The following is a 138,280-nucleotide window of genomic DNA, read 5'->3' as shown; positions in this document are numbered from 1 at the left end:
TGGTTGCGCATGAATATTGATATATGACCAAATATGGGCATTGTTGACATGTTTATGCATACGCATTAACAACATGCGCCTGCTGTTCTGTTTGCAAACAAACCAGCACCGACGCTCAAGATCCTTTTGGAAGAAAGTCTTCAACTTATGGCAATTCAAGCGCCATGTTGTTAGTACGCAGGACACCGATAAGAAAATTTGAAATGTCACATTAGCGCCGCGCTTTGAATATCGGACCAACAGTCGGTCACACTGCCGGGGTCCTGTCTGTGCAATCAAAATGGTTCGGTTTCCTTGATCTATCAGCTGAATTTATATCATGTCCGTACCATTTTGGAAGAGGGAAATCAGACTGTTCGCCAAAGACATTCATGTTAACTGTACCACCCTTCACTGAAGACGTGAAAATCAACAAACTCAAGTCTGCTTGCATGTCAGTGACAGCTTCGAACGATCGAAGGGCAAGGTCGCCACCGTAATAAGAAAAGACAACCGCGATCCACTCACAGCATTTTACGCTAGAGATAGGGAATGTTACTGTTCACATTTGGGATGTTTGGGGCCACAAAATCAGAAGTCAGGCACACTTCCACGGAGTTTTCGAATGATTTTTATCGGAACTGTGAACTTTAAGTGATCTGGTCGTGCTGTCGTGTTCGTTCATTCATGAACAACACCTACCGAAACAGCGCCACAAAATACGCTTCAAAGGGGACACCGATGGCACAACCGGATCATCCCAAGTATGTTATGATATCTGTCCCGATAGTTTAAACAGACTTCATTTCACCACGCTTATCCTTTTACGTTAAATCAAATTGAAAGTTGCGAAAATGGTCGGGTGCGTCACGCTCAAGGGACGCGCTCGATCGGCAGTCGTACATTGTAAATCGATTTATAGATCTAGCTCGATTATACGTCTGTAGGAGCTCTATGCATAACTTATATTGAATGCAAACCGAATTTGATGCGTGTGACTATCTTGTTTGGTTTAATAAAGTGTTTGTAAATATCTCTCGTTCTCATGAATTTCTTCAGTTCTGCCTTGTAATCGCAAAATGAATGACGTCTCGCGATTTTTTATGAATGAAAAAAGTAGTCCCGGTGTGACAGAGGTCACGGTTATCCAATCAAAACGAATAAAACAAGGTCAACCTTGTACGACACACGTGTGACGTACGGATTTAGTATCTTACCACCTGTATCTTCACCACGTGGGTAATAAATAGAGGTTATCACGCGAGTGTGTTTGGGGATGGTATATATCCTGCATTAGGAATAAACATTGTATTGCCAGCAGGATATTTACCATCAGGATATTTACCATCCCCTAACACAAGCGTGATAACCTCTTTATCATATAATGTCATTCTTTAATTCTGAGCTTCAAAATCTCTTTTCCTCTCTCACAAACATTACCGAAACATTGTGAGTTTTCCTGGAATGCGCGCATTAATATTTATTACGTCACAGGGTAAGTGATGTGTCAGTCGGACAGTGACAGTAGCCAATAGAGTTCCAACTGAAATCTCTTCCTTATAGTATATTACAGTGGCGAAGCAACATACATAAAACAACAACTGTTTTTAATTTCCTATCGCGGCAATGCATCGGTCTGTCCGCTAGAGTAACTGCCCTTTGTCAAAGGGAAGCGACTCTGACCCTAGTCTATGAGACGTCACGACCATGGTCAGACGTTGTTGACAGTCGGTCTGTCCTGTCATAACGTTAAGAAGTGTAGTCTGATGTACACACAGCGACAAAACGAAACAAGGTAACAATTCAAACATATTTCAGCCTAATCCAACTATTTTAATTTGTGAAGAAAGGTTCAAGCCGCAGAGGTCTACAAGCACAGATATGGCTACTGATCCCGCTTGGCTAGGCCTCGTGCCCTCGCAAAATTGTGTTGATATTTAGCCTATATCTCCAAAGTTGCCCAAATTTATAAAATGCCTTAGCTACGTGACAGTTAGACACTGATTTTCAGTATATTAGACTGTTCTTTTGATAATGAAAGCAATTATCTCTGTAGTTTATCCAGATTCCCGATGGTTAATTCTGACTCGAATGACGAGGGCGACGCCATGTTTGTTTATAAACAGTGAAAGTAGTCCCTACTTGACCTTTGATATTTGCATCTCTATCCGCATATGACCCCAACGGATATCGTTTTTATCCGTTGGCTTTATCCTGCCGAAAAACCTACCCTTTATATGATAAATATAGAATAGTAAACTCGCTCCCGTGTAATACCAATTTTACTAAACGAGTGAATAGTTGTGGTATCTGACTCGCTTTCGCTCGTCAGATACCACAACTATTCACGAATTTCATAAAATTGGTTTTACACGGTGTAATGATAAGTGTTAATGTCAACAGAAGTCCATTAATCTATATTAAGTAGTCATACCCAAGCAGTATCTATCAGCTAAGCCAACGAGAGTGCTCCCCCTTGAGTAGTAACAAGATGGCCACCATGCTGACCACATGGTCTGAATAAAAGGGCTTTTTAACATGAAGTACCTTTCTTCAGTTATTGTTACAAACCACTACATGGTGTCAGAAGTAAGTCTACCCATCAAAGAAGTTACTGACAACAATAATGAATAACTTGGAGCCTCCCAAACCTTTGGAACTTGCTGGAAATGTGAGTGAAAACTGGCGCCGTTTCAAGCAAGCATGGGAATGCTACTACACCATTACTGTTGATGGTAAAAACAAACCTGATGTATACAAGTCATCTTTATTGCTGCATTGCATTGGACAAAATGCCAGAGAAGTATTTAATTCTTTTGAATGGGCTGAAGAGGAAGATAAACAGAAAGTTGAAAAAATCTTAAAAAAATTTGAGCAGTACTGTGTTCCCAGAAAAAATGTGACATTTGAGAGATACAAATTTTTTACATGTTCACAAAAGGCAGACCAGACAATAGATCAGTATGTTAGTGAATTGCAACAAAAAGCTAAATCTTGTGAATTTGGACAACTCAAAGACAGTTTGGTTAGAGACAGAATAGTGTGTGGCGTGTACAACAGTGCTTATCGAGAGAAATTACTGCGTGATGATAGATTAACTCTTTCAAAAGCAATAGACACATGTCGTGCTGCAGAAATGGCAAGTTGTCAAGCTAAAGAAGTAAGTGAAGATTGTGCAGTTCATTACATAAAATCCAAACCAAAGTCAAAACCAAAACAGAAAATGAACTACAAGCAAACAAGTAAACAAGAAACAGTAAAAAATGAGCTCTGTGGACGGTGTGGAAGAAATCATACCCCAAAACAGAAATGTCCAGCATCTGGTCAAAAGTGTTTGAAATGTGGTCTTCTCGGACATTTTGCTACACAATGTAGATCTCATTCAGGTCGATCCCGACGTGTCTATGATATTGATGCAGAAGCATGTGATTATCCACCAGAAGATGCAGAATTCTTCGTTGATGTTGTGGATACAGACAGTCAGAGGGTCTCTAACTCAAAGGCTTGGATGATGTCACTTGACATAAATGGAACACAGGTACCCCTCAAACTTGACAGCGGCTCAGACATGAACCTCATCAGCTTGTCACAGTGGAATAAACTAAAATACCAGCCACCATTAGAACCTCCTAAGATGAGCCTAAAAGCTTATGGTGGAATTGACATACCTGTTGAAGGACAGGCAGAACTCACAGTCACCTACAAAGGTAAACCATACAAGACTGTATTCATGGTAACGCCAGACAACAATAGATGTATCCTTGGTGTGGAGGATTGTGAGAGACTGAACTTGGTTCGTAGAGTTTACGAAATCAATGTTGATGAGAAAAATTTGAACAGCCAGAATTCTACAAAGCCAGAAGATATTCTAAGTGAATATCAAGATGTATTCACAGGGCTTGGATGCTTGCCTGGTGAACATACCATAAAAGTGGACAAAGAAGTCACACCAGTCATAGAAGCTTGTAGAAAAGTGCCATTTGCTCTCCATGATCAACTTAAAGAAGAGTTGAACAGAATGAAATCACTTGGAGTGATCACAGAGGTTACAGAACCTACTGAATGGGTTAGTTCGATGGTGATTGTGCACAAGAAACAAGGGAAATTGAGAATATGCCTAGATCCTCGCAATTTGAATCTAGCAGTTCAGAGAGAACACTATAAACTCCCAACTCGTGAAGAAGTGATGTCGCAGTTTGCTGGTGCTAAAGTGTTTAGCAAGCTGGACGCCTCCTCAGGCTTTTGGCAAATGAAGCTAGATCATGCCAGCTCAATGCTGACAGCATTCAACACACCATTTGGGAGATACCGTTATCTCAGACTCCCATTTGGTATTTCAAGTGCGCCAGAAGTGTATCATCGAACCATACATCAACTCTTTGAGCACATTAGAGGTGTAGACACCAGTATGGATGACATGATCATCTTTGGTAAAGACACCAGAGAGCACAACGAGCGACTGAAAGCAGTACTTCAGAAGTGTAGAGACAGTGGTCTGAAATTGAATAGAGAGAAATGTGAAGTGGGTGTCACAGAGCTTACCTTCCTGGGAGATAGAATTTCTGTTGATGGACTCAAACCAGACCCTAACAAGGTGAAAGCCATCATGGATCTTCAGAAACCCACAGAAAAGAAGGAACTGCAACGGTTCCTTGGGATGGTTAATTACCTAGGAAGGTACATTCAAGACCTCTCAACAAAATCAGCACCACTTAGGCAGCTGTTGGAAAAAGACAGTCATTGGTCTTGGTCTCATGAACAGGACAAATCATGGGAAGAACTTCAAAACCTCATCTCACAAAGACCGGTTCTTCAATTCTATGATACCAAGAAACCCATCAAAGTGTCTACAGATGCATCAAAACATGGACTTGGTGCCATACTGCTGCAACAACATGAAGATGCATGGATGCCAGTAGCATATGCGTCAAGGGCGATGACCACTGCAGAGACTCACTATGCACAGATCGAGAAGGAAGCACTAGCAATGTGTTTTGGAGCTGAACGGTGTATATGTGTATGGGAGAAAGTTTCTTGCAGAAACTGACCATAAACCACTGATTCCCATCTTCAAGAAAGCTCTGAATGACTGTCCTCCACGTATTCAACGTTTCCGTCTTCGCATGCAGAAATATGACATGGAGGTAATGTACACTCCTGGTCGAGAGATGTATGCAGCAGATACCCTGTCAAGGAACTTTCCTAGTGATCAATCACCCACCAGTACAACTGAAGCAGATGTACAAATGTATGTTGACAGTATCTTGTCAACAGTGCAGGTGTCAACCGACAGATTCGCACAGATCAGAGCAGAAAGCACCATAGATCCAGAAATGACAGCTCTAAAAGCAATCATCTTGACAGGTTGGCCTAATGAACATTCACAGTGCCCAAGAAACCTGGATCATTTCTGGAATTATCGAGATGAACTTTCATGTATTGACGGAGTAGTCTTCAAAGGCAACCGCATCGTCATTCCCAAAGGTATGCGGAAACTGATGTTGCAGAAAATACATGCAGGACATCTGGGTCAAGAAAAATGCAAGCAGAGAGCTAGAGAAGTTCTATTCTGGCCTCGAATGAATCATGACGTAGATGTCATGGTAAGTGGATGTGAGACGTGCTTGAACTATCGTCATCGTCATCAACCTGAACCACTATCACCTCACCCAGTAGCTACTCAGCCATGGCAGTATGTCTCCACTGATCTTTTTGAACTCTACTCAAAAGACTATCTTTTAGTTGTGGACGCATACTCTAACTTCCCAGAAGTCATTGCTTTGCCAAATCAGTCCAGCCAAGCCGTCATCAAAGCACTACGATCCATATTTGCCAGACATGGTTCACCAGTTGAACTGTTCAGTGATAACGGACCATGTTATGCGAGTGCAGAATTTGCAGATTTTGCTGTTGAATGGGACTTCAAACACACTACATCTAGTCCTAAATACCCCCAGTCAAACGGTCTTGCAGAACGCACAGTCCAGACTGTCAAAAACATCATGAAAAAGTGCATTGACAGTGGGGAAGATCCTCATCTAGGACTGCTCGCCTATCGTACCACACCTCTAGCTGGTAGTTTCTCTCCGTCACAGCTGTTAATGAATCGGACAATCAGGTCCAATCTCCCACTGAAGAAAGATCTCCTTCAGTCAAGTACACCTGATCCAGATCAAGTCATCAAACACAAGCTGGTTTCGAAAGAGGAACAAAAGTACTACTTCGACCAGAAAGCATCTCCTCTACCTCTACCCCAGTTAGAACCAGGTAGCAGTGTGAGAGTGTATCGAGACACAAATAATGACTGGAAAACAAAAGGTAAAATAGTGCAAAAGGTAGCACCAAGATCCTACCTTGTGCAAACAGAGGGAGGTGGAAGACGGAGACGAAATCGTCGTGATCTCCTCCTTACTCATTATGACAACACACCTTGCATTACAACTAACCAGCCTGCAACAACAACAACAACAACTACAACTTGCTTGACAACTCCCGAAGCACAGCAGAGTGGTACTACAACACGATCTGGCCGAGTCATCAACAAGCCATCTCGTCTGATCGAAACCGAGTGATGTGTGAATTCTGAACTGTTAAAGTTTCATGTTTCGGAAGTTGATTTTCAGTAGACAAGGTTTTTGTCAGAGACTTTAATTGAGTTTAGTTTAAGTTCTAAAGTTAAGAGAATGGCAAGCCATCATAAATGTGCAAACTGAATGACAAGAAGAGACACTCATCAGGAAGGAACTGAACATGATCAATTTGACATGATGTGTCATTTTAAGCACTCATTGAAAAAGAAAACAAAAGAAATTAAACTTATCTATTGTTGATGTGCTTAGCCAGGCTTTAAAGTGTTTACATTGTTACCAGTTTAATTCAGAGTTTATATAATGTTAATTTCAACTTAGAAAGGGAGATGTAATGATAAGTGTTAATGTCAACAGAAGTCCATTAATCTATATTAAGTAGTCATACCCAAGCAGTATCTATCAGCTAAGCCAACGAGAGTGCTCCCCCTTGAGTAGTAACAAGATGGCCACCATGCTGACCACATGGTCTGAATAAAAGGGCTTTTTAACACGAAGTACCTTTCTTCAGTTATTGTTACAAACCACTACACACGGGAGCGAGTTTAGTATTTTATTTATTACTTGCCATTGATAACGTTTTTAGAATTATACTGTTGAGTATGAATAGGCTGACACCTACACGATCCACGGCATAGTCCAATTGAGTTTAACAGAATAATACTTCAAACACGTCAAAAGTTGAAACGTATGAATTTAATACCATACAACGGTCCACCTTTAGAATTCAGGCGTCTGTTCCACAAAATTATCGTGGGGCTAATCGCAACTCACATATTTTAACTTAGACTAACGACTGTCGTTGCGCTACAATACGATCGCCTTGTGGAACGGGCCTTGCACCTCAAAGTTTACAATCACGTCACAATACCCGATGAAGTAAATTTTGTTGCAAGGTCCATCAGCGAAACAATGCCATGTGACGTCAGCCTAGCAACAAGGTTGCTGGGGTCATCGAGTGTGCATAAGCTCCTCTCAGTGATCTATCAACTCGAAACGCAATGTCGTTTCAATAAGCCAAGGGATGTTGAGTCCTTTCAATATTTGTTCGTGCAACGTGTTCCGAGAGTACATAAGAACGCATTTTGGTATTACACAATGTGTAATACAGCTATATGTTTATTAAACGGGTGATCTCTTCACGGGCAAGCAATAAAGGAGATTTAACGTGCGCTTTCCGACTGTAGCGTATTTCGCACACGGGCCTGGCCGGGCCATTTAGTGTATTGCGAAAAGGGTGAAAGTGGTGTGTGCAACCCAAGAGGGGGCTTTTAGGGGTTGCCTATATTGAATTTTTGGAATTTTAAAATTTGGAATAAATGCCGAAGTGGGTGGAGGAGGGAACTAAGGGAGCTTAAGGTGGTGTTTGTATGTTTATTGGATTTTGGATTGGTAGATTAATTAGTTTTTAGATGCGCTTATTTAGGTCTGTTTTGATTAGGAATACGTCTAGGGCCTTGAAGTTTTCTAGTTTATTTTGAGGGTTTAGTATTTCATCTAGAGTAGGAACCTTATTTAGATTAAGGGTGGTTTGTAGTGTGGTTCTGTGTGTTTGGTAGTGGGTGCAGTGGATGAGTACGCGTTCTGTGGTTTCGGGTTGTTTGCAGTGGGGGCAGTTTCCTGTGGTGTGTCTTTTAAGTGTTTTTAGGTGGTTATTTAGGTTCGTGTGTCCCCTTGGAGTTTTGTAAGAAATCTGTCAATTTTTTAGAGGGGTGTAGGATTTTAGGTTTGGCTAGTGGTTTTCTGAGCACTTTTTTGATTTGGCTATTTGAGTTTTGATATTGATTATGCCATTTTTTGGTTATTTTTTGTTTGTTTACACTTTTAATTTCTGATTTTGAGATGGGTAGGTTTAGGCTTATTTCTGGTATTTTGAGATATAATTTAGCTGCTTTATCGGCGCTTTCGTTGCCGTAAATTCCTACGTGGGCGGGGATCCACAAGAAGGTTATTTGTTTGCCTGCTTTTGTTAGGTCGTTGGAGCTTTTAAGTATTTGGTTTATTAATTTAGGTAGGTTTTTGATATTTTTGTTTTGGAGGGCTTGTAGTCCACTAAGGGAGTCGGTGAGAATTACGATTTTATTGTTGTTTTTAGATTGTTGGTTATGCAGGGCTGAGGCCATGCCCATAAGTTCGGCCGTGAATATAGATTGGTTGTTAGGGAGTCGGTACGATTGTGTGGATTTAACTGGTTGTGTGGTATGGACTCCGAAGCCTGTGCCGTTGGAGATCGGGTCTGAATGAAGATCCGTCCGTGTATATGTGACACCAATTTGGCAAATTTTCGTGTATGTATGCAAGTGTGGTGGTTTTAGCTATGTTTGGGTCGGTTTGTTTATTTATTTGGTTAGCTAGCGTTGTGTCTATTTTTGGTATTTTGAGTTAAGGGGTGAAGATATTTGATTTTTTGCAGTTTTGTTTAAGATTTTGAGTTTGGCGTTCATTGAGGTAGTTAGTTATTCTTTAGGGTATTGGGGTGAGTAAGGGGTGTTTGCGAGCTAGAGCATGGTTTCGTGGGCTAATGTTTTGGTTAATTAAGTTTTGGATGAGAGGGTTTGTTTGGGACGCGGCCCAGAAATTAAGGCTTAGATGTTCCCTGCGTAGATTTAGTGGCATTTCCCCTGTAAGTGCCTGAAGTGAGATATAGGAGGTGCCATGTTGGGTGCGTGTAATTAGTTTAAGGGCTTGGTATTGTATTGAGTCAAGTTTTTTAGATAGCGAGTTGTTTAGGGTATTGTATATGGCGCAGCCGTAGTCTAGTTTTAATCTAATTAGTGCTGTATAGAGTGAGAGGAGGGTATCTTTGGAGGCTCCCCAGTTAGAGCCGGTGAGACATCTTAGTGTGTTAAGGTCTTTGCTGCATCTAGTTTTTAGGTTTTGGACGTGAGCCTCCCAGGTGAGGTGTTGATCGAAAATGAGTCCTAAGAATTTGGTTTAATTTTGGAATTTGATTGTTTGGTTGTTTAGCTGGAGGATTGGGTAGGCAGGTTTCATGTTTTTATGTTTGAATACTACTTCTGTTGTTTTATCTGAGTTAAGGGAGAAGCCCCATTTGTCTGCCCATTGTTGTATTTTATTTAGAGATTTTTGGATTAAGTTTTCTGCCATTTTAATGTTTTTTGTGCGGATCCATAGGGCTCCGTCATCCGCAAATTTTAAGTGTTTAGTTTGGGGGATAAGCCCTCGAATAGATCGTTTATCATTATATTGAAGAGGGTTGGGCTGAGGATGCTGCCCTGGGGAGTGCCATTTTCTAGGGGACACTGGTCCGATAGCGTATATATGGTCTATACCCACGGTTATTTTGCGATTGTTTAGGAAATCTTGGATGAAGTATATTATTTGGCCTTTCAGTCCTATTTTTTTAGTTTTTGTATTAGCCCGTGGTGCCATACCATATCGAAAGCTTTAGAGAAGTCGAGGAATATGCCTATGGTGTATTGCTTGTTTAGTTGTCCTGTTTTTATATCCTGTTCTAGTCGGGCGAGGTTATCGAGAGTTGATCGGCCAGGAGTGAAGCCGCTTTGGTCGGGATTTATGATGTTGTTTTGGTCTAGGTAGTGCTGTAGCCTATTTTTAGTCATAAGTTCCATTATTTTGCAGAGATTTGAGGTCAGGGAGATGGGCCTATAGGAGTTAGCCTGATCTGCTGGTTTATTTGGTTTAGGTATTGGGATTACTAGAGCTTCCTTCCATGAGGATGGGACCTGTCCGTTTAGGTAGACTAGGTTGTATAGGTTAAGTAAAGTTTGGAGTAGTTTGGTAGGTAAGTGTTTGATTATTTGGTAAGAGGTGAGGTCTAGGCCAGGGGCTGTTCCTTTTTTCTGTTGTTTAGTACGTGATTTAGTTCTTCTATGGTGTAAGGTTGGTTTATTTCTAGGTTGTCTTGTCTGTTTTCTTTGGAGAATTTGGTTTCTTTTTTTAGTTTATCTTGGAATGTCTTACTGAAGTTACTGTTGCTACTAACTTTAGAGAAGTGTTTGGCTAGGTTTTTGGCCCTTTGGGTGGGGTTAGTTGGGTTGTTTATATTGGGGCTTTTTTTGTGCCGTTTGATGCCTCTGATGGCGTGAATTTTGCGCCACACCTTCCTAGCGTCGGTGTGGTGGTTTAGCTCCTCACAGAATTGTTTCCAGTTTTTGGTTTTAGCAGTTTTAACTAGGTTTTGGACTTGGTGGTTAAGTTCATGGGCTGTTTTGAAATGAGAGGGGTCTCGTTTAGCTCTGTTGAAAGCTGATTTGCGTTTTAGTCTAGTTAGCTCTATAGCTGTAAGCCGTCGCAACAGGAATTTGAAGCTTTTAAAGGGGCACGGATATAACAGCAATTCCCCGGGACTGGCTGTTGCCTTTGTTATTGTTATTGTTTATACCCGTGATACCCGGATGACATAGCAGAAATCTAGACTAGTTCGCGACCTGTGCTGCGCCATTTGTAAGCGCATTTTTTGTCACTTTTATTGATAGTATACTGAACAACAAAAGTTCCTATGAAATTGAAGAAGATTAAATGCAGGCCAAAATGTCAATTTACAAATCAATAGCGTGTGTGTCCACCTCTGGTTCCCTCTACCAATATCAAACGGGTCCTCTGTCTTGCTGTAATCCCACCCCATACCATAACGCTGCCGCCCCCGAACCGATCTTCTTCCATGACACAATGATTGACGTAACGTTCACCTCGACGTCGGTACACTCGAATCCGTCCATCGCTGTGGCTGAGGTGAAAACGAGACTCGTCAGTGAATAGAACTTGTCCCCACTGCATTGCCTCCCAGCGTAGACGCTGTCTGCACCACTGCAGACGTGCTTGACGGTGGTTTCCTGTCAAAATGGGACGTCTGGCGGGTCTTCTGGCGACAATCCCTGCACATTTGAGGCGACGACGTACGGTTTGTGAAGATATTCGTCGAAGGCCAGTGATGCTTCTTGCAGTCACTGTTGCTGGCTGGAATCGATTTCGTAGTTGTGTTGTTCGAATCCAGTTGACTTGTCCATTATTGGTTACGCGTGGCCTGTCACTCCGAGGATGGTCTCTGACTGCATTCGTCTGTTGCCAACGTTGCCATAAACACCAAATGGTGTTTCTGTGGACGTTAAATTGTCATGTTCTTTTACTCATTCTTGGGCAGTGAAATGCATGGGGCTTGCATAAAAGTCAACTTTTGCATGGAATGCATGCTTTTCTGTAGCAGTTGTGTTTTTGTGACTTGATTCCATACATGTACTACAATATTGAAAAACCAAACTTTACTTGTTTGAAAAGTACACTAAAATATTGGTGTCACAGGAACTTTTGTTGTTGGGTATATAAGGGCGTATGGTCACATTGATCAACAAAATGAAATATTATTAGAAAAAAGAAGGACTTTTAGGTATCTTTGTGGGTAGCATCGGTAATGGTGACGAAGTCACTTGCTTGGTAATTGTGCGATTTTCGTTTACACTATTTTGACTTGCAACACAAAGTAAATATTTCACTTAAGCATTGCTTATTTTATCTTGTGAATATCTTTACAGTCAAAATGTGTAAAATTTCCACTAATGAAATTTATTAAACGCCCAAATATTCAGTTATTATACAAATTGACTGAAAAATATGTCCATCTGTATTATTATGATAACGAATTCCAAACAGTTTTATGTTTAATATCATCGCCAAGTGATTGAAAATGTTAGGATAAAAAGTACATTTCTATATTGTTTGGCTTCTAATCCTAGTACATGTGTATAATTAATCTATTGTGATGTTTTTAAGCCCTTTTGGGTTTTTTGGGGGTCTTAATTTTTCGTCAATCTGTTAAATAGATGGACAGATTTTTCAGTCATTTTGTAAAAACTGGGAGTCATGAATATACACATTAAGCACGAGTATATGAGACGATATATTCATTTTAATCTGTCATCGCAATTCCCATGGTAAACATGCGTTAATAATCAGATATACACTCAGGTTGAAACGAAAGTATCCCATGTAATTTTTCAACTGTACTATGACACCAAGGTAATTTTCAGAGGGCGTGTCATAATTCATACTGTTTGCATGGTGTGTGTTCCTATAAAATGTATATGCTTTGTAAGTGATGTCACGTTATATTACAAAATGAATTCATATCAAGTCCTGATGTGTTTTTTTCCGAACACCTCTGTTTATCATGGGATAATTAATTCTTTTTAGTTTTGGGTGTATTTATACTCTTTAAAAAAAGAAAAGAGACGCAATACGGTTATTTTTGGCCATAAAAGCAAAATTAGCGGACCAAGAGGTGCAAAATAAAGTGGTTTAATGTGTTATAGTGTCAGTGACAAACTTCCTGCATCAAAATGATCACAACAAGGGCATGCAAACCATTAGTCGGGAAACACGTACGATTCGGAAAAACGCACCTAGTTCATTAACAAAAGGGCCATGAAGCTGCACGCACTGCACGTGCAGCAGCACCGTGACCGATATTAAAGTGAAGGGGTTTTGATTACCAGGCATTTGCTTCAATCGAACAGTGACAGTTCAATAACATGCCAAGATTAACAGAATTGCAAAGAAACGTCATAGGCCCCTTGCAGGCAGGGGAACCCCGATCAGCTGTAGCCAGAGTTTTCAATGTAGCGCCAGTACCATCACAAAGCTATAGGATCAGTTTCAACAGCATGGGTCAACACGTGATCCGCCAAGGTCGGAACGACCAAGATTAACCACCCCCGCCAGATCGCTACATCCGACTGCGCCACCTACGTGAAAGGACGACCACATCCACCTCAACCGCATCCCAAATCCCCGGACTGCACAGAATCTCCGACCAGATCGTACGAAACCATTTAAGTGCAGCAGGTCTACGAGCAAGACATACTTTTCGACGCGTCATACTGAGTCGACAACATCGTCAACAACGACTGCATTGGTTATGGTCTAAAATGCGATGGAGAGATGTCTGGTTCAGCGACGAATCAAGATTTCTCCTCCGTCGAGGGGATGAAAGAGCACGGGTCTAGAGACGTCGGGGAGAACGTTACGCCGGAAGCTGCGTACAGGAAGTGGACAGGTTTGGTTGGGGCAGCGTTATGATGAAGGCGGCTATCTCTGATCATGACAGGACAGGTTTGGTCCATATCCAGGGCAATCTTACGGCTCAACGATACGAAATCAACGAAATTCTCCTACCACACTTGATCACATTTGCAGCCAACGGCAACGGTGTATTCGAGCAGGTCAATGCTCGACCGCATACAGCACGGATCACAAGAGCCTGTCTACACAACAACAACGTTGATGTTCTCCGCTGGCCCTCCAGATCCCCGGACTTGAACCCGATAGAACACCTGTGGGATGTATTGGATAAACGGCTACGCCGACGTCAACCACAACCCCTGACGTTGCAGCAATTGGCATTTGCGTTGCAGGCCGAGTGGGCCACTATTCCCCAGGATGTGATTCGCATACTCGTCTCTTCCATGGGCAGGAGATATCAGACCGCTATCGATTCCAACGGGGGACATACCTTCACCTTAGACTTTTCCTATATATGTACCGATAACTGAGATGACTACATTTTGGCTCAATACCATTACGGTTCCTGGAATAAATGTATTTTCCTACCTCACACAAATCTGGCTTTGCGTTTCTTTTTTTGCAGAGTATATAATGAATCCAAATTCATATCATAACGTGAACAAATATATAAAAGTACTTATCGTACATTCAATCAACATTAATATTACATAGATTCATGATAAACATTAATTCGAAGTTTACGTAAAAATATTATTTCTTTGGAAAGATTGTAGGTATCTAGTCATTTCAGTGGAAAAAATATGAAGTAATTTAAATTTACTATGAAAATATATATTGTCATGAAATTTAAGACACCATATGTCACGTTTTGTATTCTTTTCCCAATAAATGAATAATATAATCTTATTATGTTGATAGTTTCATTGAAAAATAAAAAATAATACATATAACTACATTCCCTTTATTTATTCATGAAAGAAACACCATATAATTTTTCATATTAAATTAATATATCAATTGATATGATTACATTATTTCCATATTAAATCAACAATTATCAAGCAACGATAATAACGACTATTGGAATAACCCTAAAATCTATACTGAGATATTTTTCTTGTTAAATAACGTTGTCTTTGGTGGTTAAAGCGTTCGCTCGTCACGCCGAAGACCCGGGTTCGAACCCGACATGGGCGAAATGTGTGAAGCCCATTTCTGGTGTCCGCCGCCGCGATATTGCTGGAATATTGCTAAAAGCGGCGTTAAACCATACTCACTCACACTCACTCTTCACGGAACAAGCAGCCGAAACATTTATTTTTCAATGAAATTATCAACATAATAAGACAAAGTTATTCATTTTATTGAAAAAGTCCACCATTGGGAAAAGAATACAAAACGTGACATATCGTGTCTTAAATTTCATAACAATATATACTCAACACCAAAAGTTCCTGTGACACCAATATTTTAGTGTATTTTTTAAACAAGTAAAGTTTGGTTTTCAATATTGTAGTACATGTATGGAATCAAGTCACAAAAACGCAACTGTCACAGAAAAGCATGCATTCCATGCCAAAGTTGACTTTTATGCAAGCCCCATGCATTTCACTACCCATGAATGGGTATAAAAACATGTTAACGGGATTCCATATGCATTGTTAGCATCGTGCTGACAACAAGCACTCAGAAAAACGACAAAATTACGCAATTATTCGATTAACATTACGAAATGCCACGCCACGCCTGTCCGAAAATGAGCGTCTTCGAGCCATCGGTATGCTTGATGTAGGATCGAGTCAACGTGATGTTGCAAGGCAATTTAACGTCCACAGAAACCCCAGCAAACAATTCTACGTTGTGACAACGTTGTTACAACGTTGACTTTTCGTTGCTGCAACGTTGTGACGTAACGTTGTCACAACGTAATTCTGTAGACTCCCAGATTGGTTGCTACAACGTTGTGCGTAAACCAAAATACAACCAAATCAAGACGTTGTCACAACATCCATTTTTTACGTTGCTACAACGTTTATCCAAAACGTCGCGACAACGTAGGTATCGCACACATAGGGGGACACTACAGTTGTTGCAATGTCCATGTAGATTAACGCCTGTCTTATTCCTCAATACCTCCCAGGCAGCCAGAAAAGTTTGTACCAATCTAGCTTATAGTTAAGACATCAGGTACCAATCTAGTTGAGACATCAGGTACCAATCTAGTTAAGACATCAGGTACCCAGCAATACATTCTGAAAACTGAATTTACTTTAACCCTATCCATGAAACAGCAAGTCAATGTAATGCACTCTCTTTTGGCAGAGTTTGAAATACGGCCAAGATAAAAATCTATATGTTTTAAATTACATGTACAATTTGGTTATATAATATTTATTTTCCCAATCAGTTTTCAAGGCTATGTGCAAATTGTTCACAAATGTTTCAACACAATTGAAAGATATTTGATTTTCCCACGAATTTGCAAATTAATAACCATCAAACAATAAGCCCTGCACAAATTGAAACATTTAAATTTTCTTGGCCTTACCCCATACATTCAGCATTGAGAGCAACACTGTGACAAACAGAATAGTCTATGCATCTGATGTCCTAAGATCCATTTCCAAGCAACGAAATGACAATAGAATTCTGGTTGAGGTGACTTTTATTTATTTATTAAATGACAAGTCAGAACTTGGGCTGAGTGGCTGAGGAGCCTTTTCAGTCCTCAAATGAAAAGTCACAGGGAAGATCTTCAACTGTATCCATAGTCTCTCCTTAAGACTTGGTAACTGAATAAAAAATGACACAAATGTAATAAAATGGCAAGGCAAGGGACATATTTCTGACATAACAAAATAATGGTTGCATTCCCCAAAATAATATTTTGATGTCTGATGTCAGTCTTTAAACAGGATCATACATAGGCAGAAAAGCTTTTAACACTGAATCATTGATGTAACTTTATACCCCCGCCCTTTTAGATTGTGGGTATAATTAAATAAGAATCATCTAAATTTTAATTCTTGAAGATGTTTGTATATATTATTGCATCATACATACCTTTCTGTCAGTGATGTACTTTAAACAAATATGCTCCCACAATACTGTTTCTCCACCTGAAAGAAAAACAGAAACCACAAAGTATCACATTTTTAAATAAACCAGTACTGTATAGATAAATAACATTTACTTAGAGTATGATGTAACTGGTGGTAGTATTGGCAAATAGTTTTATCAGTCAATAGATCAACTGTAGTTATTCAAAAGCAGTAACTTTACCTTTCTGCTGTACATCACAGTGAATATGTTGGCCAAGTTTCTAAAACCTTATTTAAAAAATATATACATAAATGAAAAATATATATTGCCAAATAAAATAAATAGTTCCCATATTTGAAACATGAATGTTGAATATGAATTATGAATAGAAGTGTTAACACTTTGGGGTATTTATCCTAATTAAAATTGTGATTATTTTTTTAAAATACTTACCTTAATATTTTCCATATTAATATGCCAGGGTATTTGTATAGAATCTATGATCTAATATTTACAAAGATAGAAACATGGGAAAATTAACAAAGTGCAATAGCTTATACAATACCAGACGAAGTTGAAACAGCAATTTATTTGTTACTACGATTATTAACATAAAACAGTTCAATATCGTTAAATATAATTCTGTAGACCTAGTATGGTAGCCTACGTGGCAACATATGGAGATCGAAAACCGAACGAATAGGGTTTCTATCAATTCCAATTTATTTTTCATTGGTGCACATTGGCTACACCTATCTCACCTTAATAATCAACAAACGATGACCAACTCACTGACAATATATGGTGATATTTAACAATATGACAATACCGCAAACACCCCGTTATAACGCGCGACGAGAGACTCGTTTTACTTTTGCTCGTTTTCATTAGAAGGGAGTCGGACATAGATCTAGTTATCGGAAAATGATGAATTCATTCTTTTTTGGAAATAATAAAAATACACCATGATAAGAGCCTTGCTAAAATAAAATATATAGACAGCACCAACAACCTGATGGTCCACATTTAGGCTACTTCAGTCAGTGCTAATTAGGCCTTTTCGGAAACAACAAGTGTGTTTCTATCTCTTCCCGAAAATACAATTTTTCATAACATCATTGAGCGCATTAAGACTAAGGCTATAACTAGTAGCCTACAGAGAGTCGATCTGAAAATACTTCCATTGTTTTGATTCCCTCTCTTCGCTGTATAAGAGAAATCTACTAAACCTTTCCAATGGCCTGAATGAGCCACACTGTTTCACAAAAATCAAAGTCCGAAGATTAGTACAAGTAAACTTTGAATAGTAATGATTTCAGAAATAACACGGAAGAAATGGCGATAATTGTCAGTGGTCAGTAGGCGTTGCATAAGTTAGGCCTATTTACAGACCTACACGTTTACGATCGAAACCCGAACATAATATGACGCCATTGACGGCCACAAAACGCCGCCAGACTGAATTTTGGTCAAACATATACTGCTTGCCCTTGGTAATTACCCCTGGTATCCATAAAATAATAATATGGAAAAAAGTCTTGGGCCTCCTTCACCTCTATATACATCATGTTCTGTGTATTAAATATTACTATCAACACTGACGTTCAGTGATAGTGACCGGCAAACTGCATTCTAACCCCGCCACTTCTGAATAATACGATACATTTAAATCATTTGACGATCTGCATGTACAGAAACATATCAACAAGCGGAGGCTGCTTCTGAAAAATTTACTTACCTCATCCGAATTCACAGATCATCTGTCCAGTTCTAGTTGCTGCACAATCTCTTGGTTGTAGACTTCTAATATATGTCTAGAGTGAGCTTGAACTAAGATGGCTGGTGACAACAAATCTTGCGCGACAATGTGACGTCATTCTGACGTCACTTCACGAGGCAACAGGCTAAACTTTTCAGCAGTCGCTCTCACGCCGCTAAAAATGGGCGCAATTGTTTTTACTGTAATATTGCTTGTGACAACAATTAGTAGACAGATAACTTCGTTATAGATATATATATATATTTAAAAAAAATAAAACTAAGAGATGGTAGATCTACAAGTGGTTTCCTAAACATCATTTACAAAAAGTGTTGTAATGTCCAAAGCACAACGTTATCACAACGTTATCACAACGTTAATTTGCAACGTTGTTGTTACGTTGTGTTGTCATAGAGATACGCAATTACGTTCAGGAAATTTTAGGATTAAGAGATGAGAATTTAAATGCCGAATATATAGAAAGGTAATGCATTAATGCCTTGGTATTCTGACAAATTCGTGTTGATTTTGATAAAGCAGTTCTATTCCTTTATGACTATCGAGAAGCAAACTCTATAACGTTTCACCGACGTTTCAGAAACGTAGCTACAAAACGTTGTGTGATGTCCAATGCACAACGTTTTCACAACGTGAATGTGCAACGTTGTTATAACGTTGTGAAATAACGTTGCACGTTGACGTTACAACAACGTTGTGACAACGTAATATCACGACGTTACCAATCCACAACCTTTCCACAACGTTGTGACAACGTCGTGTGTTAGCTGGGACACCATTTGGTGTTTATGGCAACGTTGGCAACAGACAAATGCAGCCAGAGACCATCCTCGGAGTGGCAGGCCACTCGTAACCAATAATCGACAAGACAACTGGATTCGAACAACACACCTACGAAATCGATTCCAGCCAGCAACAGTGACTGCAAGAAGCATCACTGGCCTTCGACGAATATCTTCACAAACCGTACGTCGTCGCCTCAGATGTGCAGGGATTGTCGCCAGAAGACCCGCCAGACGTCCCATTTTGACAGAAAACCACCGTCAAGCACGTCTGCAGTGGTGCAGACAGCGTCTACACTGGACGGCCATGCAGTGGGGACAAGTTCTATTCACTGACGAGTCTCGTTTTCACCTCAGCCACAGCGATGGACGGATTCGAGTGTACCAACGTCGAGGTGAACGTTACGTCAATCATTGTGTCATGGAAGAAGATCGGTTCAGGGGCGGCAGCGTTATGGTATGGGGTGGGATTACAGCAAGACAGAGGACCCGTTTCATAGTGGTAGAGGGAAATCTCAATGGACAGCGCTACCGCGACGAGATCATCGGCCCTGTTGTTCTACCGTTTTTGCGTCATCATGGCCCAGGCATTACCTTTCAACATGACAACGCCCGGCCTCATATTGCTCGACTTGTTCATTATTCTCTTCAACAAAACAACGCGAATGTCATCCCCTGGCCGACTCGCTCCCCTGATCTCTCACCAATCGAGCACATGTAGGATGAGATGGATCGGCGCCTTCGACGTTAACCACGTGTTCCACCAACACTCCAGGAACTTCGAAACATGCTCCAGCAGTTATGGACAGATATCCCACAGGACTTTGTCCGACGCCTGGTCCATTCCATGAGACGAAGATGTGTTGCTTGCATCGCAACCTGAGTTGGACACACACGCTATTGATTTGTAAATTGACATTTTGGCATGTTCATGTGTTTTTTTTAATGAAATCACGCAAGTCAGTATGGCAAATTAAACCATTTGAACACTTTTCAGGAGTCTTTTATCTGTTGCAAACCAAAATTGTTTCAGATTTGGTAAAAAACATAACTTTGCATTATTCTTATTCAATGTCACAGGAACTTTTGTTGTTCAGTATGGACAGACTGGAGCTGATAAACTCCCGTGATATATAGGATATATTTTAGGAAAATAAATAGAACTGACAGAAATAGCCTTTGAACAAACAACTGGAAATATTCGTGGTGTACCTACATGCCAGTGTGACATTCCTCGTTTGTAAAAAGTGGAGACGCCTGATTAATTTATTCATTAATTTATTCATGCTTGCTTGCTTGCTTGTTCATGCTCCACTGTGGTGGAGAATGATCGCCATCTGTGTTTCACGTATTTTTCTTTTTTACAAACACTTTCATTAAAAGCACGCAAACAGTGAAAGCGCAGGCGTGCTACACACGTGTGCCTAACAGTGTTGTTCTTTATTCAATGGCATTACATAGCATTAACATAGGTATAATTGTACCAACAATATGTATTAGTATGAGGGACAAAAGAATGTATACCACCTTTTTTATGTTATTGAAAAATGAAAGAAATGTCGATTATGTCTATTTAACCGTTAATAATTCCTGCAACAGTTTTAGAAAAGTGATCTGGGTAATTTTGTTTAACAATTTATTGGTTCAATGAAGACTGGGTTTGAAGTGAATTTACAACCACATGACCATTGTCATGCTTGAAATGTTGTAAATTTGTGCCGAAATTTGCAAATTGTCTTTTAATGTTTGTATGTTATATCGCTAACGTAAGATATTTTCAATTGAAAATATACATATGATTAAATGAACTGAATGGTATAGTTTACATATATACAAATATAAAAATATGTAGTCTCTATTTGACCTGACCGCCTCCGTGGTCTACTGGTGGAGCGTCCGCCTCGAGAGCAGAAGGTCCTGGGTTCGATACCAAAATACGTAACAAGATGGTACTTGTTGTAACCCTGTCTGGCGCTCGGCATTAAGGGGCTAAAACAAAGACTGGTCGGCTCGGAGTCAGTATACTGTGTCTGAGTGGGGTATTCATGTTAAACTGCGGCATGGCATCTCAGTGAGCTAGTGCTACAATAAGTAAGAACCTCACACAAGCCGCCACACACACACGTGCATGCATGTCGTTATATAAGTGCAATAATCCTGGACGCGACGTTAAACCCGATTTCACATCACCTCACATATTTGACCTTTCAAATAAAATATAAAAATGTTTCCTTCCACAATTTTTAATACACAAAAACACCATGAGAATAAGAGACATTATGTATTGGAGAAAACACGCTCACGAGGTTTTGTTAGACAGAGCATGCCCTGCGGAGAGGGAAAAACCAAGGGGCGAAGCCCCCGCTGTTTTTCCCGACCCCCAGGGCATGCTCTGTCTACCAAAACCGAGGGAAAGAGTTTTTCCATGCTTATAAACCGAACAAAGAAACTTAAAACAACATTTATCAACGTTTTTATGTTTCGAACATACTTTCCATGAACCTTAGGAAACGCGCGTAAAATATCTGTTGCTGGCGTACGGATCTTGAAAAGGACATTCTAAAAACCAGTGAGGCTAATGAATATCTCGATATGAAGGTTGCGAGTTCGATCCTCGGGAATATAAAGAAAACATTTGTCATTTGATTTTACATTTCATTACATGTTACAATCTGAACGGAAGTTATATTATTAAAATACCCAGGACATTACATAAAATCCCTGGGACATTACAACGTCCCTGTTTATGAGATTTAACCCGACTGGAAGCAAAACCTCACAATACGTTTTAATGCCTATAGAAAGAAGTCTCTTACTTAATAGCGGCCCCCAATGAATAGGTTTATAATACCGTATAACGACTGGTATTATTGATACAATAAGGGGCGGTGGGGGTTTTGTGGTTAAAGCGGTCACTCGTCACACCAAAGACCCGGGTTCGATTCCCCACATACAATGTGTGAACCCATTTGTGGTGTCCACCGACGTGATATTACTGGAATATTGATAAAAGCGGCATCGATCCACGTAATTGGGATCGATGACATGCATCAACCAAGTCAGCGAGCCTGACCACCCGATGCTTTTGTCGCCTCTTACGACAAGCACAGTCGCTTTTTTTACGGCAAGCATGGGTTGCTGAAGACCTATTCTACCCAGGATCATCGCGGGTCCTCAGCGTGTGAGGGATTCTGTAGACAAACATGGCTGCAAATCATTTGGCACTGTATGATAAATGGGGCGGTTCACTCAAAACACTGTTTTCATACGCGACTTCTAAAGTTACATCCCTGAGCGACATGAATAACGGTTACTTTAAGAGATTATTACTCTTGTAAATAATAAATATGAAATACTTGGAATAATAAAATATGTGTTATGCTCGCAACATCACATGTTGTGAATAAGAAAAACATGTGTTATGCTCGCATAATACAATCTATATGCCTACGGTCTGTAATTAATCGAGTCTGGACCAGACAATCCAGGGCCCCGTTCCACAAAGCGATCTTAGTGCTACGTTGATCGTAAGCCTATGATAAAGTATGGGAGTATGGGACCGACTTAGCACTAAGATCGCTTTGTGGAACGGGGCTCAGGTAAATTTCGATAAAGTTATCAGTCGTCAAATTCAAACCTTTTCGCGGCGGTAGTTCATACTTACCATGACCTCCATGTTTTAGATTTTTGACTTTGGTTTTGTTTGTTGTCTAACGCCGCACTCAACAATATTCCAGCCATATGACAGCGGTCTGTAAGTAATCGAGTCTGGACCAGGCAATCCAGTGATTGACATCATTAGCATCGATCCACGCAATTGGGATACGATGACATGCATCAATCTTGTCAGCGAGTCTGACCACCCGATCCCGTTAGTGCCTCTTACGACAAGCATAGTCGTCTTTTCCGGCAAGCATGGGTTGCTGAACACCTATTCTAACACGGATCTTCACGGGTATCCAATATGTTCAACGTGCTGAGGGTCAAACTGATTAGCGATACGGTCATAGTTCAAGGTCAGAGTCTCTTGTGCTGGTCTGACAGGGTTACAGTAAACTACGGTTATAACGAACACGCTTATAACGAGCTGACGGATATAACGAACTTACTTTTTTGGTCCCGACTATTTGCTGTAGTTATGCTGTATACATGCTTACAACGAACTATGGTTAATACGGACTAAAATTAGTAGTCCCTTTGAGTTCGTTATAACCGTAGTTTACTGTATGTAATTGAAGACGTTGACACCTATATCTGTATTTACACCTATGTCCATTATCTAAACTTATGACATCACACGCTTCAGGTATAAACCCGTAACATATATGTAATTGGTAAGTACAGTAAACTACGGTTATAACGAACTCAAAGGGACCACTAATTTAGTTCGTTAAAACCGTAGTTCATTATAAACATATATACAGCATATAGATAACAAATGGCCCGGACTAAAAAAATAAGTTTGTTATATCGGTCAGTTCGTTATAAGCGTGTTCGTTATAACCGTAGTTTACTCTATTCTTCTTCGAACTGATGGAACTTCACTCGTAAACGCCTTCAACACTAATGCCTCGAGACCCGTGAAGACCCGGGGTAGAATAGGTCTTCAGCAACCCATGCTTGCCCTAAATGGCAACTATGCTTGTCGGGTGTGCAGAGTTGCGTCCCTTGGGTACGCCAGAAACCCATGATTGTGGGTTCGAATCCCGGTTCGCCCCGATTATGTTTCTAGAATTGTCAGCACTATACCCGTGCTCGTGGGTTTCACCGAAGAGGTAAACGTCCGAGACCTGCATCTCTTCGGGCTTTCCTCCCACATTAAGCTGACACGCCGTGATATAACTGGAATACTGTAAAAAGCCCCACTTTTCCACTTGACACCCATGTATGTTTCCGCCATCCAAGAGATCATTAACGAACAAACTTTGTATCAAGTGTTTGGAAAATGCTCATACACCAACTCCTGTTCAATATGTACTAGGCGGACTTGGCTGGACGGAAGGACAGTAAACTACGGTTATAACGAACACGCTTATAACGAACTGACCGATATAACGAACTTATATTTTAGTCCCGGCCATTTGTTGTATATATGCGGTATATATGCTTATAACGAACTACGGTTATAACGAACTAAAATAAGTGGCCCCTTTGAGCTCGTTATAACCGTAGTTTACTGTAGATGAAGCATACCAGATTGTTTGGTTTGATGGTTTGGTTTGATGTTTGTCATGTCTTGGAGAAGTGACCTGGACACACATGTCACTAAGCTGCCAGAGAAACTAAAGTACATAGCTTAAAAAACAACGTGTGTCATACGAAATACGGTTATAACGAACTAAAATAAGTGGCCCCTTTGAGCTCGTTATAACCGTAGTTTACTGTAGATGAAGCATACCAGATTGTTTGGTTTGATGGTTTGGTTTGATGTTTGTCATGTCTTGGAGAAGTGACCTGGACACACATGTCACTAAGCTGCCAGAGAAACTAAAGTACATAGCTTAAAAAACAACGTGTGTCATACGAACTAGATCATGACTCTTACAGCAGGCAACGATCAAATGGGTCAGTACATGTTTGATTTGAGGCTCCTAGATATCCAAATTTGGATACGTATTCGTCGTAATAAGCGCCCCGCTCTAATAGGCGCCCACGGCGATATTTGCTGATATTGGCTAATGAACAATTCCAATTCCTCCGATTGATCAATGTACACAAGACTTATTTATTCGTGTATTATACGCACTCGTGTGTTATATGCACCCTTAATTATGGTCAATTAATTTCTGGAAAATACACACAGACTTTTCTTTTGTATCATTTCAGGCTGTCAGCATGAACCACCAAATTTACGATCTTTCAACTCTGTTTTTTCAACAAAATTTTATTCTAATCAGAGCCCCCTATTTCTAATTTTGAGAGCGCCCTGGGGGCTTATTATGTCGAATACGGTAGTTGAAACATATCTGAAATACTTACGGTCATGCGGTCATTTCGATGCACGAGAAGAATCTCAAAATATTATGAAAATGAATTAATTGTCATAGTTACATATACAATAAAAATGTTTTGGGTAGGCCAAATAAGACATGGAATTTCTCATGCAGACATCCCCATTGCCAGTGCGACAAGATACACTAAAGGATAATTATTGTAAATTGTACCTGCTGTAAAATACCCCTTTGAATTGAAATTTAGTGAGAAATGTTTTTGTTTTGTTTTTGCTCTCCTTTATAGAATCTAACAGAACTTGTTTTAACTTGTAATCCAGAAACTATTTTTTTTATCTTAGGTGCTTTTATTTTCTTAAAATGTAACCAAATGACAACTTTTATGAAAACCCTTGCAAAGAGTTATCTCCCTGGTGTCAACATTTAAAATATAACCCTGGTCGCTAATTACTAAATATTTTCAATGGAATGGTAAAAAATGATTATCTTACTTTCCAAGACATTTTTGTTACATAAAATACAATTTATGCAATGTAACTTTTTAATGTGAAGGAAGGGAAATGAAAGACAAGTGTCAATATTGATTATTGTTGCAATTTGTTATGCCAAACAAGTATTATTGCGCCGAAAATCAGAAGTCTTAACTTTTGTGTATGACTTCTTAGGTTGTTGTATTCTCTTTATTTTGACACCACATATTAAAAGAAAAAAAAATAGTTTTGATGAAAATATTCATAAGTATAATATGGAAAAGTGCTGAGTTATGTCTCCAGCGCCCCCACGTGTAAATATGGACCATCAGAGTTTGGTAAGACAAACAGTTTTGGAAAAGTCAGCCTTTTTAGTCTTTGAAACAAGCGTTAACTTGTATGGACGTCTTTGGTGAAATATATCGATCCAATCTCTTGAACTAGAGTCAACTATGACATTTATACTATAAGTATCTATTCTCTGTCAACTAATGTTCGTTTCAAGGCGTCAATAGCTGTTATCTGATCGTAGTTGGTGTTAATAACGGTGAGTTGGTGTCTAAATTAACGTAAACAATACTGAATGAATATTTAATAAAATTGATAAAGTATATTGCAAACAAACTGTTTATAATGAGTATGCATACTCACATCAACACACTCTGTAGATCCACCCCTTGCTGCTACTACTGCTACTGCTTTATGAAGTGGTGTGTCATCTGTATTATTCTGTAAATTCACATCAGCTCCAGCCTTCATTAACACTTCAACACACTCTGTAGATCTCCGCCCTGTTGCTTTATGAAGTGGTGTGTCATCTGTATTATTCTGTAAATTCACATCAGCTCCAGCCTTCAGTAACACTTAAACATACTCTGTAGATCTCCGCCCTGTTGCTTTATGAAGTGGTGTGTCATCTGTATTATTCTGTAAATTCACATCAGCTCCAGCCTTCAGTAACGCATCAACACACTCTGTAGATCCCCGCCCTGTTGCTTTATGAAGTGGTGTGTCATCTGTATTATTCTGTAAATTCACATCAGCTCCAGCCTTCAGTAACACTTCAACACACTCTGTAGATCTCCGCCCTGTTGCTTTATGAAGTGGTGTGTCACCTGTATTATTCTGTAAAGTCACATCAGCTCCAGCCTTCAGTAACACCTCAACACACTCTGTAGATCTCCGCCCTGTTGCTTTATGAAGTGGTGTGTCACCTGTATTATTCTGTACATTCACATCAGCTCCAGCCTTCAGTAACACTTCAACACACTCTGTAGATCCCCGCCCTGTTGCTTTATGAAGTGGTGTGTCACCTGTATTATTCTGTACATTCACATCAGCTCCAGCCTTCAGTAACACTTCAACACACTCTGTAGATCCCCGCCCTGTTGCTTTATGAAGTGGTGTGTGACCTGTATTCTGTACATTCACATCAGCTACAGCCTTCAGTAACGCATCAACACACTGTGTAGATCCCCGCCCTGTTGCTTTATGAAGTGGTGTATCATCTGTATTATTCTGTACATTCACATCAGCTCCAGCCTTCAGTAACACTTCAACACACTCTGTAGATCTCCGCCCTGTTGCTTTATGAAGTGGTGTGTCACCTGTATTATTCTGTACATTTACATCAGCTCCAGCCTTCAGTAACGCATCAACACACTGTGTAGATCCCCGCCCTGTTGCTTTATGAAGTGGTGTGTCACCTGTATTATTCTGTAAATTCACATCAGCTCCAGCCTTCAGTAACACTTCAACACACTCTGTAGATCTCCGCCCTGTTGCTTTATGAAGTGGTGTGTCACCTGTATTATTCTGTAAATTCACATCAGCTCCAGCCTTCAGTAACACTTCAACACACTCTGTAGATCTCCGCCCTGTTGCTTTATGAAGTGGTGTGTCACCTGTATTATTCTGTAAATTCACATCAGCTCCAGCCTTCAGTAACGCATCAACACACTCTGTAGATCCCCGCCCTGCTGCTTTATGAAGTAGTGTGTCACCTGTATTATTCTGTACATTCACATCAGCTCCAGCCTTCAGTAACACTTCAACACACTCTGTAGATCTCCGCCCTGTTGCTTTATGAAGTGGTGTGTCACCTGTATTATTCTGTACATTCACATCAGCTCCAGCCTTCAGTAACACTTCAACACACTCTGTAGATCCCCGCCCTGTTGCTTTATGAAGTGGTGTGTCACCTGTATTATTCTGTACATTCACATCAGCTCCAGCCTTCAGTAACACTTCAACACACTCTGTAGATCCCCGCCCTGTTGCTTTATGAAGTGGTGTGTGACCTGTATTCTGTACATTCACATCAGCTACAGCCTTCAGTAACGCATCAACACACTGTGTAGATCCCCGCCCTGTTGCTTTATGAAGTGGTGTATCATCTGTATTATTCTGTACATTCACATCAGCTCCAGCCTTCAGTAACACTTCAACACACTCTGTAGATCTCCGCCCTGTTGCTTTATGAAGTGGTGTGTCACCTGTATTATTCTGTACATTTACATCAGCTCCAGCCTTCAGTAACGCATCAACACACTGTGTAGATCCCCGCCCTGTTGCTTTATGAAGTGGTGTGTCACCTGTATTATTCTGTAAATTCACATCAGCTCCAGCCTTCAGTAACACTTCAACACACTCTGTAGATCTCCGCCCTGTTGCTTTATGAAGTGGTGTGTCACCTGTATTATTCTGTAAATTCACATCAGCTCCAGCCTTCAGTAACACTTCAACACACTCTGTAGATCTCCGCCCTGTTGCTTTATGAAGTGGTGTGTCACCTGTATTATTCTGTAAATTCACATCAGCTCCAGCCTTCAGTAACGCATCAACACACTCTGTAGATCCCCGCCCTGCTGCTTTATGAAGTAGTGTGTCACCTGTATTATTCTGTACATTCACATCAGCTCCAGCCTTCAGTAACACTTCAACACACTTTGTAGATCTCCGCCCTGTTGCTTTATGAAGTGGTGTGTCACCTGTATTATTCTGTACATTCACATCAGTTCCAGCCTTCAGTAACACTTCAACACACTCTGTAGATCTCCGCCCTGTTGCTTTATGAAGTGGTGTGTCACCTGTATTATTCTGTACATTCACATCAGTTCCAGCCTTCAGTAACACTTCAACACACTCTGTAGATCCCCGACCTGTTGCTTTATGAAGTGGTGTGTCACCTGTATTATTCTGTAAATTCACATCAGCTCCAGCCTTCAGTAACACTTCAACACACTCTGTAGATCTCCGCCCTGTTGCTTTATGAAGTGGTGTGTCACCTGTATTATTCTGTACATTCACATCAGCTCCAGCCTTCAGTAACGCATCAACACACTCTGTAGATCCCCGCCCTGTTGCTTTATGAAGTGGTGTGTCACCTGTATTATTCTGTACATTCACATCAGCTCCAGCCTTCAGTAACGCATCAACACACTGTGTAGATCCCCGCCCTGTTGCTTTATGAAGTGGTGTGTCACCTGTATTATTCTGTACATTCACATCAGCTCCAGCCTTCAGTAACACTTCAACACACTTTGTATATCTCCGCCCTGTTGCTTTATGAAGTGGCGTGTCACCTGTATTATTCTGTACATTCACATCAGCTCCAGCCTTCAGTAACGCATCAACACACTGTGTAGATCCCCGCCCTGTTGCTTTATGAAGTGGTGTGTCACCTGTATTATTCTGTAAATTCACATCAGCTCCAGCCTTCAGTAACACTTCAACACACTCTGTAGATCTCCGCCCTGTTGCTTTATGAAGTGGTGTGTCACCTGTATTATTCTGTACACTCACATCAGCTCCAGCCTTCAGTAACGCATCAACACACTCTGTAGATCCCCGCCCTGTTGCTTTATGAAGTGGTGTGTCACCTGTATTATTCTGTACATTCACATCAGCTCCAGCCTTCAGTAACACTTCAACACACTCTGTAGATCTCCGCCCTATTGCTTTATGAAGTGGTGTGTCACCTGTATTATTCTGTACATTCACATCAGCTCCAGCTTTCAGTAACGCAACAACACACTCTGTAGATCCCCGCCCTGTTGCTTTATGAAGTGGTGTGTCACCTGTATTATTCTGTACATTCACATCAGTTCCAGCCTTCAGTAACACTTCAACACACTCTGTAGATCTCCGCCCTGTTGCTTTATGAAGTGGTGTGTCACCTGTATTATTCTGGACATTCACATCAGTTCCAGCCTTCAGTAACACTTCAACACACTCTGTAGATCTCCGCCCTGTTGCTTTATGAAGTGGTGTGTCACCTGTATTATTCTGTACATTCACATCAGCTCCAGCCTTCAGTAACGCATCAACACACTCTGTAGATCCCCGACCTGTTGCTTTATGAAGTGGTGTGTCACCTGTATTATTCTGTACATTCACATCAGCTCCAGCCTTCAGTAACGCATCAACACACTCTGTAGATCCCCGCCCTGTTGCTTTATGAAGTAGTGTGTCACCTGTATTATTCTGTACATTCACATCAGCTCCAGCCTTCAGTAACACTTCAACACACTCTGTAGATCTCCGCCCTGTTGCTTTATGAAGTGGTGTGTCACCTGTATTATTCTGTACATTCACATCAGCTCCAGCCTTCAGTAACGCATCAACACACTGTGTAGATCCCCGCCCTGTTGCTTTATGAAGTGGTGTGTCACCTGTATTATTCTGTACATTCACATCAGCTCCAGCCTTCAGTAACACTTCAACACACTCTGTAGATCCCTGCCCTGTTGCTTTATGAAGTGGTGTGTCACCTGTATTATTCTGTAAATTCACATCAGCTCCAGCCTTCAGTAACGCATCAACACACTGTGTAGATCCCCGCCCTGTTGCTTTATGAAGTGGTGTGTCACCTGTATTATTCTGTACATTCACATCAGCTCCACCCTTCAGTGACGCATCCACACACTGTGTAGATCCCCGTCCTGCTGCTTTATGAAGTGGTGTGTCACCTTTATTCTTCAGAACATTGACTTGAGCTCCAGCCTTCAGAAACACATCAACATACTTTGATGATCCATTCAATGCTTCTGCTGCTGTTGCTGCTGCTGCTGTTGCTGCTGCTGCTTTAGAAAGTGGTGTGTGACCTGTATAATTCTGTGTACATCAGCTCAAGCCTTCAGTAACACATCAGCAGAGTCTGTAGATCTCCGCCCTTTTGCTTTATGAAGTGGTGTGACACCTGTAACATTTGAAAGTTGGTTCACTCTCGTTCCTTTTTAAAGCAAATACGAGATAATATCAGTGTTTCCTGCACATGAGCTAAGAAGAGGAGTGAATCCAAGACATGACATCATGTTAACAGAATCACGCTTTTCAAACAACACCATAACGATATTCAAGTACCTTTCTCCACACACACTGCACCAAGATCACCGTCACTTTATCCTCCTCACTCTATAAGATACCCGTGAATATCCGGGGTAGAATAGGTCTTCAGCAACCCATGCTTGCCATAAAAGGCGATTATGCTTGTCGTTTTTGAGCAAGAGTGATTTCAAACTCTGGTAAAGTTTCTTTTGGACGTCAGTATATTTTCCACACCCACGACAGCAGATGAAATCATGTTCATTTCCCATGTGTTGTCCATTGTGATCTTCTTCTGGGCGACCACAAAATGTGCCCAAACACATCCCTATTGGAAGAGACCCGTGAAGATCCGGGGTAGAATAGGTCTTCAGCAACCCATGCTTGCCGTGAAAAGGTGACTATGCTTGTCGTAAGTGGCGACTAACAGGATTGGATGTTCAGGCTTGCTGACTTGGTTGATGCAAGTCGTCGTATCCCAATTGTGTGGATCGATGCTCATGATGTCAATCACTGGATTGTCTGGTCGAGACTCGATTATTTACCGACCCGCCGTCATATAGCTGGAATATTGCTGAGTGCGGCGTTAAACAATAAAGCAAGCAACCAACCAACCAACCAGCCGAGTGGGAAAGCCGTGCGGACAGTCAGATTGACATATCCGAGACACGGTTGACTCATCAAAGTTTATGTTTTTTGTTTTGGCATGAACATGCCATATCTTCCTTCGTTCATTAGAGTCTGTCTGTGAGGAAACTTCCACCACATACTGGGGACTAGATATATAATCTGCCATCCTTCCCAAGTCTGCCAGTGAGGATTTCAGCACATAGTCACGGCCTACGAGGATAATGATCGTTTTGCCTTTGTTTGGTGCTGTTCTCTTTAGAATTGTTTGCTCATCCTTTGTTCTCTCTTTTTTACTTTTAGTGGATTTATCTTTAGAGTCTTTTTCAGTAGTCTTGTCTGGATCCTTCATATCCACAAAAGGTCGTAGACTTGGTCTCCACTTAGCCCATTCTGCTACATCAAATTCTAGATCGCCGAATATGTCATCTAACATAATGACAGGGTTTGTGCTGGCTGTTATGACCTCATTGAACTCTTCTGGTGACACCACCTGATACACTTGTCTCCCCTGAGTGTGCTGATCTTTGAGGGCCATGTAGGCCATTGTAGACTTCCCCTCTCCTGGCCTTCCTTTAATTGTCACCCATGTTGCTCCTCTGTCCAGCTTCTCCGTCACTTTCTGGAGGGCTTCTGTCTCCACCATGCCTTTAGTCATTGACTGAATCCTAGATTCCGTTCTTTCTGTGAAAACAAGGCACATTTGATATATAGATATATAAAACTAGTAGCTGTTTTCATTAGCCTTGCTTGATTATCTTTTGTACTCTCTTGATCTTTTAGAATTTTAGTGGACTTGTCCATAAAGTGTTTTTCAGTATTTTTGTCAGGTTCTTTCACTTCCACAATAAGTCGTAGACGGAGTCTCCACTTTGACCCCCTTCTACATCGAATTCTAGATCACCGAATCTGTCATCTAACATAATGACAGGATTATCACCATTCATGACCAACTCGTGTTATTCCGGGACAAGCCGAATAGCGACTCGTGCCCCTATCGTGGCCATTTTTTGCGACCGGGTTCTGTCTTAGCGCAAACAGGCATACCTAAAATAATTGTCAACTCGTTGCGTAATGGTTCACATATATTTCCCTATATATTATATATATTTCAGATGCAATTCAAAGCACATCGGGACATCCGGAATTATACAGTATGATTGAACACATTTTACTGTGTCTTGGGTATATTTTTAGATGCAAGACATATGTAAAATCAAAATTATTTCTGAGGGATTCTTTGGCGAAGAACTTGAAATCATACGTGCATTCTGATTGGTTTGTCGTTTTTTGCAGGTTACGGAAAGGGGCGAGTGGTGACGAATGGATAATGATAGTGTATTACTTTTAAGTCGTATACGACCTTCGACCTTCGCGAGTTGAATGATACAGGTCCATTGGAACGAAATGTAAAACGGGTGTACATCTAGTTTTTGAATTTGATAAAATACATGTAAGTATGTTAAATATGATTATAAAACGAATTTCTTTAAATGTGACGTTAGCCAGCTGAGACTGTACATGTGGACATGTGGACATTCTGGCGCTCGGCATTAAGGGGCTAAAACTGGTCGGCTTGGAGTCAGTATACTGTGTCTGAGTGGGGTATTCATGTTAAACTGCGGCATGGTATCTCAGTGAGCTAGCACTATAAATCGGTTAAACCAAATTTCACCTCACCACCTCATTGTTCAAGCTGGAATGTACAGAAAATGATATGAAACAATTTTCTGTGTTTGGATGTTATCCGTTCAGCGTTCTCAGATACAGTGATATAAGTTGGTTGGTTTGTTGTTTAACGCCGCACTCCAGCAATATTCCAGCTATATGACGGTGGTCTGTAAATAATCGAGTCTAGACCAGACCATCCAGTGATTAATATCATGAGCATCGATCCGCGCAATTGGGATCGATGACATGCATCAACCAAGTCAGCGAGCCTGGCCACCCGATCCCGTTAGTCGCCTTTTACGACAAGCATAGACTCACCTTTTGGGGCAAATATGGGTTGCTGAAGACCTATTCTACCCCGTGTCAAGGGATTATAAGGCATCTGTATACTTCAAAGCCAAAGACCTGTTAAAGGGAACTACCACGTATCGTGTGTCAGGGGACGTTTAAAACCAGGGAAAGAAGAAATAAACTAGAGAAAAAGGTCAAACTTCATTTTTGAAGAATGGCTATTTATTTAAAAATAGTGAAAAGTTATATTTTGATGATCAGACAGAACAACTTATGAAGGTAAGGAAGGAAAGAGATTATGTGAAGTCGCTGCCAAGTAATCTTTCATCTGACACACGTTACGGAGCCTTATAACGAGGAGGCCCTGACCCAGAAATAACTTCACCAGATGACGTCAACACGAAATGCACGGGCACTTCTCAAGCAGAGCAACCCACTTCTGTGTTGTGTTGGAATGTGAACTGTTCATACTCTAAGATAAACAATGATGACTTCCTTGACTTTGTGTGTAAGCAGAATATTATCTGTTTAACCGAAACGTGGGCAAAATGTTAATATGACCTCAAGTTGTTTTTTCCTGATTTCGTTTCATTTCAGTCAGTTCGACCTGGAGAGAAGAAGGAAGGTCGATACAGTGGAGATGTCGCGGTGTATGTTAGTGATAAACTTTCATCGTATTTTTCAAGGATACATGACGAATGGGTTGACTGTGTTTTTGTTGTATCCAATGATGTATCCTTTACTGGTAGAAGGTTAATAGTGGGATGAGGGGCGGTCGGGTAGCCTAGTGGTTAAAGCGTTCGCTCGTCACGCCGCACATCCGGGTTCGATTCCCGACATGGGCACAATGTGTGAAGCCCATTTTTGGTGTCCCCCGCCGTGATATTGCTGGAATATTGCTAAAAGCGGCGTAAAACCACACTCACTCACTCACTAATAGTGGGATGTGTGTACTTGAAACATGAAACATTGGGCTATAATGAGGGTATTGAAGTTTTAGAAAATGTTCTTGCAGTGCACATGAACGAAATCCCGGAAAGTGACTACATCTTGTGTGGGGATTTTAATAGTAGAACTATGCAGTTGACCATCTACCAATGGATGATATTGTGTACGATCAGTATGACAGCCCTGTAGAGCGAAAGAACAAGGACCAAGTCGTTAACAATTACGGGAAAGATTTCTTAGACGTTTGTAAGACGTTTGGTTTATATTTACTAAATGGCAGGTTTTCTGATGAAGGGGATTATATCTATGTTGGAGCAACAGGTGTTAGCTCACTAGATTATATTTGTGGGTCAGCATCCATTTACAAGTATGTAGAGGACTCGCACTGAGTCAGACCATCTTCCCATATTTGCTTCATTCTCATCATTGTTTAATGTAGTAGACACTCTAGAATAGGATTACAGCCTAGGTGATGACAGGTGTAGATATGTATGGAACGCGAACAAGAGTGAAGACTATATGAATAATTTTGAAAGTGAATTAGTGTAAGAAATGTTAAATTAATTTATTACCTCTGTGGAAATTGATGTTGATAAGGCCGCAGAGAAGTTACAGCATATAATACAATACTGTTGAAGGAATATGAAAGTGAAGAGGTCCAAATATATAGGCTTTAAGAAACAACCAGAATGGTTTGATGAAGAGTGTGAACACTTGAAGAGAGAAAAGTATAAACTCTTAAATAGGTTCAGAAAGTTGTCTTCTTCGGAAAACTATGACTTATACAAGAACATTAGAAACAAATTTAAATCTTTATTTAAACAAAAAACAGACTCATTTTAAGCATTGTATTACAAAGGCAATATTTAATGCTGCGAATGATAGCAACTGTACAACATTTTGGAGACTTGTTAAACGTTATATCACCTCACGCTCGCAGGACTCTAGCATCGCACCCGCAACATGGGTAGATTATTTTAAAGAATTACTTAATCCAGTGTCAATAGGGGATGAGTATTTCTCAACTGAAGTTACGAGTAGTGAGTTTCTTCAACATTATAATGATAGCTTATGCCCAGACTGTCAAAATCAAGATGATATTTTATCGTGTGATTTTATCGAACAAGATGTTGTAAACGCTCTTCACCATTTAAAGTGTGGAAAATCACCTGCTGCTGATGGACTCCCACCAGAATTTTACAAATCTGTTGAAAATGTATCAACTCCATATCTTGTCATTTTGTTTAATGCAGTGTTGACCAGTGGACATTACCCAAAATTATGGCCACTGCATAAAAAAAAGGTAGTAAAGGTGATCCTAATAACTTTCGTTGTATTCACTTCTCAATATAATGGTTAAAATGTTTTCTTATGTTCTGAATAAAAGACTACAATGTTTCTTAGACTACCAATTGGTGAATGCCAAGGGGGTTTAAGAAAGATCATTCAACTATTGATGACATTTTCATTTAGCAAGCTATTATACAAAAGTATATCATTCGCAAAAAAAGGAAAAGTATATTGCGCTTTTATTGATTTTCGAAAAGCATTTGATATCATGGTTGATAGGAGTAAGTTAATGTATATTTTATTGCAAAATGGTATTCATGGCAAGTTTTTATGTATTGTCCAGAGTATGTATAATCATGTTAAAGCAACTGTAACATACGATTATGGCAAGAAATTTACTGAGTATTTTGATAGTTCATGTGGGGTAAGACAAGGTTGTACTCTTAGTCCAGTACTGTTTTCTTTGTTTATCAACGAATTAGTTATATGTTTGGAAAGTAAATTCCAGGATGGTGTTTTTTCCTCAGAGGAAATGTTAAATATAATTGCCCTGTTGTTTGCCGACGATTACTACTTGTTGCAGACAGTGTATTAAAATTACAAAAACGTCTTGATGAATTATATTCATACTCTCATAAATGGGATATGGATATTGATACTGAAAAGAGTAAAGTTATTGTGTTTAAAATGGGAGGACCCTTGTCAATAAATGAGAAATGGTATTATAACGGTGAACGTATGAATACGGTTAACGCCTATAAATATTTGGGACTTGTTTTCACTCCCAAATTAATTTGGACTAAGGCCTGTAAAATTGTATGTGAGCAAGCAAGCAAAGCACGTTGGTCAGTAAAATCGTTAATAAGACGTTATGACATTTCGGTAATGGAAGCATTATTTATATTTGGTAAAAAAATTGTTCAGATATTAATGTAAGGTGCTGAGATTTGGTGATACCAAAAATTGAATACGATTGAAATTGTTCCCAGCAAATTTTGTAAATTTTTACTTCACACGGGCTACAGAACTGCAAATGCAGTAGCCTATGGTGAATGTGGCAGGTATCCACTTCATACTATTTATCATGTAAAATGCATTAAATATTGGTTTAAGATTTTGCAAATGTGTCCAAACAGATACCCATACCAGTGTTATAAAATGTTATTATCCATTGCTGACAGAAAACGTCCTAACTGGGCATCGCATATCAGACTTTTGCTAAGTCATTATGGTTTTGGGGATGTATGGGCTACACAAGGCGTTGGCAATGCAGAATTATTTGTACATATGTTCAGCAAAAGAGTTAAAGATTGTTTGTTTCAAGACTGGCATGCGTCTCTAGGCAGCAAGACCCTCTCATTCTATAAACTGCATAAATCTTATGAAATCTTGTGAAAGATATTTATCAAATATTAAGCATTGTGAATATAGAAGGCTTATAACCACATTTATATGTAGACAGAATACATTTTGTATACAACCTACACGTAGGGGTGTTGCTAATATTGAGGATGATGCCGTCTTATGTAAACACTGTCATGCAATTGAGGATGAACTTCATGTTATATACAACTGAATAAAATAGTCCTATTTTTTCCATAGGTATATCTGTATAAGATTTTGTAAGATAAACATGCTGTCAATTATCGAATATTCGGGTCTGAATCCTGCTTGTTCTTCACTTATCCTATTTTGAGAAAATGCCAAAGTGTTCCATCTATTATTTAAATAGTAGTATAAACATGTATTGATAATATTCCTCCATAATTTCTTGTGTCAAAATTTAGATTATTTATCATGGATGGGAGATATTATACTTAAAAACCGATTCTTTTGAGAAGCTCATCAGAATAAATGCATTATTTAATAAGCTGGTAAGAAATTCTTTCAAAATTTCAAAAGTACATTTCAACATTTATGCAACAATCATGTCCAGGTGGTTTACCATTTGAAAGTTTTTTAATACGGTTTACATCTTCCTGCACAGATCTTTCTTTATCTTACATATAAATAAATTCTACTACTATTGTTATCATAGAAAACATATATTCTATTTTCGTCTAATGCATCTTAAAATAATCAAACCATTGCTGCTCAAACAATGGATCATAAATATATTGAAGCTTATTATGATTACTAGATTTCATATATTTCCAGATTTGAGTGGATTTATTCTGACAGGATATCAACTTGTCTTGCTGTTGCGTTTGATACCCAAAGCATTTCTTTATTCTTAAACAATCACTTATGTGTTATATAAACAATTTTCTCCCATTATGTTTAGAGACATTTCTCTAATAACTTTGATTTCTTCCAAACTCACTGTCCTTCCAAAGAACATAACTGTAGGTGATACGCTTTGGCCATTGACACATAATCCAGTACACTGTCTTGAGTGGTTTATTTTATAACTTCAGCATAGATTGATGAATACATTTTTGATTCAGTCTTGAATCATTGACAGATATTTTGTATTATGTCTTTCCTTAACTGGCCCTTTAATTGTAAGGCCTATTGTTGACAGGTACAAGCTATAATAAAAACAAGTGGGAAATATTACAACTTGTAACTAAGGTAGTAAGTACATGTACATGTTATTTCAACATTATTTTCCGGATTTTAAACGAAACATCTGTGATACACACTTCAACCTTCTCAACATGCAATTTACCATTTTACACCATTTACATTTGTTATAGCATTGGTAGTTATGATTTACATGTTGTTCCTTATATATATTGTTAATACTTACAAATTTTATGGGCCATTTACACCCTACACAAGTACATGTTATTCTGCTTACGTCCACGTGCTTGTCCATGCACTCACTATAACCCGGATGATTAACCAGGACAAACCAAAAAATTAGAGAAATTAAATGAAGCTCTCATAAAAGAACTAAAAGGACTTATCCTCACAAGTGGTAGCCTACAATAACAAATATGTCTTCTGGAATACAACCATATTCTTTTCTTTTTACCAGCAACTTACAGGATAATATCATTTAACAATTACTTTGCTAAATAAAATTATTTTCAAATGTTTAGTGAATCATATAATCTACATTGCAAGTTGATCATCAACATAACGACAATTGAAGATGTGTATGCCAACTTTTCAACATAAATCTACAAAAAGTCCGAATTTGTTGAATATTTCATTATTCTTATTTTTTCTGTAACGATAGAAGATATCACTGTCATATGTATAACTACACATAAAAACTGAACATTGTCATAGCATATAAAAACTAAAAGATTTCTCGTTCTGGCATCAAAATATCTTGCCAAAAGTATTATATGATTTGAAAACTGTACTTTTCATTTCTTGCAAATATTTCATGATAATACTTAAACCAATTTTTCAAACAGATTATCATCAGTTGGGGATCCATCCAGTGAAATATAAACAAAGCACATGGCAATATCTGGCATCATAGTTGGTGTGACAAGCAGCAACTACAACGTTCTTAATGTGTTTATATATTTGTCAGATTAAATAATTCTGGACAAGTGTTTCTCTCACAAACACAGATATTCCACGCCCAAAATTATTATTCTTTGATCACTTGGTAAAGAATACTTCATGTCAAAATAACCAACATTCATATACAACACTGCTTAACAATAAATTACACTGTAACATAACAATATTGATGATAAACCTCTAATCATATGTGTCTAACATATGCATACAGTAGCTCAGGACAGGTAATCCAGCAATATTTGCTTAATACGTCACTTGGTGTGTGAACAACGATTTGAACAATGAGACAATTCATCCCTTTGTTATGAATTTGTTGATATCACAATATGACTCGCGAAGAAATGTCAGCTACAGTCATTTTACCATTCATGTAAACTTTAAAGATAAAAAGACCGCCAATGTACCCCCATTTTGTGCGTCATAGACTTCAATGGATGTGCTTGTCCAATAAAGTGCATACCATCCAATCCATTTATGTTTCACTTCCATGTCCACCTGTTCCTTATCATTGCAACACCTGATGATGATATAAAACGTTTTTTCACACAAAGCAAAGGCAACTGTACCATCACTATTCCATTTTATGATCTTAGGCATCTGCACCAGTCCTTTAACATCCATCCTCCCATCCAGTACAAGTGCACCTTCACCAACATCAATACTGTACTTCTGTACAGCTCCACTGTCGCCTTGACGGAGATATACACCCATTCCGAACTTCCCGTTGCATGCAAATATACATGAGAGCACTGTGGCAGGAATATTTCTGTGAAAACGAGCATATATAAACCATATATCAATTGTGGCATGATAGTTCCTGAAAATACATCGTGAGTTGCACGTTAATACAGTAAAATGAGTATAGACGTAACTATACTAATGATCACCACGTTCAATGACCAATGCTACATCGAACACAGAAGGATGTTTCCCCCTTCTGTTTTTGAATGTGGGATGACATGTTTTGACAGATATGAATTTGGTCTCTGCTTGATTGCATTTTGGAGTATGATGAATCTTTGAGACATGGATTTGCTGGACCCTGCAATGTACCCCTTTGTATGGATTAACAGTTGTTGCTTCCTTGGGCGCTACAATTGTAATGGCCATTTCGGCTGTTTTCATTAACATTTAATGTGATGTACTGCTTTTCGGGGCATGTAAATGTAGGTTCCATTGGCAGCAACTACGTACTCGAACAATTTACTGGTATTTATTGGTAATCTACGTAATAATTGGCTTATTGCTTCGGGATGCCTTTTTCTCAGACCTCCTGTTGATTTGGCCCTAGAATATGATATAATTGTGAACCTCAGGTTGTCACTGCTAGGTACACACTTTGACTTCACCAGTGGACTAAACGTATATTACATATGTCCACTTGGGAGAGGTTGGGGTCTATGCCGGGGCTCATTGACAAGTTATTTGGATTGTTAAAGCCCACTTTGTTAATCTCAATCTGGTGGAGACCTATGTATTTTAAGGAGACATTGCCAATGATGAACTTGTTATTCATAAAAACAGGTGATTAATTACATCTCACAATAAAACTTGGTCAGAATGTGTTATTTCCAGTAGCATTGTCAGTGTATCAATGAGCTAAAATAAACATGAACGTTGTTAGACATACTTTGTTATTTCCTTTTCCCTTTCCAGCACAAGACGACGTGGATTCTTGACGTCCCGGTAAGAACGCAGGTACATCACATATGTAGAGCCACGCTTTACCTTTCCGAATATGTATATGCAGGATAAATCATCATTTGTCATGCACATTCCTGTGTCAATTGTACTCCATTCAATGTTAAGGAAAGGAAGAGTGATTATATGCCACGGGGCAGTATTCTTCAGTGATCTTCCTTTGAGCGTGAGCATTTTCACCATATAATGTGACCATTTGGTAGTGAGAGCGTAGAAATAATTAACAGATGAGGGACCCCAAGCCAACGATAGTATCTTGTAAGTCTGTCGAATTGCAGTTGTCTTCCAACCGCCTTTCAAGGCTGTAATATAGCATATCAAATGTTGTAATGTGCAAGGACACATGTTTCACCGTAAATTCTACTTTATATGGTTTAAACATTTTTATTTCAAAAGAAATCTGGATCGGTAAACAAGCAAAACTTGCTTATGTAAATACCTCTCCAGGTAATAACTTTACAACAGCTGGTTTTATATCAGATTATATGTAAAATAGTGCTAAACAAACATACTAAATGCACAAATGAAATATATGAAGCCAATACAAGTGGTGTCTGTGAAATAAGATATAGCAGTTTTCCATTACTACATGCATAAAATTAAGCTACTCGAATCTTTTGCTTTTGACAATGAAATCGTGAACTGATTTAAGAATAGTTATGTTTGTAGAATTGCTAACTGAACTATTGCCATGTAATACCGTTTTTAAATCATACCCATGTGTGTAGAAGTACATAGTGTTTCTGATATTATGGTATTTTTGACAGGTATAGAAAAAGTGAATTGCGTCTTCAAAGTGATACCCACAAGTGCAGTCTGATATGTCTGATACATGTCGTCTAAACTTATCAGCGTTTAGGTCACTGCAGCCGAGCGACAGTGGATAATATGGCATGATCTATTCTACTTTATATTGCGTGTGGGATGTGGTAGGGGTGTGGATGTGGGTATAAGTGGCAGCATTTGGAGATGTTGTTTGTTACCTTTCATTTCCCAAATTGAAATAATATAATAGCCCAGAAATCTGTACCTAAAAGAACTGCATGTAACTGTGCGTGAACAACAGACAATCAACAAGTGGTACACAATCAACAAATTCTAGTTTATAAATCAGAGCAAATTCCTGCACTGAACGTATATGGCAGTAAACAGTAGGTGTAGTACAATATCCAATGGCAATAAAAAAATATGATGGCAGTATCAAATACAAAAATACAGTGGTGATTGCAAAAGTCAGTGATAATAATGTGTATTCACCCATAGGCGACTGTGGTCAAATTTCCGAGAAGGACCAGGCAGGGAATCCGTTATGATGAGCGATCTTCAGCGATCATCAGCGATGAACATACGTGTGAGTGAGACCAAATGTGCCAGCGATACGTAAATATGCTCCCGTCTTCTTATAAACAACCCACCTAGCTGCTGGAAATATCCAGAACCTTCAAGACAATGCCGCTAGGCTCCAGACAAAGCTGACGACAACTAGGGTATCAGTATACCACAATCAGCAGACCGACGTGCAGAAACACGCAAACCAATGCTGTACACGAAGACCTCGCATGACATATAGACATGAGGACATGGCCCTACTACGGCTTTGGTTTCGGTTATGGGGCATCTCCTGTTCTGAAGCGCCAGTGGTTCCCCAATAGACAGTCTTTTAATGGGAACAGTGAGAAATCGACTGAAATCGGCGGGAATGAAGTCCAGAAGGTTAATCGCCCGCCCTTTGCCGAACATCATCAGAGAATTGTTTTTGGCCTGGAGAGCTACGGACTTTGCGGCAACTTTCAATGAGGAATGGCTGCAGTTGCCGATTCAGCAGATAAGACGACTTACTAAAGGGATGAGACGTAGGCTGGAAGCTATCATCCGGACACGTGGTGGGTTTATACGCTATTGGTGACTTGTGTCATGAATGTTATCTTTGGACTGTGTGAGATGTAAACATGAGATGACCCTTTAAATATAGCGATACCCATGCATCACGTGACACAGTAAGCCAATAAGCGCCGTGTATGTTGTAACGGGTCGTCCGTGCACATCAGACTGGTCTTGTCTTGTGTAGCCGAGCAGATTCACCGACGGTCCGCAAGATGACGTGGGGTCAATACATGACGTCGAACAGGTCTTCGTCTTCATTCCCTCAGTCTGTTGCTTACCGTTAGATCTGATATTCTGCATACCCCAGGGATCTATGTGGTTGTAGACGGCTGTGGTAGTGCGGTCTCGGAGGTGTCGGAGCCGGATGTATCGATCTTGTGCTTGGGTTGTAACTTTTGGTCTTCCTGACCTTTGTCTGTCGTCAACTCTGTTTGTGTTGTTGTATCGGGTCCACAGTGCGGAGATTGTCTGTCTGGATACGCCAAAGTGCCTGGCCACTTCTTGCTGAGTTGCTCCAGCTTGTAATCTCCCAATGGCGTTGTTCCGTTGAGCTGAATTCAGTCTTGGCATTCTGTCACCGCCTCTACTGCCGTTATAAGGACTGTATGTTTTTATACCCATTCATAAGGGGGGGGGGGGGGGGGGGGGGGGGCTGCATGGCTAAATGCAGGATCCTGTGCTGCACGTTTTTTACAGGCGGTTGCGTTTGGATGAAGCTGTAAAATTGATCCCCAAACGCTACGTTTATGTGCTTTGCATGTGTCTGTGAAATAAGATATAGCAGTTTTCCATTACTACATGCATAAAATTAAGCTACTCGAATCTTTTGCTTTTGACAATGAAATCGTGAACTGATTTAAGAATTGTCATGTTTGTAGAACTTCTAACTGAACTATTGCCATGTAATACCGTTTTTAAATCATACCCATGTGTGTAGAAGTACATAGTGCTTCTGATATTATGGTATTTTTGACAGGTATAGAAAAAGTGAGGGGGGGGGGGGGGGGGGGGGGGCTGCATGGCTAAATGCAGGATCCTGTGCTGCACGTTTTTTACCGGCGGTTGCGTTTGGATGAAGCTGTAAAATTGATCCCCAAACGCTACGTTTATGTGCTTTGCATGTGTTTTCGCGAATTATAGACACATCATCTTTCTGTTTGACTTAGTAGGTTCTCATTTAATGTAATTATTTTAGATATTTGGCAAAAAGTGGTTTTACATCTATGTCAAGTGTCTTTGTTTGAAGAGTATATATGAATCGAAATGGTCGAAGGGCAAACAACAGGTTGTTAGTTATTTGCTACTACAATTAGAATCTAACCTATAATTAATTAGTTCACTGTTTTAAGCAAAAGGTGCCTGGAGGATCTCGACACGCACACATAACCTATACAGTGTTACACATAGCCTATCCAATGTTGCAAAGGCAAGTCAAGAATATATAAACACGAACGTGAAATAGGACTGATATGTTTAGCCAGCTGCTTGACTTACATATCTTCTCTGAATTAAAATTGATTCCTAAACAAGTTTACTACTGTTTGTATATCACAGTGTATGCATTAACACAGAAACGTTTCACGCATAAAAATCAACAAACTGCCACAATTATTTTGCCACATTTTTAAATGCAATGTGTTTTTTGTCTGTTAACATCAGAAAAATATAAGAAACACGTCAAATTGATAGATGAAAATGAATCGAAATTTGGAATTTCTCTATTGTTAAAAATAGTGGTTGGCTTGCAAGTGCAAATCATGTCACGCCTCATTAGTCTGCAGGGTGGTCTATTGTAGTCATCATGTCAAAGAAGCATCAACATTGCTCTGTTTTGAGACTGTCCACTTGTCGTAGACTATATTACTGAGAACAAAAATTTATTTTCCTCCTGCCAACAATTCTTGATCTTTGAATGTTGCCATTATACTTACACAATCTCCAGTTTGTGGTATGGAAACTGGCAACATTAAGGTTGAATGGGACGAGTTGCTCGCCCCTGGTGTGTACACAATATATGTCTACAGCACCCACGTCGAGTACAAGGGCAACCAGCGACATTAGATTGGGTATGCATAAATTAAATCATGGTCCTTTTGGAATGAAATACTTAGATAGTTGATGATTTTCGAGCTTAGACTCTAAAGACATTGATCATATGAAAGAACAACTAAATGAGGTTCATAGGAAATGCTTTAGAGATGACTGAAGACTCCATTAAGAAAAATATATGGAACAAAGCAAAAAAATATGAACTCTGATGTTGATGCACTTTGGAATTGTTTAGTCAGAGGGACAAAGCAGTGTTTCATGGTGTTCCAGAACCAGAGAGTGAAACTCATGAAGAATGTGAAGATACCCTACTTACTCTCCTCAACACACGTGTCGAACGAATTATGGAAAACCGGGATAAAGTTATGGCAGACCAAATAGGATCGAAAGGAAGTGGGAATGAAAGCAAACTGCGCCCCCATATCGTTTGCATGTTTTGAAAACAAGATTTGGACACTCAGTCAACGCCAGTTTCGTAAAGGGAACATTGGCATCTCAGGCGATCTGACAATTACTCAGACTATTGCAGAAATGCGAAGTCATGGGTTTTTTTTCAAATTTCAAGAACGTCCCACCACGTCGGAAACCTCTGGTAAAAGGAAAACACTGACGGCAACCTGATGATCTAGGTCAAAGGTAAATAATGACGAACCCAAGGAACTGTGTGAGGGAGATGGAACGGCCTCCACTGAGAAGTATCAATGACGGAGGTTATGGCCCAAAGAAACCTCGTACACCAATCTTTAACAATTCCTTATTAGATGAGCATGCACTTACACATTATATTAAAGTTTTAACCTAGAAAAGTAATTGTATATTATCTAAATTCGATGACATGGGTTTTCTAAAATATCTCTCTGACTTTGACACATGGTGTTTACTGTAAACATTCTGTCGCTTCTGTCAGCTTTTTTCATATTCACTGTAAACGAGCAAAGCACCAAACACATATATACATTATACAATATGTATATTATGCATACAAAAGGGATATGATGTTGTAAACTCCATGTAATTTATTTCGCATTGTACTATTGGCATTGTATTCCTTGTGTATTGGACAAAGGCCTCTATGCAATAAACTATTTTTTATATATTTTGACTTTGACAGGTTAAGGTTAAAGTACCCTTTACAATCTAAGTTGTAATTCCAGTTTTGCTAGGCATTATTTTAAATGAGGAGATTAAGACTACCGTGTTCACTTTTTTGTTAACTAAGACGGAAATAATAGTGAGGTGTACACACAGTCTCAGCCAGATCTACCAGTGATTCAAGTAAAACATACCCGAAAATATAAGTAAAAATGATACATATTCCAATTGTAAGTTATGTCAGTTGAAGCTTTTACTATAACTTAAAATGATACGTGATAACCATACGTGTGAAACAGTTTGACCCAGTCACCGTTGAGACTTCTCGCGGTCAAGCTATTATGTTGATGTATTACATGAAACTACTTGCAACAAATGACAAGTGAGACATTTATGATATGATATGTACCCATTCTCTATATGTTTCAAAACGCCTATAGCAATAACCTGACAATGATTACTGTAAATAACGACGATGTAGGCCCACTATAGATACCCCTTATTTATGTGTTTGAAATTAAAATAATAGGTATCTCCTCAAAACACAGTAGGCTTATCTCTTTAATGAGTTGTCGTGGCCATCTCCTCTAATTTAAGTTGATGTAATTCAAACAAGAAATTAATAATTCACTCATGATATCATGGAACAAATCAGTTAGTATCACTATTCAATGATAAATCTGAGCTGATAAAGATAATGACCTCGACATTTAGAAAGATATCCTCTGTTATGTTTAATTCATATATATTATTTGAATTCGAATAATTTTCCAAGATGGATTAACGATTAAATATATAATGATAATCTGAAGTCCTTAAACAAACTGTATTTTAGAAGAATGTAATGTACTGGTTGATGAGTCCTGTGTATCAGATATTTGTATTTGTATTAGTTATGAAAGGCAGGTCTTACATCGTAGCTCTCACTATTTGTTGATAATTCCAAAAATAGAAACACTATTCTATCTTGATGCTATAACACAGAGTATACAATAATTATAATTGGTCAATAAGAGGTTTCAAATCAAAATAACATATCACCCAGAAAATAGACGAGATGAATGCTGGTAATGCTTTAATCTCTGTATTGACAATTCCAAAAGATTATCCCTTCAACACGCCACTGTGCCCTTGTTCTGTTCTGCCAACAGGCCAAAGCCGAGACTCATCAACATATCTGATTGCACTGGCCCAGGCTGACTGGGAAGTACCGTGTGAGTGTCGCATGGAAAACTGACTTACAGGGAGAATCCCTCTACGGTCAGCCTGGGCCAGTGCAATCAGATTTGTTGATTAGTCTCGGCTTTGGCCTGTTGGCAGAACAGAACAAGGGCACAGTGGCGTGTTGAAGGGATAATCTTTTGGGATTGTCAATACAGAGAAATACATGAAACTAGCAACTGTTATAGTTCAAGTAGGAATTGGCGTCTACTGCATCTGCACGTCAATACATCTAGAATTAAAGGCAACAAACCCATTTCTCTGCCAAAGTCGATTTTACGGTTCAGACTATATCATCAGCATCTGTTTATGAATCACTATCAAATAGTGATGATACCACGTGTTTATGAAGAGGCGAGCCTATCCCCGCCCCACCGGTGGCACCCCTAACAAACACATGCAAAGGCATGTCAATTGCTCACTTTGAGAACATGAGAACATATGGTACAAGTCGGCAATGTTATCAAACTTAATTTTGTCACTGATGAAAAATTGTGAAATGTAGACACCAAGGGCTGTAGCTGCAGGAATATTGCTCGACATAAAGTAGAAGTTGACTATCGGTAAGTTGAAATCCTCCCTCTTGTCATACAGTTTTGTGGAGAGTGTTTGTTCACACTTAATCTAAATATGAAACAGATGAATCGGTCTAAATGGTCTCATTTATTTCTAGTTCAGGTGGGTTAATCAGTGGAATGGATTTAGCTGTTTGGTGATTATTGAACGGTATCAGATCATCGATAAAGCTAAACTTCTTGGCCAACTTACTTTGCAAATCCAAGTCGAAAATTTGATTTATATGAATGAGAGCCACTAAATTATGTAGACCGAATGTTTACATGTGCATACAAAATGTCTATTTACGACTATCCAAAGAGAATATTTGACTTCTAAAAGTTAAGAGAAAAACATGAATCATAACTTATGTCACACAAGTACAGTATAACCTTACATGGAACCAATTCAATGAGGGGTCCTCTTTCTCCTTGTTGAATTGCTTGTAAAAATCTGATATTTCAACCCCAGTGTGGTAAATATATACTTTCTGCTGTACACAAAGGAAGTGAGATGTTTCGCATGACTATTGAAGAGAATTGCAGTTGAATCTCAGCCTACTAATGTGTGTGGAGACCTTGTATGACGTGTTTGAGTTTATCCAAAACACTTGAAATTATCTTGTATTTGTGAATATTCAAAAGTCGATTTTGTACCATGCAATGTGTATGACATGACACGTTAGATTAACCCTAATATCTACATTTGACCTCGAAATTAAGTTTGATATTGTATCTAACGTTTGGATAATATAAGTTATTGAAATGGTTCATCATTAACCATGGCGCTGTGGTTAGCTGACAAAAAAATATGAAATTATACTCAGTTAAAATGTATATTTCGGAGATATGATTATTGAAATCAGTTTGCACAGTTTAAAATGGGTTCCTGATCCGAAACGCATCTCACCCTCACAAACGTAAACTTTACACATTTTCTGTTCGCTTTGTTGTTTACCTCTTTATATTTGAAAATGTCAGGATATTTTAGATGACAATGTGTACCTTTCTATCAGGTATTAATGTGCAAAATATTGTTTCAAATGTCCCTTGTTTAATGAAGCACCGGTCGTTTGAAATCCCCCATCGTCTTTACAGTCCTTGATCTTAAATCCAGCAGGTTGGGCTAAGAATGAGTGAGTTGGGTTTCACGCTGCTTTTCACAGTTTTCCAGTTAGATCACGGCGCGTCAGCTTAATGTGGGAGGAAAGGCCGAAGTGATGGATGTTTTAGACGTGTACCACTTCGGTGAAACCCACGAGCACGGGTATGGTGCTGACAAACCTAGAAACATAATCGGGGCTAACTAGGATTCGACCTCACAGTCATAGGTTTTGGCGTGCCCAAATGTCAGTTCAGTATTTTCACCTACATTTTCTTGGGTTTTAAGCCCTCGAGCTGGTACAACAAATTACCTTTTTGTGTCACGTTGGGTAATCTTGGATTTCTTCCTGGTTGTGTGAACATTTTGCCTTGCCTTTGTAAGTTGTCTTGTAGGTCTGGAAAGAAAATGAGAGCTGGATATTTAGCTTTGGTCAGCTGTATACTAGGACTGACAGATTACTTGTGTATCATTCGTGACCAACTCGTGTTATTCCGGGACAAGCCAAATCTAGATGCCTTTTTTGGTGTTATACAGTATATCTTCAGATGTATGGCATATGTAAAATCAAAAAAGTTATTCCTGAGGGATTCTCTGACTGAAGTACTACAGATATACGCGCATTGATTGGTTGGACGTCTTTCCGCAAATAACATTCATCGATAGGGGACGAGTCTCCTTGCAGGTTACGAAAAGGAGCGAGTGGTGACAAATGACTTGCGTATATTCGCCTGTTCGACATAATCACGCTGTGTGTGACCAGCTGTTAATTGTCCTTAATGTTTTAGCTGAGTTATTGCTTAGTGTTAAAAAATCGCCAGTCTATTAGCTGGTTTATCATTGTTTGTTTGTCATAATACATTCGGTCTGTCTATTCATATTTTTTTCGTATTTACGTGCGTATTCACCCCCGCTTTGAAAAAAACTTTTGACATTTACAAGTCCGATCAGTTGCTGGGTGCACTGTTACTCTAACGTAGGAGGGGTAATCATCATTCAAGCAGTGTGATAGATTGGAATATCTTTCAGAAAACATTAGCACGAAACATCATATTTAGACAAACGTTATGCGCAGAGAAATTCATATTATGCACACACCATTATGGACACACTTTGTTTCACCACTTCGAGACTTAATGCAGGTGCTTCCTTGCTGACAATCGGAATAGGGAACCTGTGAAATCAAAGGAGAAGTTTGCTGTAACGTCCGCTTAAAGCAACATTTATATTGTCTGTCACATATATGTGGATGGAATGCTCAAAGTGATGTAGGTCGGATATGTTCCCTACTATAGTGAAAGACACGAACACGGTATGGTGCAAGCGGACCAAGGATCAAACTCGCAACAACCTGATCCTGGCAGCAAAGGGCAGGCAATTCTTCGAAGCGAGTTGTGACCCGTAGTCCACGTGACCAGTGAAAATTGCACAACCCATCTCCGTGTCAATGGCACAAATAGCCGGACAGTTAGACATAAAGGAAAAGTTGAAAAATGCATAATTTGATTTATAACAAGTAAGTCTTGTAGATGTTTTGTCACAATAATAACTTGTGTTTTCAACAAACTGCAGATGGTTTATTTTTTATAACACTGAGTTGTTTAAATACTATTCCGTGGTAAAGTAGGGTACCAATGATCCTCCCTGTCAATTTTACCCCTTTTCAAGTGGTTGAGATTACAATAAAGAATCCATTTTAAGTTTATCTTAGGTTAAAACTAATAGATTTATGCCCTTACCAAACTTGTTTTCTTCCAACAAATCCAATCGTCGTCACTCTGTGAATTCTTGGGTTTACCAGGCGGCACATTCTGTGATGCCCTGCTGAGCCTGCAGATTGGCGCCTTGGAGTGGAATCTTACATAATTACAACTGGCAAGCTGTAGACATTCAGTTAAGCACATCAAAATCCCATATGGCTTCAATTCATCAAGAGGAGTGTCACTTGTACATTCCTGTTCTCGAGTATATTTTCCGAATACATTCATATCATTCATCACATCCGTCTTGTACATTGACACCCATGTCAAGGTAAAACAGAGCCAATATACTTGAGGCATCATTGTTGAACAACAACGTTTCAACAGCTTGAACTCTTTGATACCGACACTGTTAGTAGCAGACTGTAAAACGATATTCCTGCCTAATCTTCTCGGAGACTATATCTCCTTGTACTGAATGTAAGAGGTTAGCGTTAAATGAAACAAGCATCTGATCTGACAAATGAATACGCGGAACATCCGTGCAGTCGATAACAATAGCAGGGGTGGAAGGTTTGCTGGTTGGTCAGTGATATGAACAACGACAGTGCAGTATGGCGCGTTTATTCATCATTATCATTAAAACCTCATCATCGTTTGGTGAATGCAAGTAGGGTGTAAATTCCACTGCCTCATCTTCTTTGTCATCAGCACTGTTTTGCACGCCACCACAGTTACAGTTCAGTGAAAGTGGATTCAGTCAATGATCGCATTGACGATTTTAAGAGTTGAGTTTATTGAACAGTATGCCTTAATATTCACACTGATAGCAAATTTAAATTGAATGTTAAATTATCCCTTTTAATACTTATTAAATATTAATATTACTTATTAAGTTGTGTTCCAATGAGAGATTGTGTGGTGTTGTCTACTCACCGTGATATTGATCAGGACTGATATCAGTTAATGTCAAAACAACCACCATGTTCAGACATGTCATAATTTAAAGATTAAGCATATTAGGTAAATGAAACTAAACAGACAATTAACCATGACAAAGATAGCTTTAACTGAGTCTTTAACATATACATTAGTATGTGAAATAACAATTACGTTTGTCCTGTGTAACTGAATATTACAATCACAATTACAATGCATAAATTAACGGAAATACTTATCTACAACAATTGCTTTGGGACGAGGGACCTTCCCTGTGTGTTAGATAGGCAGCATTTATGAGGGACACATGATATTTCACTGGACACGTGAAATACCTCTATATCTGAGATAAGACTAAACACTGAGAGCAAACATTAATAATAGAGACAGTCTGATGCACGTGAAATAAACTGAACACAAGACCAAACATTAACATCGAGACATAGTGGTATATATGAGAAAGACTTGAAAGTTAAGACCAAACATTTTTAACAGAGACGGGACACGTGTGGCTCTGTCCTGCGATTTGCTGTGCAGAGTTGCGTCCCTTGGGCACGCCAGAAACCCACAAACGTTTCAAACACGTTACAATACTTTATGGGCAGTCGTGAACAGCAACCTCCTCATGGTGAGTGCTGGGTAACGCTAATAGCTCTTCCCCCGTGTGGACCCGGGGTAGAATGTGTCCTCAGCACCCAATTGCTGGTCGTAAAAGGCGACCAAAATGAGCAGCCCGTTTGCCGTGGGTTACGTCCCTGTGTCTGCGGAGGACGGGAGTCTGGTAGTTAAGGGCACTGGTTATTGGAACTGTGTTCAATTGCCGAACACAGTACTTTGACCCTTACGGCTGGTCATGCCAAGCCCTGTGCGTAATATTCTATATGCACACCTGTGTTATATTTTAATGTATATTTTGGTCTTGGTCATGCATTACTTGTATGAATTCATAATTTTGGATACAATAAATTGTCTAAAGTCTTATGACCTCTGTATGTCTCCACTTTCTTTTCATGGACTGAGCCAGCCTGACACACTACATCTGGTAGATAAATATAGCTATTCAAGTCATATTTGCTGGAGTATAACATCCCTGTATCCCTGGTGTTTGCATGCTTGAAATCCGCTACAACACTGTCCTTGTTAACGATCCATGGTGGGTGGGGAGCAGGCATGCTGTCAACCCAACAACCTGGTTCAATTCGCAAGGACAATCAACAACGTTTTGAAGATGATGATTCAGGGAACATTCCTAACAAATATCATTCATGGACCCGATTCCTGGTAATCGAGGCTGCTGACAAACTACCTTTAAAATTGAATCCGTTTGCTATTTTAAAAGACGGACATGTTGAGAAGTGAATAATGTCACTCGTCGCCATAGTGGTTCTATACTTGAGGAGTGTGTGAAGAAACAACAATCTCTAAATCTCTTGTCGATCAGTCACTTTGCCAATGTTGAGGTTGTTGTTTCAGCACACAAGACTCTAAACTCAAGTCGAGGCAGTGTTCATGACAGAGCTCGATGCCTTTCTGACATGCCCGAAAAAGAAATTGTTTCAGAATTGAAGGATCAAGCAGTAACAGCTGTGAAACATTTCACCAAAAAGGTCGATGGTGTTATCACTCCCCTGAACACCTATCTCTTCACATGTGATCGACCAAATATTCCTCATTCAATTAAAGCTGGTTTTTATAATATCGGAGTGGAGGTGTATGTCCCAAATCCACGCCAATGTTGTACTTGCCAAAACTTTGGCCATGGTTCCAAATCCTGTGATCAACCTAAGGTTTGCCAGCGTTGTGTAGGTAAACATGACAGCAATGAATGTAGGGAAGACGTCAAGTGTGCAAACTGTAATGGCCAACATGAAGCCTGGTCAAAGTCCTGTCCTCTATGGAAAACTGAATCCCAGATATTAAAACTGAAACATCACCACAATATTTCATATATGAAAGCCAAACAGCCAAGTAGCTAATCAGTTGGCATTAACTTTAACGTATTCGGCTGCAGTGTCTCGTTCTGTTGTCACTTCATCAATAGAATGAGTTGACATGGGTTCCCTTTGTTCAACCAGTTGAAACAACATCTATCATTCAGCCAAACAAATCAGATTGTCAGCCCAGTACATTCTCTTTAGAATCACAGACTGATTCACAATCTCAGACAGAAAGAAAAAAGCTAAATAGACAACATCTTAGGACATACCCTCCTTCAGAGGTGGCTGTCCATAACTCCTTTGGACCTTGGGAACCTATGGAGTTCATCTTCTTCAGGCTCGGGTGTGAGGACACCTATTGAGCCACCATGACTCAAACGCCTCATATGATTCAGTGGAATTGCAGAGGACTCAGGAAATATTTTAATGATATACAATTGCTTGTTAAGGACTTTACACCATCAGCACTGTGTCTCCAAGAATATCTTAAGCACAACGATGTATTTGATTTAAGGCAATACAATTGCTATCATTCCTTTACACCTCTAGGTGATAATGCTACTGGAGGTTCTACTATATTGATCAGGCAAGGCATCATCCGTAGCACTGTTCTCCTCAATACAAATCTTCAAGCTGTAGCTGTCCGACTTACATTGCATATTGCACTTACTTTGTGCTCCTGGTATATTCCTCCTTCGAATACTCTTCAGCAGGCTGATCTTCAGAATCTCTATGATCAGTTACCAATTCAAAGCCCTGTATCATCATGGGCGATTTAAATGGGCATAACGCTCTATAGGGAAGTCCAAATACAAACTTGTGCTTGAAGACTTTATTTCTGACAACAATCTCTGCATATTTAATGACGATTCAAACACTTATTTATTATTTACATCCTGCTACTGGTACATATTCAGCACTGGATCTGTTAATCACAGATTCAAACCTTTACAACGAATTTGAATTGTCAGTTCATGATGACGTCTTTCGGAGTGACCATTTCCCAACCATCCTTAAAACTGTTAACCCTATTGACCCCCCACCAACAACACGGTGGGATTTCACAAAGGCTGATTGGTCATTCTATGAATTATTATCCACTGAAAAATCAACACCTGACATTTTTCAATGTGTTCAAGATGCGATACAGTTTTTTTCGGACATGCTGAATAAAATTGCTGATGATGCAATTCCAAAGTCTTCTGCAAATCCACATATTTGTAAACCATGGTTTAAAACGACGATTGTAACATAAAAGTAGGTATGTTCCCTGATCTGATTGGTTAAAAAGTGTTGTCGAATGAGCATAACAATTTAGGGTTAGGAATTGGACCAAAAAGTGTATTGCGATATATTGCAATATTTCAAAAACATATTGCAACATTATTGCAACATATTGGGAAATAATTTCTACCAAGAGAAAAGCTTTTTTTCATATCCCTTTGACAAATATTAATATGAAAGCTGCAATGTTAACAATTTGGTCAAAATTATGAACCAATTTTAATAAATTGTACTAATATTTTTATCTACAATCAAATAAAGAGTATGAACCATTTGTTTTGTCTTTGTTTTGATTTAATAAGGTAAGACTATACATCATGGCATATACATGTCAGTCACAGTCTCCAACCTTTTTCAATCACATTTGAATAATGTTAACTCTCTGAAACAGTTTGAAAAACAATGAAACATTAAAATTAACATTAACATACATTTGATTAGAATTATACAAATCTTGCAAAGATTCTTGAACCATTTTCCTGGTGTCTTTGTACATGTTTGGCATAATTCTGTCAGAGAATTTTTTTCTTGAAGGACATTTGTAACGGGGATCTAACGTGTGCACAAGATCTTTAAATTCATCAGAATCTACAACGCTATATGGCCTCAGGCGTTTTATAATGAAGTTTGCAACTTTACCATTCAAAGTAAGCCCACGTTGCGAGTTGGTAGCATATTCCTTTGTTGATGAAAACAAATGAGTTATGGACGTTTGTGCAGGCAATGCAGTTGGCAGAGGACTTGAACATGTGTCAGTGTCACTTAAGTTCGCATTGGATAGTCCTACTTGATAGATGCTTGACTTCGTTGATTTCTGTGAGCCAAGTGATAATGGATGGTGTCGCCGCATGTGGGAGCTTAAATTCGATGTTCCACGCATGGCGAACGCATGCATTACATATCCTACACACAGCGATATTTTCTACTATTTTATCATCTAATTTTAGTTTCTTCAACCCAAAATGTCTCCATATTTCGGATTTTCCCTTTTTGTTGGGCACGATGTCAAAGGCGTCCGCCATGTTAGTTAAACAATCAAGGGAAGTAACTCTAGTTCAAAGTTGTCAGCAACGTTCGTTCCCGATGATTTCCGATTGTAAAATACGTATTTTTATCAGGTGGTGTTTGAATAATGAGGGAAAAACCGATACGCACAAACCGTATCGCGATACGTATCGTGATGAATTTGTATTGCAATATACCGGTATACTGATAAAACCGCACATCCCTAGTTTGTTTGTCAAGGCGGATCCACATCGCAACATCACAACTTGTTTGGAGTATAGTTACATAATTCTCTATATTATTAGAAACCAACATCCCTCAACCACCAGATTTCTTCACTATATTTGATCTGTTTATTTAAGAAATAGTTTGTACCCTTCTACATGAATATTATCAAATTGGTCAGTCTTTGTTTCTTGCAATCCAACGGTTGACGATGATTTAACCAAAGTCACAAATTCTGGAAACTCCAACTTGCTGCGTAATTCACACACATTGATAGAGTTGATGACAAAATCGTTCACACTGGATATACTACTGTCATTTTTTCCATTATTGATATTGTCATATTGAGCACTGTTATCCTGATTATCACAGTGGAGACTTGGAGGCGTTATTTGCACATCAGGTGTGGTACCACTGTGAGTGTCCTAGTTCATGGGTTCGTGTTGTTCATTAGGATGTTTACCTGCAGGATTGAAGGTAGTACGGGAGCAACCAGCCGAAGCTGCTCTTTATGGTGGTGGGTTCTGGGGGTCACCAACTTTCCATCGATGTATAGCCTGTCCACTATAATATGTGCTTTCTTCTTTGCTTGTTCCGGGAGCGGCTACAACTCAGATTTCCGATATTCTCAGACTTCTTCCAGGAATTTTTTACTAACAAAGATTGTACGGTCACCTTTATATTTCTTGTACGCTGAAAATCTGACGTCATCGCGATACTGGGTTCTGGTTAAGCGAGCGATGACTGGACGGGGGTATTTGCTATCTTGGCGTTGTCTGCCTAGTCGATGGACCTTTTCTAGTTTCGGCTCTCTACAGTCGAGGTTTCCTTCCAGAAAGTTCTTAATTGTGTCTGTTATATTCTCTGGTGTAGTGGTGGGGCCCTGTTTTGGTTCTTCAATTCCCATGAACAGTAAGTTTTTTGACATAGAGCGAACTTGCATCTCTATCCCGTTGTTCCTTGAGTTAAAGTTGTTCAATTTTTAGAGTACTCAGTTGAGCATTGTGTAGGTCATCACGCAGCCCCTGGATATCTGTTTCCAAGACCGATTTGTCCTTTTTCCGTTCCTCAGAACGACCTCTCGCGAACTTTGACAGATCAATGAAATGACTGACAAGAAATCGACATTAGCCAATCAGAAGGCAGCTTTATCGAGCTTTACGAACACGAGCTTCAAACTGGGGACTACGCTTCGAAACATATTTTGACGTATTCTAAGTTAAACATTTTAAAACGGATAAAAAGAACATTCTGGGATGGCTTATAGATGACCTAGATTGTATGGATATAATCATAAAACCCGTAACTGTCGTTCGGAATACCCTCTGTTGAATATTTCGAGGTTGCATGATCAGAAAACACATTCCGTCTGTCACTTTCATGATCTGGTAAGCCACGCTCTGATTGGTTGGATGAAAGGTCGTTCTGACGTAATGAGATTGGGTACAGTTTTTCCTCTGTGGCGTTTCTTCTTGGGTTTCGGTGGTGATTGACTGTTTATAATGTACCAAAGAGTCACCACTGAGTGATTGGGCGGTGTTAGACGCAGAAACATACATTTATATCCATTAAAAGTACATTGTCGTCCTGCTAACTCGGTAGCCTGCCTTCACGCGCACAGCCTCGTTCACATCCCCTACAAGTCTATACCTTCTTTGTCATATATTTGTGTATATTCAGAATCGTACCTTCGCATTCCTGAAACGTCTTTCCACAATGGCACAAGCAACGTGGTCTCTCTCTGTAAAAACTGTCACTCTTCATTTCAGCCACAAAATCCCGAACCACGAGCTGTCAGCAATGTTATAACGTCTCTTTACCTTCTTGCGGTTACTATACATTAAGCACATTCTTGTTGCTGTATTGCGACACGTGTGGTGTAGCTGTGTGACCCTGAATTTGCCTTTGGTGATCAGTGAAAGTACGGATAATTACCAAAATACGAAACCATGCAGTAATTACATGAGAGCTTTTCTATCATTTATAACATTGGAGACCGCCTCCGTGGTCTAGTGGTAGAGCGTCCGCCCGGAGAGCGGAAGGTCCGGGGTTCGTCATACCAAAAGACGTTAAAAGATGGTACTTGTTGTTACCCTGCCTGTTGCTCGGCATTTGAAGGGGCTAAAACAAGGACTGGTCGGCTCGGAGTCACTATACTGTGTCTGAGTGGGGTATTCATGTTAAACTGCGGCATGGTATCTCAGTAGGCTAGCACAATATATCGGCATCAGTCCGGACTAGTACAAGCAGCCACACACACACAGTCACGCGTGCATGCACGTCGCTATATAAGTGCAATAATCTTGGACGCGACGTTAAACCCCATTTCATCTCACCTATAACATTAGAATTATTAAGATAAAAAAATAACTGTATAGACCTAACGTTTATGAACGTAACAAATTGTTGTATTAATATGTTCCAACCATCACAAAATATGACATCCTCTCTTAATGACTCATCAAAGCTGGTGCTGGGACAATTTGGAATACCCTAGCGACGCATATTGTACGTGCCGTGCCGCCAGACTTCCTTCCAACAAGGCAATTGATTTTTCTCGGGTATTGTCTCTTCCTACAGTGATTCATTGTCTCTCGCACGTGGTCGGTGTCAGGGTATTGTTCATCACCACCAACTTTGTTATGTCATCGTTTTCTTATTTACTTTGTCTGTTATGGATTCGCCGATCTTCAGCTTTCAAAACGTTCAATAAAATTTATCAGATAATTATCTTATCTTTATTACTTACTGACTGTTGGAGATTTTACGTGCGCTTATCTTTATTCCGACTGAATCCATCTTATATTATTTCAGAAATAAAACGAATAAAAAGGTGAGGGTGTTGGTTGTTCATCGGGTCACCCGACAATCAGACTATATACGGATATTTCAATAATAATATGATATATTTACTCGGTGTTTCATTTCATTTTTCATCAAACCAAAGAACTGTGAAGATCCGGGATAAAATACGTCTTCAGCAACCCATGCTTGTAAAAGGCGACTATGCTTGTCGTAAAATGCGACTAACGGGATAGGGCGGTCAGGCTCGCTGACATGGTTGATGCATGTCATATCTCAATTGCGTGGATCGATGCTGATGACATGAATCACTGGATTGTCTGGTCCGGAATCTATTATTTACAGATCGCCGTCATATAGCTGGAATATTGCTGAGTGCGGCTTTAAACAACAAACCAAACAAACTGTGAAAGAAAATGCTGATCTGCAGATGGCGTTGGGTAGAACAAAATGGCGGCCTACAAACCATATCGCTTCGACCATACATAACGAACTGCGCATAAGTGGAACGTATTTCATTCGACAACTTCCTTAAAAATGTAAAAACGTTCGTTCTGGTTTGGGGACCCATATACTGCAGTCTACCCCATAATTTCTAATACCAGAATATGCTTACTGAACTGTGTATTAGATACACGTGTAAAGCTTGTTGTTTAACACTGCACTCCATTATTCAAACTTTGTGATGGCAGCAAGAAAATAATGAAGTCTGGACAAGGCAAACCATTGATTGATATTGTGAGCAATCCTCAGCCATGCAGCCGGGTATGATGACACACAATCAATCAAGTCAACCAAATCCATTTGGTTACCTATTAACAAAGGGTAAGTTCACTAAAGGGGAAGTGTACACGCAAAAATCACTTTCGTTCTTATTTGAAACAAAAAAATGCAATTTTGGAATTAGTTAGTATCAGTGTTTGAAAACAAGTATTTGTCACAAAGTGACGAAATGTCCCCCACCTGTATATACACCATAGTTCCAAATATGAAGACAATCCAGCGATTGGTTCTTGAGATATCGCGGCAACACCGTTTTCCAACTCCAAAAGCAGATTTGCCTGCTGTGACCTTGAAAATGGGGTCAAGATCACCAAAACCGACTGGTGTCTGCGGAGTCTGTATATACACCATAGTTCCAAATATGAAGACAATCCAGCGATTGGTTCTTGAGATATCGCGGCAACACCGTTTTCCAACTCCAAAAGCAGATTTGCCTGCTGTGACCTTGAAAATGGAAACAGGTGGGACGTTCGGACGTACGTACGGACGGTCGTGAATACTATATCCCCCGCTTCGCGCTTTCGCGCGGCGGGGGACAATAAGCAATCATTTGTCTCACAGTGAAAGTAGGAAGCTCACAGTAAGTGTGAAAATGTCATGCCGTTATGGGGCCTTCGTTATCAGAGCTAAACAGGCCTGAGTTATCCCTCTTTGATTATGACGTATTTGGTGCCAATTTAACTGGGTCCCTGTCTAGTCTCAACGGAAAAGATATCAAGTACCAGTTTATGGTAAAACAACATCGAGTCTGGCTCATCGTCTGTTTGCGAAGAATATTGTAATCAGACCAGAAAGAAACTGTAAAACCATATGCTCTTGAACCTACACCAGCCAATTTCCGAACTTCAAGATAAAATCCAGGTAAGGTAATGAAGAGGAAACAAGTGAAGACCTTTTGTTCGTGTCGTCAAGCTCCGACCCATCTACGCAAACAATCGACCCGACCACTGTACTTGGTAAGAATAAACTAGGCCTAGATATCTCATTACAGCTCATTGTACTACATTTCCAGAAGCGAAACGTATTCTCAGAGATATTTGCTATGCCTGGTAACCCACACTCTTCTTAAGCTATTTATCATGTCCCATCCTATTACGATTCTATGGCAATGCCCATTCGTCTCCACTCGCCCCTTTCCGTAGCCTGCAAGAAGAATCGTCCCCCTATCGATGAATGTTATGTGCGGAAATACGACAAACCAAGCAGCGTGCGCGTATGAGTTCAAGTCCTTCAGTCAAAGAATCCCTCAGGAATATTTTTTTATTTATCTCCCTTCAAAGAATGCATGATCCATGACATCTAGTGTGTAGATCGTTGACTTCAAGAGACAATCCACTTCGTAAGTCCCAAGGTCAAATGAGACATCCTTGCCCTGAAAATCGCCACTAAACAAAGGCAACTTAGAGAACTGATGGTACGCTACAGCTACAGGCTAAACATACTGTGTCTGTGGTTAAGTAGGATGTCTGGATGTCTCTTCCTATTGCCGGGGCGGTCGGGTAGCCTGGTGGTTAAAGCGTTCGCTCGTCACGCCGAAGACCCGGGTTCGATTCCCGACATGGGTACATTGTGTGAAGCCCATTTCTGGTGTCCCCCGCCGTGATATTGCTGGAATATTGCTAAAAGCGGCGTAAAACCATACTCACTCACTCACTCTTCTTATTGCCCGGTAAGAGGTCCTTGGCGAGAATACATGTCCTTGATCAAGGCTTTAAAATCCTCAGGCGTATCAGCCTTCGGTTGCATCCCCAACTTCTTAAAGAGTGTGGCCATGGCTTCCAAGTCCTCATCCTTTAACTCCATGGTTCAGGAATGCAGCAGAAGTAGGCAAAGAAAACAAACACAACTGCTCATAAAGCAGACCATGTGCCAACGAGGTAAAGAGGGATTATCAAAGGATACCAGGAAGTCAAATGAGGGAAACACCAATCGCGTGGTGAGTGTGTAGGAAGTACCAAGTGATATAAAGTGTCACCCTGGCATGTATCTATATCAGTATGATTAAGCACACATGCACCGAAGCATGAAATAAGCAACGTGTAGAAATAAAGCTTTGGGAACGCAAACAGATTAACCACAGTAGGAATTATCTACTGTACACGTGTGTAGTGAGATGGATAATACGAGCTGAAGTAAATGGCAGAGTTCCTGTACCAACTTCTAGGGCAAATAAAGACAAACAAGTGTAATGTCTGAGTGAGTGAGTGAGTATGGTTTTACGCCGCTTTTAGCATTATTCCAGCAACATCACGGCGGGGGACACCAGAAATGGGCTTTACACATTATACCCATTTTGGGAATCGAACCCGGGTCTTCGGCGCGACGAGCGAACGCTTTAACCACTAGGCTCCCCGACCGCCCCTGTAATGTCTGAACAAGTTCAGACAACTAATACACAAACTAAGGTGAAAGGCAATCCCTTCCAACATATCACACGGGACAAAGTGTAATTATATACTCACAAAAGAAAGGGTGAGTGAGATTGGTTTAAGGCCGGTTGAAGGCAAGTTTAAACAGTATTCCCGTTATATCATGGCGGACAAAAGTAAGAAGCGCAACACAAGCGTACACAGGATAAGGTGTACATGTATTTGAATGTAATACTGGGTATAAGACAAATCCCAAGTTGAAAATACAATACTTACAAAGTGTATTTGCAAACCAAGGAAGTGACTAAATTCTAAATCTACAGACAACGCAGAGGGAGTTGAAAGGGATGTCTGTAACATAATGTGAAAAGTTCAAAGAAACTGCAAAAATCTGTCGTCATACAGTCAGTAAATTGAGACATGCTTAGCTTACATTTTATTTATACAATTAATTTTTTATTTGCTAACCCTTTATTTCATTAAACAAGGACAGAAAGTAGAAATGAAATCAAGCCATTTTCATACACACATACACATACACACTTAGTACCGTTATATAAGTAAACAAACTGATGGTAAATTGAATTAAAACTAAACAAAACTAAATCAAACTAAACTAAACTAAATCAAAAATAGACTAAACTAACCTAAAATAAATCAAAACTATACAAAACTAAACTAAACTAAACACATGACATACAAAATAACCTGTAGCTACGTAGACAATGTTAGTACCAACAGGATAATGAGAAGTAGCTGACAAAGAAGTCTACTGAATACAAAACTTCGTATATGAAAAAATATAAAATATGTGACGTTAACAAAGTCACAGTTTAAAGAACTTAACTGAACTGGCGCCAGGTATAAAGTAAATTTAAAGTCAAATGCTAGCTAGCGAGGAGGTAACATTTATACAATGAAATAAAGCACGATGGGGACTCACATGATCAGAATGTCCATGAATTGTATTGAATGTCCAAGCTGATGTAGCAAAATCCAATACAAGAAAAATCACAATAAACACACAAATGTCACGTAACAGTGTCCAAGGTCACAGAAAGGTCACTTCAAAGTAACCATCTATAGTGGATGTTGCTGGCGATGTATGTCGCTCCTTTCATGGGGGCTATAGTCCTCACTGAGGGCTCCATTTGTAGCAGGGCAGTGAATGAGGAATATACAAACACACGCTACCGGTGAGTGAGTGAGTGAGTTGGGGTTAACGCCGCTTTTAACATGAGAATTGATATGTTTATAGTTTCGAATGCGATATTACGCAAATGTAACTGCAGCATGTACGTATTTGTTAGAATGTGTAATAGTCAATATTATAAGTTCATATAACCAATGTCCATGAATTGCCGTTTCATTTTATTTTACAACTAAAACTGAATATATTACTTTAACAAAATGGATAATATTTTTCGTTAAAATGTATGCACACATTTCTGTAAGAATTGTCTTGGTCTTGTTTTTTATGTCGTTTGATACACAGAACTGTGATATCTAACGATTCGCCAGGTGCGCGTTAGTCACAAACAATTTACAAAATTATTCCTCTCGTTTTGCATTATATATTCAATGTGTTCATTATTTTTTCAATATTGTGATCACAGGATAGTGAGCTGTTTACTTAATTTCTCCAGGAAATGTAAAAAGTATAAAAAAAAAATACAAGTGTAGTCTTTCTCCGACGTTATCAAAGACATAAAACCAGCCATGACGTCAAATAGAATGGTTTTATTTTTTTGTTATTTCATGACATTTGATTTTAAGGCTAGTGCTCCATTAATAATGGCACATTACACTTACACATTCAGGAGAATGTTGGAATCTAAGAACGAAGTTAAAGGTTAAATAGGGCCATCCATTTCTCTATTACCTCTTTTTTTGTGAAGTACGATTTCCTCGAACAACCTTCACTTTTCCTATCCTAGGAAAATGTGCGTCAGAAAAAACCCTCGGCATCCAGAAGGTTAATGAGGGAGGAAAGCCCGAAGGGATGCAGGTCTCAGACGTGAAACCCGCGAGCACGGGTATGGTGCTGACAAACCTAGAAACATAATCGGGGAGAACCGGGATTCGAACCAACAATAATAGGTTTCTGGCGTGCTCAAAGGATGCAGCTCTGCACAGCGCAGTTAAACTATGCTTCATGAAGACTAGGAATGAAGGACACAGCAGAATCTTGTGCGGTAGTAAATGTGAACATGCATTAATCTAAGACATAAGGTTTGTCAGTTAAACTATGCTTCATGAAGACTAAGAATGAAGGACACAGCAGAATGTTGTGCGGCAGTAAATGTGAACATGCATTAATCTAAAACATAAGGTTTGTCAGTTAAACTATGCTTCATGAAGACTAGGAATGAAGGACACAGCAGAATGCTGTGCGGTAGTAAATGTGAACATGCATTAATCTAAGACATAAGGTTTGTCAGTTAAACTATGCTTCATGAAGACTAGGAATGAAGGACACAGCAGAATGTTGTGCGGTAGTAAATGTGAACATGCATTAATCTAAGACATAAGGTTTGTCAGTTAAACTATGCTTCATGAAGACTAGGAATGAAGGACACAGCAGAATGTTGTGCGGTAGTAAATGTGAACATGCATTAATCTAAGACATAAGGTTTGTCAGTTAAACTATGCTTCATGAAGACTAGGAATGAAGGACACAGCAGAATGTTGTGCGGCAGTAAATGTGAACATGCATTAATCTAAAACATAAGGTTTGTCAGTTAAACTATGCTTCATGAAGACTAGGAATGAAGGACACAGCAGAATGTTGTGCGGCAGTAAATGTGAACATGCATTAATCTAAGACATAAGGTTTGTCAGTTAAACTATGCTTCATGAAGACTAGGAATGAAGGACACAGCAGAATGTTGTGCGGTGGTAAATGTGAACATGCATTAATCTAAGACATAAGGTTTGTCAGTTAAACTATGCTTCATGAAGACTAGGAATGAAGGACACAGCAGAATGTTGTGCGGGAGTAAATGTGAACATGCATTAATCTAAGACATAAGGTTTGTCAGTTAAACTATGCTTCATGAAGACTAGGAATGAAGGACACAGCAGAATGTTGTGCGGTATTAAATGTGAACATGCATTAATCTAAGACATAAGGTTTGTCAGTTAAACTATGCTTCATGAAGACTAGGAATGAAGGACACAGTAGAATGTTGTGCGGTGGTAAATGTGAACATGCATATTTCTTTGAATATGTTTTGTTCAATGAAGAAAGGGACATTTTACTTAAAGCACTAAGTAAACATAAGCACTACAGCAGAAGAAACACCAACTGATATTCAATGGAATTGGGGATTAACACAAGTTATATACGTAATACAAAGATGTAGCTATACTTCTCTCGCTGTTTACTTATCTTTCCTATTCTTTTCTTTCCTGGGTCGGTCGGGTAGCCCAGTGGTTAAAGCGTTCGCTCGTCACGCCGAAGACCCGGTTTGATTCCCGACATGGGTACAATGTGTGAAGCCCATTTCTGGTGACCCCCGCCGTGATATTGTTGGAATATTGCTAAAAGCGGCGTAAAACCATACTCACTCACTCACTCACTCACTCACTTTTCTTTTCTTCTCTTCCGTTCACGCTTAGTACAATCTGTGTATAAATTGTGTACATATATCTGGGAGAAGGTGTCCTAAGTTGGAGAACTTGTACCCAATCCCGTTCCCTTTTTGTGTCTTGGATGACGTTCTTGCCACATAGTTCCACCCTTCATGCTTGTGTGTATGTATAACACATTGGATGTTGAGAATTTTACAGGCTGCTGAAGCTGCAGACAATAAGTACATCACACACAAAAAAGGATGCAGCAGTTACTTCATAGGAATTTCACACACACGACCCTGTCGTAATCTACAGAATACGTCGTCAAGGTGGTAGTTGAAACGTTTACACAGATTCAAACATTCTCCACTTCCATCAGGCTGCCTCCTTTGCCAAAACGCCTCATTGACGTCTTTACCATTCGCCCAGGTGCACCTGCCTGATTTGCATCTGCCGCCAAGATGCACACCCGACCGTATGCCTGAATCTGACATCAGAAACAGGATATAAGAGGAACCGTCATTTTATATGACTGCAAAGGAACCGAGTTTGTTTTGGTTTGTTTGTTGTTTAACGCCGCACTCAGCAATATTCCAGCTATACGACAGCGGTCTGTAAATAATCGAGTCTGGACCAGAAAATCCAGTGATTGACATCATGAGCATTGATACATGCAATTGGGATACGACGACATGCATCAACCAAGTCAGCGAGCCTGACCACCCGATCCCGTCAGTCGCCTCTTACGACAAGCGTAGTCGCCTTTTACGACAAGCATGGGTTGCTAAAGAATTTTCACGGGTCGAATAGTTAATATGCGATCACAGAATTTTAATCATAAATAGAATCAGAATATAAAAAGGCATCTTGTTGCACGAGATTACTCAATGGCTAATGTATGATTAAGTTCTATATCTGTCATGAATATATATTATTACATAAAATATTATCAAAATGTTTTAATGTTGTGTCATCACGCTTAATGGGCGTCGTCAAAAGCATTCGTTGTTACATCCAGAGTAACAGCATTAGAATATTGTATTTAACTATTATTTTCAAAAGGAAAAATGTCACAATACTGTATTTAGGCGTTATATTCAGATATCTTTATTTAGTGGACGTTTTTTTTGTGTCCAAACATGCAAACTCTTAAATGTGTTTTAACTAGGTCATCTGTGACTCCCGCAACCAGTGAATGAGTTAAATTTTAAAGTCGCCTTGGCAGTATTTCAGCCATATCGTGACTATCCACCAAGTTAAAAAAAACCAAATAAACCCCAAACATATCCAATCACACTTACCCGAAACAAAGTGTATCCTCATACATGTTTATGTAATGGCAGACACAGCTGAACTCAGTGTAGTCTGCATACAACCAAGCAACAATGGAATTGAATAGTATCTCTGTGTGAAGCCCATTCCTGGTGTCCCCCGTCGTGATATTGCAGGAATATTGCTCAAAGCGGCGTAAAGCCTAACTCACACACTCACACACACAGTAGAAAACTTAACACAAATATACCCTTTGATTTCATTAGATATTCCCGGACGGCAGCAAACTTTCTATTTTCGTCCAGAATAAGTAGTCGTCCATCCTGTCCATACTTTGAGCAGAGTCTTCGTGCCTGCTCCCAAGAAGCCTGGTAGGTGATAATCTTGAAGCACAAATTCACCGTCAAGGAATACTGGAAATCGGATGGACAGCTTTTTCCTGCAATTTGTGTCACAAATACTAATTACTTTCCAATGGGCGATTCTTCACATGTACAGCAGGCACAACAAGGGTTTTCTTAAGTATGGGACATGATGTTTGTATGTAGTTTTACGCCGCACACAGCAATATTCAAGCTACATGATGGCGGTCTGTAAGTAATCGAGTCTGGACCTGACGTTGTACGTAATTGGGATACGATGACATGCATCAACCGAGCCTGACCACTAGATCCCGTTAGTCGCCACTTACAACAAGTCTATGTTGCTTAAGATTATTTCTCTACCCGGATCTTCGCGGACCTATCGCGTGATTGTTTCTTTGTTTGTTGTTTATCGCCGCACTCAGCAATATTCCAGCTAAATGACGTCGGTCTGTAAATAATCGAGTCTTGGCCAGACGATCCCGTTCTTGTCATCATGCGCATCGATCTACGTAATTGGGATATGATGACATGCATCAACTGAGTCACCGAGCCTGACCACCCGGTCTCGTCAGTCGCCTCTTGAATGACTTCCCGACTTGATTAACATCCTGATCTGATTAACTTTCGGCTTAATTAACATCCTGGCTTGATTAACATCCTGTCCTGATCAACATCTTGGCTTGATTAACATCCCGGCTTGATTACCGTCCTGTCCTGATCAACATCCTGTCCTGATTAACATCCTGGCTTGATTAACATCCTGTCCTGATTAACATCCTGGCTTAATCAACATCCTGGCTTGATAAACATACCGGCTTGATTGACATCCTGGCTTGATTAACATCCCGGCTTGATTAACACCCTGGCTTAATTAACATCCTGGCTTGATAAACATACCGGCTTGATTGACATCCTGGATTGATTAACATCCCGGCTTGATTAACATCTTGGCCTCATTAACATCCTGGCTTGATCGATTCCTGGCTTGATTAACATCCCGGCTTGATTATTATCCTGGCTTGATTAACATCCCGGCTTGATTATTATCCTGGCTTGATTAACATCCCGGCTTGATTAGCATCCTAGCATGATTAATATCCCGGCTTGATGATCGTCCTCGCTTGATTAACATCCTGGCCTGATTAACATCCTGGCTTGATTAACATCCTGGCCTGATTAACATCCTGGTCTGATGAACATCCTGGTCTGATCGTCATCCCGGCCTGATTGACATCCTGGCCTAATTAAGATCCCGGCCTGATTAACATCCTGGCTTAATTAACATCCTGGCGTGATTCACATCCTAGATTGATTAACATCCTGGCCTCATTAACATCCTGGCCTGATTCACATCCTAGATTGATCAACATCCTGGCTTGATTAACATCCCACCTTGATTGACATCCTGGCTTAATTAACATCCTGGCTTGATTGACATCCCAGCTTAATTAACATCCCGGCTTAACCAACATCCCAGCCTAATTAACATCCTGACTTATAAACATCCCGACTTGATAAACATCCCGGCTTGATTGACATCTCATCTTAATTAACATCCTGGCCTGATTAACATCCTGGCATGATTAACATCCTGGCCTGATTAACATCCCGGCTTGATCAACATCCTGGCTTGATTAACATCCTGGCTTGATTAACATCCTGGCTTGATTTACATCCTGGCTTGATTAACATCCCGGCTTGATTACCATCCTGTCCTGATTAACATCCTGGCCTGATTAACATCCTGGCTTGATTTACATCCTGGCTTGATTTACATCCTGGCTTGATTAACATCCCGGCTTGATTAACATCCTGGCTTGATTTACATCCTGGCTTGGTTAACATCCTGGCTTGATTTACATCCTGGCATGATTAACATCCTGGCCTGATTAACATCCTGGCTTGATTAACATCCTGGCTTGATTACCATCCTGTCCTGATTAACATCCTGGCTTGATTAACATCCCGGCTAGATTACCATCCCGTCCTGATTAACATCCCGGCTTGATTACCATCCTGTCCTGATTAACATCCTGGCTTGATTAACATCATGGTTTGATTTACATCCGGTTTGATTAACATCCAAGCTTAATCAACATCCTGTCCCGATTAACATCCTGGCTTGATTAACATCCGACTTGGTTAACATCCCAGCTAAATTAACATCCTGGCCTGATTTACATCCCGGCTTGATTGACATCCTGGCTTGATTATCATCCTGGCTTGATTGACATCCCAGCTTAATTAACATCCTGGCCTGATTAACATCCTGGCCTGATTCACATCCGGGCTTGATTGACATCCTGGCTTGATTAACATCCCGGCTTGATTAACATCCTGGCTTAATTAACATCCTGGCTTGATAAACATACCGGCTTGATTGACATCCTGGCTTGATTAACATCCCGGCTTGATTAACATCTTGGCCTCATTAACATCCTGGCTTGATCGATTCCTGGCTTGATTAACATCCCAGCTTGATTATTATCCTGGCTTGATTAACATCCCGGCTTGATTATTATCCTGGCTTGATTAACATCCCGGCTTGATTAGCATCCTAGAATGATTAACATCCCGGCCTGATGATCATCCTCGCTTGATTAACATCCTGGCCTGATTAACATCCTGGCTTGATTAACATCCTGGCCTGATTAACATCCTGGTCTGATGAACATCCTGGTCTGATCGTCATCCCGGCTTGATTGACATCCTGGCTTGATTAACATCCTGGCCTGATTAACATCCCAGCTTAATTAACATCCTGGCTTGATTAACATCCCGGCTTGATCAACATCCTGGCTTGATTAACATCTCTACTTGATTGACATCCTGGCTTAATTAACATCCTGGCTTTTTTTACATCCTCGCTTGATTGACTTCCCGGCTTAATAAACATCCTGGCTTGATTGACATCACAGCTTAATTAACATCCTGGCTTGACCAACATCCCAGCTTAATTAACATCCTGGCTTGATAAACATCCCGACTTGATTGACATCCTGGCTTGATTAACATCCTGGCTTGATTGACATACCAGCTTAGTTAACATCCTGGCCTGATTAACATCCTGGCCTGATTGACATCCCGGCTTGATTGACATCCTGGCTTGATTAACATCCCGGCTTAATTAACATTCTGGCCTGATTCACATCCTGGATTGATTGACATCCGCCTTGATCGTCATCCCGGCTTGATTGACATCCGGCTTGATCGTCATCTCGGCTTGATTAACATCCTGGCTTGATTGATATCCTGGCCCAATTAACATCCCTGCTTGATTAACATCCCTGCTTAATTAACATCCTGGCTTGATTGACATCCCAGCTTAATTAACATTCTGGCCTGATTCACATCCTAGATTGATTAACATCCTGGCCTCATTAACATCCTGGCCTGATTCACATCCTAGATTGATCAACATCCTGGCTTGATTAACATCCCGCCTTGATTGACATCCTGGCTTGATTGACATCCTGGCTTAATTAACATCCTGGCTTGATTGACATCCCAGCTTAATTAACATTCTGGCCTGATTCACATCCTGGATTGATTGACATCCCGCCTTGATTAACATCCCGGCCTGATTCACATCCTGGCTTGATTAACATCATGGCCTGATTAACATCCTGGTCTGATGAACATCCTGGTCTGTTCGTCATCCCGGCTTGATTGACATCCGGCTTGATTAACATCCTGGCTTGATTAACATCCTGGCTTGATTAACATCCTGGCTTGATTGATATCCTGGCCTAATTAACATCCCGGCTTGATTAACATCCCGGCCTGATTAACATCTTGGCCTGATTAACATCCTTGCTTGATTAAAATCCTGGCTTGATCGACATCCTGGCTTGAATCCAGGCTTGAAAATCTGTCCCCATTTCGAGCAGTACGCACAAAGTTGAAAAGCATGGGGCAAGCGCCAGAACTCTTCATTAATTTAAGACACCAGTATTCCAACTCATTTAAGATCATGGCCAGTAATATCGCTGTGTAAGAAGGGAGCACAACTGATGCTCGTAGGCATGTCTACCTCTTGCCTAAAAATGTCTTCTCCCCAAATTTCACAATAAATGTTTTCAACTAGTCCAGCATTTTACATATTTCATATATGTTTTCTGAGTACACTTCAGATGACATTTGTTTTAATCTTTGACAAATTATCCAGGGCCTCTGTATACTGAGATGTTACATCTATACTCCGCCAGTGTGGTTGGCGACCGTTGTTTATGTTTAGCGTTTAGTGGGAGAGTTACCTCCCTTGGCTTGTTTCGTTTTCTCTTCACATGTTGTTTGGCCATTACTGAGAAGTAAAGCTACAAGTATATTGGAATACCTGTGTTGGGTTGTGAATTGCGAGGGTCCAAGCTGGCGCCAGCAGAAGAATATTAACTGTGTTTCATATAAAGTGTTTGACTGCTTGTTGTTTAACGCCGCAGTCAGTCATATTCCAGCTGTATGACAGCAGTCTGTACATAATCGGGTATGGACCAGAAAATCATGTGACTGACATCATGAGCATCGATCCACGCAATTGGGATACGATGACATGCATCAACTAAGTCAGCAAGCCTGACGCCCCGATCCCACTGGACGCCTCTTACGACAAGCATGGTTGCTGAAGATCAATTCTAACCCGAATCTACATTGGTTTGGCCAATACCAATTGTATGTTATATAGTCACATGTAGTGTACCAAAATTCTACATTGGATTCTGCACGGCTGTTACGTTTGCTTTTAAGTCAGGAAAAATTACTTCAAAGGAAAACTGTTGAATATTTATAAAATGTGTCCCTTACGATTCCGTTCTTACTCGCCTCTTTCGACAAACATACTCGCCTCTTACGGCAAGCTATTTCAACCCGGTTCGTCACGGGTCTCTTATAAAGTGGTGTATATGTTACGCAAATATATGGTCACAACGTTTTACGCCGCACCCAGCAATATTCCAGCTATATGACGGCGGTCTGTGAATAATCGAGTCTGGACCAGATAATCCAGTGATTGACAGCATGAGCATCTATCCACGCAATTGGGATCGATGACATGCATCAACCAAGTCAGCAAGCCTGACCACAAGATTCCGTTAGTTGCTTCTTCCGACAAGCATAATCGCCTTTTACGGCAAGCTTGGGTTGCTGAAGATCAATTCTAACCCGAATCTACATTGGTTTGGCCAATACCAATTGTATGTTATATAGTCACATGTAGTGTACCAAAATTCTACATTGGATTCTGCACGGCTGTTACGTTTGCTTTTAAGTCAGGAAAAATTACTTCAAAGGAAAACTGTTGAATATTTATAAAATGTGTCCCTTACGATTCCGTTCTTACTCGCCTCTTTCGACAAACATACTCGCCTCTTACGGCAAGCTATTTCAACCCGGTTCGTCACGGGTCTCTTATAAAGTGGTGTATATGTTACGCAAATATATGGTCACAACGTTTTACGCCGCACCCAGCAATATTCCAGCTATATGACGGCGGTCTGTGAATAATCGAGTCTGGACCAGATAATCCAGTGATTGACAGCATGAGCATCTATCCACGCAATTGGGATCGATGACATGCATCAACCAAGTCAGCAAGCCTGACCACAAGATTCCGTTAGTTGCTTCTTCCGACAAGCATAGTCGCCTTTTACGGCAAGCATGGGTTGCTGAAGACCTATTCTACCCCGGATCTTCACGGATTGTTAGTCACAAGTCTCAATGGTACCATTAGTTCTTGTACAAATATGTGTCTATCATCACATGATTACGATCGTATTGATAAGGGCAGATATCAAAGTCTTCTGTACATTAGGAAGTTTAATGTCGATTTTATAGTGTTAGCCCTCTGAGATACCATGACGCATTTTAACATGCATACCCACTACCCACTCAGACTTGGTATACTGACTACGAGCAGACCAGTCATTGTTAATGGAGAGCACCAGACAGGGTAACGCCAAGTTCCATTTGTAAACGTCTTTTGGTATGACGCGGCCGATCCCCGGACCAGGGAGGCGGTTTTCTTGTTAGGAATGTTATGATATATGTCTGCATCTATACTTACCCATATGAGAATAAAGTTCAGTAGTTGGACTTGGAGTTACTGCAATAGTGGTGCCCTTCCTTGCCTTGACGATGCGGTAAGTGATGCAGCACGATTCTGAACAATTGTATTCAAATGCTACACAGTCATTTGCCTGGATGCACAGTATGGTACCCGCTACAAGCGAAACCATTCTCTGCTGGGCCAGTGTGGTTCCTAGGTTACCTTTGTCATCGCTAAATGGTGGAGCGAGTTTCTTTATATGTCTGTCATGGAAATGTACCACAGACTCGCTGAAGAACGGCGTCATCAACACGGTACACAGCAAGACATGTGTCATTTGGTGTGACATTGTGTGTGAACAAGGATGTTATCCTTCACTTATACCTAATCCTGGGCTGTTCCTATCGTATAAGTTAGAAATGCTGCTCACAGTGAAGTGGTTCTTCGAGTAGAGTAAAGAGATCAACTGCTTTCTGAAAAAAGGGCTATGCGCTTCTCGTGTTGCACTGCATCCATCGATTGCACCGGCAATTAAAGCATTCCAATAGTTACATTTATGCATGTTTAATGGAAACAAAATGGTAATATATGATTTGTACGTAGGAATTATGAACTTTGTTGAAAGGTAGGGACACGATACGGGAGGTATTCGCTCGTTCACACACAGATAATTTCAATTCCAGTCACACTGGTCAAGGAATAAAATTATACAGGTATGGACTGTTGAAGCTTATAAAGGTTTGCTAGTTGGTTTTGTTGTTTGTTTGTTGCTCAACGCCGCACCCAGCAATATTCCAGGTGTATGAGGGCGGTCTATTAATAATTGCATCTGAACCAGACAATCCAGTGTTTGACATCATGAGCATCGATCCACGCAATCGGGATAGGTGACATGCATCAGCCAAGACTACGTGTCTGACCACCCGATTCCGTTAGTCGCCTCTTACGACAAGGATGGGTTGCTGAAGACCTATTCTATCCCGGATCTTCACATGTTTATAAAGGTTTGCAATTATATTTTACATATTTAATGCAGTGTTTGCAAGTTCATATTTTTAATTCTATTGAAAAGATTGAAGGATTGAGGGAACGTTCCGAGTCGATATTATGTGATGTGTTCCGGTATCAGGTCAGATGACAAAGTGATCGGTATTTGAAATTGTATAATATGTGTGGTATAAAGCACAGATTTTTTTCTCAGCAGTAGAAGCAAAGATATAGACTTGGCTTGAGCAAACTGGCTTGAGAAAATCAACACATTCTTCATTTTAGTCGGTTTTACTCCAAATAGATCATATTTTGAGGCATATTCTGATTCTTCTAACAAACATCCTGAATTCGAAAATTTATCCTGGTACATCTAAGGGGCACAACTCTTCAACTTGAAAACAGGATTAACATACAGATTTCAACATTGTTATTCTTCCCCTTGGACCAAAGGGACGCAACCCTGCACATGGTGAATCGCTGCGACTTCGCTGTGAATCGGTCGTCATCAACCGTTTCACCCATGTTTACAGGACACTATCGACCTTCATTATACCCCGGAATGTCTCAGCAGCATGTACTGAGAAACTGGGCCACGTATATCGTTAGTTGGCAGCATGCGTGTGGCGAGGAAATCTGCAATATCACAACTTTATGCATTCCTTGTGTGTCCATTCGACACGGGTTCCTGTGATTAGCAAGATGACTCGGTGGCCCTCTGACTATCGAAATGTGATCCTAGCCATAAGTTGTTGCGCTATTCTTGAAGTTTTAATTTGCCAACCGTAGACCAGACAATCCAGAGCCGAACCTGACCACCGTTCCATGTAATAACCCGGAATCACAACCGTATGGCCAGCATAGGTTGCTGGGGAGTTATTCGAACACGGACTCCAAACTGTCACACCAGCACAGGTTGCTGGGGACCTATTCTAACACGGAATACCCACTGTGTGGCCAGCATAGGTTACTGGAGACCTATTCGAACACGGAATCCCCGCAGGGTGATTGACAGATCTGCGATATCATGTCGCTAGGGGTAACAAATACAATAACTTACATGAAACTAGGAATTACGCATTAGCTGATTCTTTCTAATAAAGTTGAAATCCCACGCCAAGTTTCTCGAAATTCGTATCCAATTCTCTGCTGTTGACCAAAGCAACTACCTTATCAAGTTCGTTTAAAATTGTAATGCTTTGCTAGACCTGTTGTTATTCGGCCTGTCCGAGAGTTAAATGATTGACATGAGTTTGAACACCTGGGCATTTATCCTATGTTCTCAACACGATACCTATCATTCATCATGGCGTCAAATATGTCCATCATATCCCTCACTATGTGATACAGTGATTAACATTCCTGGTTCATGTCAGTAAAGACTCTGTGTTTATAATGCATGCATACTCATGTTAAGGTTATGGGATGAGACGAGAGTTGAACCATTTATATATTGATTGATAGCAAACGTAATTCAAAATTAACGCACCTATTTTATTAGTTTCAACAAAATCAGTAATGGTACACTCGTGTCACTGAATTTCCTGGTTCATTGGTCACTTGATTATCTGGTTCGTTTACAGACTGACGTCACATGGCTTGAGTACCGCTGTGCTGAGTCACAGCAAAAAATACTCACTTTTAATGCAAATTATATGAATGACGGGTGCTACCGGTAGGGTAAGAGTTTGCTTTCTCTTTTCGCGAACACCTGGTGTCATCATTGATTTTCAGTGATCTATGTATATAGCTTCCACAGCTATTTGTCCTTTACCCCAAGTGGAATCTGTTTAGGCAGAACATATAGGCTGGTTATTCTGCTGCAGTGACAATTTATAAATATTAATTTAAAAAAAATTAAAGACATCTATTTGTTCAAAGGCATCCACCCCCGCCCAGAGAATTGCGTTATACTCCAAAAGTGTATGTAATCGCACATATGCACGTCCTCACAAAGTTACGCACATGTGAACGCGCGCACACATAAACACTTTTATCAAACTATTGCTGTATGGATTAAGTTAAGGCATAACATATAAAATACATATATCAAAGTAACTTCACTAAGCTGGCAAATAAATGGTTCTAACTTTGCACACAACACCAATACAACAAATCAAATCATTGCTTTGTTCATAGAAGGTATGCATAGTGTATACCTCACATATATCTAACTCACTTCGGTATTGCTAGCAAATGAAACATTTGCTATGTTGATGGGAGGTATGAATATTGTATAACACATATACCCAACTCCCATCACCACACCAACAAATCAAACCATTGCTATGTTGATGTAGAAGTTTTGAATTGAGTATACTTCACATATAACTCACATAACATACGTCACATGGCAGATAAATGCATTTCTAAATAGGCGTTATTTATTGGATCCTCATTGTCGTCCATTTCAAACTCTCAACGGAATATCTGTGCTTCGTTGTTTGACATTGGTGACACAATGTATGAATCTCAAATGAAAATAAATTCATGACAAGTTATTTTGTGTGATGTTAATCAAATGATGGATTAACCACTGAGGGCTGAGTGCATGTATACCGTTACAACACATCTACATTGCAAGAAGACCATGTCTCACAACCAGTGTCAAGCGTGGATACAGAATGTTTTGCCAGATGACAGAAAACTAGCTGGAATATTATCGTTTACACTGGAACACTTTCATCGATCCAAACATAAATCGAAAACTCTTTGTAAATGTAGGACAGCTGAAATTAGAAACAAATACCACAATCAATCTGACGCTCTTATCTATGGTAATTGTGAAGATTTAGTTGATATAAGTCCACAACATAGGCACCACGCCACATGAGTTCCCTTTATCCTGCCCTGCCGTGCTCTGTCCTGCACAGCCCTGCTCTGACCTGCCCTGCCCTGGCAGTCGAAGTAATATACGTAGCAGTCGATGTGGTAGACATAGAAGTAGACGTAGGCATAGACTTAGTAGAAGTAGTAGACGTAGTAGTAGTAGACGTAGTAGTAGACGTAGTAGTAGTAGTAGTAGTCGTAGTAGTAGACGTAGTAGACGTAGTAGACGTAGTAGTAGTAGTAGTAGTAGTAGTAGTGATTATGAAAGATCTTATGCAATGTATGATTATTTCGGTCCAAAATATTCAACGTTAATTTTCAGCAAGTAAATATGTCTGCTTCGGAACATTCTCTCCGTATTTGCAGTTTGTGGACTTGTAGTATTCATAATCATGCATACATTCATTCAGTACGTATTCCTGACTACAACAGAGTGACAAACGACCAATTGATCTTGTATCCAAAATTTTCTAAAGAACTGACTATTGTTTGTTCTCTGAAAGAAGAAGTGAGACAATTTCTTCACTACAACACATGTTTTGTCACGTCACCCAGCATACCCAGCAAACAGTTTCTCTGATTCTCTGATGCAATTGAAAATATGTGAACCTGACGTCCACCTGCATTAGTGTCTCAATGAAATACTGTTTCTTTTAGTGTCCTTCTATTAATAGCTAAACACATTATTGCTTTATCAACATAAACTTTTCTGGATGATACACATGGCGATGTCAACAAGGCACCCAATGTGAGACAAACTGATGACAATTTCAACACCCCAGTACTATCACTGCAACATCTATCGTAACCTTCGAACATTTTTTTCACAGAATGTAGTGCTTGAGTTTTAGACATGTCAGATAAATTGATACCTTTAAGGTTGTTCTAAAGTAGCATGTAATGTTATTCACTGTGATTCATTTTCCTAAACTTTCTATATTTCAGAAGAATGTGCATTGTTTATAAAAAAATGTTATAGAAGTAGGAATATTATCACAATATTATTGAATTATTGACTTCAGGCTTTGAGCCACTCAGTTTATTTCCTTTCTTTATGGTGAAAATATATGCTGAAACTGAAATCATCTCCGGGGATGGATATCTGGTCACAATGTGTTTCCTGTCACATTTCTCTTAAATAGGACGAGGAAGAGAACAGCCTTTCTTACTCACTCAACAGATGTGCTTCCTGTCACATTTCGCTTAAATAGGATGAGGAAGTAAAAATGCTTTATTCACTCACCCAACATATGTGCTTCCTGTCACCTTTTGCTTAAATAGGACGAGGAAGTGAAAAGCCATATTCACTCACTTAACAGATGTGCTTCCTGTCACATTTCGCTTAATTAGGAGAATGAAGTTGAAAGGTTTATTCTCTCACTCAACATATGTGCTTCCTGTCTCCTTTTGCTTAAATAGGACGAGGAAGTGAAAAGCCATATTCACTCACCCAACAGATGTGCTTCCTGCCACATTTCTCTTAAATAGGACGAGGAAGTGAAAAGCCTTATTCACTCACCCAACAGATGTGCTTCCTGCCACATTTCTCTTAAATAGGACGAGGAAGTGAAAAGCCTTATTACCTCACTCAACAGATGTGCTTCCGTTCAGATTTCTCTTAAATTGGATGAGGAAGTGTAAAGCCTTATTCACTCACTCAACAGATGCGCTTCCTGCCATTTTTGCTTAAATAGGATGAGGAAGTGAAAAGCCATATTCACTCACCCAACAAATGTGCTTCCTGTCTCATTTCTCTGAATTTGGAGAATGAAGTTAAAAGCCATATTCACTCACTCAACAGATGTGCTTCCTGCCACCTTTCGCTTAATTAGGAGAATGAAATTGAATGCTTTATTCTCTCACTCAACATATGTGCTTCCTGTCACATTTCGCTTAAATAGGACGAGGAAGTGAAAAGCCATATTCACTCACTCAACAGATGTGCTTCCTGTCACATTTCTCTTAATTAGGAGAATGAAATTGAATGCTTTATTCTCTCACTCAACATATGTGCTTCCTGTCACATTTCGCTTAAATAGGACGAGGAAGTGAAAAGCCATATTCACTCACTCAACAGATGTGCTTCCTGTCACATTTCGCTTAAATAGGATGAGGAAGTGAAAAGCCATATTCACTCACTCAACAGATGTGCTTCCTGTCACATTTCTCTTAATTAGGACAATGAAGTTAAAAACTTTATTCTCTCACTCAACAGAGTGAGTGAGTGAGTTAAGATTTAACGTCACATCGGCAGTATTTCAGCCATATCGTGACGAGAAGTACATTAATAATACAAAGAATTAGACTAAATAAAAAGCTGTCAACGAAGGACAGTACAATAACTAGGATATCACAGATTCAATTTAAAACTAGTTGAGAATATATAAAAGCCATAAGTATCAACAACAAAATATAAAAATGGGCCTCACTCAACAGATGTGCTTCCTGTCACCTTTCAATTAAATAGGAAGAGGAAGTGAAAAGCCATATTCACTCACTCAACAGATGTGCTTCCTGTCACATTTCGCTTGAATAGGATGAGGAAGTGAAAAGCCTTATTCACTCACCCAACAGATGTGCTTCCTGTCACCTTTCGATTAAATGGGACGATGAAGTAAAAAGCCATATTCACTCACTCAACAGATGTGCTTCCTGTCACATTTCTCTAAATTAGGAGAATGAAGTTGAAAGCCTTATTAACTCACTCAACAGATGTGCTTCCTGTCACTTTTCGCTTAAATAGGACGTGGAAGTGAAAAGCCACATTCACTCACTCAACAGATGTGCTTCCTGTCACATTTCTCTTAATTAGGAGAATGAAATTGAATGCTTTATTCTCTCACTCAACATATGTGCTTCCTGTCACATTTCGCTTAAATAGGACGAGGAAGTGAAAAGCCATATTCACTCACTCAACAGATGTGCTTCCTGTCACATTTCGCTTAAATAGGATGAGGAAGTGAAAAGTCCTATTCACTCACCCAACAGATGTGCTTCCTGTCACTTTTCGCTTAAATAGGACGAGGAAGTGAAAAGCCCTATTCACTCACCCAACAGATGTGCTTCCTGTCACCTTTTGCTTAAATAGGACGAGGAAGTTAAATGCCTTATTCACTCACTTAACAACATGGCCAATATTTTTTCAGAATAAAACTATTTTTGTACGATTTGTTTACAAGCAAGAAATGTATTTTCCCCTGAAATTTAATTAGATGCTTTTGACTGACAAAAAACACCCAAACCATGTTAAGTTTTAAAAAGTCTGAATAACTGAAGTGGACGCAAAACAAGCTTATATTGTGCAAAAAAAACCAGATTGTTAATCATGAAGAATCAAGATGATTTGAGATAGCTGCGTATCAGGCGTTCACTAATATCCGACCATAAGATAAATGAGAATTATTTGATTGAACCTACACACATTTTATATGCCTGGTCTAGACATAACATTTGATTCTAATCATTTGGTTCATTTGGATTATTAGAATGATAGTGATTCCTTAAATGTATTGTCAGATTTTGGAAACATAGAAAAAATACCAATGTTTTGGGATGATATGATATGATAGTTTTCCCCCGACCCCCTTTCAGATTTTATAACTGACTGAACAGACTGTGGGAACATTAGTAAATCTCCAAAATAAAATTTGATTCCTTTTTTGCCGTACAATTTGATGTTCAAAGGTAACATAAAAAGCATTAACATGTTTGCTGGCAGATAATATTATCACATTTTGGTAATAACTGAAGAAAACTATGCAACATATTGCAGGGTAACGGATCCTGGTCACAATACGTGTTATAGGGTAACGGATGCTGGTCAAAATATATGTCACAGGCAAACGGATGCTGGTCACAATACGTGTTATAGGGTAACGGATGCTGGTCACAATATGTGTTATAGGTAACGGATGATGGTCACAATATATGTTATAGGGTAACGGATGCTGGTCACAATATGTGTTATAGGGTAACAGATGTTGGTCACAATATATGTTATAGGGTAACGGATGCTGGTCACAATATATGCTATAGGGTAACGGATGCTGGTCACAATATATGCTATAGGGTAACGGATGTTGGTCACAATATATGTTATAGGGTAACGGATGCTGGTCACAATATATGTAATAGGGTAACGGTTGCTGGTCACAATATATGTTATAGGTAACGGATGCTGGTCACAATATATGTTATAGGATAACGGATGCTGGTCACAATATATGTTATAGGATAACGGAGGCTGTCACCTTGGTTACTGATCAGTATATAGGTTGCAGGCTAACGTCTGTCACCTTGGTTACTGATCAGTATATAGGTTGTAGGCTAACGTCTGCCACCCTGTTTCTGTTCAATATATAGGTTGTAGGCTAACGTACGTAAACCTTGTTTACTGACCTTGTTAACTGCTACCCAACCAGTCACTAAATATATATACTAACGGAAACATGTAACTGTGTTTCACATAAAGTGATGTAAATGTTATATTATCAAAAATAACAACATAATATTGGTCATCGGTGGGATTAAAGTGACTGACAAAACCCATACTTGTTAACAGGGTGGTGTATTGAAGGCAATAGATGGTTCTCCTGGACGCCTGTAGACCCTTGCACGACCATCAGACCTGTTCAGATTAAATCTGGACTCATCAGTATACATGATCATGCACGTGCACATTGTGTATTACGACCTTAAAGTCTAGGAGATATCTTCATGAACATGTATTACAAGATAAATTATTTCATTTCAGAATAACTATATATTTATTGAACTTTATGTGAAGCACACTGAAGCACAGATTTTTTCGTCAGTATATATCTAGAAAGACAACGTCAAGTAAAAATTAATGCATGTGTGACGGGTACCACCGGTGGGTTAGAATACGTTCATCTTTTCGCTTACTTCATCACAATATGATAGTGATTCGTAAACACATGTTCATGAACACATGTTCATGGTTTACGCAGAGATTTCATTTGAATATGGGACGAGTTTTGTCGGTTTTATTGTTATTCAACTAGGACAAAAGACCGATGCTTCTCAAAAAATGACAGAGCATAACACAGTGTGCTACTTTGGAGGAGAAATTCGTGAACACACAGTTGACAGTTTGCTTCTGTTTAAAGGTACCCGCTGGTCCCTGCACAGACATATCTTGCAGTCTCGGTTCTAGGTGTATAGTGAGTCGATCTGGAAAAGCTGTCTGTGTAAAAGGTAATAGCCTTTAACTTATCCTTTGTCTGTTTTCAAGTACTTTTTTTACTTAAGGGTTGGAGTGGGAATAGACATTGTATAAAATATCTGTCGAGTTTAACTGGATTTCAATTTTCCTGAATTTGAGACAATTTTAGAAATTGTTTTTGAATATGATGTTGATGGGCCAAAATTTTATTTCTCCTTTTAGGGCAAATATTTGTATGTCTAGAAAAAGAAACAGTACCTCCCAAGAAATATCTCCAATCCACCAATAGAATGTTTGGACTGTGAGATAAGGAAACTATCTATTGAATTAACCTTGATTTCCAACTTTCCTAAATTATATTTGAGATGTCAGAAATTATGGTGGGATATGATGAGGCTGAGTAATTTATATGTTTATGTAAAGATGTCTATGTAAAAGTTAATAGCCTTCCAGTTATCCTTTTTTGGTTTGCAAGTACTATTTTACTGAAGGGTTTTAGGGCAAATATTTGTACTTCTAGAAAAAGAAACAATACCTCCCAAGAAATATTTCCAATGACCAATTAAAATGTTTAGACTGTCAGGTAACGAAACTATCTATTGAATTATCCTTGATTTCCAACTTTCTTAAGATATATTTGAGATGCCAGAAATTATGTTGGGATATGACGAGACTGAATAATTTATATGTTTATGTAAAGCAGTTTTTGAAAAAGCAATTATTTGTTCAATTCTGTGATGAAACAAATGTGCTTTAGAATGTAAACATAAATAGTACCGGTACTTCTTCACTAGCTGTGTTGAAACAAATCTCAATAAACATATTTCCAGATAGGGAGAAGTTCTATCCTTCGAGATCTCAACAGCAGCAACGAGATCAGAAGAGACACTCTGGAGACAACATATTCCATGAAGCCTGCAGGGAGGGTGATTTTAGCCGAGTGCAACACGTCTTAACTGAAGGTCATGTTGACCTCAACAGTAGAAAGAAGGAGCACGGGATGACACCATTGATGTTGGCAGCACGCTGGGGAAAAAGAGACGTGTTTGACTTAGTCGTGAGTAAAGGAGGCAATGCTTCACTTGTGGATATAAATGGTGATAACATCCTACATTTGGCCTGTCTTGGAGGACATGTGGAGATGGTGAAGTACATCCTCTCACAGAACATTGTTGATATCAACAGTAGAGGAGTATACGGGAGGACACCATTGATGTTTGCAGCAACTGAGGGTCATAGAGACGTGTTTGACTTAGTCATGAGTAAAGGAGGCAATGCTTCACTTGTGGATACAAATGGTGATAACATCCTACATTTGGCCTGCCTTAGAGGACAAGTGGAGATGGTGAAGTACATCCTCTCACAGAAGATTGTGGACATCAACTGTAGAGGAATGTATGGGAGGACACCATTGATGTTTGCAGCAACTGAGGGACATAGAGACGTGTTTGATTTAGTCATGAGTAAAGGAGGTGATGTGTCTGCATTTGATGGTAATGGTGATAACATCCTACATTTAGCCTGTTTTGGAGGAAATGTGGCGATAGTAAAGTTCATCCTCTCTCAGAACATTGCGGACATCAACAGTAAAAGAACAAATGGATGGACACCATTGATGGTGGCCATAGCTGAGGGACATAAAGACGTGTTTGACTTGCTTGTTAGTAAAGGAGGTTTTTAGTTGATGGTAATGGTTCCACGATCCTGCACGTGGCCTGTTTCTGTGGCCAAGTGGAAATGGTGAAACATATTCTGTCTCAAGATATTGTGGATATTGACGCCAAAAACAAGCATGGGTACACGGCAGCGATGATGGCAAAGTTTAGAAAACACATGAAAGTGTATGACCTCATTTTTCGCAGGGCTGATTTGGAAAGCTGATGTTCGATACAAACCGGCAGTCACTATGATTAATATGATGATTTCCTTGTTGCATGTATTTCTGTCATTCTCGAAACGCATTCAAGTAAATGTCTCACCATCATTGCCACTTATTTCACGAAAACTGTTTGAACCTTCAGAAAAGGTACAGATTAGATATGACCCACTCATAGACTAATACCATGCAACAATGTATTCCCGTCAATCTAAATGTGCGGTCGGGTAGCCTAGTGGTTAAAGTGTTCGCTCGTTACATAGTATGCACCTGTTTCTCTTGCAGCAACACCTATGTTACATAGTAAACACCTATTTCCCTTACAGCAACACCTATGTTACATAGTAAACACCTATTTCCCTTAAAGCAACGCATATATTACAAAGTATACACCTGTTTCTCTTGCAGCAACACCTATGTTACATAGTAAACACCTATTTCCCTTAAAGCAACACCTATATTACAAAGTATAGACCTGTTTCTCTTACAGCAACACCTATGTTACAACGTATACACCTGTTTCTCTTACAGCAACACATACATTGCATAGTATTCACCTGTTTCTCTTACAGCAACAACTATGTTACATAGTAAACACCTATTTCCCTTAAAGCAACGCATATATTACAAAGTATACACCTGTTTCGCTTACATCACCACATATATTACATAGTATTCACCTGTTTCTCTTGCAGCAACACCTATGTTACATAGTAAACACCTATTTCCCTTAAAGCAACACCTATATTACAAAGTATACACCTGTTTCTCTTGCAGCAACACCTATGTTACATAGTAAACACCTATTTCCCTTAAAGCAACACCTATATTACAAAGTATAAACCTGTTTCTCTTACAGCAACACCTATGTTACAACGTATACACCTGTTTCTCTTACAGCAACACATACATTGCATAGTATTCACCTGTTTCTCTTACAGCAACAACTATGTTACATAGTAAACACCTATTTCCCTTAAAGCAACGCATATATTACAAAGTATACACCTGTTTCGCTTACATCACCACATATATTACATAGTATTCACCTGTTTCTGTTACAGCAACATATATATTATTTTGGAGATAAACCTACTGTGTTTTGAATTTTGATGCAGTCCCACTGTAGAATAGATACCTCTTTAATATAATTTGGAACCTCTTTATTATAACTTGGAACCGAGTGCTTCGCGATCGGCAGCCATTTTCTATGAATCGATATGTAGGCTATTTATGTATTCATACGCACTTTTTTGTGAAAAGGCTTAATATATTTGAAAGGGGTTTCCGTAGCAAAAAGGAAACCTCTTTTAAACCAATCAGAATCAACCATTCATCAATGTCATAGTAGAATACATAGAAAACACATGTTTCTCTTTCAGCATATTCTACATGTGTTTCCCTTACACCAACACATATTTTACTCGTGTTGCCTTACATCAACACATATTCTACATGTGTTAACCTTACATCAACACATATTGTACACATGTTACCCTTACATCGACACATAGTGTACACGTGTTGCCTTACATCAACACATATTCTACATGTGTCACACTTACATCAACACATAGTTTACTCATGTCACTCTAACATCAACACATATTGTACACGTGTTACCCTTACATCAACACATATTGTACACGTGTTACCTTACATCAACACATATTGTACACGTGTTACCCTTACATCAACACACTTTGTACATGTGTTACCCTTACATCAACACATATTGTACATGTGTTACACTTACATCACCACATATTGTACATGTGTTACCCTTAAATCAACACATACTGTACACGTGTTACCTTACATCAATACATATTGTACACGTGTTACCCTTACATCAACACATATTGTACACGTGTTACCTTACATCAACACATATTCTACACGTGTTGCCCTTACATCAACACATATTGTACACGTGTTACCTTACATCAATACATATTGTACACATGTTACCCTTACATCAACACATATTGTACACGTGTTGCCCTTACATCAACACATACTGTACACGTGTTACCTTACATCAATACATATTGTACACATGTTACCCTTACATCAACACATATTGTACACGTGTTACCTTACATCAACACATATTGTACACGTGTTGCCCTTACAACAACACATATTGTACACGTGTTACCCTTACATCAACACATATTGTACATGTGTTACCCTTACATCAACACATATTGTACATGTGTTACCCTTATATCAACACATAGTGTACACGTGTTACCCTTACATCAACACATATTGTACATATGTTACCCTTACATCAACACATATTGTACACGTGTTACCTTACATCAACACATATTGTACATGTGTTACCTTACATCAACACATATTGTACATGTGTTACCCTTACATCAACACATATTGTACATGTGTTACCCTTACATCAACACATATTGTACACGTGTTACCCTTACATCAACACATAGTGTACACGTGTTACCTTACATCAATACATATTGTACACGTGTTGCCCTTACATCAACACATATTGTACACGTGTTACCTTACATCAATACATATTGTACACGTGTTGCCCTTACATCAACACATATTGTACACGTGTTACCCTTACATCAACACATATTGTACACGTGTTACCCTTACATCAACACATATTGTACACGTGTTGCCCTTACATCAACACATATTGTACACGTGTTACCTTACATCAACACATATTCTACACGTGTTGCCCTTACATCAACACATATTGTACACGTGTTACCTTACATCAATACATATTGTACACATGTTACCCTTACATCAACACATATTGTACACGTGTTGCCCTTACATCAACACATACTGTACACGTGTTACCTTACATCAATACATATTGTACACATGTTACCCTTACATCAACACATATTGTACACGTGTTACCTTACATCAACACATATTGTACACGTGTTGCCCTTACAACAACACATATTGTACACATGTTACCCTTACATCAACACATATTGTACACGTGTTGCCCTTACATCAACACATATTGTACATATGTTACCTTACATCAACACATATTGTACACGTGTTACCTTACATCAATACATATTGTACACGTGTTACCCTTACATCAACACATATTGTACACGTGTTACCTTACATCAATACATATTGTACACATGTTACCCTTACATCAACACATATTGTACACATGTTACCCTTACATCAACACATATTGTACACGTGTTACCTTACATCAACACATATTGTACACGTGTTGCCCTTACATCAACACATAGTGTACACATGTTACCCTTACATCAACACATATTGTACAGGTGTTACCCTTACATCAACACATATTGTACACGTGTTACCCTTACATCAAGACATATTGTACACGTGTTGCCCTTACATCAACACACAGTGTACATATGTTACCTTACATCAACACATATTGTACAGGTGTTACCCTTACATCAACACATGTTGTACACGTGTTACCCTTTCGTCAACACATATTGTACACGTGGTACCTTATATCAACACTTATTGTACACTTGGTACCTTACATCAAACATATTGTACACTTGTCACTCTTACATCAACACATATTTTACACGTGTTACCTTTACATCAACACTTATTGTACAAGTGTTACGCTTAACATTAATAGAGAATACTAAACGAGCTCCCGTGAAATACCAATTTTATGAAACGAGTGAATAGTTCTGGTATCTGACTCGCTTTCGCTCGTCAGATACCACAATTATTCACGAGTTTCATAAAATTGGTTTTACACGGGAGCGAGTTTAGTATTTTATTTATTACTTGCCATTTACAACGTTTTTAGAATTATACTGTTGAGTATGAAAAGGCTAGCTGACACCCACACGATCCACGGCATATTACACGGGAGCGAGTTTAGTATTTTATTTATTACTTGCCATTTACAACATTTTTAGAATTATACTGTTGAGTATGAATAGGCTAGCTGACACCCACACGATCCACGGCATAGTCCAATTGAGTTTAACAGAATAATACTTCAAACACGTCAAAAGTTGAAAGGTATGAATTTAATACCATACAACGGTCCACCTTTAGAATTCACAAAATTATCGTAGGGCTAAGACTATCGCAACTCACATACTTTAACTTAGACTAACGACTATCGTTGCGCTACAATACGATCGCCTTGTGGAACGGGCCTTGCACCTCAAAGTTTACAATAACGTCACAATACCCGATGACGTAATTTGTGGAATTTTGATGCAAGACCCATCGGCGAAACAATGCCATGTGACGTCAGCCTAGCAACAAGGTTGCTGGGGTCATCGAGTGTGCATAAGCTCCTCTCAGTGATCTATCAACTCCACACGCAATGTCGTTGAATAAGCCAAGGGCTGTTGAGAGCTTTCAATATTTGTTCCTGAAACGTGTTCCGAGAGTACATAAGCACGCATTTTGGTATTACACAATGTGTAATACAGCTGTATGTTTATTAAACGGGTGATCTCTTCACGGGCAAGTAATAAACACATATTGTACACATGCTCCCCTTACGTCAACACATATTGTACACGTGTTACCCTTACATCAACACATATTGTACACGTGTTACCCTTACATCAACACATATTTTACACGTGTTACCTTTAAATCAAACCATATTGTACACGTGTTACCCTGACATCAACACATGTTGTACACGTGGTACCCTTACATCAACACATAGTGTACACGTGTTACCTTACATCAACACATATTGTACACGTAGTACCTTACATCAACACATATTATACCACATGTTACACAGTGTATATGAGTTTCCCGTGCTTCAACAATATGTTACACAGTGTAAACGTGTTATTACGCACCAATACACTGTTAACGGTGGTAATCCGTTCATCAAAGCATGCTGTACATATCGTACGTGCGTTCCCCCTATATCAACACCTTCGTGTGGATCCCCTGGTATAAGTTGAAGTATAATTAACTATGCTGGAGGCAAGATGCTACTTTGTGGATCGGGCTGGTCAGACTCCGTGACGTCGTTGATGTCGTGTCAATTTGCCCCGATGACGCGGTCGCTTTATATAATATCAGTCACTGGATTGTCTAGTTTCTAAAATTTGACATTGCCTTGTCTGGGAAAATGAAATTTGATGATAAAAAACCCCAAAGCAGATGACAATAAAACCGGCATCACGGCAACGGCCAGGGTAACCAGATGCACGTGAGTCCCGTGCCAATTGAAATGTACGTGCGTTCCCCCATTTTTTGCCCTGTAAGAATCTACCCACATTCATTCGTTATTGAATTTGTACCACATGCCAAGATTGAAAAGAAATCAGCGACACCCTGCCCTTGGACGATTGCAAGCTGGACAAACCGCCCGGCAAGTAGCCAATGCATTTCAAGGCCACGTAAGGACATATACAGGCTCCAGCAACAGTACCAGACCACCAACACTACAGATGACCGGCCACGTAGTGGAAGACCAAGGGTCACCACCCGACGACAGGATCGTCAGATTGTGCGACAGCATCTTCAAGATCCCTTTGTTAATGTTGCGGAAACTGCTCGACAGACCATGGGGACACAAAAGCGACACATCAGTGCGGACACCATAAGTCGACGATTGACGAAAAGACACCTCCAGTGTCACAGGCCACACTGAGGACTCATTCTGACACCACGTCATCGCCGGGACCGTCTGTAGTGGGCAACACAGCACCAGCTTTGGCGCGACCAGAAGTGGAGAAGAGTCCTCTCTTCAGACGAGAGCCGATTCTGTATCTCAACAGCATATGGCAGAGAGAGAGTCTGGCCACGCCATGGGGAACGTTATTCGGATGCTTGAGTTGTTGAGAGACTCGTGGTGTGGTCCGAGCAGCATGCTGTGTGGTGGAATTGTTCTTGCACAGAGGGTCGGCCCTGTGGTCGTCCAGACCATCGGTTCAGGGAGAGGCATTGGTGTCACAGCAGCGCGGTACATTGATCAAGTCTTGGCACGTCGCCCAGTTTCAGCATGATAACGCCCGTGCCCACACTGCGAGAGCAACGACTTCATCCAGCAGAATGGCTTCAGAACCATGCAGTGATTTAAACCCCACTGAGCACCTGTAGGACGAGATTCAAAGACGGCTGAATGACGTCCGACCAAGGCCGACAACTGCAGCTGAACTGCATCAGGCGTTCCTCAGAGTGTGGGCTCAAGTGCCCATCGCCTTTATCAACCGCCTCATCCATTTTATGTATCGACGTTGCACGGCAGTCATCAATGCACATGGCGGACACACGAGATACTGACTTGTGATGCCATTTTCTCAGCGACTAGTTTTGTGTTTAAGAATATTAATTCGACACTTTAATTACAACCTTGATTATCAGTTTTTTCAAGTTTTTTGAAGTATGTTTAAAGTGTTTGGACAAATAAGGTTTGTCATATATATATCCATGGTGACAATTCTGTTGAGGGTCAGTATATATGTGTTATCGATCCAATCTATTAGATTGAATATCAATATGTAAACAACAATGTATTTCATCTATTGTTCTTCATTAAATTATGAATTCTCTAAATATTGTTGCGTTTCTGTTGCTGTTGATGACCAATAGGTCGTACCCTGGATATTTATGTAGAAGGTTAGCTCCTTATACAAAGGAAATGTTTGGGCCGGAACACTAAAACTGCCACCACTGTGTTGCAAAAAGAACATGTTTCTTAAACGTCTTACGGTAGACATGTGGAGGATTTTTCCAAATATGACGCATTTGTTACAAAAATGCTGTCCGATGAGATTCCTTATTTTCACATATACCATATGTTTCCCTATGTTGTCAGGTGAAACATTTACTCAACCATACTAAAGCTTCAGTCACACAGACAACGCGACCACGATGCAACCTCTTGGCGACCAAAATATGAGGTTTCGGAGGTCTCTGAAAGGTTTCAGAGCGGTCGCAAAACCCATTCGGTCGCAACCAGTCCTTTGACCATGCACAAAAGACTAGCTGCGACCTATTTGGTTGCTCGGAGATTTCATTGGTGTCCTAGAGGTCCCAAGCGGTGTTATTTTAATCACAGATTGGTTTCCACTATGCGGTGATCGGTTTCATGTGCACAAGCGTGTTGACTCTTTGCAACCCAGTTGTGTTTGATCAGTGATGAGGCGATGATCGACCGGCGCTATATCGGTGACTGGTTGTTGATCGGTTGCAAAGTACATTCCAAGCATGTGTCGATCATTCGCAGTTGGGTTTGCAGCATGTCACCATCTATAAAACGACCTGTCTGTGCATTTGTCATAAATACCCTGGGGGTTCACATCAGTAGTTGTCTGGACCGCTCAGGATTTCAGGACCAAGATGGCGGCCCATCCGTTTCCGGTGGCGCGCGCCTCCAAGATGGCGTCACATCCGTTTCCGGTGGCGTGCGCATCCAAGAGCAGCATGTCCTCCCATGCATTAGTCACTTTGTTCAGATGATCTATCTTCTTCATCCTCTACCTCCATCTCAACCTCGGACTGAAGGTGTCGTCGGCGCTTTGAAGTGTGTTTTCTTGAGAGGCTTCTGTCCCGTTTTCTTTTCTCTAGACGAGGTGTGATGCCTGCACGGAGTTGTGTGAGGCATTCTTTTAGGTCGAGGACATCGACATGCATGTCTTCTTTGAGATGAAGCACTTGTGTCACGGGTGTCACGGGTGCCACGGGTGTCACGGATGTCACGGATGTCGACGTGGACGGTGTTGCTGACGTTTTCTTTCGACTAGGTTCTGGGCAATCTGCAGCAAAATGACCCACGACTTGGCAGTTGTAATAGGGGCCCTGAGGAGTCTTCTTTCGACTGGGTCCTGGGCAATCTGCAGCGAAATGACCCATGGCTTGACAGTTGTAACAGGGGCCCAGGTTCTGCTTCTCTTGACTGTCCATCTTCAGACAGACATAGTGACGGTGACCTTGAAAGACCTCAGACGTTTCTTGAAATGAATCATAGTTGGGATGAGAAGGATGACACAAGGTGTAAGAAGGAAAAGGTCTCTCCAGAATGTCACTGAGTCGCCAGTTGTCGTCCATCAAGAGTGTGTCGTCCATAAAGAGTGGGCGTTTTCTCGCTTCTTGTTCTCCCGCCTTTTCAGACACCCACTCGGAATCGGTGACGACATCTCGGGAGGATGACATGGCATTCATAAAACGTTTTTGCTCCATGATGACTGTGACTTCACTGAAAGAAGGTCTGAGGGTTCGGCTGCTTTTATGAAACTCTCCTCCCTACCCCCTTCAACGGAAGGTCATGACCTCCTCCTTCACCTCATCCACCTCATCACGTGACGTCATCCTGTGTTTGGACTGACTGACACATGACATGACACACGGTGGTAATGATGGTGTGTACTGGAATGACTGACACTAGGCAGCTGATCTTTCTCTTTTACACTTTGGTGTGCACTGACATGACAGACGCACAGACAGCCAGACAGACAACGTAGACGACATCTCAACTCAACATCTACCCTCGGTTCGGTACTCTATTGGAGTTGAGATCAATCAAGACACAAAGAGTCAGTTCAATCAATCACTGTTTAATAATGAACAATCACAATCAGATACATTGGAAATACGAAAACACAATGGAGGAGGGAGTGCTTTTTCATGTCCCTACAACAACAACAACAACAACAACGTTTCCTCTTCCATCTTCAACTCTTCTATCTTCAAGCTCTTCGAGTGAAGATGGGTCACCCTAAGATGTGGTTCTCCATCAAACATGTGAGAGGTCCATCAGTTAAACAAGTCCAGTCTATGGTCTCCCTGAAACAGACATGACACATCACTTGACCGCTGTTGCAGCTTACGTGTTGTAAAGCTCTTCGAGTGAAGATGAGGATCACCATAAGATGTGGTTCTCCATCATACTGTCCCAAACAGGTCCCGAACATGTGAGAGGCCAATCAGTAAAACAAGTACAGTCTATGGCCTCCCTGAAACAGACATGGCACATCACTTGGCCACTGTTGCAGCTTATGTATCTTAATATGTTGTTGTGTCAGCAAACACTACATTCACGTTGTAGGGGAGTGAGTTGAGCTTCTCCATAAGGATCCTGGTCAACGTTGTCATCGTCGCAAACCATGGGCATACCTGAGGAGAAGACATGAACATCTTCCGGTGATGCTGGTGACCAAGAAGCATCAAGCAGGGGGAGCGTGTCCAGATCCATGGAAGGGAGAGTTGCCAGCTTGAGCACTTCATGATCATCACTGTCACCGGTAGTCATCGCCACAGGTGCATTCAGTGAATAGGTGGGCTCCCGAGGGGTTTGTTCCCAACACTGTTCTAGCACGGACTGGGCTGAACTGACATCTGGGGTCCTGTCAATCATAGGACAGAGTCAATCATATGAATAGTCATATTCATGATCAACATCAACATCATCATCACATCAAGAATGACTGAGACAAAGAAGAGCATGGTACTTACAGTTGTTCTTGATGAGAGATCTTCAGAGACAATTTCTTCCGTGATCGTCTTTTTGCAGGTGTTGCAGGTTTCAAAAAGGATGTCCCCTTCGTTTCGGTGTCTGTTGCCGCTGCTGTTGTTGCTGCTGTAGTGGTGGTTGTGACTGGCGCTGTTGTGGTGGTGGTGGTGGGTGTTGCTGCTGCCGTGGTGACAACAGCTGCTGTGGTGGTGGTGGTGGATGCTGCTTCTGCTGCTGCTGGTTTGCTGGGTTTTTTCTTCTGGATCTTCTTTATCGTCTTCTTCGGTGCTACTTTCTTGGGTTCAGTCAGTTTCCTCATCTTTGAACGTATCTTGACGTACGCGTCGTCTGCCTTTATCTTGGCACACAACATGTCGTACACTTCACCCCACAGTTCAGCAGTCATGTCACCGTTCTGATCTCCACTCCCTCATGTCGCTCCGTGTCTTGGCATTCAACCGTTTCGACATGATGTTGTCGATTGTTCTTCCAGATAAAACGACAACAGCCAAAACAACGTGAGGAACATCAATCAGAGGGACGATGTTGTTGCTTGGTCCCTTCAGTGAAAAGTGATGACCGGAGAGCGTTGGTCGTATTAAAAGGCACGTTGGTCCTGCTTTCCGATTGGTTTGTTCTGGTGCCTGGCCTGCACCTCTGTTTTCCAAAACGGACCGACCCCTGTGTTTCTTTTCCATAGGAAATGGATTTTACCATGGGAGAGAAAGCACAACCCCGGTTCCACCCATCAGAGCCCAGCATGGCCCGAGCGCCGCCTCTGATTGGTCGACAACCCAGGCTTCGGATTGGTCCGATTTCGATCCGTTTTTTCTGTAGGGGTCCATGTCGATTCAGTTTCGATCCGTTGTGATGAAAAAAATTATAGAAAGTCGTCTCTGTACCCAAAGGGGAGACGTCGCTTGTCGTACACTGTACGATAGTCTTTTCAGGAGGGTCGGGTCACAAGAGCGTTTTCATACCGAGGTCCTTTGCGAATGAAGTGATGAGGGTAACCAAACCGATTTTTCCCCCTCTTTCCCAGGCCGTTGTCCCAGTATCAGTCCTTTCATTGTGTCAAAGTTGAGATGTTGTTGGTTTCTTTAATTCAAAGTGTACCCTCGCACTTTGCAGGTCGTGCGCCTTCCATCAGGTCTGGGGTTCATTAACTCATAGCCATAGTTTTTGGGGCCTCCTGACACAAACGTCTTGATGGTGTTTCTGTCCAGTTCATCTGTAAACTCACCCAACGAATGGCCAAGCTCTGGATTCGCGTCGTGGGGTCGATGAATGTAAATGACGCTGTCCGTGTCAAAGTACAAGACACTGTGGCCCACCAGGGCAAGGGTCTCGTACAGCTTGAGACGTGATTGGGCGGTGACCCAAGCAGCGATGGTGACATTGAAATGAGAATGAGGGGTTTGGAATTCTTTCTGCTGGGTATAGGTCACTTCCACCATGTGTTCGTTGACAACGGTGACATCCTCGATGGTATTGCGTTCATTCCTCCACAAGGCAAAGTACTGTACAGGATCGTTCATATAGATGTTCTGACTGTAGTCTACCCGTTGTCCAAACTTGCCCCAGAGCGAATTCAGTTGTATCTTGGCAATCGTGCGACGTCCTGGATTTTTTTCGATACGGTCCTTGTCCAACCCAATGCCTTCTTTGTCGAAGATCTCCTGGATGTAAGCGTCATGATCCGTACATCCTTTGGGGTATCCGCTGGCCTCGAGCTTCTCCTTGAAATGTCGATCGATATAAGAGTCCTACTTGCTGGGTGTGAGGGTCATGCTGTGCAAAGTTGTCAAAATGCCAAACGTCGTAGATCTGAAGCAACTGGTAGTCATACTTCTTCATGGCTTCCTGGAGTTCTACGGTGGCGTACGTGCCCACCCATGACCTCTCTTTGTCCGTGTGCTCGCAGGGGGAGTCTGATTGGGTATCGGCACACGTACAGCACAAAGGACAGAGCAGTTTGCCACCCGATCTGTACGGCAGTAGCTGATGGTAGAGTCGTTTCGGGGGTAGGACACGGCATTGGATCAGGCCTTTCAGTTCAAACAACGTGTCCACAGGTGGTTGATGGAGAAGGGTCGGGTGTTCCATGGGAAATGCTCCGGTCTTACATATGTATGGATAAAGGGAACAAATATCGATGTACTTGATGGTTTCACCTTCTTGGGCTTCGTACCATAATCACATGGCATTGGTGCGTCCTCCATAGAAGGCGTCGCGAGGGTTCAGCGGCCCAGGGACGTGGATACAGTGGGGCCCCTGCAAGAAAGCATGCAGAGCAGAGTCCACCTGTTGCATTTTCGTAAACTCGTACTCCCACAAGGTGACGATCCGTTTCACCTCAGGGTGTGGACTCAAGAGACTCAAGCGGTAGTGGGTGTCGGTGTGGCAGGCCTGGCACCCATGCCAGGAACAGCCCAGGAATTCGTAGATGGTGCCTGTCGCTGAATCGTAGCCATCCACACTGTACCGATGTTGGCCCTCTCAACACGTGAACTCTTTTTCACCTCCATTCCTGGCGTGCTGGAGGTGCAGATGGGGCCGCGTTTCCATCAGATAATTGAGCCAGTGCATACAGGCTTGGGAATAGTTTCTCTTGGGTTGGTAGCCTAGAGGTGGAAGAATAGCTATGGTATTGGGTTTCAGGTCGTGTTTTACGAAGGATTTTATGGTGAACGCATCAGCTGTCATCACTTCTACAAAGGGATCCATGCCAACTGAGTTGATGGCGTTCTGTCGGAAGTCAGCGTATCCTCATCTCAAAATGTCCACATCGCTCTGACAGTAGGCTCAAAGTTCTCCTTGTAAGTCGAACAAGACTCCTTCTTGCACTTTTTGGGTATGCCACTGGAGGAAGACTGTGCGTTCCGCGGGAGACATGCCATCGGGATCGTACATGACGGCTGGTGGATAGGGACCTCAGTAGGTCTGGTATTGAAAAAGTGAGGAAAGTACCCTTTCTTCAGTTTTCTCAGCCCAAAGCTCTTGGGAAATGCTTTCAGGGGGTAAGGTATGAAATTTAAGCTGTCTTCGAAACACAACCGTCCCAGGGTCACCTGCAAAATTTGTTGACCATTTCGAATCTTGGTGGGGAGTTTCACCAGGAGAGGGGACAGACCCTTCAGGACCAAGTGTAAATCATAGGATCGTGCATTATGGGCCATCACATAAATGCGATTCTCCTTCTGGACTGTATTGGTGGCGGTGTTCTTGTTCTTTGGCTTCTTTGTTTTCTCCACTTCCATGACATCTTCCCCTCTTCCTCTTCCTCTTCCTCCTGCTGGGGTGATGAATGTCATTGACGTTTTGAAGCGTGGTTTCTTGAGGGGGCTCCATCCCGTTTTCTTTTCCCCAGGCGTGCTGTTGTGCCCTTGCGTGTGCTGTCCTCCTCTTCCTCGTGGTTCTTCTTCTTCTTCTTCTTGGGTGTTTCAGCCAGCGTGGTCAACCACACACACACATCATGTCGCATGGTGTGGCCTCGAAACACGATCTCACGGCTGGGACCATACCCTTCTTCTCTCCATGGACAGTGTTTGCACAAGTCCTTGTTCACTTCACTGATGCACCGTCCACATCCCAACTGCACCACGCACAAATTTGGAATGTGTTCCCCCGTGTCTCGCATGCATTCAAAATCGTAGAAGACATATTGGACATTGTCTCGTAGGTGATGTTGTTCCTATTCCCCCTCCTCCCCCTCTTCCTCCCCCTCCTCATCCTCGTTTTCTTCACGGAGAGGTGTCATGTAACAGCGATGGTCTGGGGTCATGGGGTCTCGGCACACCAAGCAGGGATGTTCTTCATCTGAGCACTCGTGGTGACCCATGGGAGTCTCCAAGACACGGACCAGCTGAAAATAGGTTGGGCACCTGTGAATCGATTGACAGGCGCTGGGTTTTCCCTTTGACGGTGACTGGAGATGTTGGGTGTAACACTGTTGATTTGGGAACCAACGTTGACATGTCAAGCAAGGGATCCCGTGCTTTTCCTTTGGTCCGCAATAGCTAGAGTGGAGGCAGCAGTGACAGCGGTATTGCTTGGTGGAGGGGTGTTTTTCGGGATGGTCGTAACGTTGGTCGCAGTGTTCGCGATAATGGTTAGACCCATAAAAAGCTGGCATGGAAGTGATGACATCGTAGTGCTGATCATGATGATATAAATGTAGCACGATGGCGTGGGGTGGAGCCTCATCACACTTGTACAACAGTCTCTGGTCCACCTCTTGACTGTAGACTTTCAGTTGATAATTCAGGTGGGTCAAGCCCGTCCCACGCGTGCGAGGTCGTCCAGGCCCTGACAGGGGCCTTCAGGCAGGCCAAGGCGTCAAAACAAGCCCCGTGCCCGTATGCCTTGAACGTCGACCCGAACCGTTCTCGTCAGTCTCTTTTGCTGGGTTTCCCATTCTGGGGTCAGAGGGTGGGGCTTGATCTTCGTTCTTGATCCGTACAATACACTTTTTGCGTGTTAAAAAAGCTTCGAGTCCAATCACGTTTTTTCAGCCGGGGAGCACCACTGCCCGATCCTAGCCTGTCGGGATCTGCTACTTGTAGTAAAGTCACAACCATGGTGGCATCGATGTTCAGGTCTTTGTTGGACTGTTGGACTTTTTCCACGGCATGTAAAATATTTAACCCATGGAGATCTTCAAAGCGACGAAAGGGAATCCGTATGGGAGTGTTCAAAGCGGGATGATCGATACCTAGACCAATACGATCTCCCTTCTGACCTGACATATGTTGATAAAAGTCATCGATCACTCTGTCAAATAAAGCTGGCAGTTCCATGAGAATGCGGTCCGGTGGTACGGTGTCCAAGTAGTCTGGGTTGAAAGTCAAACGGTACGTATGATTAGCAGTTCTTAACCGTCTGGAGCGGGTGGTGTCTTTCCTCTCCAAACGATAGGGCGTACTTTGGTTGCTTGTCATGATAGCGATGCGTGTCTGATGAACGTCTGATATGGACAACCCTTCCCCCAATAAAGGATCGAAATCGGACCAATCCGAAGCCTGGGTTGTTGACCAATCAGAAGACATCACCGACCAATCAGAAGACAGCACCCGAGCCGAGTTGTGCTTTCTCTCCCATGGTAAAATCCATTTCCTATGGAAAAGAAACACAAGGGTCGGGTCGTTTTAGAAAACCGAGGTGCAGACCAGGCACCGGAAAGAACCAAACAGTGCGTTGCGTTTTGGACCAACGGGGAAGCAGCCATTTTCGATCCGGTCCTTCTTCTATAAAACAAGAGTGGATTCGAGTGGATCAGTGTCACTTGTAAAATTTATTTTATAAAACCAAGAATGGCTGAAACAAAGAAGAGTGGTAGGACGACTCGTGACGGAGATTTTGTGATGGACAGTGCAGATACTCGTGGATGTTGGAGTAAGAGTACGGATGCTGAGAATGCGTTGTCACTGCTCAGTAACACACCATCGCCCTATTATCTACGGTTTGAAAGAAGGCTCGCTTCGTTTGAGACGTGGCCTATGCAAATGAATCAGACTGCTGAAGAGATGGCCCATGCGGGCTTTGCCTAAACAGGGGGTGCCGATGGCGTGTACTGTTTCCAATGTGGTGTGCGGCTGAGACGATCGGCGCCCAACGACGATCCTTAGGTGGAACACCACAGGTGGTCCCCACACTGTGGCTAACCGGCCTGGTGAAACACAAGAAGAAGCTACAGCTACACTATCTCTGCGAGGAGAAGGTGAATCAGAAGAACACGAATGACGTAGCACGACCGGATGCCTAGGAGGACGTTTCCTGTGTCCTGCGTTCCTGTTCAAGTTCCTGTTCAAGAATTATTTTCTTTTCTTTGTTGGACCCACAAGTGGTGACATATCCAGATGGCTACAAGTATCGCTTCGACGATCCTAGTCTTGTCATTAAGCTTGGACATGATGATTCTTCTTGGACAGCAGCAGAAGTTTTTCTTTCCCAAAACGGCACTTTCAGGGCCACCCATCTCACCCCAAAGACAACTTTCATCCTTTGCTTTGCCAACCCCACAATCCAAAACAAAGAACCCACACCCTCCCCTAGGTCTCTTGGAGGCATACGTCTACGCGTGACACCACCATGGTACGTGTCAAAATAAAATAAATAGATATAAATATATATATAAACATATAAATAGAGACACGTAGTACACCACATGTGCATGGAGACTTGAGTCAAGCAACACATGTGCATGAAAACATGTGTCACAGTACGTCTGTAGACCTACACGAGTGTCAACACCTCGGTATCATTAAATAATAATAATAATAATTTGAAGTACATGACACTAAGTACATCACGTGTGCAAACGTCACGCATGTGTATCGATCGTTCTCTATCCATCTCAATACTAAATCAATGTTTGTAGTCACACACACTCACATGACATCACGTTTTGCCTGACAACAGGCGTGAAACACCACGTGTGTCTGGCAACATGACGTACATCGCGTAGGCATGGTATCATTCTATGGATCAACGTCAACGTCTGTTTGAAGACAAACACACACACACATGACATTCCGATTGGCATGGGGGTGACACAATGTACATCACGTAGGCATTCCCACGTTCATGCCTACCTATGAAGGTCCACGACCGTCTACCTAAAAATAATACCAAGGCTACCCAAGAAAAAAAAACGGATCGAAATCGGACCAATCCGAAGCCTGGGTTGTCGACCAATCAGAGGCGGCGCTCGGACCATGCTGGGCTCTGAATGGTCGAACCGGGGTTGTGCTTTCTCTCCCATGGTAAAATCCATTTCCTATGGAAAAGAAACACAGGGGTCGGTCCGTTTTGGAAAACCGAGATGCAGGCCAGGCACCAGAACGAACCAATCGGAGCTGCTGCCTGGGTAACCAACCAGGAAGCAGGGTGTCAGTGTCTCTCCTATAAAACAAGTGTGGATTCGAGTGGATCAGTGCCACTTGTAAAAAGAAATCATCATCATCATGAGCAGCAACAGCAACAACATGTCTGAAAACTGGGATCTGGAACTGATTTCTACTGAGATAATAACATCACCACCATTGTCTCCACCATGGCAATGTGGTAGACGTCAAGGGTGTCTGCCCGTGTACGCCCTTGGTACAAGGGCTTGGGAGGGGACTTTCAAATGCGTGTATTGCAACACTGTGCTGAAGGACACCTACATGCGTCGTTTAACGCACACCAGTAGGTGTCCTGTAAGACGCCAAATGACTGTCCACCCGTGCCTTTGTACTGTTGCGTGTTGCATGTAATCATCAAAACGTCAGACATCTATCTCTCCCGAAAGAACGCTTTCAGCCTTTGCTTTGACGACCCTTAAACCCCCACACCATGAACCCGCCTCCTCCTTCCTTCCCTCCCTCCCTCCCTCCACCACCACCACCACGTCTATGTTTAGAACAACAACAACAACAACGACAACAAAACTCTTTTCGTGTTCACCTTTTACGACCGCTTCCCTGGGTTTTTTTTCCCTTCCCTCCCTCCTCCTCCTCCTCCTCACCCGGAAAACGGAGGCAACGTCCTCTTGGAGGTGCACGCACCACCGGACACGGAGGCAACGCCCTCTTGGAGGTGCGCACGACACCGGACACGGGTGCGACGCCATCTTGGAGGCGCAAGCCACCGGAAACGGAGGTGCAGCCCTCTTGGAGGTGCGCACGCCACCGCAAACGGGTGCAACGCCATCTTGGAGGCGCGCGCCACCGGAAACGGATGGGCCGCCCTCTTGGATGCGCACGCCACCGGAAACGGATGTGACGCCATCTTGGAGGCGCACGCCACCGGAAACGGATGGGCCGCCATCTTTGTCCTGAAATCCTGAGCGGTCCTACACTGATGTAGACAACTACTCACATCAGTTATTTCCATTCATCACATGTCCGTAAAGGCAGGAAAACAAAAGGAATATGTCTTCAGTAACCCATGTTTGATGTAAGAGGCGATGAACGGGATCGGGTGGTCAGGCTCACTGACTTGGTTGACGCGTGTCTCCATATGGCTGGAATATGGCTGCATGTGGCGTTAAGGTAATCTCCCGTTCACCATGATTATGTTTCTAGGTTTGTCAGTACCGTAGCTATGCTCTTTTAGTTCCCCAAAGTGGTAAGCGCCATCACTTATCACTTATATCACCATCTCAAGATGACACGCCGTTATACAACTGAAATGCGTCAAAAGCAGCGTTAAACCAAACTCACTCGCTCACCCAAAACAAGACGCAATCAACACCATAGACCAGACAATCCGGTGATTGATTTTATGAATAGCAATTGACGCCGTCGGGTAAGATGACAAACAATCAAATAGCGTCTTGCACGTGCAAAACAAATACTGGCTTTCAGGGGTACATGTGCCTTTCTGATTACACTAAACATATTGGTCGAATCATCAAGTGAGTGAGAGGCAGTGAGAGGGGAGGTCAATTAGCGTCACTGCCGTTAGCAGTTACCAAGGGACGGAACCACGTTAGCAGTTACCAAGGGACGCAACTCTGCACAGCGAATCGCAGCGCCTTAGACGACTGATGAAATTAAGAATGAGCTCTATCTGTATTACAATCATCTGATGATTGCCAAAGCACACTGGATGTAACTCCTTTGGGAGTGCCGGACAGATGAACAGAAGGGCCAGTCCTGGAAGCATGGATGTATTGTCTAACGATGAGCTTGGGTATATACGATGGGGATGACTATGTTTTAGGTAATTATGACCCAAAGACCTTTTCGAGCCGGTCACCAGGGATGGAAACAGACTCCAAGGCATATTTTGGAAACATGAATGAATTTGAGCTATGATGTCAAGCATATGTCTATATAGATTCCAAGTTAGGATTCACTTTCTCCCATCGGGCCCCAATCCATCTATACAATGACGAGTATCAAATGCGGTGAAAATGACTGCCTCCGTCGCCTAGTGGTAGAGCGTCCGCCCGGGGAGCGGAAGGTCCGGGGTTCGATCCCAAGCCGCATCATACCAAAAGACGTTAATAGATGGTACTTGTTGTTACCCTGTCTTGCGCTCGGCATTTAGGGGCTCAAACAAGGACTGCTCGGCTCTGAGTCAGTATACTGTGTCTGAATGGGTTATTAATGTTCAACTGCGGCATGGCATCTCAGTGAACTAGCACTATAAATCGGCATCAGTCAAGACTAGTGCAAACAGCCATACAAACACTTACACACTCGTGCATGTACGTCGCTATATATCTACAATAATCTTGGACATGACGTTAAACCCCATTTCACCTCCATCTGTATGGGAAGACAACTTCTAAAATTTTCCGGTAAATCAGCTATTAAGCCCCACACCCACTTTGTTTATACAACATTGAGTTGTTTCGGACAAATTTATGTACTAAACTAGTACAAAACTAATCAGCCATTCTGGACTAGTCAAGCAAATCAATTTTTGAACAGTAAAATAACATCCATCGGGAAATAACTTTTGTCACTGTGCTGCAGTAATGGTTAAAAGGAAAAGCTGCGGCACATCACAGGATAACTATAACTTCACATGGCTGTGGAGTGGAACATAAATGAAAACAAAGGCAAAGGTTTTTTTTATATACAAATCAAGTTTATTGAAGTTGAAACAATATTTAAAAGGAATAACTGAAAAAGTTCCAGATGAATAGGAATGGCATCGAAAATATAAAATCAAAATCACATGATTGCTACATATGCATGCAACAATCTATTTTCTGACAGAGAATGTGCATATAATGGAAGGCAAGATCCTGCATTCCTCTCATTCTACTCAGCAATTGTACATATGGTTATACCGTGGGGATTTTAAATGTGTCCAAGTTATAAACTCTTTTTGGCCCTGCCCCTCAGCCACTCTTTTATTTACCATTTAGAAATATAATCACGGTAGTATTTTGCAATACAAAACAGCCACCATTCATCCATAAAATCTTTTTTTATGCAACATGCACCAACTAACGCTTAAGTATCAAAATCCGTTTGAGTGATTTTCATTTCTTTTATAGTGAACATTGTATTGTGCTATCTAGCTGATGACATTATTTGTCACTGCCTGTTTTCTTTGGCAATTTCTTTAAAACATTTCACACTTCTCTCAGTTATATACCTGACAAATACGTACATGTGTTGCTGTCGAAATTCACAACATTTAGTCAACTATCAACTTTACGTTGCATAAGACCTTCACATTTCGCGTACCCCATCACCTTACCGCTGTACTGAAATGTATGCATATGATGTAGCGTGATTGGCGATACTACAACATAGATATGGGTATGTATACAATGAAAATCTGTGTAATTCTAAAAGTGTGATATTCAAACATCAAAGACAACCACTTTCAGTACCGACTGCAAACCATCAACAAAGTGTCGTGGAATGAACGATCAGCTGATCTCATTGCCTCGCTTCGAATGGCTACCAAGTGGTTAACTATACGATGTAACCAGTCTTGGTCATCCCTAATGTACCAGTGAACCACGAACATCTATATCAGGCGGAAAGAAATACTGTCTATACACCAGCGTGACCGATGCCGCTAGAGATGAAGGCTATACTGGTCATCTGTCTACAGGTGTGATATTAACATGTGCCGCTCGTACCACATGCGCCGTCAGTTTAAGGTTGGACCGTCCAAGTCAGTGCACCAGCCGGGTGAGTGAAGGGAAGATGAATTGAAAAAGATCGCCCATTGTGAAGATCGATGCTCATGATGTCAATCACTATAATGTCTGATCCAGTCTCGATTACTTACAGACCGCCATTAAACAGCTTGAATATTGAGAGTGCGGTGTTAAACCAAAAAACAACCATCCATCAACGGCACAAACCCCAGTAACAGTAACGAAGTGAGACAAAGGATTAAGGGAGAAGAGCTTGCTAATATCACAAACTGTCCGACATCCATAACCTTCGCTCAGCAATAACACTGGGATAATATATATTATTACCAATTATTTCTAATCCCATCTCTCAAGAGGTTTTTGATGTCCTGGTCAATGAAATACTGGTGTGTCCCCTGCATTGTTCTGTATATTCACATCAGCTCCAGCCTCCAGTAACGCATCAACGTTCGCTGTAGATCCCAACCCTGCTTCTGCTGCTGCTGCTGCTGCATGAAGTGGTGTGTCACCTGTAATGTTCTGTACATTCACATAAGCTCCAGCCTCAAGTAACGCATCAACACCCCCTGTAGATCCGCGCCATACTGCTGCTGCTGCTTTATGAAGTGGTGTGTCATCTGTATTGTTCTTTACATTCACATCAGCTCCAGCCTTCAGTAACGCATCAACGATCCCTATAGATCCCCGGATTGATCCTGCTGCTGCTGCTGCATGAAGTGGTGTGTCACCTGTTTTGTTCTTGAAATTCACATTAGCTTCAGCATTCAGTAACGCACCAACACTCCATGTAGCTCCCCACGATGCTGCTTTATGAAGTGGTGTGTCACCTGTTTTGTTCTGTACATTCACAGAAGCTCCAGCCTTCAGTAACACATCAACACTCCCTGAAGATACCGACCTTGCTTCTTCTGCTGCTGCATGAAGTGGTGTGTCACCTGTATTGTTCTGTACATTCACAGAAGCTCCAGCCTTCAGTAACGCATCAAGAGTCACTGTAGATTCATCCCATGCTGCTGCGTGAAGTGGTGTGTTTTCTGTATTATTCTGTACGTTCACATGAGCTCCAGCCTTCAGTAACAGATCAACACACTCTGTATATCCATCAAATATTGCTGCATGAAGTGGTGTGTTGCCTGTTTCATTCTTGACATTCACGTTAGCTCCTTTCTCCAACAAAAACGAGACAACATTAGGGTCCCATGCACCGTGAAGAGGAGTATCTCCTTGAAATGAAATCATGTCAACTGTAGCACCCTCCGCAAACAACATCTTGATGATAGACAAATTCTCAAACAGACAAGCAATGTGCAAAGCATCACCTACAACCTGTGCTCGTCTGTCTAAAAGAAAACGCGTCATATGCGTGCTCTGGCTCCTTAATGCACATTCAAGACCTCTCTGTTTATCTATATCACGTCCTTTTTTTAGCAGCAGTTCCACCACCCCAACATGACCATTTTCTATGGCACGATATAGAGGGGCTTGCGGGTAAGGACCAACAACTGGTGGATGATGCTCATTAACATCCACGCCCATGTTGATTGCATGTTCCACAGCTGATGTAAGGCCATTTGCGCAAAGGTATTGAAAGACTGTTCGATCGTGACTGTCTCTTGCATTCAGGTCAGGGTGAAGGGCCAGAATCTGATTTACAAACACACTGTCTTTGGTTTCTGCTGCTAACATAAGTGGCGTTTTCTTCTCCGAACCATATCTAGCATCTATCTCAAGCTGCTGGTGTTCTCTAATATAGGTCAGTACACTACAAGCAGCATTCATGCACACCCCAAGTAAAATGTCTCTCAGTTCACTCTGGCTGAATGTTCTGTTTTCTTTCTCCCTAATAAATTTGATGAGATGATGTGACTTGCTGCTCGAAATTAATTCACAAAATGACTGTTTTGAAGAGCTATCAGCTAGTTTATGAATATCAGAAACAGACATGTGACACTGTGTCTTCAGGCAGCCCATTAGCAAGTCTATAAAGTCTGGATCACAACATGCATGGTGCGATAAGACATGCAACAAATTGCTCCTTGAAATTTCAGTTGCAAATCTTCTTGCTAGATGTTTAGCATTGATGTACGCAAAAAGATCTGTCTCACCAGGAACGTTTTCCCATGGACTTGTGGAGGCTTTAAGACGAAGTCGCTGATGGATGAATGACAAACTACAAAAATCGATCACAAACTTTGAATGTTTTGTACTGAGAATTAAAGCGACACTGTCATATATAGAGGGATGGTCAAACATGTATGTGTCATCTTCCTTCTTGAGGTAAGATCCAACTAAATCATCAGCAGCTGTTTTGAATTTGTATCCATTGACATCCCCCTGTACCAACTCTTGTTTACTAATCTTTCCATCCCTTTTAATCATAGCCTTGAACAGGGAAATCTTTATCTCATCTTGAAGGGCTTTTTCTAGGGTCTGTTTGAGGAATGCTAGAGGCGCTTGAAAAAATGTATCTACTGGAAGCTGAGTCTGATCCTTTTCATATGTTGTGACAAACATTTTACACACGTGGGGAAAGCCGTGTGGACAGTCAGATTGACATATCCGAGACACGGTTGACTCATCAAAGTCTATGTTTTTTGTTTTGGCATGAACATGCCATATCTTCCTTCGTTCTATAGAGTCACTCTGTGAGGAAACTTCCACCACATACTTGGGACTATGTATGTAATCTGCCATCCTTCCCAAGTCTGCCAGTGAGGATTTCAGCACATAGTCACGGCCTACGAGGATAATGATCGTTTTGCCTTTGTTTGGTGCTGTTCTCTTTAGGATTGTTTGCTCATCCTCTTTTTGACTTTTAGTGGATTTATCCATTGAGTCTTTTTCGGTGGTCTCATCTGGATCCTTCATATCCACAAAACGTCGTAGACTTGGTCTCCACTTTGCCCATTCTGCTACATCAAATTCTAGATCACCGAATATGTCATCTAACATAATGACAGGGTTTGTGCTGGCCGTTATGACCTCATTGAACTCTTCTGGTGACACCACCTGGTACACTTGTCTCCCCTGAGTGTGCTGATCTTTGAGGGCCATGTAAGCTATTGTAGACTTTCCCTCTCCTGGCCTTCCTTTAATTGTCACCCATGTTGCTCCTCTGTCCAGCTTCTCCGTCACTTTCTGCAGGGCTTCTGTCTCCACCATGTCTTTAGTCATTGACTGAATGCTACATTCCGTTCTTTCTGTGAAAACAAGGCACATTTGACATATATATGTGTAAAAGTATACAGTCTGTCATATTTTAATTTGACCCCAATTAAAGGAATAAAGTGTGGCCATTATCAATCACATACAGTTTGAGTCTGAGATCCCTTATTTTGAAATGTGTCAGTGCGTGAGTGAGTTAACATTTTGACAATACTTCATCAATATTGTGAGTAGCATTTCACATAGTTTCACCGAAAGTTTGGACAATCCAAAATACATCCTGTGAATGTTGAATATTGACAATATACAATCAATAGTTTACACAAAACCTCTTGAATCGAATGTGCCACCTTCAAAGTGTTTAAATTGAAACACTTCTTTTTACAGCATTTCTCTATTTTTCGATATAGGTCTGCAAGTTATTTGTTCTGAACCAGAGAGCAGACAGCTTAAGTAACGTTTGAATAGTGCCTGCTCTGATTGTGGATCATAACAGAATGTCCATATGAACGAAGCAGCCAGAATACAAAAGTATAGAATTAAAGTGACAAAACCGTTTTGATAATCATAAGCAACAGTCCACCGAATGATTCTGTCTATATATCAGGAGCACCTGTTTATGAATCACTATCAAATAGTGATGATACCAGGTCCTGGCAAGTAGGTGAGGGTTTGTATCCTGTTAGACATAAAGGGAAATTTTACTATTGAAAGTTGAAGTCATTCCCCTTTTCAAACAGTCTTATGGAGAGGTGTTGTTTCACTCAGCATCTTCATCCATAGATCTTAATACGAAAAACACCCCAGGTGGTCTCCCTTATTTATAGGTCAATCAGTGAAAGGGTCAATGACTGATATCCGATCACTAATATACCTAGTTTTCACTTTGCCAATCCGAGCTGAAATTCTGATTCATATATATTTGTTGATATTATCTTCCAGGTACTTAGCAGTTGCCATAGATGTTTTATCAATTTCTACTGGATATGTTGTATCACGAGATACAAATACGTCCTAACAACTTACCAACTTACATTTGATCTGAGTGATTTAGACGAAACAAATGGGCATGCTACAATTTGTATATGGTCCTGTAGGGATGTAACATAATGTGAAATGTAACAGAGAGCAAGACATAATGCTTCAATGACTTTGCTACGTTCATCACTTGCTTACAAAACTCGATGTATATTATCGTCATGAACGAGGTGACAGTTGGAACAAATATCAAGATTATTACAGTCAGCATTTACTACAAAACGCCTTCAGCTGATTGATCCAAATACAGCAGATAACTTACTCCTGATCTTCCGCGCTGCAACAGTCAATGGCTTCTCCTCTTCCTCCGGGCGGGTCTGAGGTGTACCAACGTTCTGCGTTCCGCCAATGTTCAGATTCCTGGCGCCCTGGACTGTCACATCTCCAAACTGCTGCCGTACTTGGATAAGGTTGTACTGGGCGACTGTAACAGAAACCATATAACTTAAGCTTTCAGGGTTGTTTTCCATTTTTGAACTTAGATGTCTCTCGTGATACTGAAAACTGACAACTATCATCAACAGACATCGAACTGCTACGACAAATAAAAACAATTGTTGTTTTGCGTATATGTTGGTTCGCCACTGTATAATAACAGATTTCAGTTGGAACTATATTGGCTATTGTCGCTGTCCGACTGTCACATCACTTACCATGTGACGTAATAAATATTAATGCTCGCATTCCAGGAAAGCTCGCAATGTTTCTGTAATATTTCTGATACAGGGAAAGCGATTTTAAAGCACAGAATAAAAGAATGACATAATAGGATAAAGAGGTTAGCACGCTTGCGGATGGTAAATATCCTTTATTAGGAATAAACACCATGTATTTAGCTCGCCAAGCCACGATAAATACAATGTTTATTCCTAATGCAGAATATTAACCATCCTCAAACACACTCGCGTGATAACTTCTACTTATTTTCGTAAATGGTGACTTTTTTGTTTCAGTTGTTCTGAAAAGTGGAAAACCTGCAATTGAGCAGAGCTAGACCTTGTATAGTGGTTGTATAGGGTTAATGCCATCCCTGTAAAATAATTGAGGAAATACTGTCATAGCCTATTAGCTTAAAAACCAAAGTCATTTGAAAACACCATATTGTAGGTATTAGATATTTGAGCAATTAGCCATGTTCCTGTTTATCAGCACTCACCTACAGGAGAATCACCAGTCACTGGTACCACGGGTAGCCCAGACGACTGTATCTCTGATACAACAGATCCTGGTATTCTGGGTAGAAGAGAGGATGTGGACGCTGGTGTCAGGGCTGCCGTTGGCGGGTCCTGTAGACTGGTTGTGTTAGGAACTACACAAGATGTAGTTGAGGACAGTTGTGCCTGGCTTGTTGTCTGATCAACATCACCATCTGAAGCTGGTTGGAGTTGTGTCCCCTGCTGTGGTGTTGACGCTATTTCTCCCTGTGGTTGTTGACAACATCCCACAATGTGTTGTGCTAGTGTCGTGGTATCTACGAAGGAACAAGCATGTCACAGTTGGATATCAAGCTATTTGAAAAATATATGTAAAATATGAATTATCTCCGATTCAGTTTCAAACAAAATACTACTGAAAAAGACATTGTCTGCCATTAAAATTACATTGTTACAAGCTGTTTTTAAGTAAAACATATTCAGACTCATTTAACAAAATCTGGTTTTGCAGCTGTAGCTCAATACCAAATCCCCAAAAGGTTTATTTTCACCACCCTAGCCGTGCTGACAAACAGTTATAGTTAGTTAAACATTTGGATAAAGATTTGTGCAAGGCTCCACACTTTTTTGTCAAAACTTATATGCACACTATCGTAAGTACTTGAAAAATTTAATGCAGTAGTAAATACACTGAACACGTTGTGATACAGTAAGTGGTTGAGGATGGTTTTAGGTCGCTTTTAGCAATGTTCAAGCAATATCAAGGCAGGGAACAGCGGAAATGGGCTTTACAGATTGCACCCATGTCGGGATCGAACCTGGGTCTTCGGCGTGACGAGCAAACGCTTTAACCACGAGGCTTCCTGACCACCCCTCGTTGTAATGGGAAGTGTAGTAACGGGACTATCTGGCAGATACACCTTACTATGGTGGTTCTTCAGGTGCGATTGGTGATGTTTTCTCATTGGAAAACACATGTTAATTTCAGTAATTGAGTTGGATTTCAAAATACTAGTATCTATCTTATCAATTGAAAAAGATTTTCCTGTCCATATTCTTCAATTCCTCAGGTAGCACCTAACTGTCTTTAACAGCCACTGACATGGTGGGATTTTAAAACAGCATCCTCAACAAGCAAAGTGAAATTGCTTCATACAAACCTTTTTCCACAAGTTGGTATGACTCTTGTTGAACAGTCTGGAATTTGACCTCTACAGTACCTGCTCCAAGCTGTGACAAGTCTTCTATTCCTTCCCCCTCTTCCTCATCTGTGATGTCATCAAACAAGCATTCGTCAGCACTCTCTTCATCAACATCTTTATTTTCTGCACCCTCCGCAGTACTGCCTGCTCCTTCAGTTGTTCCTTGAGGGTTGTCCATGGGAATACCTGCAAGCTCCATGGTTTCCCCGTCTGATGACGTGTCACCGTCATTGTGCTTCCCAGGGCACTCTGTGTCACTATCATCCATCTGTCCTTGATCGTTCTGATTCAGTCTTTGAAAATTCTTCTCTGTTTCTTGTTTTTCATCAGTGTCTTCAATCTAAGTCGGCATCTAACTCATCATCATCAACCAACAAGACACAAGTCCTAACGTGTACAGTGTCTGTCGTATCAGTGTATCAAGTATGAGAATTCTCTGTCACAGCACTGTAGCTCACGTGGGTATTTTGTCAAATCGGTGCCAGCTTTCAGTAAAATCTCTGCAAGTAAAAACTGCAAACAATACATTTATTATAGAAATGAGTGTGACATATGCAGTTATAAATGTTGTTGTTTTTCATCAAAAGTCATGTTTCACTGTTACGAAAACAAAAACCAGTACTTTCACTTGTGTGAAAATACAAAAAAACATGGCCCTGGGATGACAGAACAAGTATCATCCATTGTTACCCCCCTTGGAAGTTGTGTCCCTTGGTCTATATGTCAGCGTAAAAGCAGAACAAAACAAAATGAGTAAACAACCTTTCAACTTGTGGTATTGACTACGCAATGTCATATAACTTACAAAACAATATCACCATGATGTCTGTAATGTTCGTGTTTGACTATCATACCACAAACTTATGATGAAGTGGGTCACAGATCTTCTGCCATGATTGTCACTTTGTGGTGTACATGTATTCGTGCACTTTCCCACTGGTGCGCCACAAAATCAGCTTTTACATTATGGTTTTCAAACTTCACTAAATGAGTACAAGGTATTTGGCAAAAAGCATGAAAGTATCTGTATCGCCAATACATTTGAAGATACATTTCAAGTACCAAATTTCATTACAGTTTTAGTAAATAATAAAAAAGTAGCCTTAAATACCCATGGCTGGCTTAATACAATGCTTATGGCAAAAGGTGAGATTTCCGGCCGTATACCTCCTCAAAAATACGCTACTGGGCTAATTTCGTTAAATCAGTCACCAACATCGCATCTGGAAGATTTTTTTTCTAAGTATAGCTGTATATTAAAGCTCCTCGCAGTGAAGCCTCTTTCACGTCGCTACCTTTCGAGAAAGCTACTTGTGGATGAGTAATATTTGGAAAGATGTAAGTTTTAAAAGATACCGTATCACCCTCTTTACAGCACCTTATGGTAAAATAATTCAGCAGGCTAAAGGTTAAACCAGTCCTAACTGTACATTAGTACACTAAACATGTTTTTGTTAGTCGGGCACTATGATAAAAGGGGGACAAACTCTATGATACGAGTAATGAGTGAGATAGTTGTAAACATTTTTTAAAGAAACCATATTTTTGTCTCACATGTATAATGATATGTGTTCACATGTACATATGAAATGCATTAATCAAAATGAAAATATTTTTTTTAAAACAGTCCTAACTACCACGCTTGTGTTTGTCGGTCTAAAAAATCAAAGGTGGTCAAACCCTGTCATGGTGACAGGCGTGAATGTTGACCTGTGTTCCATGTAGCAAGGTGTGAGCACTTTTCTACAGCGTGAATAATTGACGTGTCAGGCCAAAGGAGTAAGCATACAGTAAGGTAAGCATTATGAAGAAGTATGGTTTATGATTGTATAGAAAATAACAATATGGATTTCAATTTGAACAGTGTGTGCATGACAGACATTTAGAAATACATTTTGAGACCCCTCTAGTACCAACAAAAGTACCAAATGGGCTGGCTAGTTTCGTTATATCAGTCACCAACATTTCGTCTATATCAGTATTCACACTGAACTATTCCTTCTCAAATAAATAGTCACATAGTGATGATTGCAGACAAGTATGAATATGTTGACACTTACTTAATGTGTGGTATCATGGGGAAATGTGTGGACGAGCTCATACCCCCCTGTCAAGAAAATCCACAAGGTTGCTGGAAAAAACATTGCTAAATATAGCTGTATATCCAAGCTCCTCCCAGCGAAGCCTCTTTCACGGCGCTACCTTGTATTCAAAAGCGGAAGGAAGCTCCTGCACAGCGCTAGCGTAGACTGTTTCCCGCATCCTTCGTTTGGTGTCACTGTTCCCCATCCAGGATTGACTGGTACCTAACCTGGTTACAGGCTCCTTAGGCACATCGTCAACTTGCGCCAAGGTTAAATTGTGATATGAGAGACGGGGCCCAGCTTAGACTGGTGCTCTGTCCTTTGCCTCCTTGTGGCGGCACAAGTAACGCGACGATGAGCGCAAGCGCACAAGGGGAGACAAACCAGCCTAAGAGAAGGCCTTCTGTCACCAACTAGTTAGACTGGTTACAGTCAGTCAAGAGGCAGGCAGTCAGCCAAGAGGCAGTCAGTCAGTCAAGAGGCAGTGAATCAGCCAGTCAGTCAAGAGGCAGTCAGTCAGTCAAAAGGCAGTCAAGAGTCAGTCAATCAGTCAGTCATTTCGTCACTCAGGCAAGAGTCAGTCAGTCAGTCAGTCAGTCAAGATCAGTCAGACAGTCAAGAGTACGGCAATCAAGAGTCAGTCAGTCAAGAGGCAGTCAGTCAGTCAGTCAGTCAATCAGTCAGTCAGTCAAGAGTCAGTCAGTCAGGTATGCAGGCAGACAGGCAGGCAGGCGGGCAGGCGGGCAGGCAGGCAGCCAGGCAGTCAAGGGGCAGTCAGTCAGTAAAGAGGCAGTCAAGGAGTAAAGTGACAGCCTAGAGGCAAGTCAGTCAGTCAGTCAGTCAGTCAAGAGTCCAACAAACAAGAGTCAGTCAGCCAAGAGTCAGTCAGTCAGTCAGTCAGTCAATCAGTCAGTCAGTCAGTAAAGAGGCAGTCAAGGAGTAAAGTGACAGCCTAGAGGCAAGTCAATCAGTCAGTCAGTCAGTCAAGAGTCCAACAATCAAGAGTCAGTCAGTCAAGAGGCAGTCAGTCAGTCAGGAGTCAGTCAAGAGTCAGCCAAGAGGCAGTCAGTCCATTTTTCAAGGGGCAGTAAGTCAGTCAGTCAGTCAGTCAAGAGTCGCAGTCAGTCAGTCAGTCAGTAAGGATTCAGTCAGTCAGTCAAGAGTCAGCCAAGAGGCAGTCAGTCCATTTTTCAAGGGGCAGTAAGTCAGTCAGTCAGTCAAGAGTCGCAGTCAGTCAGTCAATCAATAGGCAGTCAGTCAGTCAGGAGTCAATCAGTCAGTCAGTTGTTCAAGGGGCAGTATGCCAGTCAGTCAGTCAGTCAAGAGTCGCAGTCAGTCAGTCAATCAAGAGGCAGTCAGTCAGTCAGTCAAGAGGCAGTCAGTCAGTCAAGATGCAGTCCGTCACTCAAGAGGCAGTCAGCCAAAAGGCAGTCAGTCAGTCAAGACTTCGTCAGTCAGTCAATCAAGAGGCAGTCAGTCAGTCAGTCAAGAGGCAGTCAGTCAGTCAAGATGCAGTCCGTCACTCAAGAGGCAGTCAGCCAAAAGGCAGTCAGTCAGTCAAGACTCCGTCAGTCAGTAAACAGTCCGGCAGTCAAGAGGCAGTCACTTAGACAAGAGGCAGTCAGGCAAGAGGCAGTCAGTCAATCAGTCAACCAGTCAAGAGGCAGCCAAGAGTCAGTCAGTCAAGAGGCAATCAGTTAGGTAGGCAGGAAGGCAGGCAGGCAGACAGGCAGGCGGGCGGGCGGTCGGGCGGGCAGGCAGGCAGGCAGGCAGTCAAGAGGCAGTCAGTCAAGAGGCAGTCAGTCAGTCAAGAGGCAGTCAATCAGTCAGTCAGTCAGTCAAGAGGCAGTCAGTCAGTCAAGAGGCAGTCAAGGGGCAGTCAGTCAAGAGGCAGTCATTAAAGGGTCAGTCAATCAAGATGCAGTCAGCCTGTCAGCCAGTCAGTCAGTCAAGAGTCAGTCAAGAGTCAACCAAGAGTCAGTCAGTCAGTCAGTCAGTCAGTCAGTCAGTCAGTAAAGAGGCAGTCGAAAAAGTAGTCAAAACACTGTCAATTCCCGCACATCACACCCTAACATGCAAAGGTCGGTGAGAAACCTTCTCATCAACGAAAACACTCAGTCAAGACACTGACTTTCTACGAGGACTTTCGGCATGTGGTCATAATTAATACTTTATTACATTGTTAAATATACATTTTGATTCAAACGCAACTGATCGAGCAAAACTATACGTTTATGGACATTTGAGATCTGCCGAGATCTGCACGTTTCGTTTTATTATTCTCAAATCCGTTTTTACCATTACCTGTTGGCCTTGCCCGGCCCGACTTTTCGACAATCCCACTTATCGACCCCTGACTTCATATTTACAATTGAATTGATACACACAGTCGATATTGAGGTGTTTTGTTTACCCATTGCTTAGTTACGACAACAACAAAATGAAATATTGACCCGCAGACTCGCAATAGGCTGTCGCGGCAAACTTCATGCCAGCCGATGTGTAGCAGAACGTTGTACTTGCTGGTGGCAGAGCTCCGAATGTTATAGACACACAGACACGTTAATCAGAAAAGGATATTACGGTCGAAATGCATGTGTAAATTCTCCCACTCTTCTTAGATCCTAGATACGATAGATATACTTGTATATTGATGTAGTATGATAATTTGCGTACTGTTCATTAAATACGTTTAGTACACAGAATACATCTTCCATTTTCAATCAATAAAAAACATGTGTCTTCCAAAAGTAAGATACAAAGGCATAACTTGATAAAAGAATAAATGTCATTACGATTTAGATACATTTTCATATTATAAATGAACTGTTGTCATAATAAACAACTTTAACCATGGTAACATCATACATATATTTCATGCTGTGTTGGCAATGGCTACTCTGCTAAGGCAAAATATGTGTAAGTTTTGATGATGTGTCTGAATATTACCTTTCAGTTCCTGGTCAAACGATGTATGCTTCTCCCGAGTCTGCTGAAGTCTGACGCGGTCCGGGGCACGGCGGCCTTTGCTTCCTGGAACCGAGGAGCTGATTACACCTGTATATTGATTTTCCTACCTCGCTCGACGACGTCACTCATCACAGCTGTGTTATCGATCAGTGCGTCACTGCGATCAAGTGAATAGACAAAATATGAATCGATTCGATGCCACAACTAGTAACAAGGTAAATGGTATCTGCAGCCATTCGTGTAATATAAAGAAACATGCATCCCCTGTCCATACATCAAATAGGAAACTGTGTGGTTTACACACACACACTCTCTCTCTCTCTCTCTCTCTCTCTCTCTCTCTCTCTCTCTCTCTCTCTCTCTCTCTCTCTCTCTCCCTCTCTCTCTCACTGTCTCTCTCTTCCTCCCTCCCTCCCTCTCTCTCTCTCTCTCTCTCTCTCTCTCTCTCTCTCTCTCTCTCTCTCTCTCTCTCTCTCTTTCTCCCTCTCTCTCTCACTGTCTCTCTCTTCCTCCCTCCCTCTCTCTCTCTCTCACTCTATCTCTATCTCTTTCTCTCTCTCCCCCCCTCTCTCTCTCTCTCCTCTCTCACTCTATCTCTCTCTCTCGGTCGGATGAATGTGACTTGTATACTTCTAACGCCTCACTGGCAGATTGGATGGTTGTGTATGTACCCCTCAGGGAGCTGAGAATTAACATTGACTGATCAATTCACCGGGATGAAAATGGTTTCTAACCCATGAGCATTCGCTTGATAAAAGGAATCTGCAGCATAATAAATGGATATACTTTCATATAGAATTAAAATCTCAGCCGCCTGTCAAAATGGCATACGAGATACTAAAAGACTCAAAAAGTCATATTTTATATGTATGTATGCACACCACATTCAATAATAATTATGAAAATAACATTAAAATTATCCCCCGTATAAGCATCCTATATACACACAACCGCATCCATTTCCACATCCAGCCCTCCACTCACAGCAGCTTACTCAAACCCCTCAACACACCCGCTCATTTAAACACATCCAAACGTTCATTGACAACCGCTCAATCACATCCGATCCCTCACCCACACCCTTACACAGTACCCTCACCAACACCCTATTCCTCAAACATACCCTCACCTGTACCCATTCCCGCACCTGTACCATTCTCCCTTATCTGCATTATCAACCACGCCCTCACCCACGCCCCCACTCGCAACCACATCCGTTCCTACTTCCACAAATAGAAGCCTCAACTACGTACAAAGACACAAACAATTGTAACATTCCACTGTCACATATACATATTCCCAACTAAGTACACCTTCATAGGAAGCGCGTGTGGTATTGGGAAAACATAAATGAATGTATATAAAAGGAGCTCTGTATGCTTTGTAGTTAGTATTTTGTTGTTCCGATAGACGGACTAGTTAGGCATACTCAATGGTTTTATTTTACCACGTAAAAACCTGGTCCATTACAACGTATGCTGGTCGTGAGAGGCGCCTAAATGGATAGGGTGGTCATGCTCATTGACTTGGTGTGTGTGTGTGTGTGTGTGTGTGTGTGTGTGTGTGTGTGTGTGTGTGTGTGTGTGTGTGTGTGTGTGTGTCAGTCAAAAGTTCAATCAGTCCGTAAAGAGCCTAGAGTCAGTCAGTCAGTCAAGAGGCAGTCAAGAGGCAGTCAGTCAGTCAAGAGGTAGTAAGTCAGTCAATAGTCAGTCAATCAGTCAGTCAAGAGTCAGTCAGTCAGTCAACATGCACTCAGTCAGTCAGTCAAAAGGCAGTCTGTCAGTCAGTCAAGATGCAGTCAGTCAAGAGTTAGTCACTCAGTAAAGAGACAGCCAAAAGGCAGTCAGTCAGTCAAAAGGCAGTCAGTCAGTCAATCAGTGACTGAGTGACTGAGTCAGTCAAGAGTCAGTCATGAGGCAGTCACTCAGTCAAGAGACGGTCAGTCAGTCAGTAAAGAGTCAGTCAGACAAGAGTCAGACAATAGTCAGTCTGTCAGTCAAGAGGCAGCCAAGAGTCAGTCAATAAAGAGTCAGTCAGTCAGTCAAGAGGCAGTCAATCAGTAAAGAGACAGACAAGAGTCAGTCAGTCAGTCAGTCAAGAGTCAGCCAAGAGTCAGTCAGTAAAGAGTCAGTCATTAAGTCAGTCAGTCAAGAGGCAGTCAGTAAAAAGTCAGTCAGTCAGTCAAGATTTAGTCAGACAGTCAAGAGGCAGGCAAGAGGCAGTCAGTCAGTCAAGAGGCAGTCAGTCAGTCAAGAGGCAGTCAAGATGCAGTCAGTCAGTCAAGAGACAGTCAGTCAGTCAAGAGGCTTTCAGTCAGTCAGTCAGTCAAGAGTCAGTCAGTCTGTCAGTCTGTTAGGCAGGCAGGCAGGCAGGCAGGCAGTCAAGAGGCAGTCAGTCGGTAAAGAGGCAGCCAAGAAGCAGTCAATCAGTCAAGAGGCTTTCAGTCAATCAGTCAGTCAAGAGGCAGGCAGTCAGTCAGTCAGTTAGTTAAGAGTCAGTCAATCAGTCAGTAAGTCAAGAGGCAGTCAGGAGGCATTCAGTCAGTCAAAAGTCAGTCATTTAGTTAAGAGGCAGTTAGTCAGTTAGTCAATCAAGTGGCAGTCAGTCAGTCAGCCAGTCAGTCAGTCAATAGGCAGAAAGTCAAGAATCTGTCAGTCAGTCAGTCAATCACTCAGTGAGTCAAGAGCCAGCCAAGAGTCAGTCAGTCAGTAAAGAGGCAGTCAGTAAGTCAGTCAGTAAAGAGACAGTCAGTAAGTCAGTCAGTAAAGAGGCAGTCATTCAAGTCAGTCAGTCAGGCAAGCAGTCAGTCAGTCAGTCAGTCAGTCAGTCAGTCAGTCAGTCAGTCAGTCAGTCAGTCAGTCAGTCAGGCAAGCAGGCAGGCAGGCAGGCAGGCAGGCAGGCAGGCAGGCAGTCAGATATACTTCTATTCTACAGATGTAAACACATTTGATGATACATCTGAGAGTTTAAAGTTTATTCTGACAACCCAGTCCAAGTCGGACATAATACAGACCAAACATAAAGAATATAAAGTTAAAGGGGCTTCAATTTGAGCACCATGGTTCAGTTAAACACTGCGATCTGAGACATAATAAAGAGGCATACAGGTAGACATGATACCAGCCTATAGATGTAAACACATTTGGTGAAACATCTGTGAGTTTAAAGTTGATTTTGACAGCCTTGCCAATGTCAGACGCAACACAGATGAAACACTTCTGATAGAGACCATGTTGAGAATGTAGCGTTAAAACGACTTCACTTTGAGCACCGTGTTTTCTTTAAATACTGCTATCTGAGACACTATAAAGTGGTATATAGGTAGATATAACACTAGTCTATTGATGTACACACATTTGATGATACATCTGTGAGTTTCAAGCTAATTTTGACAGCCTGGCCAAAGTCGGACGGAAGACAGCCCAAACACATCTGGTAGAGACATGTTGAGAATGTACTGGGAAAAGGCTTCACTTTGGGCACCGTGATTTCTTTAAATACCGAGATCTTAGACACTATAAAGTGGTATATAGGTAGATATAATACTGGTCTAAACATGTACACACATTTGATGATACATCTATGAGGTTAAAGTTGGTTTTGACAGCCCAAGCCAAGTCGGACCCAACACTGACGAAACACTGAGTTAAAAAGACTTCACTTTGAGCACCGTGATTTCTTTCAATCTTAGACACTATAAAGTGGTATTTAGGTAGCCAGAATACTAGTCTATAGATGTAAAGTACTTTAAGTAACTTTAAAGGTGCTTTAACAGTTATTATACTTTCTACGCGTGTCGTGTCAGCTACTCGACATTCGCGAATGTCCATTCCAAAAAGACATCATGTGTTGGTTTATCAAGAATGAGTAAAGGTTAATTAGGGAAGCCATATACGTTAATAAATGAAAGAAAAGTAGTCAAAGCACTGTCATTTCCTGCCCCGGACATCACACCCTAACATCCTAACACCCACACCGGTGACAAACCTTCTCAGTCAAGACTCTGACTTTTCTACGAGGACTCTCGGTATGTAGTTATAATTATTACTTTATTACATTGTTCAATATACATTTTGATTCAAACGCGATTTATAGAGCAAAACTATACGTTTATGGACATTTGAGATCTGCCCAGCTATGCAAGTTTCGTTTTTACCCGTTGGCCCGACTCTTAGACAATCCCACTTATCGACCCCTGACGTCATATTTACAATTGGGTTGATACACACAGTCGATATTTACGTGTTTTGTTTACCCATTGCTTAGTTACGACAACAAAAAAGTAATATTGACCCGCAGACTCGCAATAGGGTGTCTCGGTCTACTTCATGCCAGCCGATGTGTAGCAGAACGTTGTACTTGCTGGTGGCAGAGCTCCGAATGTTATAGACACACAGACACGTTAATCAGATAAAGGATATCACGGTCGAAATGCATGTGTAAATTCTCCCACTCTTCTTAGATCCTAGATACGATAGATATACTAGTAAATTGATGTCGTATGATAATTTGCGTACTGTTCATTAAATACGTTTAGTACACAGAATACATCTTCCATTTTCAATCAATAAAAAACATGTGTCTTCCAACAGTAAGATACAAAGGCATAACTTGATAAAAGAATAAATGTCATTAAGATTTAGATATATTTTCATATCATAAATGAACTGTTGTCATAATAAACAACGTAACCATGGTAACATCATACATATATTTCATGCTGTGTTGGCAATGGCTACTCTGCTAAGGCAAAATATGTGTAAGTTTTGATGATGTGTCTGAATATTACCTTTCAGTGCCTGGTCAAACGACGTTTGCTTCTCCGGAGTCTGCTGAAGTCTGACGCGGTCCGGGTAACAGTGAGCTTTGCTTCCTGGAACCGGAGAGCTGATTACGCATGTATATTGATTTTCCTACCTCGCTCGACGACTACCAACATTTTGCTGCTGTTTGTTTGTTTGCTTGTTTGTTTGTTGTTTAACGCCGCTCTCAGCAGTATTCAAGCCGTACATATAGCTGTTGAAATATGTTTCTCGCGTACATTTGTTTCTACTCGTGCTCTTGTTTTTTTCAAAATAATGGGTATCTAAATGTACAAGTGTACACAGCTGGATAAAATCAGAGGGGAAAACATGACTTGCTGTGGGGTGTGAATCTGTTTATTTTTATGAGACGTGGAAGAGTATTATCCCGTCTATAAGACAAAGCTACTCCGTCTAAAGTCTCTGTACGACGACACACAGGGCGTGGTACCTGCTGACCACTCTTGTGTTCAAGCTCCCAAGTTCACCTCTCAAATGTTAAGTTGTACGAAACCACAAGGTACAATTTCATTGAAGCAGACGATCAAATCAGCCAATCAAAATCCTCAATATTATAACAAAGATACCAACTAACATGAAATGCACGTGCTATGCATATTCATTAACCTGACCGAGACAAGGAACAGGCAAAGGGAATACCACGCATAATACTATTGCCCACAAAACCGTTTAACACGAACAAGAAATGCTTTTGTCTTTTTAAACTAAAACATAATACAACGTGAAAACGTCACTGCTACACTACTAGACTGGACTACTAGAATTAGGATTATTTAAGAGGTGAGGTGAAATGGGGTTTAACGTCGCGTCCAAGATTATTGCACTTATATAGCGACGTGAATGCACGTTTGTGTGTTTGTGTGGCTGTTTGTACTAGTCCGGACTGATGACGATTTATAGTGCTAGCTCACTGAGATACCATGCCGCAGTTTAACATAAATACCCCACTCAGACACAGTATACTGACTCCGAGCCAACCAGTCCTTCCTTGTTTTAGCAACTTAATGCCAAGCGCCAGACAGGGTAAGAACAAGTTCCATATTTTAGCGTCTTTTGGTATGACGCGGTCGAGATCGAACCCTGAACCTTCCGCTCTCCGGGCGGACGCTCTACCAGTAGACCACGTAGGCGGTCAAGGATTATTTATGAAATAATGTGTAACGTGGTATTGTGGTTCAGTCACATCCCTGCATGAGTAACATGCTATCATTCTTTCTTCTTTATTGAATTAAGCTGGCTAGCTTGCTAATTCCAGGTCCGTGAATGGCTATTTTATCGTGATGATTGTAATTCATAGATAAGTGCTTAAGTCGCATTCGCCTACGTCTGTGTCAAAACAGTATAGTTTAAGGGTGCTCAGGAAATCTTCTTTGTCCGTATAATTTGCATTATCATCATATTATTATGAATCTTTTTTTGTGGAGGTTCACACTTGATATTAGTAGAAAGAAGTAAACCGGATGACGTCACTGATCACAGCTCTGTTATCGATCAGTGCGTCACTGCGATCAAGTGAATAGACAAAATATGAATCGATTCGATGCCACAACTAGTAACAAGGTAAATGGTATCTGCAGCCATTCGTGTAATATAAAGAAAACATGCATCCCCTGTCTATACATCAAATAGGAAACTGTGTGGTTTACACACACACACACACACACACACACACACACACTCTCTCTCTCTCTCTCTCTCTCTCTCTCGCTCTCTCTCTCTCTCTCTCCCTCTCTCTATCTCTATCTCTCTGTCTCTTGGTCGGATGAATGTGACTTGTATCCTTCTAACGCCTCACTGGCAGGTTGGATGGTTGTGTATGTACCCCCCAGGGAGCTGAGAATTAACATTGACTGATCAATTCACCTGGATGAAAATGGTTTCTAACCCCATGAGCATTCGCTTGACAAAAGGAATCTGCCGCATAATAAATGAATTTATTACCCACGTGGTGAAGATGCAGGTGGTAAGATACTAAATCCGTACGTCACACGTGTGTCGTACAAGTTTGACCTTGTTATATTCGGTGCTGTTTTCTTTGCAAACATAACTGCAGGCGCATGTTGTTGATGCGTATGCATAGAAATGTCAACAATGCCCATATCAATATTTATACGCAACCAGATTTTGCAAACGGTTTCAGTTTGGTTTGTCAACAAACGAAAGTTGTTTTGTATTTTACACTTAAATATATATATTTAACGTGGGTAATAAATAAAATACCACACTCATTCTCGTTAGATACCATTTTTACGAAACTCGCGAACTTTCCATGGTATCATATCATGGGTCAGATACCATAGAAAGTCCACTCGTTTTGTAAAAATGTGTAGTATTCTCTATATACTTTAATATAGAATTAAAATCTCAGCTGCCTGTCAAAATGGCATACGAGACACTAAAAGACTCAAAAAGTCATATTTTATATGTATGTATGCACACCACATTCAATAATAATTATGAAAATAACATTGAAATTACCCCCCGTATAAGCATCCTATATACACACAACCGCATCCATTTCCACATCCAGCCCTCCACTCACAGCAGCTTACTCAAACCCCTCAACACACCCGCTCATTTAAACACATCCAAACGTTCATTGACAACCGCTCAATCACATCCGATCCCTCACCCGCACCCTTACACAGTACCCTCACCCACACCCGTTCCTCAAACATACCCTCACCTGTACCCATTCCCGCACCCGTACCATTCTCCCTTATCTGCATTATCAACCACGCCCTCACCCACGCCCTCACTCGCAACCACATCCGTTCCTACTTCCACAAAAAGAAGCATCAACTACGTACAAAGACACAAACAATTGTATTATTCCACTGTTACATATACACATTCCCAACTAAGTACACCTTCATAGGAAGCGCGTGTGGTATTGGGAAAACATGAATGAATGTATGTAAAAAGAGCTCTGCATGCTTTGTATAGACGGAATAGTTAGGCATACCCAATGGGGATTCCATATACAAACCTGGTCCATTACAACGTATGCTGGTCGTGAGAGGCGCCTGAATGGATAGGGTGGTCATGCTCATTGACTGTGACCAGCATAAGTTGCTGGGGACCTATGCAAACCCGGAATCCCCACTGTGTGACCAGCATAGGTTGCTAAGGACCTATGCAAACCCGGAGTCCCCACTGTGTGACCAGCATAGGTTGCTAGGGACCTATTCTAACCCCGAATCCACACTGTGTGACCAGCATAGGTTGCTAGGGACCTATTCTAACCCAGAATCTTCACTGTGTGACCAGCAGAGGTTTCTAGGGACCAATTCTAACCACGAATCCCCACTGGGTGACCAGCATATGTTGCTGGCGACCAATTCGACCCCGGAGTCCCCACTGTGAGGCCAGCATAGATTGCTGGGGACCTATTCTAACCCCGAATCCCCACTGTGTGACCAGCATAGGTTACTGGAGACCTATTCGAACCCGGAATCCCCGATGGGTCATTGACAGATCTGCCATATCATGTCGCTATGGATAACAAATACAATAACTTACATGAAACTAGGAATTACGCATTACCTGACCCTTTTTATAATGTTAAAATCCAAAGCCAAGTTTCTAGGCAAATAAGTTCAAAGATAATATGAACTCCCTCGGAATTCGTACCCAATTTTCTGCTGTGGAACAAAGCAGCTACCTAATCAAGTTCGTTTCAAATTGCAATGCTTTGCTAGACCTGTTGTTACTTGGCTTGTCCGAGAGTTAAATGAACGACATGAGTTTGAACACCTGGGCACTTATCCTATGTTCCCAACACCACACCTATCATTCATCATGGCGTCAAATATGTCCATCATATCCCTCACTATGTGACACAGAGGCTGACTTAACATTGCTGGCTGATGTGAGTAAAAGCACTGTATTTACAATGCATGCATACTCATATTAAAGTCCCACTGCTGAAATTGTTATGGGATTAGACGAGAGTTGAACCATTTATATAATACTATATTTTTATGCAAATTATATGAATGGCTGGTGCTACGAGTAGGGTAAGGATATGCTTACCCTTTTCGCGAACACCTGGTGTCATCACTGATTTTCGTGGTACATGCATTTAACTCCCACAGCTATTTGCCGACAGTAATTTACTGTCAAATATCTATATAGAGACTTCACTCGAGCCATACATAATTGTGGAGAGAGGTTTTGTCACTCTGATTCTTTATGCATAGATCTTAACATAAAACAGATGAGGCTGTCTCACTGGTCTCTATCATGGCTAGTTCAGGTGACAAATCAGAGGAAGGGAATTGGCTAATTGACAATTAATGAACAATGTCATATATATATACCTGAAGGTTCAAGTAAACTTTTCTATAAGGACGTTCAGGATTTCACATTCTGTTTTCTCAGTAAACTTCAGATGACATTTTCGTTGATGGTTCCAGGATGTACTTTTGCTGTTATTGATTTCGCATGTAAGATGTACAGTGGTAACGGTATATGTTACATGACGTCCATATACATAAGTCAACAGGTCTACCTTGGTTGTGTCGATCAGTAGTCGTGCATTCGTACCCAGCTGTGTGTGGTCGGTAGTTGGTGTATCTTCTGTGCAGACTTGAAGATGACTCCACTGTGTTCAGGGGTGTTTCGGGAGCTGTTCCTGGTGTCAGCAGCTGTTCACTCAATGTTAGGACTGGTAACATCCAGCATCAAACAAAGTGAAGTTCAAACAACAGAGAAGGAGACGGAGCGTTCTGCTATTATCAGGAACATTGGCATCAAATACCTCAAAATAAAATACATGGAATCTGGCGGCTGTTTGGGATACGAATTCAGTAATGAAACGTTAACTTGTCGTCTACGACTTGGTGAATCGAATCCAATTGAGAAGAATGAAGGATTTATTGTTCTTCAAAAGAATCATTCAGATGTAAGTTGATTTTATCTGTAAATATATTTACCCTGTTTAAGTGAGTGAGTGAGTATGGTTTTACACTGCTTTAGCAATAATCCAGCAATATCACAGCGGGGGACACCGGGAATGGGCTTCACATATTGTAGCCATGTCGGGAATCGAACCCGGGTCTTCTGCGTGACGAGCGAACGCTTTAATCACTAGTATATCCGACCAACCCACCCTATTTAAGAATGTAGGTGAATTTACTCATTTGGTTTAATTCCATTCCAGAAAATATTTCCTTATGTAATTACATCATATTGAAGAACAAACATTAAGTACATAAAAATGTATTCTATATCGGTTTAAACTCAATTTACGTTACATGAATTAAAAGTAATTTACTGTCAAATATCAAGAGTGAATGAAATGTGTTTTACTCCGCATTTGGCAACAGTTCATTCATATCACAAATCGAGGAAACCAGAAATGATCTTCACACATTGTACCGTGTCTTCAGCAAACAAACTTTTGACCACAATGCTACCCAACCAGCCACTAAATATATATACTAACGGAAACATGTAACTGTGTTTCATATAAAGTGATGTAAATGTTATGTTATAAAAAACAACAACATAATATTGGTCATCGGTGGGATCAAAGTGACTGACAAAACCCATACCTGTTAACAGGGTGTTGTGAGAACTCAATTAGCACTGTCAATAACGGGAGCGACCACCATTTGCCTTGATGCAGGCAAGGCAGCGGCGGCGCATTGAAGACAATAGATTGTTGAAACAGCCTGGGAGATGTTGTTCCAAATGGCAACCAAAGATTGGCCCAATTAAGTAGCCTTACAGACTGGTTCTGGTTTTGTTGTGTACGTTGCTCCATCTCATCCTGCATGTCCTATGTGGGAGTTGTCTGGAGATACAAACAAGAATGGCAAACGTTTGTTACAACAAGTGGAACGGTTAGTGGTGGTGGAGTTGTGGGTGGCTGGGATGTTTGTGGGGAAGGCGATGCTGCTTCAACGTGACGCTAAATCCACAAGGGGTAGAACATGATCTCGAACGATTTCGTCCCGGTAGCGTACGTCATTCGAATTGCCATTTATAATGACGTTATGTTCTCCCAAGAGTTCTGATATGAGCCCATTCCATTACACTTCCACCCCCAAACAGGCGACGTTGAGTAATGCAAGCTAAAACGTTCTCCTGGACGCCTGTAGACCCTTGCACGATCATCAGACCTGTTCAGATTAAACCTGGACATCATCAGTATACTGTCCCAGTCCTGATTCTGAACCTCAGATGTCTACACCAAGCTAGGCTTGGCTGACGGTGACGTAGAACCAATCTACGGCGTATCAACAACTTGCGTACGGTTCTGCCACTAACCAGGCTTAACCCAGAGACTGTCTGAGCTGTTAATGTGGCAGTTTCGTATCGATTCCGTAGATGCTACAACCGAATACGGTTGTCTTGTGGGCGTGACGTCACGTGTTTGTACATAACGTATCTACATGTTGCTGATAATGTCAACAAATGGATAATACTGTGTTTTGATGAACTTAAAAATATCTGGCAGCTTCGTTTTGTCCCATAACCCAGACATTGCCTTACAAAAAGGTTTTCCTGAACACCTGGTACCTAAAATATCACTGTGTGCTATTCAGGTGAACAAGAAACACGTGTGTGAGTATCATGCCCCCAACGAACATGCAAACATTAATATTGTGCTCCGTGCATGATCATGCACGTGCACATTGTGTATCACGACTTTAAAGTCGGGAAGATATCTTCATGAACATATATTACAAGATAAATTATTTCATTTCAGAATAACTATATTTTTTATTGAACTGAATGTGAAGCACAGTTGCATTTTTTCGTCAGTATATATCTAGAAAGACAACGTCAAGTGAAAATTAATGCATGTGTGACGGGTACCACCGGTGGGTCAGGATACGTTCATCTTCTTCGCTTTCTTTATCACTATGTCATAGTGATTCATAAACACATGTTCATTCTTTACGCAGAGATTCCATATGAATATGGAACGAGTTTTGCCGCTTTTATTGTTATTCAACTAGGACAAAAGACCGATGCTTCTCAAGAACTGACAGAGCATAACACAGTGTGCTACTTTGGAGGAGAAATTCGCGAACACACAGTTGACAGTTTGCTTCTGTTTAAAGGTACCCGCTGGTCCCTGCACAGACATGTCTTGCAGTCTCGGTTCTAGGTGTATAGTGAGTCGATCTGGAAAAGCTGTCTGTGTAAAAGGTAATAGCCTTTAACTTATCCTTTGTCTGTTTTCAAGTCCTTTTTTACTTAAGGGTTGGAGTGGGAATAGACATTGTATAAAATATCTGTCGAGTTTAACTGGATTTCAATTTTCCTGAATTTGAGACAATTTTTTGAAATTGTTTTTGAATATGATGTTGATGGGCCAAAATTTTATTTCTCATTTTAGGGCAAATATTTGTATGTCTACAAAAAGAAACAATACCTCCCAAGAAATATCCCCAATCCACCAAAAGAATGTTTAGACTGTGAGATAAGGAAACTATCTATTGAATTAACCTTGATTTCCAACTTTCCTAAATTATATTTGAGATGTCAGAAATTATGGTGGGATATGTTTTTATGTTTATGTAAAGCAGTTTTTGAAAAAGCAATTATTTGTTCAATTCTGTGATGAAACAAATGTGCTTTAGAATGTAAACATAAATAGTACCGGTACTTCTTCACTAGCTGTGGTGACACAAATCTCATTAAACATATTTCCAGATAGGGAGAAGTTCTATCCTTCGAGATCTCAACAGCAGCAACGAGATCAGAAGAAAAAATCTGGAGACAACATACTCCATGAAGCCTGCAGGGAGGGTGATCTTAGCCGAGTGCAGCACATCTTAACTGAAGGTCATGTTGACCTCATCAGTAGAGAGAAGGAGCACGGGAAGACACCATTGATGTTGGCAGCACGCTGGGGAAAAAGAGACGTGTTTGACTTAGTCGTGAGTAAAGGAGGCATTGCTTCACTGGTGGATATAAATGGTGATAACATCCTACATTTGGCCTGTCTTGGAGGACATGTGGAGATGGTGAAGTACATCCTCTCACAGAACATTGTTGATATCAACAGCAGAGGAGTATACGAGAGGACACCATTGATGTTTGCAGCAACTGAGGGTCATAGAGACGTGTTTGACTTAGTCATGAGTATAGGAGGCAATGCTTCACTGGTGGATATAAATGGTGATAACATCCTACATTTGGCCTGTCTTGGAGGATATGTGGAGATTGTGAAGTACATCCTATCACAGAACATTGCGGACATCAACAGTCGAGGGTTATACGGGAGGACACTATTGATGTTTGCAGCAACTGAGGGTCATAGAGACGTCTTTGACTTAGTCATGAGTAAAGTAGGCAATGCTTCACTTGTGGATATAAATGGTTATAAAATCCTACATTTGGCCTGCCTTAGAGGACATGTGGAGATGGTGAAATACATCCTCTCACAGAAGATTGTGGACATCAACGGTAGAGGGATGTATGGGAGGACACCATTGATGTTTGCAGCAACTGAGGGGCATAGAGACGTGTTTGACTTAGTCATGAGTAAAGGAGGTGATGTGTCTGCAGTTGATCGTAATGGTGATAACATCCTACATGTGGCCTGCATTGAAGGACATGTGGAGATGGTAAAGTACATCCTCTAACAGAACATTGCGGAAATCAACAGTCGAGGGTTATACGGGAGGACACCATTGATGTTTGCAGCAACTAAGGGACATAAAGACGTCTTTGATTTAGTCATGAGTACAGGAGGCGATGCTTCACTTGTGGATATAAATGATATATTGTATACGTGTTATCTTTACATCAACACATATTGTACACATGGTACCTTAAATAAACACATATTATACCACATCTACCACACATGCTACATAGCGTATATGAGTTACCGGTGCTTCAACAATATGTTACACAGTGTAAACGTGTTATTTACGCACCAATACACTGTTACCCGTGGTAATCCGTTCATCAAAGCGTGCTGTACATATCGTACGTGCGTTCCCCCTATATCAACACCTTCGTGTGGATCCCCTGGTATAAGTTGTTGTACAATTAACTATGCTGGAGGCAAGATGCTACTTTGTGGATCGGACTGGTCCGATTAGTCAGACGTCGTTGATGGGTCAATTTGCCCCGATGACGCGGGTCGCTTCATATAATATCAGTCACTGGATTGTCTAGTCCAGACTCGAATATTTACAGACCTACGTCATATGTCTGGAACAATGCTGAGTGCGACGTTAAAATACAAACAAACAAACAGCCAGTGTTGTTGAGGTAACCAACTTTCATAGTTGTGCAGGTCTCAGGCGTTTATCACTTGGGTGAAACCAACGAGCAGGGGTATTGTGTGGATAAACATAATTAGGGCGAATCTGATATTATAAGAGCATGCACTTATGTAGCGACGTGCATGCTCGTGTGTGTGTGTGTGTGTATACCATGCCGCAGTTTAACATGAATGCCCCACTGAGACACAGTATAATGACTCCGAACAGACCAGTCCTTGTTTCACCCCTTCATGCCGAGCGAAAGACAGGGTAACAACAGGTACTATCTTCTAACGTCTTTTTACATGACGCGGGATCGAACCCTAGGTCTTACGCTCTCCTGGCGGACGCTCTACCACAAGACCACGGGGGCTGTTTGTAGGTGTTCGTAATTAAGCATTATAATGAAAGCTTGGAGCAGTTGTGATGTGATGATTTAACATTATCTCCGCAAACCCACGAGTAGCTGAGCCTGTGTTAAAGGTCTACTTCGATGTATCACCCAACGTGAAATGGCATGATGTAATTTATTTTATAGCGACTGAATAAGGTGAACATTATCTTGAAATACTCTCTCCACATATATCAACAATAACACACTGATAAAACCGTAAATCAGTAAAGCATAGAAATAGGAAAGAGGATGAAACTTGAACACAGCGGTCGAGTGAGTTATTTCCTGGTTTCCTGGCGCCATTTCGACAATACTACTACACTCTTGCATTACAAAATTATATAAGTCCCTTTTTCTTAATTGTATGACGGGTGCTTGCTTTCATCTCCCATCACAACGACAGTCCTTTGTTCCCTTCGTTTACAAGGGCACGGGTGGCCCAGTCGTTTAAGGCTCCGCGATTTGCTGTGCAGAGTTGCGTCCCTTGGGCACGCCAGAAACCTGTGACTGTAGGTACGAATCCCGGTTCGCCCCGATGATATTTTCAGGTTTGTCAGCACCATACCCGTGCTCGTTGGTTTCACCAAAGTGGTGAAAGTCTGATACCTGCATCACTTCAGGCTTTCCTCCCACGTTAAGCTGACACGCCGTTAAATAACTGGAATACTGTTAAAAGCGGCGTTAAATCCAACTCACTCACTCGTTTACAATTCAATAATAACAATATATCAACAATTTCAATATATGTACAACCATACGTAAGTTATCTTTAAGTGTTACACAACTATTATCTATGAACAAATTTGTTAGCCATTTCACATAATTGGAGAGGTGTGTTCTCTACTGACGTCTCGCATGGGCACCGGTGGCCCAGTCGTCTGAGGCGCCGCGTTTCGCTGTGCAGAGCTTCGCCAGAATCCTGGTTCACCCTGATTATGTTTCTAGGTTTGTCAGTACCATATCCCTGCTAGTGGGTTTCACTGAAGTGGTAAACGTCTGAGACCTGCATCACTTCGGGCCTTTCTCCCACATTAAGCTGACATGCCGTGATATAACTGGAATAGTGTTAAAAACGGCGTTAAAGCAAAATCACTCACTCACTGTGACGTCTCTCTGATTCCGTTTTTATCTGTTTGTATTATGTCCTTTCAAATCACAGCATATGTATACTGAACCGCAAAAGAAACGTCACCCCAAGTAGCATTGCATGAAAAGTTTACATTTAAAGATCTGTGTAATTTTTGTCAAAGTTTCTAAAAATTGACATTACGTTTTCTGGGAAAATGAAATTTGATGATAAAAAACAAAGCAGATGACAATAAAACCTTTCACCCAAACGCATCACGGCAACGGCCATAGTAAACCGATGTACGTGAGTTCCATGCAAATTGAAATGCATATGTGTTCCCCCAATTTTTGACCTGTAAAAATCCACCCAGATCGGATAACATTAGTAGTTGTGTACTGTGGTATGGAACCCCCTCAGGATTATGGAACCACTCAGGATTATGGAACCAAGATGGCGGCACATCCTCTGTGACGTCACTTCCGGTCACGTGACCTGCGCAGTGCATGATGGGACTCTGCGCGTGCGCCTCCAAGATGGCGTCGCTTCCGTTTCCGGTGGCGTGCGCCTCCAAGAGGGCGTCGCTTCCGTGTCCGGTGGCGTGCGCCTCCAAGAGGGCGTCGCTTCCGTGTCCGGAGGCGCGCGCCTCCAAGAGGGGCGTCGCTTCCGTGTCCGGAGGCGCGCGCCTCCAAGAGGGTGGCGCTTCCGTGTCCGGTGGCGCGCGCCTCCAGGGGTGGCGGTGGTGGAGGGAGGGAGGGAGGGAGGGTGGTGGTGATGAAGGGAGGGAGGAAAGGAGGAGGAGGAGGAGGAGGAGACGGGTTCATGGTGTGGGTGGGTGGGTGGGTGGGAGGGTCGTCAAAGCAAAGGAGGAAAGTTGTCTTTCGGGAGAGATGGGTGGCCCTGAAAAGGGCCGTTGGAAAACAAACTGGAAACTGGAAACTGGAAACTGGAAACGACAGGAAACGGCAGGAACACTGGAACACTGGAAAAACTGCAAACGATGGGACACTGGTAAAAAACAGTGGGGTAGCATGGCCCCATGCGTTAGTCACTTTGTTCAGATGATCTCTCTTCTTCATCCTCTACTTCCATCTCATCCTCGGACTGAAGGTGTCGTCGGCGCTTTGAAGCGTGCTTTCTTGAGAGGCTTCTGGCCCGTTTTCTTTTCTCTACAAGAGGTGTGATGTCCGCCCGGAGTTGTGCGAGGCATTCTTTTAGGTCGAGGACATCGACGTGCACGTCTTCGATGAGATGAACCACTTGTGTCACGGGTGTCACGGGTGCCACGGGTGTCACGGGTGTCGACGTGGACGGTGTTGCTGACGTTTTCTTTCGACTGGGTTCTGGGCAATCTGCAGCGAAATGACCCAGGGCTTGACAGTTGTAACAGTGGTCCAGGCGATGGGAAGTCTTCTTTCGACTGGGTTCTGGGCAATCTGCAGCGAAATGACCCATGGCTTCACAGTTGTAACAGGGACCCAGGTTCCGATTCTCCTGCTTCTCTTGACTGTTCATCTTCGGACAGACATAGTGACGGTGACCTTGAGTGCCACACTCGAGGCATGTCACTTCAGGGCAGTACAGGTAACTGTGACTGTCGGTCTGGCACTTCATACAACTGTATCGAGCTGGCATGATGGGTTTCATAGAATGCAGTGTGTGTGTGTGTGTGAGTGGCTTCGCTCTTGTTTTGTTTTTTATAGAAGAGTCACTGACACCCACCCTCCTGATTGGTTCCCCAGGCCGCGCCCCCGATTGGTTCGTTTCGGGGCCTGGTCTGCACCTCGGTTTTCCAAAACGGACCGACCCCTGTGTTTCTTTTCCATAGGAAATGGATTTTACCATGGGAGAGAAAGCACAACCCCGGTTCGACCATTCAGAGTCCCGCATGACCCGAGCACGGTCTCTGATTGGTCGACAACCCAGGCTTCGGATTGGTCCGATTTCGATCCGGTTTTTTTTTTTTATCGGGGTGTGCATTTCGATCCTGTTTTGTTTTTCTTCATCCTACAGACCACAGAACACGACTATGAGTTTTTAAAAAAAATTTAATCCCCTCGCTCACATGAACCAACACCACAAAACAAAAAGTCACAGGATGAGGGGGCCGTCCCTGTGACTTTTGTGAACACTGGGGGTATGAACGTCTGTACACTTTGAAAAAAGAAACGTTGTCACTTGGGGTGAACAAGACACTCGACTCTTCTCTTCCGTGCTTCTTGGGACACCAAACGTCTGTATTTTTCGTTCACTTCTCCATCAGGACAAAACACACACAAGTATTCGCAGGGCACTTTGGCGTGCTTCAGATGTTCTTTCCAGGGTTGGTCTGTGGCTTCCCATTGGCGGAGTGACACACCGCAGCAATAACAGGTCACACAGTCACCTTGTCCTGGATAGAAATAGCCAGCCATGGCCATGTCATACGGGGTCTGGGTCATCTGTTGAGGCCACGTTTTAAAAGATCTCAGACGTTCTTGAAATGAATCATAGTGAGGATGAGAAGGATGACACAGGGTGTAAGAAGGAAAAGGTCCCTCCAGAATGTCACTGAGTCGCCACGTGTCGTCCCTAAAGAGGGAACGTTTTCTCGCTTCTTGTTCTCTCGCCTTTTCAGACACCCACTCGGAATCGGTGACGACATCTCGGGAGGATGACATGGCATTCATAGAACGTCTTTGCTCCATGATGACGGTGACTTCACTGAAAGAAGGTCTGAGGGTTCGCCTGCTTTTATGAAACTCTCCACCCTACTCCCTTCCACGGAAGGTCATGACCTTAGCTTCCACCTCCTCCACCTCATCACGTGACGTCATCCTGTGTTTGGGTTGACGGACACACGGCATGATTCGTGACACGATCCATGACATGACATGGTACACGGGGAGGGGGTGTGGGGATCGATGCGTACTGGAATGACCGACACCAGGCAGCTGATCTTTCAAGCATGGCCTTTCTCTTTTATCTATATTTTATTTTAATTTTACACTTGGGTGTGCACTGACATGACAGATGCACAGACAGACGGACAGACAACGTCAACGACATCTCAACTCAACCTCTACCCTCGGTTCGGCACTCTATTGGAGTTGAGATCAATCAAGACACAAAGAGTCAGTTCAATCAATCACTGTTTAATCATGAAAAAAACCAATCACAACCAGATACAATGGAAATACGAAAAGTCAATGGAGGAGGGAGTGCTTTGCATGTCCCTACAACAACCACAACAACAACAACAATAACGCGACAACGTTTTCCTCTTCCATCTTCAAGCCCATAAGAGGTGGTCCTCCCTCAACCCTGTGAGAGGTCCATCCGTTCAACACGTACAGTCTATGGTCTCCCTGAAACAGACATGACACATCACTTGATCACGGTTGCAGCTTACGTGTTGACAAGTTCTTCGAGTGAAGAGGAGGATCACCATAAGATGTGATCCTCAGCAGATGTGATAGGCATGTCATCATGTGTCATTATGCGGTCATAGGTCAACATACTACAAGTACAGTCTATGAGCTCCAGACCACAGGTATGACACATCACTTGCCCGCTGTTGCAACTGATGTATCTTAACATGTTGTTGTGTCGGCAAATACGACATCCGCGTTGTAGGGGAGTGAGTTGAGCTTCTCCATAAGGATCCAGGTCAACGTCGTTGTCATCCACATCATCATCATCTTCATCATCGTCGGAAACAAGGGGCGTACCTGAGGAGTAGACATGAACATCTTCCGGGGATGTTGGTGACCAAGAAGCCTCAAGCAGGGGGAGCGTGTCCAGATCCATGGAAGGGAGAGTGGCCAGCTTGAGCGCTTCATGATCCTCACGGTCACCCGTCGTCATCGTCACAGCAGGGGCATTCGGTGAATAGGTGGGCTCCCGAGGGGTTTGTTCCCAACACTGTTCTAGCACGCCCTGGGCTGAACTGACATCAGGGGTCCTGTCAATCATAGGACAGAGTCCATTTATCATAGGAATAGGTCATGAATATGAATCACATCAAGAATGACTGAGACAAAGAAGAGCAAGGGTACTTACAGCTGTTCTTGAGGAGAGATCTTCAGAGATAATTTCTTCCGTGATCGTCTTTTTGCAGGCGTTGCAGGTTTCAAAAAGGATGTCCCCATCGTTTCGATGTCTGTGGTCGCTGCAGCCGTTGTTGCTGTTGCTGCTGTGGTGGTGGTGGTGGTGGGTGTTGCTGCTGCTGTGGGGATCACAACGACTGTGGGCTTGCTTGTCTTTTTCTTCTGGATCTTCTTTATCGTCTTCTTCGATGTGCCTTTCTCGGGTTCAGTCAGCTTCCTCATCTTTGAACGTATCTGTTCGCACATCTGGTTGTCGCCCTTCGCACGTAACTTGGCGTACGCGTCGTCGGTCTTCATCTTTAAACACAGCAAGTCGTACACTTCACCCCACAGTTCAGCAGTCATGTCACCGTTCCCATCTCCACTGCTTCCTTGGCCACCCATGTCGCTTCGTGTCTTGTCATTCAACCGTTTCGACATGATGTTGTCCGGATGTTCTGTTCGTTGTTGTTTCTTTTCAAGTCTTCACGGAGGTGCGTCAACACTTGATGGTACTCTCTCCAAACACGTGTTTCTTCCAGATAAAACGCCAACAACCAACACAACGTGAGGAACATCAATCAGAGGGGGGACGATGTGGTTGCTTGGTCCGTTCAGTGAAAAGTGATGACCGGAGAGCATCGGTCGTATTAAAAGCCACGGAGGTCCTGCTTTCTGATTGGTCCGTTCCGGTGTCTGGTCTGAGTCTCCATTTTTCCAAACTGGACCGACCCTTGTGTTTCTTTTCCATAGGGTTAGGCTTGTAGCGTGAGAGAGAAAGCACAACCTCGGTTCGACCAATCAGAGCCCACCATGGCTCGAGCACGGTCTCTGATTGGTCGACAACCCAGGCTTCGGATTGGTCCGATTTCGATCCGTTTTTTTTTTTCTGTAAGGGGTTCATGTCGATTCAGTTTCGATCCCCTTGTCATGCAAAAAAATTATAGAAAGTCGTCTCTGTACCCAAAGGGGAGCGTGTCTACAGGTAGGCCTGTGGTTTCGTCGTAGACGACACGTCGCTTGTCGTACACGGTACGATAGTCTTTTCGGGTGGGACGGGTCACGAGTGCGTTTTCGTGCCGAGGTCCTTTTCGAATGATCTGATGAGGGTAATCCAAACTGATTTTCTTCTCCTCCTCCTCTTTCCCAGACCGTTGTCCCAGTATCAGTCCTTTCATGGTGTCAAAGTTGAGATGGCGTTGGTTTCGGTAATTCAAAGTGAACCCTCGCACTTTGCAGGTCGTGCGCGTTCCATCGGGTCTGGGGTTCATTAACTCATAGCCATAGTTTTTGGGACCTCCTGACACAAACGTCTTGATGGTGTTTCCGTCCAGTTCATCCGTAAACTCACCCAACGAATGACCCAGCTCTGGATTCGCGTCGTGGGGTCGATGAATGTAAATGACGCTGTCCGTGTCAAAGTACAAGACCCTGCGGCCCACCAGGGCAAGGGTCTCGTACAGCTTGAGACGTGCTTGGGCGGTGACCCAAGCAGCGATGGCGACATTGAAATGAGAATGAGGGGTTTGGAATTCTTTCTGCTGGGTATAGGTCACTTCCACCATGTGTTCGTTGACAACGGTCACATCCTCGATGGTATTGCGATCATCCCTCCACAAGGCAAAGTACTGTGCAGGATCGTTCATATAGACGTTCTGACTGTAGTCTACCCATTGCCCAAACTTGCCCCAGAGCGAATTCAGTTGCATCTTGGCAATCGTGCGGCGTCCTGGATTTTTTTCGATGCGGTCCTTGTCCAACCGAATGCCTTCTTTGTCGTAGATCTCCTGGATGTAAGCGTCGTGATCCGTACATCCTTCGGGGTATCCGCTGGCTTCGAGCTTCTCCTTGAAATGTCGATCGATGTAAGTGTCAAAGAGTCCCACTTGCTGGGTGTCGGGGTCATGCTGTGCAAAGGTGTCAAAATGCCAAACGTCGTAGATCTGAAGCACCCGGTAGTCATACTTCTTCACGGCTTCCTGGAGTTCTACGGTGGCGTACGTCCCCACCCATGACCTCTCTTCGTCCGTGTGCTCGCAGGGGGAGTCTGACCGGGTATCGGCACACGTACGGCACAAAGGACAGAGCAGTTTGCCACCCGATCTGTAAGGCAGTAGCGGATGGTAGAGTCGTTTCGGGGGTAGGACACGGCATTGGATCAGACCTTTCAGTTCAAACAACGTGTCCACAGGGGGTTGATGGAGAAGGGTCGGGTGTCCCGTGGGAAACGCTCCGGTCTTACAAATGTAGGGATAAAGGGAACAAATATCGATGTACTTGATGGTTTCACCTTCTTGGGCTTCGTAGCATAATCGCGTGGCATTGGTGCGTCCTCCATAGAAGGCGTCGCGAGGGTTGAGCGGCCCGGGGACGTGACGACAGTGGGGTCCCTGCAAGAAAGCACGTAGAGCGGAGTCCTCCCGTTGCATTTTCGTAAATTCGTGCTCCCACAGGGCGACGACCCGTTTCACCTCAGGGTGTTGACTCAAGAGACTCAAGCGGTAGTGGGTGTCGGTGTAACGGGTTCCCAACGACGTGCCCAGGACGGGATGCGGTTCTCCACGTCGGGTCTTGTGACAGGTCTTGCACCCATGCCAGAAACAGCCCAGGAATTCGTAGACGGTGCCTGTCGCTGGATCGTACCCATCCACGCTGTACCGATGTTGGCCCTCTCCACAGGTGAACTCTTTTTCACCGCCATTCCTGGCGTGCTGGAGGTGCAGATGGGGGTCCCTTTCCATCAGAGAGTGGAGCCAGTGCATACAGGCCTGGGAATAGTTTCTCTTGGGTTGGTAGCCTTGAGGTGGAAGAATGGCGATGGTATTGGGTTTCAGGTCGTGTTTTCGGAAGGATTTCATGGTGAACGCAGCAGCTGTCATCACTTCCACAAAGGGATCCATGCCCACCGAGTGGATGGCGTTCTGTCGGAAGTCGGCGCATCCCCGTCTCAAAATGTCCACATCGCTCTGGCAGTAAGCTAAAAGTTCTT

General features: G+C 41.5%; 4 protein-coding genes and 1 pseudogene across 4 annotated transcripts; 1 reads left to right on the top strand and 4 right to left on the bottom strand.

Moving 5' to 3' along the window:
* Positions 1–26,454: 26,454 nt before the first annotated feature.
* On the bottom strand, positions 26,455–115,736 carry LOC139457167 (ankyrin repeat domain-containing protein 17-like). The gene is made up of 10 exons (XM_071238591.1): positions 115,685–115,736; positions 110,610–111,151; positions 109,452–109,766; positions 108,558–108,719; positions 104,892–107,292; positions 100,326–100,334; positions 81,463–81,479; positions 27,942–30,419; positions 27,054–27,869; positions 26,455–26,975 (listed from the first exon to the last, which is right to left on the bottom strand). The coding sequence occupies exons 2-10, from the start codon at positions 110,917–110,919 to the stop codon at positions 26,455–26,457; spliced, it is 7,029 nt and encodes a 2,342-aa protein (XP_071094692.1). The 5' UTR covers positions 110,920–111,151; positions 115,685–115,736.
* LOC139457996 (uncharacterized) lies at positions 39,595–73,435 on the bottom strand. Its single transcript, XM_071239318.1, has 3 exons — positions 73,147–73,435; positions 40,859–41,231; positions 39,595–39,994 (listed from the first exon to the last, which is right to left on the bottom strand). The coding sequence occupies exons 1-3, from the start codon at positions 73,433–73,435 to the stop codon at positions 39,595–39,597; spliced, it is 1,062 nt and encodes a 353-aa protein (XP_071095419.1).
* LOC139457995 (uncharacterized) lies at positions 92,887–93,883 on the bottom strand (annotated as a pseudogene).
* Positions 115,737–125,125: 9,389 nt separating the features above from the next.
* On the top strand, positions 125,126–129,134 carry LOC139457166 (ankyrin repeat domain-containing protein 50-like). The gene is made up of 2 exons (XM_071238590.1): positions 125,126–125,339; positions 128,200–129,134. The coding sequence occupies exons 1-2, from the start codon at positions 125,126–125,128 to the stop codon at positions 129,132–129,134; spliced, it is 1,149 nt and encodes a 382-aa protein (XP_071094691.1).
* Positions 129,135–135,041: 5,907 nt separating this feature from the next.
* Positions 135,042–136,366, bottom strand: LOC139457165 (uncharacterized). Its single transcript, XM_071238589.1, has 3 exons — positions 135,266–136,366; positions 135,142–135,167; positions 135,042–135,049 (listed from the first exon to the last, which is right to left on the bottom strand). Exons 1-3 carry the CDS (start codon positions 135,730–135,732, stop codon positions 135,042–135,044), a joined length of 501 nt encoding a protein of 166 aa, XP_071094690.1. The 5' UTR covers positions 135,733–136,366.
* Positions 136,367–138,280: the final 1,914 nt, after the last annotated feature.

The sequence above is a fragment of the Haliotis cracherodii genome, unplaced genomic scaffold (assembly GCF_022045235.1).
Source record: "Haliotis cracherodii isolate W230 unplaced genomic scaffold, xgHalCrac1.p SCAF_12, whole genome shotgun sequence".
Taxonomy (NCBI): domain Eukaryota; kingdom Metazoa; phylum Mollusca; class Gastropoda; order Lepetellida; family Haliotidae; genus Haliotis; species Haliotis cracherodii.
The sequence above is the reverse complement of the archived record's forward strand: the minus strand, read 5'-3'. Positions and strand labels throughout refer to the sequence as shown.

Coding starts and splice junctions, on each gene's coding strand:
- LOC139457167 (XM_071238591.1), bottom strand. CDS start 110,919: ATGGATGATAGTGACACAGAGTGCCCTGGGAAGCACAATGACGGTGAC. Junction 108,720..109,451: donor GACTGGTGATTCTCCTGTAG/GTGAGTGCTGAT, acceptor TTTCTGTTACAG/TCGCCCAGTACAACCTTATC. Junction 26,976..27,053: donor AGGGCGGGGATCTACACAGT/GTGTTGATGCGT, acceptor ATAAAGCAACAG/GGCGGGGATCTACAGAGTGT.
- LOC139457166 (XM_071238590.1), top strand. CDS start 125,126: ATGACTCCACTGTGTTCAGGGGTGTTTCGGGAGCTGTTCCTGGTGTCA. Junction 125,340..128,199: donor CTGTTTGGGATACGAATTCA/GTAATGAAACGT, acceptor ACATATTTCCAG/ATAGGGAGAAGTTCTATCCT.
- LOC139457996 (XM_071239318.1), bottom strand. CDS start 73,435: ATGACGCCGTTCTTCAGCGAGTCTGTGGTACATTTCCATGACAGACAT. Junction 41,232..73,146: donor TGAACTTTATTCTCATATGG/GTAAGTATAGAT, acceptor GCTATATTACAG/CCTTGAAAGGCGGTTGGAAG. Junction 39,995..40,858: donor AGGGAAAAGGAAATAACAAA/GTATGTCTAACA, acceptor TCGTTTTCACAG/AAATATTCCTGCCACAGTGC.
- LOC139457165 (XM_071238589.1), bottom strand. CDS start 135,732: ATGTCGAAACGGTTGAATGACAAGACACGAAGCGACATGGGTGGCCAA. Junction 135,168..135,265: donor ATCTCTCCTCAAGAACAGCT/GTAAGTACCCTT, acceptor TATGATTGACAG/GACCCCTGATGTCAGTTCAG.